This window comes from Euleptes europaea, chromosome 11 (assembly GCF_029931775.1).
Source record: "Euleptes europaea isolate rEulEur1 chromosome 11, rEulEur1.hap1, whole genome shotgun sequence".
NCBI lineage: Eukaryota > Metazoa > Chordata > Lepidosauria > Squamata > Sphaerodactylidae > Euleptes > Euleptes europaea.
The window spans coordinates 34371785-34515963 of NC_079322.1; the positions used below are offsets into that span (position 1 = coordinate 34371785).

Below are 144179 nucleotides of genomic sequence, written 5' to 3' on the forward strand. Positions count from 1 at the left end.
ACCACCCCTTTCCCTCAATGTTTACTATTACTTAATCATTTCTTTATTTCTTGGGCATTCCTGGATACTTAAATTGAATAACATTCATTAAAAAAATTAACCCAAAGCCCGGGTGGGATTGCTATGAGTGGAATGGCAGTCTAAAGTCAATGGCAGTTGTGTTTCAAAACATTTTCTAACTCTAGAACCATTGGTTTATATGCTACCACTTCACTCAGCTCAGTGCAAAGCCTTTCTCCAGAGCAGAGTGAATCTTCTGCTACAGATTCTGTACTTAGCAGAGTGCAAGAATCCAATTACATGTTACTCCAGAATCTATGTTGTGTCTTCATGCTCTTGGAGGGAGGGGGGATGACATCATTCCATCATCCTACAGTAGGGTTGCCATTACAACTGATCTCCAGCCGATAGAGATCAGTTCACCTGGAGAAAATGGCCGCTTTGGCAATTGGACTCTATGGCACTGAAGTCTGTCCCCTTCCCAAATCCCGCTCTCCTCAGGCTCTGCCTAAAAAACCTCCCACCAGTGGCGAAGAGGGACCTGGCAACCCTATCCTACAGGAATAGTTGGATCCAGTGGTTCTTTTTAGTGAGAAAACTGAGCCCCTAGTGAAAAAGCCACTGAAATTAAACCCTAGCTTTTGATTTTAGCCAGCTTTATTTGGGCTATATAATGTAATGTCTTGTGGATAATACATTGTGTACCTTGTGCAATTCTGTACTCCCATGGAAACAGTATAAATTAGATATTTACAAGAGTAGCATGTTTAGGGGCTAGGCTCTGGGAGGCCAGGGTTCAAACCCCTACTTAGCCATGAAACTGACTGGGTGACAATAGTCCAGGCACAACCAGAGCTGTGAGGATAATGCTCTCATGCATTGTGAAGAAGGGTGGGATTAAAAGTGTCAGATTTGGGCTGTGTGTGTGTAAGACGTACGGAAGGGCAGCAGTACGCAGCGATCACAAAATAAGCAGGGGCACACTATCTGTTCCTTCACGGACTCCTGGGACCAACGGCGGGCGTATGTCTTGGGCTACGTAGGATGTGGTGCATCGCTAGGGGTGGGGCACACTCGCAAACGCTGAACGCCAGGTGTAAGAACCGGCCCCAAGTCCAAACGCCCCATCTTTTCAATTCTTTCACATTACACCGAGAGGGCCTCCCGTATAAGCCTGGGGGTTCGTGCGAGCCATCTGGAAAACTCTTAATTAGTTTGTCTTCCGTACCAGATTCTTCTGTTGCCTTGTTCTCCACCTTCCTCGGTTTTGTACCTCTGCGCAGACGGCGAGGGAGAAGCGGGGGGCGTTTAAATGGCCGAGACCTTATCTGCTCCGAGGCCAGGTGCTGCGCGTTCCTCGGAGAGCTCTTTTCAATTCTTTGTTCCTTTATGACGTACGATCCTTTCGAGAGCACGAAATGAGAAACGGTGCAGGCCTTTGAAAAACGATATTAAATTGATCCGTTAGTTTCGTGAGGCCGACGAGAAGCGACGCGACGCCTCCCCGGCCCCAACCGCCTTCCCAAGCTGCCGGCGTCAGGTGGCCTCGCCCCTTCCGCCCTTCACAGAGGAAGAGTCGCATCAGCCAATCAGGAAGTGGTTTCGCTGGTGACGTCATAGCTTCTGCTCCCGCCCGCCTCCCGTTTAGCGCGAGAGTCCGCCACACGGCATCCGGGCAGGAGCGGCTTTTCCGTTCCCATGGTGACAGCAGTGGTGTTATCCGTCTCCCTGGAGCGACGTCGCCTGCCGCTGGGGAGCCTAGTGATTGGCCAATGAAACCGACCTCTTGGGCAAAGCGCCTTTTCATTGGGTAGCTGGGCGGTGATGGTGGAGGAAAGGGGACGAGCGCTTTGACTTTGGGGGGGGGGGAGAACCTTAAACCGGACAGGTACGTTGCTACCGGAATTCGAGATGCAACTGGCGGATACCGGAGAGCAGCGGCCCCGCCCCTTCCGTCTGCGCGAAGTAAGTAGAGTGGGGAGGGAGCCGTTAGAAGGGGCGTGTCTGGAGATTCCCGTACCCGTTCCTGTCGTCGTTTCGCTCGAGGAAAGCTCACGGTCCCCTCGTGAGCAGAGCCCCAGGCCCGTTTTCAGTGACAGGGCGCAACCTTGGAAGACAAAACAATACCGCCTCTGATCATGCGCAGAATGTTTCTTTAATGTCTTACATTCACCAGTGTGTAACTACAGCCAGTGCACAAGACTCTGGTACTAAACCTATGCACATTTATTCGGAAGTAAACCCTGCTTCATTCAGTGAGAGGTACCCCCCTGAGTAAACATGCATAGCTTTGGGCTACATGGCCTCCAGGTCAGAAGCTAACTTCTGGGTTAGGTAAAGTATGAACTAGTCCACCTCTGTGTTGTACGTTAGTACACATGTAACTTTTTTCTGAAGGTGGCCATGCAATTTTATCATTTATTTTTTTTACAAACCCTATTCAGGGTAACCTCACTAGCAAAACCTGTTCTCTGTTTGCTTCCTTTTGCTGAAGCTGCAAATTCTGTCTCGGGCATCTGCATTTCCCAGTCCTCATCTAGGGCACTACTTCTGTTTTAACTGTTTGAAGAATGTTTAAAATAAACAGGTACAATTGGATCAATGCAGCTTTATTTTGGAGGCTATACCTCTGCATGGCATCTGAAACATTAGAAAGACCTTTCCATAAAAACATATGATCAGAGCAGTGGTCCACATTATCCAGCATCCTTTTTCACAGTTGCTCTGGAGGGCCAACAGAAGCTAAGCCCTTCCACAATGTTGCCTCCTAGTACTGGTATTCAGAGGCTGCCTTTTCTCACCATGGCTAGTGGCCACTCAAGTATCTTTCCTCCATGAATCTGTCTAGTCCTTTTAAAAAGCTGTTTATGCTCATGGCTGTCATTACACCCACTGGCCATGAAGTCCACAGTTTAATTTTTAAATGAGTAAAGAAATATTTTCTTAGTCCATCCTAAATCTATTACCCAGCAACTTCATTGGGTGCCCATAATTTCTAGTATTATGCCCCCCACCCTGATGCTCAATTAGCTGTCCTTTAGGAGCCAGGCCAAACATTTCTTTTTAGCCATACTTTTAAGTAGGGGCTTTATATTTAGCTGTTTACAGTCTGCTTCATAAGGTAAATCTGGTGGTACCTTAAAGACTAACAATTATTTCAGTATGAACTTTCGTGGGTCACAGGCACCCTACTTCATCAATGAGATATGTGATAGAAAACAGTCCTGGGGAATTTGTATGGGTTATGTGGAGGGGGAGTCAAGGTAGGGTTGCCAGCTCCAAGTTGGGAAATACCTGGAGATTTCTGGGGCGGAGCCTGAGGAGGGCAGAGTTTGGGGAGGGGAGGGACTTCAATGCCACAGAGTCCAATTGCCAAAGCGGCCATTTTCTCCAGGTGAACTGATCTCTGTCGGCTGGAGATCAGTTGGAATAGCAGGAGATCTCCAGCTAGTACTTGGAGGTTGGCAACCTAAATCAAGGGATGGTGTGAATTACACTATTAGCCTTTCAAGTGTAGATCTCAGTGTAAGCGGAAAATGGAAGAGTTGATGCAGAAAGGATAGGTGTAAGTCTCTCCATAAATCAACAGAGTTAGAAGTTAAATATACTGGATGGTGAGAGAGGTCAGAGGTTCAAACAGATAAGCAAGTAGTTCAAGTGATAATTAACACATTGTTAAAGGTTATAGTCTGATACAATAATAATGGCCAGTTGAAACCCCATCAGCATATATTAAATTCAGGACTTTTGCAGATGCATATATTTAATGTTAGGTGTAGCTCAGTACTTTTAAATTTTTTATTGAGGGATATAAAAAGTCCTTTTTGAAAGAACATTTGGCCTGTTTATCATTAATAAGTGGATTAACAGGTCACTCAGCTTCCTCCTTTTCCATGTTTAAGTACTATAAAGAACTGGATTTTGCTGTTATGTGCTGTGGCATTGATTCAACCAGTTCCATGTGCACAAGAGTATCTTATGTTTCCTGAACAGTTTTGCATGCTGTGTGAGGGCTTTTGAAATGCAGTTTATTGTACGGTATGGCTGTGGGTTGTTCAAAGAAACCTGTCTGAAAAATTCCATGGATTAGTGCAAACTGTTAGGCTACTGTAGAAGCTCTTTAGATTTCAGGGTATACATTACAATGGCTGCTCTTTTTCACCTCTGGAGCCTTTTCCCCCTCTATTTCCTCAGATATATTTTTCTCAAGATTTATTTTGTTTTTAGAATCAGTGTATAAAGTGTGCAACCGTGAAGATTCTGATAACTAAATAGTAATTTTTTCCAGGACTTTCTCCGCATTTTCTGTCTGGAATCTTTTAACTGAAGATAGAATATATATACGGTAATTGCTTACATTTTTAAAAATTATATTTCAGCTGATGGGGCAGGTTCATCAAGGAGCACCCTTAAGATAGGTTGGTCTGAGACATTTAAGGCCTTTAAGGGAAAATCCTGGAAATAACTGTACTGAGAGTTGCTGAGCCCCTTCAACATCCCCCTGAGCCATACAACAGCTGGGGTTCTATTGAATGATGTCCAACTCCAAGGGCATGCCCTCCTGGGGGGGGGGGGCTTCCCCAGCTGTACAGCTGATAAATGACTGGCTTAGGTGAATGCCCTGTGTTTGTCTTCAGTTGCTGAAGATTTCTACTGGTACAGTCCCTTCGCTTGTTGACAAAACAATAACTTAAGATTTTCTCTTTCAAGGTATGAAGTGTTAAGACTGATGCCTTGATGTTATACAATGCCGGATCAACCCAAGAAGGGGAAACCTACAGAAAAGCCAGCAGATACCAAAGCTCAGGGGATCACTTCTAGGTACTATGCTTTATGTTGAATGTCAGTTGTGACTTACTCGAGTTTACACCAGCTGCCAAACTGAATAGTTGATTCTGAAATGCTATGTGTACGTGGCCATGGTTACTGTGGTCACCAAGTTTATTCAGACCTTTTAATTTTGACTGAAACAATGGGTTGTTCAAATACAGGGGCAAAAGAGAGTCAACTGCTGAGGCAATACCAGAAAGGTTCATTTCCAGCAAAACAGTGTAATTTAATTTCCATTACCTGTTGATGATAGACCATTAATAGACATACAATTATGCTTTCTCCTAGGGATTACTCTGATCTTAAAAGGCTTCTGGAACTTCTCAATGTCCAGTCAAGCAAGCACCAGGTATTCTAACAGTCATTATTTTGTGTTCATAAAAATCAGTTGTAATTCTCAAATTGCATGTTGTTGTAAATATTTAGAATTAATTTTTGAATGGTGAGCTTCATTGTGTCCTGTTCTGTCTGGCCATAACATCATTTTTAGAAATGGAAGATCCAATGTTCTGTGCTTCTGTTCAAGTTTTTGTGGTGTTTACAAAATAATTCTGCTTAGTCAGTGTAGTCAGTGTCTTCTGCCGAGTGGTGTCAGGGTAATTTAGATGCTTAATAACTTTATCCCTTTCCATATCTGTTTCCTGTTTTCAGTAGATCAGGTTTTGTTATGATATTTTGTAGTGAAGTGTAAAAGATCCATATTCATAAATATATCAGGCTAGGATTAGGGAACTGCCAAGGTAAGAATAGAATACTTTGTGTTCAGGGACTCTGTGTGTGTGTGTGTGTGTGTGTGTGTGTGTGTGTGTATAGACAAAGTGCAATAGACAGACAAACCACCTATAAAGCAGCTGAAGAGTTTTATGTGGAACGCTTTTCACAGTGAGTTGGATCCAGACTAAATTTTCTAATGGCAGAATGGAGCTTTGCTGCCTTCCCCCTCCCACTGCAGCCCATTGATCTCCAGAAAATGCTGCTCTTGGAGGACAGAGGACCCAGAGGAATTACATGAGGGGGTCTGCTGCTAGAAAGGGGGAATCTGAAAATTGCCAATTTAGTCTGGCGTCAACCCAGTCATCGTATCAGAAGCCTAATGATTTCTCCTGAATTGTTAGAGTGGGTCTTGTCCCTGGTCAAATGCTCTGTGCCCTCTAAATGCACCCATATTGCAGTCTCTGCTCTATATTATCTGTAAACATTCCTGGAGCAGCTGTTGACTGAAATAATTGACAAATACAAGTGTCAAACAAGGTGAGCAAGAAAAACTATATAGTTCAGAGTGCCCCCAGATTTGTTGGTACTTTGTGCATTTTTCTGATTTTGTGAAAGGGTGATAGTCACCACCACAAAATGACTACCATAAGAGGCAGGACCGATCATAAAATGGCCACCAAGGGGGCAATTGTAAAATGTCGGGATGGGTTCAGGCAAGTGTGGCAGTCATTCTTAAATCCCCGCATCTCTTCCAGGGCTCTGAACCAATCCTTGTGACTTGGGCTTCATGCATATCCAAGTGATGCCAGCCATTCAGAGCCTGTGGAACTCCACTGGATGGGAGGGGGTGAGCCAGCTTCGGATTAAATAAGGGAAGAAAAACTTTTTCCCCTTTGGATAGGGATTTCAATGCTCTGAAAGGAGAGTCCGCTTAGCCAGGCTTTTATTTGGCTTTTAATTAGGGTTTGAGAGTCGGCTTAGGGAAGAAAGCTTATTTTATTGTGACAAGCATCTTGTTGAGGGCCCATCATTCCTAAGTGGTGTGGGTAGGTTCTGTGGAAAGGTGCTCTGTGTGGGGAAAAAAGCAGCCTTGAACCTGCTGAGGTATCCTATCCACAAAAAGAGGAATCAGATCTCCCTTCAGGGTTTATTTACTTTGCTTGAGAGCCAGCTTTAATATATGTACTGAAGTCATGCATAGATAATATTTACTGTGTTAATTACTTTATTTTCTGTTAAATAAATCTTTGTTGTTCATCTCCATCTGTGTCTTGTTTGTCAAGTCTAATGTTCAAGGAAAAATGATCTTTGTTTACCTCACATATAAATACAGCCTTGGTCTAGCCGGTTTCCAAATAAGAGACCTTTAGGGAGCACATAGCTTACAAGTTACCACTCCGAGAGCTTGTGTCCCCCCTTTTTTATTTGATTGTGGGCTGTTGGGATTTAAGGAACCCAGAGGAGAGGCTGGGGTGGGGGTGGGGATGGATATTCTTCAGGCCAGAAGGCTGTAGCCTGAGAGTCTCCCCCTTCTCTCTTACCCCACAGCCAGCACACCAAGCATCATCCTATAAGGAAGCAGTTGCATCCAATTGGATACATCCAAAGGCAGCGCCTTTTGGGGTCAGCAATGGCCCTTTGCTTTAAGGAAGATACAAGAGGGTACTTGGAAACACCTCTTTGGGCACTTTATACCAATATGGATTTTTAAAAGTGCTTGTATGCGGAAGGCCTCTTCTAACTGCAGGAACCACTTCAATTTCAAGAGCCAGCGTGGCGGAAGTGGTTAAGAACGGTGGTTTGGAGTGGTGGACTCTGATCTGGAGAACCGGGTTTGATTCCCCACTCCTCCACATGAACGGCGGATTCTAATCTGGTGAACTGGATTTGTTTCCCCACTCCTCCACATGAAGACAGCTGGATGACCTTGGGCTAGTCACAGCTCTCTTCGAGCTCTCTCAGCCCCACCTACCTGACAGAGTGTCTGTTGTGGGAAGGGGAAGGGAAAGTGATTGTAAGCCGGTTTGATATTTTCTGAAATGTTAGAGAAAGTCGGCATATAAAAACCAACTCTTCTTCTTCTGTGGGTTTTTTGCTCAGTCAGGAGGTGGAAGATATGTTCCAAATAATTGGCCAGGCTTTAGCCCACTTTGTTACCTGCCTTCTGTAAAAGTGTCAGACCTTTACTGAGCAGATGCCTTATTTCTAGGTCACAACAGCTACTTAATTGAGGATCATATTTCTTAGATTCTGGTCTGATTTTCATGGTGTTTTCAGCTACACCCTGCAAATAGGTTTTCCTGCTCAGCAATGCAAAACAGCCCTTTCTGCTCAGGATGCTCTCTGTGTGTTCAGCCCCCATTTTGAGAATGCTGAGTCCACTTTTATGCCCTCTTTTCCTGAACATGTAGAACAAATCTGAGCACAGCCATGGAGAAGAGGCATTAGGCAGGTGTTTTGACTCTGAAGAAGGGAGCTTTGAGTCTCAAAAGCTGATGCCTTGAAAATCATGTTGGCCTAAAGTGGTGCTTGACTTGAATCTAGGCAGGTGCAGAAGCTCCCAGAGTGGTTACAATGCTGCTATATACATTGATATTTTTTACTTTGTTACCTGGCCTTAGATTATCCGAGACACCCGTAACAATCCCTTATGTTACTCTGGCCTGGTTAATTACACCATTTGCCTTATGTTAAACCTTTCTTGCCTTTGCAGCTGCCAGCCCTTAACTTTGAAAGTGCTAAAAATAGCGTGACGAAGTCCGAGCAATATCCCAGCAATGCTTGTGGAGAGAGATGTAGAGGTCAATGGCAAGAATCTACTGAAGCTGTTGAGCTTGAAAACTTTAGGTACAGTGCAAAAGCTGTATGGTGTGCGTGTGTGGACTAGATTCAAATCTTGTCCCATCCTTGCCCCCCCCCACTCTGCTATCAAGCATGTTATATAATTTAGCAGAATAATAAAGACCTTTGAACTCTAACGGTAAATGTTTATTTTATTTTATTACTTTCTTTGTAGTCTGCTTTTCCCCTGAGAGTGAAGATGAATTACATGTTCATGTTTTTTATACTTTTGTCCTATATATGCAAGGACACACAGCGTTTCTGTGTCTTGGTCATTCTGAACTTCCAATGCACAGACATAAGTTGACCAGAAAATGGAATTTCCAAAGTGAATCTTTGGGATGACCTTTTGTGATAGGGAGAGATTACCTTGGAAGCCAGTGTTTTCAGGCATAACATTCAACTTGGTGTCCAAGAAGGACAGAATCTGTCTATCTGTCTTCCTTGCTTGCCAGTACATGTTATGCACTTACAATTGCTGACAGGCAGGTTTCTGGTCTGCCCTACTGGATGAAGAAGTAACAGGGTTAGCATTGCTTTACTCACTGGGCTGGATAGTGAGCAAATGTGCGTTTGGGTTCACCTGTGCTTGGCAAAGACCATCCTGGCTTACACAGTTTGCTGCAGCTGTTTTTGGAGGAGGGTTGAGTAGTTTATGAGCCATATTCTGGGGCACATTTCCAGTTTGTTCATGCTGTTTTCTTGGCTGAACTAAAGGCAGCAGTGGATATTGAGGTGTTCAGGGAAGAGATATCTGCCTCTTCAAACCTCTTTCCTGCCACTATGCCTTCTGATCCTAATTTCTGATGTTTTTACTTCTAGTAGTTTGTTACTAATTGCTCCTGCAGCATTTTGAAACTATTTGTTTAAGCATTGTTAGCTTGCTTTGCTCAGAGGTAGAACATGTGCTTGGCATGCAGAAGGCCCCAGGATCAATCCCCAGCCTCTCTAGTTAAAACAGTCAGGTAGGAAGTGATGTAAAATACCTCTCCTTGAGACTCTGGAGAGCCACTGCCAGTCAGACAATACTGACCTTGATGGACCAAGGGTCTGATTCACAAGGCAGTTTCATGGTTTCATAGAAAGCTCCCTAGGCTGTTCATGGTTGAGCAGGGGCTCATACCTAATTTTCTCTGGGGTAAATCTAACTCTTGGTGCGCTTAATCGTGCTGTTGGCAGCCTCATAATCTCCATGTTCATGAGACATGGATTGGCCCCAGGTTATTTAAGTCGAAATTTGAAGTGTGTTTTCTGCATTGCATTTCTCTGCTGCATTCTGCAATGTTACGATTAGGAGTATTTGTGCCTTTTCCCAACTCTGTCTTTGCCTTTCTTCCCTTAGTATGAATTACAAGAATGAGAGAAATTTTAGCAAACATCCTCAGCACAAGTTGTTTCAGGATATCTTCGTAGCCTTGGTTAAAAAACGGCTTAATTGCAGGTATGAAACATGGACAACCTTTAGAAATGGTAGAAAAGCTTCCAGCGGAATTGGAGATGCTTATGTTGAACAACTGAGTTGTAATCATGGACATACAGGGTGCTGCTGTTACACAATGCCAGGTGTTAAATCTAAATACTGACAGTACTCTTTAGCTTCATAGACCTTTGTGATAGTAACTTGCATCTGGGCTGCCCTGGCCAAAAATTAATATCTTGCAATTCTTGTACACGAGTCTTAGTCTAAAATTGGGAGGAGAAAGCTGGGCCTGTCTAGATCTGGAAAGGTTGCAGTTTTGCTGACATCTTCCGAACTGAAGCTTTCCAAGATATTTTTTATGCATTGTCATTTAAAATACAGTTGCTGTTTTGTGGATGGCATGCTTTCTGCTTTGAAGGACACCTCTTTACCCTGCTGCCTCCAGAGCTGTAATATTAACTTGTTAGCAGTTACTATTCATAGGTACTTGATGACAGAACCTAACTTCTGCACTACTGCAAAGTGTCAATTCTTGCCATCCCAGTACCTTACATTCTTTGGCTTTGAATGTGGGTGGCATCAAAATGGTCATATCACAGATATTTATTGTGCACATAATTTGGCCAAGAGATGGAATTTTCAAAGTGCATCTTTGGGGTGATTTCTTTTAATGAGGAGAAGTTCTTTAGGAACCTAGAACACTTTTTGCCAACCTGGGCTGGTCTTTATATGGGGAAGAGCCCCATACCTAGACATGGGACTCCACTTTCCCAGGATTGGGATTGATCCAAGAAATGAAGTTTGAATTTGACTGGGCAGCTTGAAGGTAACTGATGCCCATATCTGGCGTGAAGATTAGGAGGTGACACCTGACATTCCAAGGTAGGACAAGCCACCAGCAATGTTGTCTAAGTGTAGATGCGCTCACAAGATTGCAAATATTCTCCAGCCACACCTGTAGCAAGTTTTAAAAAGTTTTAAAATGAGATCTAAATTTAATGTAAACATATTAAAGCCTATATTAACAATGTCTTAAAATGGAATTCAATGGTCCTCTTATCATGTGACAGGATCTATGGCACTGTGACAGTTGTTTTATTCAAGCGTGGTGTAGTGGTTAAGAGCAGTGGTTTGGAGCGGTGGGCTCTGATCTGAAGAACCGGGTTTGATTCCCCACTCCTCCACATGAGTGACGGACTCTAATCTGGTGAACTGGATTTGTTTCCCCACTCTTACACATGAAGCCAGATGGGTGTCCTTGGGCTAGTCACACTCTCTCAGCCCCACCTACCTCACAGGCTGTCTGTTGTGAGGAGTGGAAGGGAAGGTGATTGTAAACTGGTTCAATTCTTCCTTAAGTGGTAGCGAAAGTCAGCGCATAAAAACCAACTCTTCTCTTTCTCCAGTGCCACATTGGCACAAAGCTCAGATTTTTACTGTGCCACCCCAAGTTCCCTACATGAACAGAAGGCTGTAGTCCTGTATGGGCACATTTACATGGGAGAAAATCCTGTTGTTTAGGATTGCATTACATGTTGTGTTTTAGATCCTGACCCTTGAATAAATGGTTACTCTTCTGGGTTAAGAAAGAACCGTGGGACAAATATTTGCCTTTGAGGTTATAAATAAATATAGCACACTAGGCTGCACACTGTATTTATTATTATGGGCTTGATCCAAGTGATAAGTGCTCATTGGTACTAGGATCCTCCTTTCTCCAAAAGGTACCATCCTATATCTGATTTGGAACTATAAACTACACAGCACTGTTTTAAAAATTATCAATTTCCAAAAAGATTAGATAAGTTACTTGAAATCTAAAAACAACATCAAATCCATATGTTGATAATATTTTCTTTAAAAATGGCTAATAAATTAAGCATGAGTTTCCAATTTAAAAAACCTTTCCCCCCTTTGATAATGCTATATTGGGCAGTTTGCCTCAATCTATGAGGGTATGTTGTAGATATTACATCATGGTTTAGTGTGAAGTGCATGGTATTTGTGTTGTAATTAAATTACAGTGCCACCCTAAGCAGGTCTACTTAAAATCCTACTCAGACTTGGTCTCAGGAAAGTATTCTTAGGGTTGCATTGTAAGTCCCCTTGACTAGGAATTTGAGATCAATCCATGCAGGAACCATGTCCTGCCATTGGGAAATAGACAACTGCGGTGGGAAGAGCCATTGGGCCCTGATTGGCTTTTGGTCCCAAGAGATGGTTCCAAATAACTCGGTTCATGGGAGCCTACTTGTATCTGTTACAGAACAGCCTTTATTTTTACCATGTTATTTTTAGCCATTGGCTCAATTCCCAGGATAGGACCAAACTGTCACACTAATCAACCATATCTATTTCTAGGGGGAATGAGATAGGTGAAAATATAAACAGTGTGTGTGTGTACGTGCTCCCATGATATCAATATAAAATATCATTTGGATTTAAGTAGTTAATTGTGCATTTAATTAACCAAAAGTAGCTTTCTAGCATCTTTATTATGCACTGAAACTTAAAAAAAAAATTCAAACTAATGTTTGACAGATAAAGTTACTCAATTGAAATTAACCTGCAGGGAGCTGATAACTGATTGCTTCTATCTGTTTGTTACAGGGAATGGGCTAACCGAGCTTCGTCTATCCATTTTCTGAGAGTTTTAATATGTATAAGATTATTAATGAGAGATCCATACTTTCAGGTTGGTTTGCGTATAGATTTCCCCTCTTGTACCATAAGATCTGGGCATAGCGTACCAGTATTTCCAATAGGGAATCTGTAACTTGCTGTTTGAAAACTAAGGCTTAAGAATGGCTGAAGTTGATGCTAAACTAGCAATTTGGTATGTGTCATTTGCAAAATCCAGTGTAGCTGTGTAGTTTGGGGAGTGGCATTCCAAACATTTTAGCATGGAACAGCTGTGAAAGCATAGAAATTTACTCTGGTCTCCTACTGACTCATAGCGCCTTTCCAGATGTTTACTTATAGTACCATAAATGGCCATTTGTTTCGCTTTTAGTGGAAGAAGTCCACGCAGCAGGTCTGAGATGTTTCCAAGTAATGCTTAAAAAAAACCTCTGTCACATCTCCATGTGAAACATTACGTGCAGCACTACAGTTTATCTGTAAACAGGATCCTGGGCTCATTTTCCAACAAATTCCACAGTGACTAATTCTCACAGAATATTTCTGAGTTGAGGTGTATACCAGATCACTTGAAAACATCTGTCTGGGAGCAAAGAACATTACTTTCAATGTGGTCCTTTGTGACACAGAAAAAATGAGCCCTTCCCCAAGCCTGCTCATCCACAACTCATTGATGTTGTTGGGTCTCCCGTTCATTCCCTCCAGCCCCCCCCCCCATTGTTAAAGTCCCCTGAGGGAAGGACAAAATGAATCTAGACCATGTTATTTTTTTTTACTCTTTCACCTGCCTTGTTTTCCTCTCATACATTTCCCTCTGCTCAAAGGTGCTGTTGGCCCCACAGAAGAAAACATACCCATGTGGGACTTTCATTTTTTCTGTATGAAGCACACAGTGGTTTGGAGGAATGGAATTTGCAGTGGAATCCTAAGCAGAGTTACACCCTTCTATGTTGGTTGATGTGTGTGGCTCTGTTTAGGATGGCACCACTGGATTAGGAAAGTGGCATGGGGAAAATGATAAAAACTATTTACCCCAGTTCCAGTCCACTGTCTCCCATTAAATAGCACCAGCAAGGGAAATGAGTCTCCTCAGAGACCTGAAATAAAGTTGAAGTGAGGCAGTATAAATTACTTTCTTACCCATTGCACCCATCTGGCAATGACTGAATATTATTTGCAATACTGAATCAACATGTCCTGTGGGATGATTACACAGTGAGTAACTGTGGGTAGAAAACCATAGGTACACAATGAGTAGTAAAGTATTTGTTACTGGATTGCTGGGTATGGCTGGGATGAGATTGCTACTGGAAGACATGCACGCTTTCTACCCACAGAGTCACGCTGAACTCATAAGGCTTTAAAGTAAATATAGTTATGATCGGGTTCGTTACGTTTGCTAACTTAAAATAGCTAGGCCTTTTAAAGACTAGTGAATCTAGACTGGAGGGCAACCTAAGGTGAGAGGGTAATTTCAGTCTTTTTGAAGTATGGCATACTTAATTTTTTTGTTTTTGTTTTTCTTTGTCTAGGAAACACTCCACAACCTAGGCGGAATTGAACATTTAGCACAGGTAAAGTTCTCTGTCTTGCCACAGATCTTTTGTTCTGCGTTAAGTTAGATTTGTAAAGACAGGAACTGGAGTTACGATCAGACATATTAGTGTTGTGGTTGTTGTTGTTTTTTAAAGAGAAGGCTATATGATCCTCTGTCAACATGTGATGTTTCCAGGGGGGATATAAAACAATGACAGTTGTAGGTGAACTGGGTTGCAACAGTGACTGTCCTTGCAATTTGGTTAAACTCCAAGTGGCTTACTTCAGAGACCAGGGCACCTGCTTTGGTGATGGATGGGAGGAGAATGCAGATTTGCAGGGCAGGGTCATCTGGCATGTACTTGCTGTTTGACTTCTGCAGGGCAGAACAAGAATATGCAGATGCTTAAATGACACTCAACCCAAGTACAGTCCATTAGTTCGTTTCAGTGGTACTTGAGTGTGTCATATAGTTTTGCATGTTTGACATGCACCCACTTTACATACTTTGATGTACTTATAATACATGCCCACTGCTGAAACCAGTGCTAGGAAGCAACATTGGGGAGGGCCTTGGCCTCTTTGGCTGTTACCGCACTAGGTATTCCCAGCGATGTATTAAGAGTTTGAAAATGTTATGAAAAATACTGTTCGCACTTTCTGTGTATTCCCACCAATGTATTAAGAGTTTGAAAAAACTGTTATAAAAATACTGTTCGCACTTTGTTTGGCCCCTTTAGCTGTGAAGACGTCTTCCAACCTTTTTTTAGCCGTGTCATCCAAAAACCCTTTTAAAGCGATTTTTTTTTATAACATTTCCAAACTCTTGATACATCGCTGGGAATACCTAGTGCGGTAACAGTGTTTGTTGGCCTTCTAGGGCAACTCTTAGGCCACTGTGCGAAACAGAATGCTGAACCAAATGGACCGCTGGTCTGATCCAGAAGTGCTCTTCTTGCGTTCTTATAATATGACTAGGATTGATATGGTAAGAGGCAACTAATGATCCAATCTGAAGTGCTGTTATTCAGTAGTCGGTGAAGGGTGAATGAATTCTTACTATTATGTAGAACTGTGTTGGAAGAGAGATGGTGCATCAAGTGGGTTTTTCTTCTGTCTTGCCTCTTCCTGAAGAGCAATGTCCAACTTTTTGGGATAAAAGTTACTCCAGTGAGCTAATGTACCCCCCTTGTATTTTCCTAATGGGACAGCATAAAACTGAATTGTTTGAGAACCTCTAACTTGAGCCTATTAACACATCCTTTTGTGGTAACTACTGTAATTTTTGTTTCATAAGTCTGCAGCAGGATGTGAAACTAGTGTGCCCTCTGCTGGTCACACACACGCATGCTATTTTGAATTTGGATCTGCTTTATCATTCCCATGTTTTCCCACTCTACAGTATATGGAGACAGTAGCAAACGACTATCTCAGATATGGAGAGGAACAGCACAATGTAGACAAACTGGTCAACTTGACATGTGAGTTCTGATTAATACATACACTTTCTGCATCTGTGACTAACAGGTGAAATGTACATAAAGATTCTTGACGTAGTTGTCAAAATGCTCCTGAGTTGTGATGCTGTTGTTGCTGTACAGTTGCTGTACAGTTGCTGTACAGTTGTACAGGACGCAACAGAGCATTGGCAGATTAAAAAGTAAAGCATTGCTCTGCTGGTTTTGCTACATTTGTGAGTCCTCCTATCTTCACATATTTTGTGGTATGAATTTTTCATTTCATCATGGAATCTACTAAGCAGAGCATGTGGCTGTTTTGGATTTATACTGTTATTTAAAAAAAACTTTTATGAGAGCTGAGTGGTTTATTCAGTTTTTTTTGCCTCCACAGATATTTTTCAAAAACTATCTGTTGTTAAAGAACAAAGAGAATGGGTTATAGCCAGTGGAGCACATAAAGTAAGTCCAGGGATAAATTTATAGCCAGCAGTGGCAGCTTTCCTCCTGTTTCTCACATTTTCTTGCCTGGAGGCAATTCATACTTAGCCACTTGCTGTTCTTGTCTATGCTGCTTCAAGCTACCTTAGAATGAAACCAGCACCTGTGGTTCTTGAACCTCCGGGGTGTAGAGAGAGAGAGAGCGCAGGTCCACAGCTTTGCCTTTCATGTCTGGGCACCTTCTTCTGTGTGGTTTAGAAGTCCCCATGTCTTTGATCCAGCCTAAATTAGATACTTCTGTGCTCCATAGATTCAGTAGGAAAGAACTAAATATGAGGTCATTGACAGTAAGAGGACATCAAGTGCCATTACTTGACTGGGTTATGCCCTAGGCTTGAGAGCTAGTGTACTGATTATTTTGTTTTATTTTTACTTGGCCTGCAGTCCACATTTCTTGCTCAGACTCTAGGGGGAATACAGGGTATAACACAGTGCAGACAAACAGCATAAGCCAACCAGCCTGGGTTCAAATCCTCATAATGCCATGAAGCTAGCTAGATAACCTGGGGCCAGCTCACAGGGCTGTTGTGAGGATAAATTAGGGAAGGGAGAAGAACCATGTCTGCCACTCTGAACTCCTTGGGAGAAGGGCAGAATGATAAATGTACTTGATAGGTAGAAGTTAATAAAAATTTGCCCATATTGCAACTGTAATATTATCTCAGTCAAAGAGATAATTTTGTTTACCTTTAATCTTTCTGGGATTTTTTTCCAGACTTTAGTAAATTTACTTGGAACCAGAGACAATAATGTATTGCTGGGTGCACTGCTGGCTCTTACTAGCTTGGCAGAAAGGTATGTTCAGTCTGGTACGCTTTGCTTTGTTGCTAATGCTTTATGTGGCTGTAGGGAAACTTGTATAAGGAGACAAATACTGGTAATCAAGTTTTACTTCCCAAATTGTTTAAACCCTAAGGAGTATGCTTAGATTTTTACCTTCCCTCTTCTCCCTCCCCAGCAATTCATTTCTGTAATGCCTGTTGTGTAACATGTGGGTAAATGTCACATGTGCCTAAAAGGAATTTAATGATATGATTGCAGGTGAGTGAATCTCTCACATGTGCCTTTGACTTTGTGAAGCTTTTGTTTTAGTGTGCATGTCTCTTTAAGTCTTTGGAGGCTGTGCACTCCCTAATTATACAACTCCTATGTAGGAGCACACATCAGGCAAACTTTTTTTTAATGTGGTGAACTGCAACAACACCTTTTCCCACAAGAGTGCTTGTATGATTTTTTTTTAAAACTTCCTGTTTCAGTTTATATTACTTTAGGCTTCTGTTTTTAATTCTTTGAAATCAGAGTGTTCCGTTTCTCCTTGGGCAAGCACATTAATCCAGACATTTTTAGTGGGGAAAGCAGCCCTGCTGTCAGTGCAAACTTGTCCCTGTCTCTCACAAGCAAGTACGGTTATGTTCAATGGGGTGTACACGAAGGTAACTAAAAGGATTTCAGCTTATGTCTCCTTCTGTTAAACTCTTCCTTCCTTTATCTATTGCAAATGGATAAATTCAGACTGGCAGCGGCTCGCCAGAGTCTCAGGCAGAGATCTTTCGCATCACCTACTTGCCTAGTCCCTTTAACTGAAGATGCCGGGGATTGAACCCAGGACTTTCTGCATGCCAAGCAGATGCTCTACCACTGAGCTACAGCCCCTCCCCTAAAAGATGCAAGAGCGTTGTATGATGGTTCAGACGTGACTGTAGCACTTTCACTGACCAGGTGAAAAAGCCCAAAGCAACCCTGCTTGTGCTCAAACCAGTGGGACAACTTCGGTTGAACACAGTAATGCTCATTAGTTAAAGGCTGCATCATGAAGTGAAAACTGATTTGTGTGAAGCAGCCACCGTGTCAACCACTACAAACAGAGCTGTCATATTACCACAAATGGCCTGCTTTCCAATGGAAGCCCATTCACACATTCAGATGTAAATCAAATGATGTGTGTACATGTATGGATCATCAGAGCCCCAGGGTCATGCACAGCCACTGACTTCTTGCTCACAAAATCTTCAGCAACAGTCCCTTGATTTGCTTCAGAGAAAGACTAGTAGATGTAACAGTGTAAGGGTGAAGTTGGACTCAGGGAAAGGTGACACTGGCCTGAAGGCCCAGTCTGTTCCATTGTTACTGCTTATGCCTTAATAGATTAAACATTATCGTTAGCCTCAGATCTGTATAATTGTTTGAGAATGGACATAGACAGTGACCTGAGGCAGGGTATGTGTTACAGGCCTTTTCTACCAACTGAGGAGACCCACACAGCCTCTTATAATTTTGGGGAACCAGATTTGTTTTAAACTGTAAAACCTTTCCCTCAGTTACAAGATTTTACTAGGGTAGCAAGCGTGACCGCTTTGGGTTTGCTGCCATGAGGTAAGCTTTCTGGCGAGCAAGTAGAACATGAAAATCACTGAGGCGGGAGTTGTATGTAAATAATAAAGAAGATTTATTTATTTACAGGTTGGTTTTAAAGAACAGATACAGGCCTTCATGTTGTCAAAGGAGAAACCTGACTGAGGCACATAAGTTTGAGATAGTTATGGCTTCAGAGTGTAGTTTGAATTCCCTTCAATGCTTTCAGACACAGACATTTGCTGACTAGCCACTAGGCTGGATCCTCTCTCACACCCAGGATTCCACACACACCAGCCTGCCCTTTCCCAAGAGTCAGGCTAAATGGTACAAGGTCTGCTCATCACCAGAGACAGGCCTAACAACCGGGTACTCTGTTCTCTCCCAGAGGTAGAGCAAAACCACTCTGCAGCACTACCAGGCTGAGCTACCCTTCAAACTGTCTCCTGTTTTGCTGAGGGAGGCCGAAAACTATCGCTGCAGATCTCAATTATGACTGCCCTCTCCCCGAGGCAGACCTGAACTAACTCCTGCTGGGCTTCCCTCCAACATTTTATCCCCCCTCTGAAAGGTGATTGGATTCTGGAGCAGCACTCCCATAGGCTCAGCTGAATGGCTGCTTTTCCCTTCAATGGCAGGACAGCCTCCAGTCTGTCACAGTATGTATGTCTATAGTTCCCTGGAATTTGCTGCCTGTGCAATTCCATCAGTTCTCCTGAATTTGTGCTGGGTTCCTGTAGCCTTCCAAGTGCAGTTCACAATGCTAGTTGAACCTGAAAAGCCTGGGCCTTAGGAAGGATTGAGTGTTTGCCCTTAACAATATCATAGCTACAGAGTATGAATGACAAGGACATGTAAAGATCAGGTGCTCTGGAATTATGCAACTCATTTCACCCAGAGGGTTGACAAAGGCCAGGCCTGCCACCTCAGTATAAGATTGTGGCTTGGCATTAGCCTGATTTTGCATTGGTATTACTTATTTAAATTTTTTTTGGCATTTGAGACTTGCACTTTAAACAAAAGGGTATAAATACTTTAAAGGTTTTTACATACACTTCCACCAAAACTGCCCTAGAATTAAAACAAGAATAGCAGAAAAGCAAATTAATGAGTTAAGAGTCAATTAACTGTTAAAATACTAGTTTAAAATTTCAAGGAAACTCTATTAATGAAGAAAACCCCACCCTCCTATAAAATCAACAACCATAATATAGAAGGACTACACAAGACTTAAACGAATTGGGAGAATAGAACATACCTGCCACTTGTGCTTGAAGGATAATGCAGGCAGTGCCAGGCAAACATGCCAAGGCAGTGCCAAGCAAATGCCGGCAGTGCCAGGCAAATATACCAAGGGAAAGTGTTCCATACTTTTCTGTGGTTGTACTGCATATCTATTAGATCTTGATCTTTGAAATGGCCTGTGTTGCTGATCTCAACTAGTAGGAGGGTTCATATGGGAGAACCTTGCCCTTCAGATTCTTTGGTCCCAGACCAATTAGGGCTTTGGTCAAAATCAGTAACTGGAATTATGCCCAGAAGCAAAATGGAAGCAAACATAAATGACAACAGTTAAACTGTGATCTGGTTTCAACAAACGTTTCTGCCTAAAAAGTGGAAGGGGGCCTCCCTATGCTGAGGATCTTAGGGCCTGCACGGACAAAAGCCATGTGGGACATGGGCTGTAATAAGGAGGAGATTTAGGTGTGCTTGAGTGTAAAATAGGGCTGTATCTAACTATATTCATCTATACATAGCATTAGATCCAAAGCATCCCTAGTGGAATTGTGCTCATGCAGCTGGGCTTTCTTGCCTCCCTGTTCCTGTTGCAAGCCCTTTGCCTCTGATAAGCTGCTCCCGAGAATGACGGGATCATTTGGGACAGTGGTATGTGGTGTGAGAGGGCTACAGTTGGTGTGGTAAATCTGGGAATTGGGGACCCCTCCCTTGCACAAGTGAAATTGCCTTCTGTTTCCACAAGAAGCTCTTACAATCCAAGGCGTGGAGTGATAATATTAACTCTGATACAGCAGAGAACAGCTACTTAGAAAAGTTCTTTGTATTTGGGGAGATTTATTTATAGTACAGTATAGTATAGTATTTGTTTATAGTACACTTTCAAAATTAATATGTAACAATTCTTCATTTTAGTCCTGAATGCCGAGAAAGGATAAGTGAGCTCAATGTGGTTGAGAACTTGTTGGTGATACTGCATGAATATGACTTACTATCTAAGAGGTAGGACATTAAATTAGCTGGAGGTCATCCTCAACTTACATTTGTGTTGGGGACAGGAGGCTGCAAAGAACTTTCAAGGGGAAATACAAGTCCTTTTTTCAGTTGTGTGTTAAGTCTGGGTCCATTGTTTGAACCAACTAGAGTTGACACCCTATAAATGGTAGCTTTTGATGTGGTACAATCCACCCTGAAGCAACCCTGATGAGTATATGCCTGAAAGTGCCCAAAGTCTAAATGTGCAAGCAAGAAATATTTACAATATTTTAGGATGGTGTAACTTGCAAGGAACCAGCTCAATAAAGGAATTGGTTTCTATGGCACTTGGCCCTGCTGTTGCTTATGTTAGTATGGTGAGAACAAAATATCCTGTCCTAAATATGGGCCTCTTTGTTTATTTATTTATTCAATCTTATATCCTGCCCTTCTCGGCAAAGCCAAGCTCAGGGCAGCTAACAGCGTGATCATGTAAATACATAGTAGTTGTTACTAGTTGAAAGAAAGTCACTGAGCATTAATATTTATTTTGGTTGACTTCTGTAAATAAGTGGAAAGGAACACTTTGCAGATTTGTTAATATATTTACTAATGTAAGTATTTACAAATAAACGTAGTCTTGATTTTAGCATTAACATTATTTCCTTTTTTTGTACAAGAAAAGGTTTAGTATTTATGGTAACCGTTAGAGTGAATGAAAAAGAAAATGAAGAGGAAATACTTCATGTTTGTTACTAAATCCATAAAGGTCTACTGTATCATTTTGAGTGTTGCAGTGTGTAAATGCCGTGATCATTGAACAGGTGTTTTAATTGCATACACAATAATCATTTGTTGGCTTTCTCCTTCCAGGCTGACAGCAGAGTTGCTCCGCCTCCTATGTGTGGAACCTCAAGTCAAAGAGCAAGTCAAAATGTATGAAGGTGTTCCCATCCTGCTCACGTTGCTCCATTCAGATCACCTAAAGCTCCTGTGGAGTGTTGTTTGGATTCTGGTCCAGGTTTGTGAGGACCCGGACACCAGTGTGGAAATCCGTATTTGGGGTGGTATCAAACAGCTCCTGCATATTCTACAGGGGTAGGTTTCTGTGCTAGGTCTTGGTAAACAGGCCACCCACATGCTGTTTCTGATTTTATAAATAATGATCTTCAGTGGGTCACGGTCATGTGCTTAAAAAAATAACATGGATTTTCACAGCAATCTGCTCAACTTTATGTGAAGATAGTTTCCCATTGGATACAAAGCCTTGACTTTTAACTGTATGGTTTTATCGGAAGATTTTTAAGAGTTTCAAGTATACCAGGGAATTAAGAGCAAAATGTGTTAGTATACCCATTTTATAGGAGAAACAGAGCACTGCCAAAGCTGCTTTTTCAACATTTATCAGTTAAAGAACTGCACAAAAAAGTCCTAACTGCATATGCAGTTGCCAGTGACAATGGCTCATTTAGATTGCAGCCTATATTATTTAGGATCCTTATTTGTAGACAAGAAACTATAGTTGGTTGATGTGTGTAACAATGAGTTGCAGTTTGTTCCACACCAGGAAGATGTGGCAGGGAAGCAGGGAGTGGGCAGTCCTATGTATGTCTGAAGCTCATTTTCTGAAAGTAGAAGATTCAAAATGTGCTCTGGGTTGCTGTTCTGCTGCTACTTTCCTTGCCCTCTGACCGTTCATCTTGCTAAAATGTTAACCAAGCCCATGGAATATGTGAAAATTAGGAGATGGCTTCCTTGTTTTGCTTATTGGAGGAGAGCATTTTTCATGCATAATGAGGAATTTTTCACTTGTATTCAAACAATCCATTCTGCAAACAGAAGGGCACATGAACACATGAAGCTGCCTTATACTGAACCAGACCATCGCTCCATCAAAGTCAGTATTATCTACTCATACTGGCAGCAGCTCTCCAGGGTCCAGGCATTCACATCACCTATCACTTGATGCTTTTAACTGGACATGCTGGGGATTGAACCTGGGACCTATAGCATGCCTACCAGATGCTCTACCATGGAACCACAGCCCCTCTAAGAGGCACTTCCATCTCTAGAGTCGTCTTGTTTGTTCAGTCATCTTGTTTGTAGGCTTTTTAGAGGCACCTGACTGGCCACTGTGTGAACAGATTGCTGGGCTTGATGAGCCTTAGTCTGATCCAGCATGGCTTGTCTTATGTTCCTAGAGGAAAAGGCAGTGATTTTCACCAGTTCTTCTTCCCACTGTGGACTCCCACTTTGCTTGCATTGTTGTTCCAGGGGGTCATAAGAACATAAGAAAAGCCCATCAAGTCCAGCAGTCTGTTCACACAGTGGCCCAACCAGGTGCCTCTAGGAAGCCCCCAAACAAGACGACTGCAGCAGCACCATCCTGCCTGTGTTCCACAACACTTAAGATAATAGTCATGCTCCTCTGATCCTGGAGAGACTAGGAGTCCCAGGAACAACACTCAGGGAGGCTCTGTTGTCTCTAGTGGGACGGAAAATGGAAAAAAGACCCATTTAATAAGGTCTGCCTTTGTGAATGCATAGTGTATTTCCCTTTATAGCACATACCTAGAAGTACAGAGATCATGCCTGAAATGTTCAGAGGTTCCAGTGGATTAGACGTATTTATGGTATTTGCATAGTTCAAGTATTTATTTCATATTGATGTACAGAATGAACTTAATATAACTGTAGAATCCACAGTTGACACTTTTCAGCTGCAGACATTTGAACTTTCAGCTTAAGTGGCTGTTGCTGTAAATGTATTTATCTGTTAAAATAAATTACCGGTGCTTTATAATGATAACTCCATAGGACAGTATTTTCTGAACGCATTTTAATGATACATATATTTGTCTAGCCTATCACATTTTTTCTTAAAATAAAGTATGTTGGGAGCTGCATTTTATTTCTTTGTTATCAGCTCCATTGGGTTCATTGCTTCTTACATTGAATCAAAGCATTTTTTCCTTGTAAGGTTAGTATTAATGATTCACACATTTGTAGCAACACTGTTTGAAGGTCTAAAAGAGGCCGAGCTAAATTGTTAATGGCATGCATCATACTGTGCTTTGTTGAAAATAGCAAATTCACGCAGATTGTCAGGGTAGTACTTAAGGATAAATAGAGTACTGATGTTCTCCTAATGTAGAAGAAAATAGCCTCTAATTACTAGAATGGTTAATAGATATATCCTAAGTATTCTATACACTGTAATTGCACTTTTCCAGGGAGCGAAATCTATTTTCAGATCGTTCTTCCATTGGGAGTTTATCTAGCGCAAATGCAGCAGGAAGAATCCAACAGCTTCGCTTGTCAGAAGATTTAAGTCCCCATGAGATACAAGAAAATACATTCTCCCTTCAAGCAGGTACACTGTAATGCCATTCCCTCTGATGTTTTCAATAATCTATATAGAAAAGATTTGCAAAGGACTTTAGCTCGCAGAAGTGAACCATTAATCCAGTAGATTATGCTTGAGGCTGCATAATAGCTAAGACGATGTCATGAAAAATACAGCTCGATTGGAACTCTAAACGATAGTAAGTGTGGAACCTTCAAAGCTGGCAAAACTGTCACATCCACACTTTATATTTCCCGGCATTCACTTCACTTAAAACCTTTTAGGTGTGTGTGTGTGTGTGTGTGTGTGTGTGTGTGTGTGTGTGTGTGTATAAAGTGCCTTCAAGTTGCAGCCGACTTATGGCGACCCCTTTTGGGGGTTTTCATGGCAAGAGACTAACAGAGGTGGTTTGCCAGTGCCTTCCTCTGCACAGCAACCATGATATTCCTTGGTCTCCCATCCAAATACTAACCAGGGCCGACCCTGCTTAGCTTCTGAGATCTGACGAGATCAGGCTAGCCTGGGCCATCCATGTTTGGGTACCACCTGAAAATGTAATGCGTTAAATAGTTTTAGGTATATTTAATTCAGAAGACTGGCTTGATGATTTTGCCAAACAATGGTTGTATGCAAATAGATATTTCATATTTGTATTGTTTTATTCTAGCTTGTTGTGCTGCCATTACTGAATTGGTTCTTAATGATACGAATGCTCACCAGGTCATTCAGGTAAGCGGTCTTCGTCTCAATACCTTTCGTTGGGAGAGCCAGCGTGGTGTAGTGATTGGAGCATTGGACTAGGATTTGGAAGACCCAGGTTTGAATCCCCATTCTGCCATGGCAACTTCACTTGGGCCACTTCATGTAGACCAGTCACTCACAATCAGCCTAACCTATCTCCCCAGGTTATTATGAGGATAGAATGGAGAAAAGAAGTGATGTTGTAAGCTGCTTTGGGTAACCATTGTGGGGAGAAGAAGGGATAAATATCTTAATTTTTTTTTAAAGTGTGGTATACTTTTCATTCCAATTCATTTAATGTTCTTCAGGTCCTATTACTTGGTTTGGGATGCAAACGTATAGGCAAGCGTCTTGACAGATGTTGTGCAACTAATTTTTCTAATCTGTGTGAATATTTATTTATCCATTACTTTTGTTTATCCTCCAAAGAGCTCAGGGCGGCACACATGTTCTTCATCCCTCACAGCCATCCTGTGGGGGAGGTTAGACTGAGAGTGATTGATCCAAGTGTTCACCCCGTGCGCTTTGTGGCTGAGTGGGGATTTGGCGCTCTGCACCCCACTAGCTGTCTAGGTATTTGTGAATATGTAATGCTGACTGCAACATTGAGCAGATAAGGAGTGTTTGAAATATGAAAAGAGTTAGGAATACGTTTTTATTTAATTTTCAATAAAATGGGATGGCACTATGCTTGTAGAAAATTTGAGGATACAGCAGGCATTCTGTAAACTTCAGGTGGAAGAAAGAAGACATGAAGGATAACCATAAGAAGAGCCCTGTTGGTTCAGATCGGTGTTCCATCCAGTCCAGCATCCTGTCTCACACAGTGGCCAACCAGTTACTCAGGAGGTCCAATAACAGCATAGAGGCCGAGGCCTTCCCCAGATGTTGACTCCTGGCCCTGGTATTCAGAGGTTTACTTTCTTTGAATATGGAGGTTCCCTTTAGTTACCATGGCTAGTACTACTGATAGACCTATCCTTCATTAATCTATCTAATTCCATTTTAAAGCTGTCTATGCCTGTGGCCATCACTACATCCTCTAGCAGCGAATTCCACGTTTTAATCATTCTCTGTGTAAAGAAATATTTCCTTTTATCCGTCCTGAATCTATTGCCCATCAGCTTCATTGGATGACCTTAAGTTCTAGTATTTTGGAAGAGGGAGAAAAAGTTCTGTTTGTCAACTCTCTCCACCCTGTGCATAATTATATAAACCTCTGTCATGGTCCTACCTTGGTCACCTCTTTTCTAAACTAAAAAGTCCCAGACTCTCCAGCCTTTCCTTATAAGGAAGGTTGCTCCAGCCCCTACTCATCTTGGTTGCCCTCTGCTGTACTTCTTCCAGCCAGTAAAGTGCTGGCCTGAATAGAGCCAAGCTGACAGTATGAGAAAACCAAGACCATGATAAAATGGCAGTGTGGACAGGATGAAGGTTGATAGGCTGAGATTAAAAGGGTAAAACAGCATGAAGGGAGAGGAGAACAGAAAAAAAACACCTCTAAAAATCAGTGTGGGTAACAGTCATGTGTAGGACACGATAAGAATATTTGGAAGACCATTAAGAAGCAGGTGGGTAGGACCTTTCCTTCTTTTTGGCCGTGTTTCAAAGGCCTTGTTGCAAAATGCATCGCATCCATCTGTCCTCATTGATTTGCACAACTGGTTTCAAGTGAATTGACTGATAGACTCTTGCACAAGCTTGACAATTAACTTTATAGTGAACAAGTTACTGTTTATCTTTTGATTGTGCTCTGAAACTGTCTTGTTTAATGTGTACTTTCTCAGGAAAATGGAGTTTATACAATAGCCAAGCTAATTTTACCAAATAAACAAAGGAGTGTTCCAAAAGCAAATTTATTGCAGGTAATCTTTTTTTTTCTTTATTAACATCTTGCCACAGCATTTAAAAGTGATACATAGCAGTGTATTATCTGTTGCTTTATTATAAGATGCCATGCATTTTTCCTTTTAAAGTTTTATTTCTGATGAACTTGGATTTAATGGTTGTTTCACTGGAAATATTTCTAGGTTGGAGAGGCTGTGGGCTTAAAATTAAAATATTTTGCTATAGGTTGTTCAGACTTCTTTGTCATGGTTTCTGATTTGTGGTTTTTGAATATAGCATGTAATTTTGTAGATTTTCCAGTGTCCTGTATATGACATTCAGGGCACCTGCATTCTATAATTTATATTGTTAGACTTCCCGAGATGATGGCTTGTTTGAGAAGATCGATCTTGCAAGTAGTGCTTAGACTAGGTAGCCATTTTCCTAAAATATGAGCAAGTAATAAAGTGATTGATTCATAAGTATGTGATCTAGGATTGCGGCGAGGTTGTTTTTTGTTACATCTCTCACCAGTAATTTGTGGACATTTGGAAGTTAGTTGAAGGCAACAAAATGAAGCTCGCTGCTGACAAAGTTCTGAAGCCCTTAGGCCTCTCTGATGTAGAAGTATTTTCTACTGCAGCAATCAGGGACATTAGAAACAAAAGACAATAATCTAGATTTATGGGATGTGAGGGCTAATCTTTAGACATTTTGGGGCGGTTTGCTTACATGTGACTAAAATGTGCAAAAGGGAAATACATACGCACACAACACAGCTACTGCCTTTTGCAGTCAATTTGACTTCCATCAAACATTATGACAAGCTGTTAAAAATGTGGTAATGTACAAATGCAGCTTCCCTCATTCCTGCTACCCCCCTCCTCTTCCTTTCTCGCATGCACAGAACATGACTGAAAACTTTGCAAATTGGAGTTTAAAATCCTGAGGGCCAGGATTTTAAACTGGGATTTAAGATTAGAATCCCAGTTTTCAGGATGTGTGGGAAAGGGACAACAAACCAAAGTGCCTGCATCCAGCCATTGTGGCAAATGGGACCTTGATCCAACTGGGAAGGTTTTATTCAACCTCTGTGTGCAAGAGGAACTGCCAGAAGAGAGGGAAATGCACGGGAATGACAACAAGTTGTGTTAGTGCCTTGTTATGAGGCAGCGTATCTTGATTTTTTCCCCTTTGAACTACAATCGATATTTTTCTTCTAGCATTAAAATGCTTTCATGGCGCCACATTAAAAAGAGATGAAGCTTTCTGGCCTCCTGGGTTACAAGCAGTTGCGCATTCAGTATGCTGCTAGCACAGATTGTTCAGGCCGAAGGCATGGAAATCATTTAGTAATCCTTCTGCATGGAATTATCTTTAATGTATGCATTTTCTCCATTCCAGTGTTATGCTTTCAGAGCCTTGAGATTTCTTTTCAGCATGGAAAGGAACAGACATCTTTTCAAAAGGTATGCAAATGAAATATTAAGAGCGATTATACGCTCAAAAGGTGCACTTGCTTTACAACAAGAAACTCACAAGTTAATCGGTTCTTGTAGGTTATCCGGGCTGTGTGACCATGGTCTTGGTATTTTATTTCCTGACATTTCGCCAGCAGCTGTGGCAGGCATCTTCAGAGGAGTAACACTGCAGGACAGTGTCTCTCAGTGTCAAGTGTGTAGGAAGAGTAATATATAGACAGAAGGGGGTTGGGTTTGAGCTGAGTCATTGTCAGCTCAAACCCAACCCCCTTCTGTCTATATATTACTCTTCCTACACACTTGACACTGAGAGACACTGTCCTTCAGTGTTACTCCTCTGAAGATGCCTGCCACAGCTGCTGGCGAAACGTCAGGAAAGAAAATACAAAGACCACGGTCACACAGCCCGGATAACCTACTAGAACCAATGAACTCTGACCATGAAAGCCTTCGACAATATCACAAGTTAATACTTATCATTAGGCTTAAGTCTTAATTATAGACACTGTTTTCAGGCTGGAAGAACTGAAAATGAAATTGTGTGGTAAAGTATGGCACTAGTCCATTATGGAGAAAATGTAACAACACTTTAGGAACAGTTCAGATGTTACACTGCTATCCAGACTCTTCTGTATAGCTGTGGTGGCATTTCCATATTGATACTGTAACTTTTTAATGTATTTATTTTAAAATATTTTCATCCAATCTTTTGCCAAAGTCACCAGATCTACTTGTGATGGGGCGGATCTGGAGCCTTTCTTCCTATAAGCGAGGGTTCTTCCTTTAACAAAGAAAAACTTTAGTTAGTGCAAAGGTGTAATTGATCCAACTCAATTAGAAATACAATAAAGCAGTAATTCCCAAATTAGTGGGCTATGACAGGAGCTGATTAAGGCGTCATGCTGCATTTACCTCCAATTGTGTGCCCCTCAGAATGGGGGATCCTGTGCGGCACTGATTGCCCATCTCTGCCATTATAGGATCAGTGACGTTTGGGAATTCACCAACTGTGCTACTGTTGGGAGGCCTAGAAGAATCCTTGAAGCAGCACTGTTGCTCAGGAAACGCAGTTCAAGGGCTGGTTTAAAGCCCAGGTGACTCAGGTGGGTGCTTTGGGCACCTATACAGCAGAGAAGCAGCATGTGGGAGGATGTGACAGGAATTGCTGGTACCTGGCATTACCTCTCAGGCCTATGCTGCTGCTGGCTGACTCTAAGATGGGTTGCAGACATGCGTTGGTGGGGCAACATGCGGGGGGGGGGGGAGGCACACCCCCTCTTCTGCTGCTGCTGCCGCCCTTTAATGCATGGTGGGTCCTGAGTTGAACTCCCATCTCATAGAAGTGCTTCCATCAGCCTCCTGCATAAGTATCATACTATGAGAATCAGCCCATGCAGGCAAATTTCTATTTCCAGTTCCATTTGGATTCATAGAACTCTTAAGGTGGGAGCATCAATGAAATTGGAGGTATTTTATTGCCATCATGTCCAAAGGAGATAGTTTCAGAGGATAGCCATGTTGGTCTGCAGTAGGATGGCTAGATTCGTGTCCTTAGAGAGCAACACGGTTTTTGGGGTATGAGCTTTTGAGAGCTTTGACTCCTGAAAGCTCATACCTCCAAAATCTTTTTGGTCTCTAAGGTGCTACTGGACTCGAATCTAGATATCCAAAGGAACAACAGTAGTCAACTGCAACAGGTTGGGTCATCTGTCTCAGAGCATACAGATCATCAAAATGACGTCTGAGAATGTAAGAAGTTGCTCCTCCTTTATTTCATTGGATTTTTACTCTGAACATCAAAGCCTGAATAAGAACCATGAAGGCTTCAAACACTGGCAACTTTGAAACAGCTTACTGAACAACTTTGATCTGTTCTGGATTTCTCATGTTTTTTGACTGATACAACTACAGTTCTTTAATGTGTGATGTTTATGCTGGAAGAATAGTATCAAAATGAAGTATAACCAGGCCATTTAATAGCTCTTTCAACTCGCCGCACACAGTGTGCAGTTTTTATATGCAGTTTTTATATGTTGGCCAGCTTCTCTTTTAGTTTGAGGAGACAACTAAAATGTGTATTGGCTCTGCATTCAACTAGTTTGCTCTAAGGTATCTGGTCAGATGTAAACTGCTATTTTGCAAGGTGTTTATTTTCAGTATGGGCAATGTAATTGGGTACAAAATTTATTTAGCTGTCTAATTTGCATTTTTGTAGACTCTTCCCCACTGACTTGTTTGAGAACTTCATTGATATTGGGCATTATGTTCGAGAGATCAGTGCTTACGAAGAGCTGGTATCGAAGCTAAATTCATTATTGGTAAGTAGGAAGTAGTAAATGTTTGTTGCTTGCTCAGACTAAAAAAATCTGTTAAAACCCTTCAGCTTAATCAGGTTTCAAAACATGAGTCTTGGGGAAAGGCTTGAGCTTAGGCAGGTCTCTAGGGAACAGAGTCACTAGGCTATAACACACAAACAATATTGCTTTTTTCCACACATGCTCTTCCTGTCTGAACTTAGCATGTGCTTGAAATGATGTGCTTTGTAATGTGTTCTAGGTTAGATTCAGATCTTACATAAGGGAGGAAGTGGTCTCTCAAGTGGGTAGGCCGATGCTGTTTGGTACTTTGTAAATCAGAACTATAAGTAAAGACAGAACCATTATCCGATGAAGGGAGAATTAAAAGTCTCCTCTGGGAAGGGAATGCCCAGATGGCAAAACAGGTAGCCAAATTTTGTGCAATTGCATATAAAGTTTGACGCCTAATGTTGGGCAATTGCAATTAGATTTAATCATAATTTGGTCAATTTTAGTCTATCATAAATTATTTGGAAATTTTAATTAGGAATGTTTTTGGTTGAACTGCTATAAATGATACATGTGTTTTACTGGCTTATGCTGTATCAATAAATCTGAACCTGGTCTGAACCATTATCCTATCAGCAAATGTCGCACCAGTCAAACTAAGATTCTTAATTTATTTCATGACTAGGAGGATGAAGTTAATCAAATTGCTGGAAATATTGAAAACATTAATCAGAACAAAGCACCTACGAAATACATAGGCAATTATGCAATATTAGATCACCTTGGCAGTGGAGCTTTTGGAAGTGTTTACAAGGTAACATTGGCTTTTGATACATGTTAAATATGTTCTTCTGTCCACCTTCATATATTGTTGTTGCAGATTTCATTTTACCCATTTTGGCTGTATAAAGATAGTCCATACATTGTTTTGGACCTATAATCTGTTTTTCTGTTTCAGGTGGGAAGCCATGTTGGTCTGCAGTAGAAGAGCAAGATTTGAGTCCAGTGGCACCTTAAAGAACAACAAGATACCCTTGATATAAGCTTTCAATAGTCACAGTTCCATTTGTCAGATGAAGGGAGCTTGACTCTTTGAAGCTTATACCCTGGAAATCTTGCTGGTCTTTAAGGTGCTGTGTGTGTTGTGTGTTAAGTGCCGTCAAGTCGCTTCCGACTCATGGCGACCCTATGAATGAAAGTCCTCCAAAATGTCCTATCTTTGACAGCCTTGCTCAGATCTTGCAAACTGAAGGCTGTGGCTTCCTTCATTGAGTCAATCCATCTCTTGTTGGGTCTTCCTCCTTTCCTGCTGCCCTCAACTTTTAAGGTGCTGCTGGAATCAAATCTTGTTTAGTCTTCACTCCTAATCTTACCTCAGTTAAGAAGTCACTACATACCATTAGGCGAATCAGTATCCCTCAGTCCCCCACCCCTTTCCCAAGTGTGCAGTAGGGGTATAAGTGTGCAGGGTTCTCATAAGGTAGGCCCAGTAGTGAGGTAATGTATGTGAAGCACTTGAACAATGTGCAATGTAAATGCTGTAAGTGGTATTCATTTAGCCACCAGCAGTGCACTCCTAGAGCCACAACAGTCTTAAGCCCATAGATTTCAGTCGATTTACACTGGAGTAACTGCATGGGAATGAACTGCAAATGTGGAGCTGCATAAACTCTAAAGTTCCCAATTTCTATGCAGATCTGAATTTACATTCTTTCAATTTTCCATGCATCTCATATAGCGGTATTTTTCCTTCCACAAAAGGCCTTCAGTGCCTATCAGGAAGATCATTAAACATTAAAAATATGTTTCTTAAGAGTAGACAAAATGCAGTTAGCTTCAGTTAACAAATAGTATTTACTTTGATTTCTACAGTTTTTCCTCCTTGTCATAGGTTAGAAAATACAGTGGCCAGAACCTTCTAGCAATGAAAGAGATCAATTTACATAATCCAGCATTTGGAAAGGATAAAAAAGACAGAGACAGTAGCGTGAAGAACATTGTCTCTGAATTAACCATAATTAAGGAACAGGTGAGTTTACACTTGCTGTTATTTATTAAGAATATTAATGATGACAGGAAATAAGTTTTAAGGGAATCAGTGGCTCTTCTTTTCAAATAAATATGTACAGGATTTTGAATGCCAGCAAAAAAGCAGTTTTACTTACACTGACATTTGCTAGACAATGCCAGCCTATTGACTGCATACAATGGCAAGAGGAAGGAACCAGGTACCCTTGTTGGTGTGCTTTATGTAGATGTAGTTCCTTTATGTTCAGTAGTCATTGTAACTCTTACAACAATAAAACCTTTAACCTTCTTTAAGCCTTTAAACACCCTCATCACCATAAGGGTATGGATTTTAAGAATAAAGATCACCATAAAGATGTTCCAACCTGGATTGTGTCCTCTTTGCAGTCTTCATGCTAAACACAATGTTTTTAAAGAAGTCTCTGACAGCTGTCTTCACTGGGGCTAGCGACAACTAGCTGTGTTGAACATCAGTTGCTTAGTAACCGTGGACCAACCCAGAGACAGGTGGAATCAATGAAGCTTTAAAAGGTGAAGGTAAAGGTCCCCTGTGCAAGCACCGGGTCATTCCTGACCCATGGGGTGATGTCACATCCTGACGTTTCACTAGGCAGACTTTGTTTATGGGGTGGTTTGCCATTGCCTTCCCCAGTCATCTACACTTTACCCCAGCAAGCTGGGTATTCATTTTACTGACCTTGGAAGGATGGAAAGCTGAGTCAACCTTGAGCCGGCTAGCTGAAGGATCGAACTCAGGTCGTGAGCAGAGCTTTTGACTGCAGTACTGCAACTTACCACTTTGCGCCACCGGGCTCCTTTAATAAAGCTTACATATTTATTTATATACTAGCTGTACCCGGCCACGCGTTGCTGTGGCCCAGTCTGGTTAAATGGAAAAGAAAGAAAAGAGAAAGCGCACGTTTCTAATATGTTTAATTTCACAATGCTTGTGGGTATACAACATTTTTTGTGGTTCCATTGTCTGTGCAGATATAGAGATTGTCTGGTTTGCCGACTGTAGAACACGCAACATATAATTGTCCATGTGAAAAGCAATCCGTGTCTAGATCTAAACCACACAATTCTAAAGATTGGCTCCAAGTCTTGTTGATGGTGATTGCAAACGCCAATCGATTTGGGAATTGCAATCTCTTAACTTGAAATGGCATATCCGTTGGAATCATAGGAATGCGAGGAATGAGGACATCTTCACCTTTGAAAGGTCCTGTCAAGATTTCCTAGTTGCAGTTTGCCACTTCTCTGGTCTCATGCAAGTAAACCGAGGAACAAAATCTAGCTAGCTAGCTAGGACTTGACGTCAAGCATAATGTTTGTGGATTTTTGGTCAATCATAGGAATGCGAGGAATGAGGACATCTTCACCTTTGAAAGGTCCTGTCAAGATTTCCTCTTTGCAGTTTGCCACTTCTCTGGTCTCATGCAAGTAAACCGAGGAACAAAATCTAGCTAGCTAGCTAGGACTTGACGTCAAGCATAATGTTTGCGGATTTTTGGTCCAGTCTGAGAGCATCCCAACCACATTTGCCCCCGCAAGAAGATGGCAAGATCTTTGTATACAACCTCTTTTGAACCACTCCTTTTGCTTGCCTCAGATTTCTCTGTCTTCTACATAGATTGAAGAAAAATAATAGCACTAAGAACTGATACGAAAAGTCAAGAAGCTGATTTCTATTTGTTGCCATCTTGTGGACTTGGAGTAGGGGTCACTGGGGATGTAGGGGGGAGGTAGTTGTGAATTTCCTTCATTGTGCAGGGGGTTGGACGATGACCCTGGTGGTACCTTCCAACTCTGTGATTCTGCAAACTGTTTTTCGGAAGTCCATGAAAGCTCATGGTGAGATGGAGTGTATTAGAATGAAATAATTAAATACAGGTTCCTGGCAGCTAATTTTATATGCAGGTCCAACAAATAGAGATGCTGCTGATCATATGACATTGTAGCTTGAAACTCAGCTCTGCCACACTCGAGTATTACAAGGACAGCTAACACTTACTTAAGAGGTCTTCTGAATCTGATAGCCTCCCTTTCCTTTGCTTGCCCTTTAATGCATGAATATTAGAGAGATCCTGCTGGAATATGGGCAAGGGAGGAATATGGAGGAAAAGATAATCAAGGCTTGACTTTGATAGGAAACCCAAATGTTTCCCTTTCCTTGATCTGCCTTAGCTTCTCCTAAATATGAAAGTAAGTGAAAGTGAAAAACCAGTGAATGTACTTGAGAGAGTGAGCACTATTGAACTGGGAGGAAAGGTCATTCATAATGTGGCTCTTAGATTCATGATCTGCATGAGGCTGACTTGAATCCAAGGAGAGACAGGGAGCTTGCCCATCTGCAGCCTTGATCCTGTGTATGATGGATGAAACAACATTGAATTCTTCCAATATATTTCTGCTACTTAATTATATTATGGAGATGCAGGCCTGTAGCCAGGAATGTTATGGTAAAGGAAGATGAGTACACCAAAAGGGTGTATTTAGTATAGCATGTGTTGCTTTAACGGCCAACAGATGGCGCTGTTTTTGAAAAAAGCATGTTTTTACCTGTCACAGGTGTGACATCGATATAATATAGGTATATAAAAACACGCGCGTATTCGAATGCAACGTTGTGTCAAAATTTCAAAGCAATCAGTGAAGAACTTTCGGAGATTTAAGATTTTGAACAAACGAACATTTACATTTTTATTTATATAGATTTATGTACTTCATTGATACCCTGCCTGTCTCCCCATGGGGAAACAAAGCACATTTCGGCATTCTCCTCTTTTCCATTTTATCCTCGCAACAGCCCTGTGATGTAGATTTGCCTAAGAGTGTGTGTCTGAGCCAAGGTCATCCAGAGAGCTTCCATGGAAGAGTGGGGCTTTGAAGATGGGTCTCCCAGACACTCTAATTACTATACCATGTTGTCTTTCAGTATGCACAGTTATACATTTAAGTATTGGTTTATCTAACAATTTAAAACATGCTCAAGTTTACAACCTGGCGGATGTGCTCTCTGGCCTTCAGTGAGTTCAACCTTCATTTCTGTGGAGGGAGTGACCCTGTACATGGACACTCTCTTTCCATCGAAGAATAAGGAAAACCATCCACAAGTGCTAAAAGCATGTATCAGAGTGGGCCACAGAACTTGTGTTAGGGTGAATGAATATAAAGACACAATATGAGTAGTTTGTGATGACAGTTCAGGCACCCAATGTGAAGATGCACAAAACTGAGAATTTTTTCACTTCAGTGGCCAGCAAAGTAATTTTAATTCGAGGCTGTGATTTGAGAAGCCCAGAGGTAAACAAAATGCAGAAAATGCACTCAACACAATTACGTTTTGCAATAGTTTGATATTTGGAATGCTGAAGTAGGTGATCTGATCTGCAAATAACGTGCTATTTCGCCCGTAACGTTCTATAAAAATAGAGTTGTTTCAGTTTATTTTCCAATTAACGTTGGTTGGTTACTCATTTGTTTTACAGTTTTCGTGTAAAGAATTGTAACTAAGGGGACCATAAAAAAACACTTCCAGCTCCATCATTTGTAGCCACAGCTTTAAGATAAACAATACTGTAACTTGTGGAAACTAAGTCGCATGTGCACCAGAACAGCAGTTACCACCTTTGTTCTTCAAGTGTCTATTTGCCCTAAAAGAAGGAACATAGCTGTTTAAACCATGTTGTTCCTTTTGCACACATTCCCTCCGTTTGCCCCATCTAGAATTGATCACTCATTAATTTTTAGTTCTTTCTATGGATCCTGAAGTGCCACAGAATTTCCTGACCTTGGTAACTGGCACGGTAAACTTTAATTCTAGACTATAACTTGATGAGTTGAAAAGTAAAACTTGATTCTAAGATCACAAAAATGACACAACCATTTTATAGGGTTTCTAATGTCATATTTATAAATAAATACAGTGAAATTCAAGGAAATTCCAAGTAACTATTTATTTATGGATAAGACATTATAAAATGGTTGTCATTTTTTTGATGCAACGACACAACCATTTTATAGGGTTTATTTATGGATACATTATAAACCCTATAAAATGGTTGTGTTGTTGCGTCAAAAATGACATAATCAAATTATTTTTATATTTTATATTTTTATAATCGCTTTTTTAGACATACTATATCGCATTTGAGCAGTATTTAGGCTTGTTATATGTCACTGTACTCGACTAAGTATATTTCTCAACTGAAATTGTCATATTGTTTTTGTATACCAAACGGTTTACCCTTCCCTTTTTTCCTTTCTGTATCCCTTTAATTATAAAAAATAAACCTTAAAAAAAATGACAATCATTTTATAGGGTTTTTAATGTATCCATGGATTTCAAGTATGGATATTTCTGCGCAGAGATTCATATATGTGTATATATCTATATCTAGAGAGAACGTGTCTCTGTGTGTATCTATATATATTTATCCATGTCTACATATATAAAAAAATTAGAGAGAAATATCTCACCACATTCCTACCCCTAGGGGTAACTAATCCTAAATTAATGATGAAATAAAGGACATGGGAAAGCTTATGAAGGGAGTCCTGAGCTATTGGTGGTGGGGACACTGTAAAGTGTTAATGAACAGTATAAAGAAAGGGCAATAAGATGGTCTTATCTTACTAGGTTCCTGTCACAACACTTTGAATGCACTAGCAGGATCAAAGCACTTGCCGTTGTGCTTGTCCTTCTCTCCTCATCTTGTCATGACTGAATCTTTTTATAGATTATATAAACATGAATGTTCTATCTAACCCTAACTGTATACATTATTTTATTGTAGCTTTACCATCCTAATGTTGTCCGATATTACAGAACCTTCATAGAAAGTAAGTATATATTTACAAAGCTACTTTGTTAAACTAACTTGTTACCATTAAAAGGTTTTTAATACAAAATTTAAAAAACAGGATCTATGCCTTCTTGACATCATCAAGAAACTTTTGTTCCACCTGTAGATATTGAAGGACACAGGATAATTTAACTGAATTTTAATATATATCTAGGATTCAGAGTCTTTTAATTGGCACCATTATGAGGGATTTGAATGATTTCCTGTGCATTCTCAAATCCATATCAGTTCTTGTAAAATGACAGACTTGATCTCCCAGATGCCCACAAGGAGTGATTAGAGATTGCTGAGAATCTTTTGCTTTTTAGATGGATAACTGGCAGATTAAAAGCTGCAGGGATGGAGACATCTAGCTGTGTGTTCTTTGTGTTGGAGATGTCAGATCTGTTTCAGATTCTTTGATGTACCAGTTATCCTACAAGAGAGGGGGGCCTCTCGAGGTCAGAACTCCTTGCCTTGGGTAATTTCAGTACAAATGGTGAATCCAGCAACAGGTTCTTTGCCCCCCTGTTACCACCTGAGGTCTGTTTCATGTGACGACTAGCTCAATACACTGTGCAGTGGACACAATCAATGTAACCTTTCACACAGCCCTGTAAAGAGGTGTTTTCTTTATTGTTGTTACAGCCAATGGCCAGCATAAAAGAGGTGTTTTAATTTGAGAAGTTTGAGAAGGCACATTTTGAGACCATTCAGCCTTACACCATTGTGTTCCTGGCATGATAGTGGTGGACCAGTTCTGATCCTAGGAATCTTTTAGTTTGGATTCCACAGTTTTAATAGCATGGTGTTCCCTAGTCTGCCACTGAATGCAGAAATAGAATATTGTTTTGCTACTGCAATTTTATTTTGTCTTGTGTAGATGACAGGCTGTACATAGTCATGGAGCTCATAGAAGGGGCACCACTGGGAGAACATTTTCATTCTTTGAAGGAAAAGCAACAGCAGTTTACCGAAGATAGACTATGGAATATATTCATTCAAGTAAGGATCTGAATTTATGTTAATTATTTTTTCTTTGTATAGAACAGTGGTTCATTTATGTGTATTGTTCCCAAAATAGGGTAGAACTGTGTCACTGATCCTGAAATGTTTCACTGTAGGCCATTCAGGTTTGCTGTTCTGTTGCACAACAGTCTTCCTACCATCCAAGCCATAACATTTAATTCCGAGGAAGCCGCATTTCGTCTTGCAGCTAGTGCAATCACCGCAGAAGTGATAACTCCGTAGAATGTAGCCGTGTAGCTGTCACAGGCATCATTTGGATTAGGAGGGGCGCACAACGGTCGAAGCCTTACAGAAGCTGCTTGAGACATGTTGAGATCCTTCTTTTTAAATATTTCCTAACAATTTGAAGGATATGCATTTGACACAATTTGCCATGATGGGCTCTTGTGCACTTGAGGCATGGCTGATGGTGTCAGGGAAGCCTTCCCAAGCCATGATACTCAAATAAGTTTGAGTTGTTTTGTTTTCAGACTGCAAATCCTAGTGTAGACTTAATGTGGCTTTCACCATTGCTCTCCCCTTCTCCTTTTCATCCTCAGTACAAAACACAGTGAGGTAGGTTAGGCTGAAAGAGAGTGTTTGGCCTAAGGTCACTTAGGGAGCCATGGCAGGCTGGGGTGAAACCAGGCCTGACACTCTAACCACTGCTCCATACTGTCTCTCCCACCCCCTTTACCTGCAGTGAGTTTAATTAAAATATCAGGAGAGTCTTAGAATACCACTTCATCTTCGTGACCTCTTTGCAGTCCCACATGGGAACTGCGCATGTGCAAGGCTGGCCTGCACATGCACAGTTCCCATGTGTGTCTGCAAAGAGGACCACTTGATGAACAACAGTTTCAGGTAAGCAACATTGTTTTCATCTTTGTGGCCTCTTTGCAGGCATACATGGGAACTGCGCATATGCAGGCCAGTCCTGTGCATGTGCAGTTCCCATGTGTGCCTGCAAAGGGGACCACTCGATGAACAACAGTTACAGGTAAGCAACACTGTTTTACTTGGCAAAACGGAAAAGAGTTCTTTAGACTTTGCACTAAGACTTTGGTTGGCCTTTCTGCAAAATTGAGGATAAAGCTTTTCGTCTGTTTCATTTCCTGCCTTTGAAAGCAGGAGCAAAATTGATAAAGCTTCCTGGTAAGCGTTACTCTCTTCGGAGCGTTAGAGTACACATCTAGGTCTTCTTTTTGGAGGGGGTATACAGGAACACGGTGGACTGTTAGAAGCAAACCAGCTTTGCCCCCTGTACATCCTAGATAAAAGTGCACTGTAGGACTGATAGAGTGCATGGAATGAATAATATAACGGGGACATTTTGGATATGCTTATTGGGTAAACAAACTACGGCCTTCAGTTGGTTTTATACCATCCTAGAAATTATCTCATCCATTACAGTTTTGATGCCACAGTGTGTCCAGAGGTTCCATGTAACTACCCACAAAACTTGTTTCTCCAGTGCTAGGTTCTGAACTTACCATTTGATAGTCACCAATATCTATGGTTTTGCATTTATATTAAGGTTTTTCTTTGTTGTAAAGCTGTGTTTAGCTCTTCGGTATTTGCACAAAGAGAAGAGAATTATCCATAGAGACCTCACTCCAAACAATGTCATGCTGGGAGATAAGGATAAAGTAACAATCAGTAAGTTCTAATTTTGTAATGCTAGCAGGTTTCAGCAGAAATTGATTTCTTTTCAGTCTGGGCTAGTAAATTTGGAATAAATGAAAACCTTGAACCATTTTTAATATATATCCACATATTAAACCTTTTCTGTTTAGATAGGTCTATGTACTGCTTGCATATGTATTTACTGTGTACCCTTCTGTGTAGGTGAGAAGTAGTAAATTTGTCAGAGTTATAGATGTGGTTTTCTTCTTTGAAGGAAAACACTTTGCTCATGAACAGAGATTTGCTCCAGTATATCTTGTATGTCCCATTTGTGTACTCCCCGTCCTCCAGGAAGTTCAGGATCACTTACATCAAATCAAATCACACCTTTATTTGGCATTAAGGATCACTTGCATAAGATTGTCTCCATTTAGTGAGAGAGTTAATGTATTTTTATAAAAGGTTCTCCGTGCCACCCTTCCTTCCTGCAAGGATGTATCCTGTGGACTTAATAAAGGCCTGAGGAGTATGTTAGGCTGAAAATCCAGTCCCCAAGGCCATTAGGTGAGCTTTAGAGGGTAGCCAGGTTGGTCTGCGGTAGAAGAGCTAGATTGGAGTCCAGTAGCACTTAGAGACCACAAGATATTGGGGGTATAAGCTTTCGCGGATCAAAGCTTATATTTATTTATTTTATTTATTTTTTCAGACTTATAACCCGCCCTCCCCAGCAAGCCGGCTCAGGGCGGGTAACATCATATATCATTCAGTGCATCTAGTCATTAATAAAATAAAACAATAAAACTCTAAAACTCCCAACATGATATCACACTAGTTCCCGAATATGCTGTGAATGCCGTACAGGTGGTGCTCCTTCAGTCGGTATTATTCCCATTCAAAGGGAGGAAGAGGGGAGGCCTGGTGGACAAGCTCTGTCTTACAGGCCCAGCGGAACTCCTTCAGATCCCGCGGGGCCCTGATGTTATCAGGCAGAGCATTCCACCAGGCCAGAGCCAGGGCTGAAAAAGCCCTGGCTCTCGTCAAGGTCAGCCACATGCTCTTAGGGCCAGGGATCACCAGGAAGTTCTCATCTGCTGATACCTGACAAAAGGAACTTTGACTCTCAAAAGCGTATACCCTGAAAATCTTTTTGGTCTCTGAGGTGCTATTGAAGTCGAATCTAGGTGAGCTTTATGGCTGAATAGCAGTTTGAACCTGGGATTCACAATCCAAAGACCATCTAGCCACTACGTCTCCTCTGAATTGGTTCATAAATCCAATTCTTCCCAGTTTCTAGAAGACAGTGGGAAGCCCTTGCCTTTATATGTCTCTGATCATGATTTACATGGACCATGACTTCCAAGGAGAACAGTCACTTTATAGTGTCAGGATGAGATCAACAATCAATTCCTGAAGGCTGGTGAGGGCTGTGGTATAGGAGAGAACTGTTATCATAATGACTCTGTTACAAAGAAATTGATTCTAACAATTCTACAGGGGATGCACATTCCCCGTATTGCAACCCATATCCTTCCAAGGAGACAGATAGGTTGAACTATCTCAGCCTTCTTCTATATTCTGAACAAGTTCAGCATACCACCCATTATTTGCTGCATTTTTATTCAGGTGTTTGAAATGTTCAGAGATGTGGAATGGGTACTGTCCATGTGAAAGTACCAGCGGGGTGAGTTCTGCACTAAGCAGAAATAGAATGGGCGAACTTTTCTATTGTTGCTACTTCTGGAAGTTAATTCTTCATTCAATTAATTTGTTGATTTGAGTCAGCCATGTATCTGTGAAAGATGCTTCTGTGAGTCAATTTAGTGTGTTATAGTAATGTCTTATGAAGAACAAATAAACACTTTGGGGGGAAATTAACTTTGCTTCTATTGGGACAGAAGATTTTTCTGAATGTCCCTGTTTCTCATTTGGGCTCCATGAATAATTAAAATAATGTGATTATGAGCTTTAGACCATGTGTTTTAAGTAATTATCACTTACTACAATACACTTTGAAAGACGATCTTAAGGCTTTCTCCCATTAGTAGCTAAATGCCATAAACTGGAATTGAACTGTTTGTGGGAATAGTTTGTCTTGCCTTATATATTTCCAAAAGATGTAGTGGGGCTTAAAACCCGATAAGCTGTGTTAGAATGTTTTTAGGAACAGTAAACTACATAGCTACTATACCTATTGCCTTTGACATGCCAATGAACATTTGTTCTTTTTTTGTGACTTAGTCAAGAGTACCTCAGATATTATACTTTTTGTTTGAATGTGTTTAGCTCAATCTCTTATTCATTCATTCATTAAATAATATCTTCCCCTTTCTTGAAGAAGCTCAGGGCAGCGTATATAGTTCTGCCATCCATTTTTTCCTTACAAATCTGTGATGTAGATTAAGGTGAGAGATAGTGACTAGCCCAGAGTCCTCCAGTAAGCTTCATGGCTGAATAGGGTTTTGAACCTAGGTATCACCAGCCCAACACAACTACTATACCATGCTGGCTCTCAAGTAGGTGGCAGACCTTTACATGCACTTACTTTACCTTACAATAAGGTATAATTTAGAATTTTATGAGAAGTCGTTACATGGCCTATTTCTATCGGTGATAATGTATAGCATTTCAGCAGGTTGGTATATGCGGGACCCTGCCTGTATTGTGGCTGGGATTAGACCATCTGACCAAGCTTATTTATTTATTTCATTTTATTCCTCTATGATCCAAAGAGCTCAGGACTGCATACATATTCTTCCTCCCATATCTTGCCCTATCCCTTTTTATCCTCACAATAACCCTGGAAGGTACTTTAGGCTGAGAGACTAGCCAGTGAGCTTCGTAGCTGAGTGATTTCAACCCTGGTCTGCAATTCTAGTTATTGTATCACACTGGCTCACATTTACGCAGCTGTATTTCAAGACTGTATTATTTGATAAATATTTTAATATATTTATGGCTTTTTAATGTTTTATTTAAATGTGCTTTCAGAGTCTTTAGACCAATAAGCATGGCAAAGTTCTAAATGTAAATACATAGGCTGGGAAAGAAGGCGACCCAAGGATGTCAGATGCGGGAATTGATTATGTCTCAGTTACTGCATCACATGAGCAACTTCCTTCCATCCTTGTGATTCTAGGGAAAGGGGCTGGTGACACCAGGGAGAAAACAACAACAGTAAAATAAGGCATAAGAACTGAAAGCTGAAGGAATGGAATCTATATGTGTATCAGAAGCAGCACTCACATGTATTGGTTTAGGCCTATCTAGAAGCATCATTCAGATGTAAAGAATGGTACCCTGTTACCTTTAATTTCTGTTGCTTAACTAAGCTAGTGACATCAAAGCATGAAACATATGGAAAAAGAAACAGCTACAATATGGCATTGCTGATAGTATACATGTGAGTGATTGTGTGCGTTTGTGCATGCCTGTAATCATATATGATTGATTAATGGAAGAAAACATTCTAACTTTAAGAGCTTATTCAGATACCAGGAAGCACATTCTATAACCCTCCATTTTATCGTGTGTGTGTTAAGTGTTCTCAAGTCACTTCCGACTTATGGTGACCCTATGATTTAATGACCTCCAAACGTAGTTAACAACCTTGCTCAGGTCTTACAAACTGAGGGCCATGGCTTCCTTAATTGAATCAATCCATCTCATGTTGGGACTTCCTCTTTTCCTGCTGCCTTCAACTTTCCCTGCCACTAGTGTCTTTTCCAATAACTCTTGTCTTCTCATCATGTGACCAAAGTACGATAGCCTCAATTTAGCCATTTTAGCTTCTAGGGAGAGTTTGGGCTTCATTTGCTGTAGAACGCACTTATTTGTCTTTTTGGTGGTCCATGGTACCCGCGAAACTCTCCTCCAGCACCACATTTCAAATAAATCAACTTTCTTCCTGTCAGCTTTCTTCATTATCCAACTTTCACACCCATACATCATAATAGGGAATACTATGGTATGAATTATCTTGATCTTGGTCGCCAGTGACATATCCTTACACTTAAGAATCTTTTCTAGTTCCACCATGGCTGCCCTTCCCAGTCTCACTCTCCTTCTGATTTCTTGCTTGCCATCTCCCTTTCAGTTGATGATGGAGCCAAGGAATAGAAAATCTTTAACAATTTCAATTTCTTCATCATCAACCTTAAAGTTGTGTAATTCCCCAGTAGTCATTACTTTAGTCCTCTTGATGGATGGAACAGAGTTTGTTTTCTGTTGTCCCAGAAGTTCAGACAAGAACCAATGGGTTGAAATTAAATCAAAAGAGCTTTTGGCTAAATGTTAGGAAGAACTTCCTGACAGGTAGAGCAGTTCCCTCAGTGGAATAGGCTTCCTCAGGGGGTGGTGGGCTCTCCTTTGGCATTTTTTAAGCAATGGCTAGATGGCCATCTGACAGCAATGCTGACTCTGTGACTCACTATAAATTTAGGCATATTGTGAGAGGGAAGGCAGGAAGGAATGAGCCAGTGCTCAGCTGTCATCATGCTTTCTTATATTCCCAATGTAATGCCAGTCACCATTTTGGGGTCAGGAAGGAATTTTCCTCCAGGCCAGATTGGCCCAGGGATCCTGAAGGCTTTTTGCCTTCTTCTGGGCATAGAGCAGGGGTCACTGGGGGAGGGGGGGGAGGTAGCTGTGAGTTTCCTGCATTGTGCAGGGGGTTGGGCTAGATGACCCTTGAGGTACCTTCTAGCCCTATCATTCTTTGATGTTCAGCTGTTTTGGCACTTTCTGCTTTAATCTTCATCTGTAGTCGTTTCATCTTCATCTGTAGTCGTTTCAATTCTTTGCTGTTTTCTGCAAGTAATGCCATCTGCATATCTGAAATTGTTAATGTTCCTTCCACCAATTTTCACTCCACCTTCATCTAAATCTAATTCATTTTTCATCATCTCATCCTGTACTTGCAGATTAGAAAAATTCTTCCTGCTAACAAAACAGAGTAGCCACACCTGTCTCATATAAGAAGATATTCAGATGATTCTGTTGCTACACTTTAAAAAACATTCATTCACTGTGTTTCTAGAAAAAACAGGAGCCAGGTTGTACTAAAGCATACAACCACTGAATGGTGCTCTTGCATTCCCTTTAGTTACTGTACTTATTCAGCCTCTCCCAGTAGAGGACTGGAGCAGCTTTTGCAACATGCCCAAAATTAGCACTTGAGAAACATAAGCGTTAAACAAAAGAGAGAGATGGGAAGACAGTGGAGTTTATCCAGCTTTGTCCGTTGTAACTGTGGCATTATTGGGAATCCTATTATTTTATCTGTATATCTTACCAAATGGTCTACGATACCATTAAAGCCATGCGTCAGAAGCGACTTGACGGCACTTAACACACACAAGGTTTGTTTTCTTTAGATTACTCATAAAAAGATTATGGTGGATGTTTTCTGAAAGGCAATAAAATAATGCTTATTTGATTCAATATTTGTCAGGCAAGCACCATTCTTATATGTTTTAAGATATGCCTGAAGAATTGCTCAGTTTGCTTTGGTAGATTTGCTATATTTTGCAGCATAGTTGATTATTACAACAGATAAAAATGATCAAGTACCAGTGCCCCCGAGCCATCTAAAACATCGTACTGCTACAGGCATGATACACTTGCATGTATTGTGTAGGCCCAAAAGTAAACCAAATGGTTGGCTTCAGATCCCACTACAAAATAATCTGTCATGAGTCAGCCTGCAGAGACCTCCTCTGACGAAGAGGGACATCCTCAGGCAGAAGTCCCACAGGAACAACCACAGGGCCTACAGCCTGCCGGAGGGGAGGATCAGCGAAGGTCAGGGGATGACTCACCATGTCTGCAGCCAGCCAGCTCAAGGACTCCAGTTGGACCTGACACCTTGCAACATGCAGTGTCTCCAGAGGCCTCGCCAGGGCCACTGGAGCAGAGGAGAAAACAGGTCCGTCTGGCAATGCAGCAGAGACGGCAAAGTGCTAGGCTGAAGGCTTTACAGAGGAACCTCCCCAGTAGCAGTGATGAGGAAGAGCAGGGCTGAAGCACCACCTGTGAACTCAGCCTCATCAGCATCAGCTGGCTGCTAAGCAGCAGGGGAAGGGATTTAAGCCATCAGTTAGGCTTGGCTGTTGTGCAAGCAACTTGTCACCAACCTCCTTGAGTACCTGCCTTGTTTACCTGCCTTGTTTCCCTGCTATCCATTGGATTCCTGGTATCCTGACTTCTTGGACTGGCTCTGACTAACGCTTTGGACTTCCCTTGTCTGTATTGATATCTCGGACTCTGCCTTCACTGTGAATGACCTTGGACTGTTCCCCAGACTACGCTTACAGCCCTCGCTCCTCGCCTGTGCCACGACATAATCTGGCTTTGATACTACCAATATTAGGTCTCAGAACAAACCAGCAAGTCTGCTCCTGTGCTGCTTTTCAGTTCTTCAGCATCTGAGAGTGAGGGCAGCTCCATAACAATGTCACAACAGGTTCATTATGTAAAAGCAGTATCACAACTTGACTTGCATGTCTATGGGTCTTGAAGTCAAACATCGATAAGCTCTTGGCCTTGCTTCTTACACTTCAGCCAGGTTGTCCTGTTCGTTTTCTTTAAAAAATGCATATATGTATTTTACATTTTACCCCCCCAAAAATGAAGACTTTAAAAAAATAGTTCAAAATTGCTTCTAGGACTGCAGGAGAAGCATAACAATGGCATGGGTAGTGTTGGATAGACCTCCATCACACCTGATAGTTTTCTGATAGAGAGGAAACTTGAAGTACTATACCCCCCCACACCGCTGGAGAAAGCCAGTGTAGTGGTTAAGAGTGTCACACTAGTATCTGGAAGACCCAGTTTCAAATCCCCACTAGTGCCATGGAAGGTTGCTGGGTGACCTTGGGCCAGTCACACACTCTCAGCATAACCTACTTCACAGGGTTGTTGTGAGGATAAAATGGAGGAGAGGTTAATGATGTAAGCTGCTTTCTCTCCCATTGGGGAGAGAGATGGGGTATAAATTAAATAAGTAAATAAATACAGTGGGTCAAGATATCTGTTCAAACTACACTTGAAACGTTCCATCTGTCCTCACCTTTAGCAACAGAGAAGCGTAAAAGCCTTTCCATCCCAAGTGGCTGTAACATATGTAATGTGAGAAACAATTAACAAATGTTGTTAACTTGTTATTTCCAACTGCAAAGCTTCGAAGTCACAAATTGTGCAAAAGGTCACTGAATGAACATCACATCTTCAGTCTTAATTTGAATTCCACTTGAGGGTGTTACTTGTTGCCTCAGTTCTGCCTTTCTGTGATGTGATAGATTCATATCTGTCTGTATATATTTTTTTAATAGAAGTTTTTCAAAATCCACATGGCCTTCTGTTATGGCCTTTCCACAGAGCTAACATTTCAGATTGTAGTAAAAATCCACATTGAACTCATCCTATGTCAAAATTTTATGATTTATTAAAATATTCACCCAGTCAAATTGACGGTTATGGCAGCTTGTGAGCTAACATTCAGGCAATTTAAAAAATCACTGCATAAGAAGAGCCTGTGCATTCCTAGAATGTTTTTCATGCATGTTCTGGTTTAAGATTTCCTACATTGAGTTGGTGGGCAGGGGGGAGGGGTTGGATTACATGGTCTAGAAGGCCCCTTTCAGTTCTTGAACTCTGTCACTCTCTCACAGAGTATAAGGCATGGACTAGGGGATACTTTCTAGCAGTTCCAAGGGAAGACTTTACCACATGTCCCCTGAATGTTTGAGTTGGCCCTGTGTAAGTAAATTTAAACTGGGATAAGGTGTTATGTCAGAAGGACAACTTAATAAGTAAAATATTTTTTTCCTGTGAAAAAGGCAAATAGAAGCACTTGAACAGCCCTATTGTATTTCTTGCAAGGGCATCAAGGAAAAGTGACACACAGCTTTGGATTCAGTTTTTCTGTGGCCATACCTATACCATACATTTCCCCCAGTTATGTCCCCAGAGTGAGTTGACAGCTGTGGTCTGGGAGTTCCATGCTTTGCAGGCATGCGTGGGACTGGTTTCGGTTGGGACAGTGCTGGGTCAGGAGAAGGGACTTCACACATTGCCTACCAGTATATGCTAAGCTTCCACGACAGGGCTCCTCAGAGCTGTTTCAGATCAGGAAAATGGCCCAGAGGGAGGGTCGAAGCCTGTTCTTCCTCCATACCATGGTACTGATCTAAATAGAGCCTACCTGCAACTGGGAAGCATGGCCCTCCCAGACCATGGCTGTCAACCTGACCTGGCAATGTATCTGGAAAAATTATATTGTGTAGTCAAACCCTGACCCAAAGGCTCTAACAGGGTCAGTTGGCTTGACAGGAACGTAGGGAAGAAATTATTCAGAGTGCAGCAACTAGTGAAATAACAGAAATACATTGCAATCGTTGAGAATGATACTCTTTGAAGAATCTGCTAGTATTCGTCAGAGTGGTCTCCTTTAAATGTCCTACTTCATCTCAAACCTGGTTTTAAAAAATTTGCTTAACACTGAGTACCTGAAATGCTGCTAACAGAAGTTCCATTACATACTGGTTTCATGGGGCGGGGTGTGGGGGGAGAATGGGACAAGGGATACATTACAGTATTATTAGGACGCAAACCCAGCTGTGATTAAAGCATTTCCAAGGCCATCTTCACCATGATGTAATGTGAAGCTGTCACTTCTGACAGCAAATTCCAGGAGTGGCACCGTTTCCCAGTCTTAAGTTTCCATTCCTCTGTGTCATTATGAGCTCCAGTCCAAAACTAAGGGGCATAATTTTGACCTTTGAAAACTAAATGTGTATATTGCTGCTCATGGTTTAATATAAAATGATCTTTTGAAAAGTTGGGTATTTGCATTAATAGGTCACAACTGGTTGGGTTGAACTACATGGAAGGAGTGTTCATTGGTCTGAGCAGTATTTGGAGACCAAGAAAGCGCTCTTTTAATCCCCAATTCTGCCCCAACTTTTGCCTTAGTTTGTGACGTCTAAAATACAGATCCTAACTCTTCCATCCCATACAGCCTAAACCTATGCCCGTGTACTTGGAAATATATCCAACTGTTTCCATTTTGACTTTCTCACAGCAAGACTGTATAGGTTTTGCCTTGTAAGAGTAAATGTAATATATTGTAATGTGCACAGACACTTTGATGACGGTAGACATAGGTAAGTGTTTGGCTTTTAATATAGAGCCTGAGCATGGATTATAGAGGTAGCACTAAACGATAATTTAACCTTAGATAAATGTGAACTGTTGTAGCTAATGTGCAACATACACGTGCACAGTTTTCTGTTGCATTTCTGTGCCTGCAAGTGATGCCTCACTCGTCTGCAGTGCTGATACTGGCACTGGAGAAGGAAGCAGACGGGCAGCAACAGCCCACATCCTTGCCCTGCAAGCCTCAGACAAGGAGGGACAGCCCGGAAGTGGATAAGGGAAATCCCTACAGGCAAGGGAGAAGCAACTTCCTTGCTAACCCTGTCACTTTCTTTCTCATGACAGAGCTTAATTTAATATTTTGCACGGTGATAAGAGCTGAAACAAAATATTCTGCTGACAATTCAAAGATTTTATGTGACCTTTGCAAAGATCAAATTGCTCTATTACCCTGGGATTTGGCTTCAGGGAGTTACTGCTTTTCAGCGGTTGCCAAGCACAATAGCTGATTTAGCTTAGATTGGAGTCAAAGTTGCCTAAGTAAGTGTTTCTGTAGTTAATATGTTGTTAGTTTTGGCATCTGCTCAGCTCTAATCTTCATAAATTGCTTTTAAAATATCCATTTCTATTCCATACTGTTGGCACAGACCTAGTGCACAGTGAAGAGCTAATTGTAAACTTATTATATTGGTACTGACAGACTACTGCCTAAAAATTGATAGATCAAATTGAGGTAGATGGGAGAAACAGGGCCAAGGATAGGTTCACTTCAGGGTCACAAAACGGAAGTGATGATTTCATGACAGAGCGATGCTTCAGGATTCACTCAAAAGTCTATGGGAGGATTGTAGAGCATCACCCAGCATGATGACATCACTTCTGGCTTTGTGCCATATGTGATGCTGGCAAGCCATCCCCATCGGCCTGCCATGAAGCAGCAGTGGGGTATGGGGGAGCAGTGCTGGGAAGCTTCCTCTCAAGCAGGAGACCTGCCCCCCCCCATATTGAAATATGCTTCGTTAAACACAAAGGCTAACCTGGGTAACCCAGGCTAGTCCCATGTTGTCAAATCTCAGATGCTAAGCAGGATCGGCCCTGGTTAGTATTTGGATGGGAAACCACCAAGCAAGTCCAGGGTTGTTACACAGAGGCAGGCAATGGCAAACCACCCCCAAATGTCTTTTGCCTTGAAAACCCTATGGGGTCGCCATAAGTCAGCTGTGACTTGACAGCAAAAACAAAACAAAAAACAAGGGCAGGTGCGGGAGGTGGGCAAATAATGTGTTGCCTGGTTTAAATTGTGAAAACCAGCATTTTCAATTATAGTAAACTTTTGCTGATTGGCAACTAATTGGCAACTTGGAGTAACTAAAATTTGAAGTGTTTGTGGAAAAACTGACTCATTTTTCCCCCTTATTGCAGCTGACTTTGGTCTTGCAAAGCAAAAACAAGAAAATAGCAAGCTGACATCAATTGTTGGAACTATTCTCTACTCCTGGTAAGACAATGTTAGTTCTAGAGTTTGGAAAGGCCAGTTTGTCTTAAAATTAAAATGGCCTTTTGTGAATTTATTGGAAGTTGCCGTTTAAATAGATTTTAGCTGCTTAAAATATATTTTAGCCATTGTATAGTCAGGCACTGCTCTGTCCATGCTATTAATTTCCGAGTATAAATTTGGAGTCTTTACTTTAGTGATGTCATAATTAATTCAGGAAAACAAAGAATATGAAAAAGTATCTAAACAGGTAAAACAATTGCAATAAAGAAAATGAATACAAAGTATATATTTATTCATTTATAGTCCATCTTCCTCACTGAGATGCAAGGCAAATAACACAATTTAACAATGATATGAACAATCATTAAAACTGGATTACAAAATTACAGACTACAGAAATGATACTGGAATACATACAGCAAACAGTGCAATAGAACAAGATTACCAAATTGAAGACGAGTGAAATAAAACAGTAGAATACAATAAAGCTGGATTACAGAATTAGAAAACAATGTAAAAAAGTATAATGCATACAATAAACATCGTAATGGAAATTGCCTTAAATTTTTCAAATGTTAAAACTATAACTGTATTCAATTTATAAAAGGACCAACCCATACAAATTAAAATTCTATTCTTTATTTGTAAAATAAATTATAATAAATAACACTTTTGTGCATATCCATAGCTGTTAGCACTGCCCATAGAACAGGTAGACAAGGAAGAATGTGTGCTACAATAGCTAGCTGATCGGAGGCAACCCCATGCCCTAGCTGGGAATTGATGAGTTTTGCTAGGGAGTCTGGGAGAAGTCGTCCTTTCTGTAGTGGATGATCCAACAGTTTCATTCATGTTCTGTATGTTCTGTTTGCGGGGGTGGGGGGAATGGAGGACAGCCAGAAGCAATTCCAAAGGCATCTAAATCAGGAGTCCTTAACCTTTTTGATCTGCAGTTACTTTTGGAATTTTGACAGGTGAAGGTTGAATGCTACCCCAGAGTGGCTGCCGCAGCAGGTGGAACTAAGTGCAACACCTTCCTTCTCACTTTGAAAAAGAATTGCTCAGGACCACACTAAATACATGACGCTGCCTTTTTCAGAGTCTGACCCTTGGTCTGTTAAGATCTGTACTTTGGTTGGGAGCGTGGCCCAGCCATTAAGAGAAGGGAAGCCTGGAGAAGGAGAGTATGATCTTATACTCATGAACACACCTCCCCTCATGCAACAAACAACTCAGCTCCCTAGACTCTAAGCCCAAAACAAAGCTTTGCAAAAGAAACTCATGGCAACAGTCAGATCAAAAAGTCAGTGCCATCACTCTAACTAACCTCCTCTGTCTCGTTTTATTCCACAAAGCAGCCCTATACTGAATAAGACCATTGGCCTGTCAATGTCTGAACTGTCTCTGCTCTGACTGCCAAACATTCTTGCTGACACTATTTAGTGACATTCATGTCATATAAATCAAAATGCTCCCTGGCTTCCCATATTAATAAGACTTTTAGTTTTATGTGGTGCCTGTTTTTTTTTTTAAAAAAAAACACGTTTTCTTGTAAAAAAATTATAGGAAGAGGGTAAGGAGAATAAGAAGAAATAGAAAGCTCAAGTGCGAAGAGAGAAGGAGATTGGAGAATAAAAAGCCTGAAGAGGGAATTGATCCACACACTGACTAAGGAAAACTCAGGTTCTTACCAGTTCTCCTGATCCTGCAGGGGCTGCTGCATCTGTGGAAAACACTTTCATTTGAATGAGGGCAACCAGTAACAAGCCCAGACTTACTAAGGACACGGCCGCTTTCTGAAAAGCTTAGCAAGTGCCCAGGGAAGTACTTGTGGGTGCCACGTTGGGAACCCTGCTCTAAAGAAATGAAAGTTAGCAAGTAACCACACCTACTGTGTAGGTCATAAAGAGAAGTGGGCAAGCACAACTATTGTGCTGCTAAGAACCTGTTTGGCAGATGCTTGAGTCGTTATGGTGCCAAGCCAAAGAGACCCAAAACCGGCTCGTGTGTGGCAGTTAAAGATGGCATGTTTGACTGGCTGGTAAATGCTATTGGAGCAAATTCTTAGCATCTGTACTTCTAGGCCCTTTTAAAATCCTTTGGATCCAGCATAATTCAGAGAGTTTCCTTTTATACACATTTCTGTGTTCTTTTGAGATTTGTAGCAAATGGTTGCTCTTGGGTTCCATCCATGTGTGATATAAATTTAGGTACTGCAAAGTACAGGGTCTCTCTGTAGTAGCACCCTTTGGGGAAGAGTTCCCTTACTAACCTTATTTCATTAGTATATGCCATTTAGCGTTCATTGAAAATGTTCTCCTTCCTCTGATACTTATCTTCTGTAGTTTCTGGCTTTCTTTGCATATATGTGTGTTTTTCTATTTTTGGCTTTTTGTTAACTGGTTATTTTTGGTTTTGTGTGTGTTTGCAGCTTCACACGTTGGTTTGAGCAACTTGAAAAGGCAACTGAAAGTTTCCAAAAATCTATAGTTTGCAACAGTTTATATTAAGAATAATTGCTGGTATCAAAATGTATTTTTGAGGATTTTTTTAGTCTCTGTTTTCTGGGGTTTGATGGGGAACTGAATGTTAAACTTATCTGGTTATTTTAACATTTCTTTCTGCAAGACTGAGAATATCATCTCACAAGCCACAAAAGTACAAAATTTATCATGTCATCTCACAAGCCACAAAATTTATCATGTGTATAACAGCAGGACATCTGGTTCCTGGGTTATAAAAGAGGAAGAAGAATTCACCATTTTAATTCCCCCAGTCCAAAGGAGCGTTTGTGTTGTCTCAGCATATGATAATGATTTTCAAAGGAGGTAACCTTGGGATATGCTGAGATCATGAAAAACTGGGGAACTCCAGTAAAGTACTAATAAAGCTTGCATGTGGATTGGTAGTATGGTTTAAGCAAATACTCATTATTCATTTTGGAACTGGAAAAACAATAGGTACCAGACAAGAAGAGTTGAAAATACTAGGTGACACCGAGAGATTAAAATATGCAATCATAAAGGAATAATAACAGGAAAAATAAATTTCAGTAGAGGATGGAAGCATATGGGGAATTGGTTGGAAGACAGAGAAAGAGGAAAATCATCCAAAGATAAATGAAGATAAAAGAGGAAAATTTGCAAGTGAAGTAATTAGAAGTAGAAAGAGGGAGAGGGAGAGAGAGAGAACAGACACAAGAATAATAGAAACTTTATCCACAAAGAATTGTCCAAGAGCCTGAGGGAAAGAGATCAAATGCAAGAAGATGGGTTGAGAAGCAAATCAAAATGTGACCACGGGTAGAAGACCATTAATAAACTCAAAGAAATAGCATTGTTCAGCAGAAGGTAAATCATGGAAAATAAATCCAAAATTAATGGGAGTTAGAGCTAGGGCCGCCAGGTCCCTCTTCGCCACCGGCAGGAGGTTTTCGGGGCGAAGCCTGAGGAGGGCAGGATTTGGGGAGGGGAGGGACTTCAGTGCCAATTGCCAAAGCAGCCATTTTCTCCAGGTGAACTGATCTCTATTGGCCAGAGATCAGTTGTAATAGCAGGTGTTCGTTTTCGTGGCTTCTGTGCAGTCCCACATGGGACTGCGCATGCGCAGGCCAGCCACGGAGATTAAAAAGCTTATGGAAGAGTTAGCTCCCTAGGAGCGCCCCCCCTTTCCCCCCGTCAACGACCAAGTGTCAACGGCCGTTCCCTGTCCAACTGCCATTTGACGGGGGGGGGGCACTCTTCCCTCAGTTCTCTTTCTGCCGCCGCGGAGAGAACAGAGCTTACTAGTTATTCCCTATAATATCTGAGGTAAAATAGAATCACTACATTACCTTATTCAACTGAGGGAATAATTTTAATAAAGAAGAGTATTGAGCAAATAAAATGGCGCTGTTTAAAAAATGCAGCTCGTGCGGCACAAAAATGGCCTCAAATGACGAACACCAGGACTGCCTTCTATGTCTTGGAGAAGGTCATATAGTGGCATCTTGTAGACCATGCTCCTTGCTTACTGATAAGTGCCGCCGAGACCGCGCGAAGAAATTAAAAGCAGCATTATATGAAAAAGCCTTCCAGCCCGATACCGGGAAACCTATTGGCAACCCGCCGAATAAAAGAGTTAAAGAAATTGCAAAAAACCCTGAAAGAGCCTCATCCGAACCTCCGGCGAAGAAACATAAAGAAAAAACTAAACATTTATCAAAGAACTCAAATGCGGTAAGAGGGGGCTCTATTCGTTCGGCACCGGTAGGGCCGGTTAAAAACACTATAATGGATGAAGGTTTAAGAGACGACTCAAGATCACCTTCCCCATTGGCACGCTCACCGAGGCATCGGGAGCCATCCAGAAAAACCTCTAAGTCCCCAAGGGACAGATCCAACTCCCCCCAGAACATCTCCCCTAGACAACTGGGGCGTAGCCCACATAAGAGCCTGCAGACTGCGGCAGCTACTGCATTAAGGCTCCCTCCTACCCCATCACCTTCAGGGGCAGAGATGCTCGATTCATCCTCGACTGAGGAGGAGTTAGAAGCACCCGATATATTAACAGCCGACTCAGAAGACCTACCTGAAGTGGAAGCTCGGGGATGGGATCCTCGACCCCAATTCCAAGGCTGGAATCCGTGGGGGTTCTGCCCCCCACCGTGGTACGCACCATTTCCATACGGAGGCTATCCGTACATCGGTGATTACGGGCACCATAACAACGACGACCTCCGACGTCATGACGGGAGCGATGCCTATCGACGTCGTAACGCAGGCGAGGGCTACCGACGTCAGAGTGTCGACGCTGTTTTTCTGCGGCCGGGAGATACGCCACAACAATCGGGCTCGAGAGCGAGAGGCCCACCGAAGCAGCGACGCCGAGACTCGCAGCCTATGCCCGAATTGGGACGGGAAGTCCCTACACCATCGACGTCAACAGCAGCCGACGTCGAGGAAATGCATGCGCCAACCACACGGCCCAGGCAAGCCATCGAGGAAACAGATTCCTATGATGACAATGATTATGCATCAGAACTGGGGTCAGAGGACATGTACCTTACTGCTTCTAGAGATACGGGGGCAGACCCAACCCCAATATCCCCTACAGAGGATATAAAATTATTTTCAGAGCTCCTCCCCCGTATGACAAAAGCGTTGGGATTACTGACCATGCAGACAGACCCCAAACCATCTGACCCCATTATGGGGGTATTGTTCAAATCTGAATCAGGCCCAACCAGATTGCCACTGGTTCAGGGAATAAAGCAGACAGCTATGGCCACTTGGGTTAAACCAGCATCAGTAATAGCATCTATTAAAAAAATAGAGAATTTATATGGAGTGGATGAGGAAGAAGGTCAATTTTTATATAAACATCCTCCACCAAATTCAATTATTACGGATGTTTTAGCAGCTAGGTACAAATCTGGATTACACTCAACTCCCCTAGATAAAGAAGGACGCAAACTAAATTTTATTCCTCAGCCACCTTGGGCATTAGAATAGCTAACTTTACTGCACTGTCTGGCCGATACCAAATGTCCTTATGGGATAAATTATCAAGACATATGGCAGATTGTTCAGGTAGAGCAATTGCCTCGAGTGTAGTACTTAGACACCACTCTTGGTTAAGGGCATCATCTTTAACAACTGATGTAAGAGCCAGAGTTGAAGACATGCCGTTTGATACAAAAGCCCTATTCTGTGAAAGCACTGATGAAGTGCTGCATAACCTCAGGAAACAAAAGGCTACTGCCAAATCGTTGGGGGTTACCCAACACTCTGGCCCATCATATAGACCTCGACCTTACAATAGACAATCTCAATCCTACTATAATGGCAGGTTTAATAGAAACCAGCCCTGGGGATACCAAAGGCAACAACAAACCCAACCACAATACCAACCCAACCCTCAACAAGGTAAAAGATATAACCCTAGAGGGAAGGGCAGAAAAGGGGGATACCCCCTCCAGGAGCAAACTAATAAGAAAGGTTCAGCATGACTAACTGACAATTCTTCAGTTTATGATTGTTCTACAGTTCCAATGTTTGGTAACCGTCTTTCAAAATTTTACAGTAAATAGTCACAGATTTCAAAAGACTCATGGGTGTTAAATATAATACAGCAAGGGTACTTTATTGAATTTTCCTCTTTTCCTGTAAATATGTCTCAACCTATTGTAACAGGAAAACCACAACAAGAGTTGTTAGAGGAGGTCAACTCCCTCTTGCAAAAGGGAGCGATTCGAAGCCTCACACCCACAGAGAATCAAATAGGATTCTATTCACGATATTTCTTGATCGACAAGAAAGGAGGAGGGAAGAGACCCATCTTAGATTTGAGGGCCCTGAATAAATTTGTGAAGATACGCAGGTTTAGAATGTTGTCCTTACAACAGATCTTACCCCTACTGTCTCCAGATATGTGGTTTGCGGTTTTGGACTTAAAAGACGCATACTTCCACATTGCCATCCATGCAGATTGTAGGAAATACTTGAGATTCTCATGTGGGGGAAATAATTACGAATATGCAGTATTACCCTTTGGATTATCTCCAGCTCCTAGAGTGTTTACTAAAGTCATGGCGGAGGTGATAGGTTACCTAACACTACAGGGTTGCTGCATATTTCCATACCTGGATGACTGGTTAATGGTGGCTAGTTCACAAGAGGAACTATCTCGGTCAGTCAGGATCACAACTATTACTCTTACTGAATTGGGTTTGATCATCAATTTCAAGAAATCACGCCTCAACCCAACACGAGTCACAGATTTCATAGGTGCAGTGCTGCATGCAGATCTACACGCTACCTCCCTCCCTATACCCAGGGTTAGATCAATACAGAAGTTGGTGAAATATTTCACACAACAGAGGTTTCAGAAGGCAGTAACAATCCAGAAACTCTTGGGTCTGATGTCTTCGACCACGGCTGTGGTCCCCCATGCGAGACTCCACATGAGACCTCTTCAGAACTGGTTTATAAGAGCCTTTACAATGAATGTAGATCCTCAAGGGAAGAAATTATCTATCCCCAGAGTAGTTGTTAAATCACTCAGCTGGTGGTCGGAGGAGCGTAACCTCCTTAAAGGTGTGGAATTTGGGGTCAGTTCCCACGATATCCAAATTTTTACTGACGCCTCGCTAGGAGGTTGGGGTGCCCATATTGAACCCCTTACAGCTAAAGGACGATGGAGCCCAAGGGAGGCTAATATGCATATTAACATATTAGAGATGAGAGCGATTAGATACGGCCTTTCTTCTTTTTCAGAGTTCCTCACAAACAAGGCCGTTCTCATCGCAACCGACAACACAACGTCAAAATTTTATGTGAACAAACAAGGAGGCACAAACTCATTAGCTCTCTGCAGAGAAGCCACCCTCATATGGGAATGGGCAATCAAACACAATGTATCCCTGTCAGCAATTCATATTGCGGGCCATTCCAATGGCATAGCAGATGCCCTGAGCAGGGACAAGTCCGAGGAACACGAATGGTCCATTCTAATGCAATTTTTGCACCCTATATTCCACCAATGGGGTTGGCCAGAAATAGACCTCTTTGCATCAAGCGAAAACACAAGATGCAAACTGTTCTGCTCGAGGGCAGCGACAGAGAGGGGGTCCCTAGGGGACGCTTTCCAAATGCCTTGGTCAGGGAAACTATTGTACGCTTTCCCTCCCATCCCCTTGATACACAAGGTATTAGGAAAAGCCCTTCAGGACAAATCACATATGATACTTATAACACCCTTTTGGCCCAAGAGGCCCTGGTTCGCCATCCTCTGGAATGTGACAGAACACAATTATATCAGACTGCCGAGCTCCCCACACCTAACCAGAGGAGGAGTACTCCATCACAATCCATCCTCTCTACAACTAGTGGCCTGGAAAATCAAAGGATAGATGGTTGGTCGGATAGGGTAGCTCAGGTGTTAATCTCAGCACGTAAGCCATCTACCAGAAAGGCATACGCTCACAAATGGTCGAGATTCTCTAACTGGGCGATAGAACGAGGACTGGAACTGAAAAGTTGCACTTTGCAGGCAATATTTGAATATCTTTTGTCCCTAAAGGACTCCGGCCTCTCGAATTCTTCGATCAAATGTCATTTAGCGGCAGTGTCATCATGCCATGAAGGTGTAAATGGGGCCTCTTTATTTTCCAATAAATTATGTAAAACGTTTTTAAAAGGATTGGAAAACTTATTTCCACAGGTGCAAATTCCTATTCATCAATGGAGTTTATCCTTGGTGTTATCGCATCTGACAACAAAACCTTTTGAACCCATGGTTTCTAGTGACATACCCATAGTGTCTTACAAGACAGCTTTTTTAGTAGCCATCACATCGGCCAGAAGGGTTAGCGACCTCAGAGCCTTGAGAGTAGACCCACCTTTTACAAAGTTTTTTCCCAACAGAGTGGTCCTAAGACCCAGTTTGACTTACCTGCCTAAAGTGGTGTCCAAATTCCATCTTTCCCAAGATATTATCTTACCTGTATTTTTTCCTAACCCGGTTTCACCATCGGAGGGGCAGCTTCATTCACTAGATGTACGTAGGGCATTGCTTTTTTACTTAGAGAGGACCAGGACATTCAGAAAGAATAACAACCTTTTTATTTGTTTTAGTGGCCCAAACAAGGGTAAGGTGGTGTCTACACAAACACTATCACGATGGGTAGTTTCGGCCATTAAAGTGGCATACCAGACAGCAGGGGTAGATTTCCCACTACAACTGCATGCACATTCAACAAGGGCTCAAGCGGCATCAGCAGCTTTCGCGTCTTCAAGGGACGTTGTGGAGATCTGCAAGGCCATGACGTGGTCCACACCGATGACCTTCATCCAACATTATGCGGTAGATGTGGATTCCAGAGCTGACGCAGCTGTGGGAAAAGCAGTGTTGAATACGTTATTTCGTTGAACATCACACACCCACCTCCAAAGTAAGTGAGCTTGCTATTCTCCCATGTGGGACTGCACAGAAGCCACGAAAACGAAAAACAGTGTTGCACTTGCCTGTAACTGTTGTTCGTTGAGTGGTCTTCTGTGCAGGCACACATCCCTCCCTCCTTCCCCGCTGTGGGATGCCACTGAAAAGAGGTATTCCCGCGGCGGCGATTGGAGAACTCAGGGAAGAGTGCCCCCCCCCCCCGTCAAATGGCAGTTGGACAGGGAACGGCCGTTGACACTTGGTCGTTGACGGGGGAAAAGGGGGGGCGCTCCTAGGGAGCTAACTCTTCCATAAGCTTTTTAATCTCCGTGGCTGGCCTGCGCATGCGCAGTCCCATGTGTGCCTGCACAGAAGACCACTCAACGAACAACAGTTACAGGCAAGTGCAACACTGTTTATCTCCAGCTTATACCTGGAGGTTGGCAACCCTAGTTAGAGCAGAGAACTTATACCAGAGACACTTAGAAGTATAATAAAGGGTGGAGGAGTGAAGGAAAAGAAGAGCACGCACAGAGCAAGTGGAGCGAAAAGACTAAGTGTAGAAATTGGAATCACTGCAGAGTTAGAAGTAGAGCAAGGCATAATAGGGTCTAGGAAAAGAAATTCATATTGATTGGTTGACCAAATACAAGGCATCATAGGAAAAAAAAGGAGATGAAAGCAAAATGTTGAGATGGTGGATCAATTACCAGATCTGAATGAAAGCTAAAATCACCCAACTTGGTTGGATCCTGTGGAACTGGTCCTCCTGGGAAGTGCTTCCTTCTAATGAAAGGAGCTCCTAACATGAGACATCTTGCTTGGAGAGAGGGCTCCCTTCCATCAAGTAGCAGAATGGATCCATGGGGTCCCAGCCCACTAACTGAAAGAAAAGGTGAAATAAAAAGAGAAAGCCAGGTCTTAAAGTCAGAAAAGTGTGAGAGACATAGGGGTGTGATAAACACAGCAAGTAGGGCTGAACTTTGCTTTCCATTTTTTCATAACAGCATTTCTAAACCTGATGAGTCACCAGGTCTTTGAAAGGTGTGGGCCCAAGAATAAGGAAGGCTGTATGTTCTTGGCACTTGAATCCCAAAGGATGCAGATTGATTAGAGTCCCTGTTTTGGCAGGCTGAATTAATGCAGCCAGGCTGTTTGATCTGAGCTTAGTTTCTTTCAGCCTTTGTCATTCTCTGTCTTACTAAATCCTCTAGTTTTACCAATATATCACTCAAGCAAGTCTCTTTTATGATGACCTTTGCACAGAGAAACTAATATTTACCAAACCTAATCCCAGTGTGTTGGTTATTTCTTGTAAGACCATCAGAGAACAAGCAGAATACGATCCATCACCTGCTTTTAGGGGGGAAAGTTTATCTCCACATCCTTGTTAAAATTAAACACATGTAAATATTGTAATGCAATAGAATAATATTGGACATTAACAGCTCAATCCTGGGGGGGGGGCAGTTGTGTCGAGGATGGCACAATCATGGTGCTGCCGAGCCGTCTCCTAAGTGGCTTGCTGTGCCGTGGCCAGCAACCTGAAAAGGAACGCTCCTCCAACCCCTGTGGGTTCAACAAGCTGTGCCATTATTTTTACCAGCATAAGTTTGCACTGGAAAAAGTGGGCATTCCCTGGGCAAAAGGGCTTAGGTAGGTGACTAATGTCAGTCCCAGCCCTGGAAAAACCTCCTTTGGCACCAGCGGGAACCTCTGTGCCAGAGGTGTGCTGCTGCTATGGCTATGCTGGTGCCCATGCATGACACTGCTGCGCCGCTTCCCAGTGCCAGCATAAATGCCCCTTATGCTGATGCAAGTGGCATTTGTGCCGGGGTCACGCCACCTCCTAAGCGCTTTTGCCCCCCCCCCTTAGGATTGCATCGTAAGGCTAAAATATGAAGAATCATCAAGGTTTTGGTGAAAAGAATCTGCAAAAAGATGTGTTCTATAAACAGCGTTATGACAGAACTTTGTGGGGGGGGGACATCTGCTTCTTTTTTCCCCCCTTCCTCAGTCTAATTTTATGTTTCATATATTCAAGTATATTTCCAAGCCGTTTCAGGATGCAAATATCCTGACAAATTGCACGGGAAATTAAAATTTTATGCTGATGTAAATTCGTTCAACAGCCAAATGTCTTTTAAGATTGAGTTTAGCATGCAAAAAGATTTGTTATTAAATAAAAATATGATTTCTGTATAGGAAGAGCAGATGCTCAATCCATTTGGATAAAACATAGAGCACGGCTCAATCTGTTAAAAAAAGAATGAAACTGCAAAATGTTCAGCTAATGTGGCTTTGTGCTAGCTGTAACTATTTGCATGGTAGGGTTTCAATGCAATCTCAGAGTTATTCCCCTCTGAATCAATTGAAGTTAATGGGCTTATAAGGGTGTAACTTTCTTTAGAATTGCACTGTCTGTATATACTAATCTGTCATAATCAGAAAACTGGTGAAGAAATCCCTCTTTGCCTTTTATAAGGCTCCATTCCATTGAAATTAACTAGAGATTATTCAAATTTATATAGACAAAAAGAAATGGATGTCTATTTAAATTAATTTGACTGGGATGGAATATCACAAGAATATAAGGAATTATTGGATTCTAGAATAACTATGGAGGAATTAAAAACTGTTATAGGTAAAAGTAAATTAAATAAATCTCCAGGCAAAGATGGATTTACAGCATTTTATTATAAAACCTTTATGGAGCAACTATCTCCATATTTGTTAGGGGTGATGAATCATTGCTTGCAGAACATATCCATCCCACAAACCTGGAAACAAGCAAATATAGTTTAAATACCAAAACTAAACTCGGATTTATTGGATGTCAAAAATTATAGACCAATCTCATTATTGAACAACGATTATAATTTTTTTGTAACTATTTTAGCAAATAGATTTAAAACAGTATTAAATCAGGTTATACATGAGGACCAAGCTGGATTTCTCCCAGGTAGACTGATTAGTCAAAATGTTAGAATAGTAATAGATCTTTTAGAATATGCAGAGTCAGTTACTACTCCTATAGCAATGATATTTTTAGATGCAGAAAAAGCGTTTGATAATGTAAATTGGAAATTTATGGAAAAATATTAGAATATATGGGCTTGGGAAAAAAATTTAAGTCAGCTATAGGAAATATTTATACTTATCAATCAGCTAGACTGCTGATTAATGATAATTTAACATCACAATTTGAAATTCAAAAAGGTACTAGACAGGGTTGCTCTCTTTCACCTTTATTGTTTATTTTAGTGTTAGAAGTATTATTGAGAAAGATTAGAAATATCCCAGATATAACAGGATGTCAATTGGGGAGAAATCATTTTAAGGTTAAAGCTTATGCTGATGATTTAGTTTGCTTTTTGACTAATCCTATTAGTCAAATTGATATTTGGAACAAAACGGTTGAGGTTTATGGAAAACTTGCAGGTTTTAAAATAAATGAAATTAACTAGGGCAGCTTCCACACAGCAAGAATTCTCCACATTGTTTTCTTGGTGGCTATGAGTGTTAAGGCAGGTGCGGTGATGATAAAGCTCCATATGTGGAAATTTTCTGCACTTTCTTCCTTATTTTTGTTAACTTTTCCCTTTCACTCATGCTCTGCAGTGACTCTGCATTGGCTCTTGGAGGCCGTTGGCTTCTTGGCATGGCCATCATGGCTGCTATAGTGACACCTCTGTCTTTTTTGTTCTTCACACATGCACTGAAGGGCTATACAGGTTTTGTTAAAAGTTGAAATAGATCAAGTGTTGCAATTTATGTATTTCAAATTTTAATAGATCCGTTCTCCTTTAATCTGTCTAATCTCCTTTTAAAGTCATCTATGCCTGTGCCCATCCCTGCATCCTCTGGCAGCAAATTCCACATTTTAATCACTTGTTGAGTAAAGAAGCATTTGGGGGGTATGAGCATGGTACGGACTGATGGGAACAAAAATGAACAAAACTTGAGGAGAAGTGAGGGTATGACACATATAGTGAAAATGGGGTTGAATCTAATTTATTTAAAATTTAGTGCTCTATGAAGAAATCCTGTATAAATGTTCAGTATGTGACGTCACCCCATGGGTCAGGAACGACCCGGTGCTTGCACAGGGGACCTTTACCTTTTATTCCATCTGTTTGAACAGATATATGAACACCTAATATGCATGTATTCTGTATAGCCATATTTTTATTCTGTATAGCCATACACATTTTGATGTGCAAGTAATTGCATCACAAAGTCTGAATTATGTTGTGTATTCTTCAAGAAGATGCCCTTGTGATATCGTTGGCAGCCTCTTTTCAAAATGTTCATGTTAAGGAAAAAATTTTGTGCCATTTTCTTCTCCTTTATTATTGAATTTTGCTTGTGTTTACTTAGCCCTGAAGTTGTCAAGAGTGAGCCATATGGAGAGAAGGCTGATGTCTGGGCTGCAGGATGTGTCCTTTATCAGATGGCAACTCTTAGTCCTCCTTTTTACAGCACCAACATGCTCTCCTTAGCAACTAAAGTATGTAGGTTTGCTAGATGAAACTACACCACAACCTTTGCATCTCTGGCTGAAGGGAACAAGGATTTCTCCTGCACTTGCTCTGGAAGTGAAGTACCAGATCCTATACTCTGCTTGGCTGTTTGCACCTAAGTGTCTGCATGCGTTTTAAAATAACAAATGAAAGTTTCTAACCTAGTGTAGTGCATAGTCTGACTATTTGTTATAAAACCTCTGTGTGAATTGGTGTTTATGTCGTTTTTAATTTGTATTAAGGTATCGATGAATTTTGTTCGCTACCTTGGAGACTTTTTTAGCAATTATAAGCTAGGGTACCAATATTTTAATAGCAGGTAAATAAATATGTTCATGCTTGCATTTTCTGTAGCTGTTCTGGCCCAGTTCATACCAGGCAATTACATCTGTATCTGTTACAGTGCTATTATTATTTTTTTACAAGGTATTGGCTAGTCATCCTGAAAATGTCACAGTACTCAAAAGTCTGGATTTATAACAGCAAATTTCATGAAGGATAAAAAAACCAAGAAAAGTTAGGTTAATTATTTCTTAAGAGGCAGACGAATCTTTGAGAAGCAATTTCTCTGACATTTCTTAGTGCAGAAAATGTGTACATGCATTTGTACAGAAAACAGTATTCCTCCTCGACAAAGATTCTGCCTTAGTAATGTTTGTGCATGTGTTTCAGCATTCTGAATACTATTTTGAGTATATAATGAATGGTATACTCACAGGCATGTAATGGGTGTGAGGTTAGTCAGATGAGAATAGGATCATCACAGGAATATTCTGATGAATTTTAGATTAATTTCCAGCATGGTTGTCACTTTGGGGGGTGAAGGGTCTACATGTGCCATTTGGTGTGACAAGTACACACGTTTCTATTTTGTTGCATGTAAAGGCCACGGGATCCTACTGATTCTTTATTGACTTTATGTTGTTGATGTCTGTTATGATGCCCCAAAGGAAAATAATGATCTAATACGCAAAACACTGTTTTTTTTCTACTTTTGACAAAATGCACTTTTTTGCAGATAGTAGAGGCTACCTATGAGCCTGTCCCAGAAGATGCCTATTCTGCAAAGGTGTCAGCCGTCATTAAAAGGTAAGTAATTTGTGCAGTAATTTGAGTGGCTATGAGGCCACTCGCTTGACTTGAACGATTTTAACACTTGGATAATGCAGAAAATCTCTGCTAATGAAAGGGATTTCTGTCCATGGAGTGAGACTTCCTTGCCTCCCTCCTCCTGCTGGATCACACAGTGTACCCTGAAATGCTGCTGCATGGGGACAGGGACACACACACCCCGGAACACCATGAGAAGAGAATCAAAGGCCTACAGTAGGAGGGTGGCATTCCTGCCTGAAAATTGCTCCCCCCCCTTCCATTAGCAGAAATTTTATGCTGGAATCCATTCCCAGATATTTTCTACTGAGGAGTCCAGTCCTTTTAGTTCTATCTAAAGGAGGGAGACACAGTAACAGAGAAAACAGCAAAGTTCAGTCATGGGAGGCACAATGACCCATTTGGAAGACGTGCTGGGGCCTATTGAACCATATGTGAAGTTCTGGGTTATAAGATTTCTTGCTTGATATGCGAAGATGTTTAAAAAATGCAATATTTTATTTACAAATAAGATAAAAGTTCATACCACAATAAATATGTTACTCTCTGCAGTGGCACGGGGTTTTTGTGGGCATTCTTGATGCAGCTTGTCTTCTGGATTTCAGATATATTCTCTGTGCTCCTTAGCATAGTATGAACCGCCTCTCCCTGTATAACCCCCCGAGAGCCTTACAATTGGCCAATAATGATCTATTAGAGATCCCTGGCCCCAAGAGGGCCCAGCTGTCCTCAACCAGGGCCAGGGCTTCCTCAGCCTTGGCCTCAGCCTGGTGGAACTCTCTGTCTAATGAGACCTGGGCCCTGCAGAACCTAGCTGAGTTCCTCAGGGCCTGTAAGACGGAGATGTTTTGCCAGGCTTATGGTTAAAGGCAGCGACAGTATTAACTAGATGCTAGCCTCCTCTCCCCCACCCTTGTTTCCTTTTCCCCTTCCCTTGTTTCCCCTTCCTGTTCCTCGTCGATCCCTTATGTCCTTTCCCGTTTCTCCTACATGTCTTCCAACTTAAACTGTTAGATTATTAGATTCTCCCCCTGAGGTATGGTATTAAATTAGAAAGCAGTCACCTAAAATATCAGTGTTGTCAATATTAACTGTGAACAATTTCAGAGCCGTAAATATTTTTCCAGGAGAAGACAAAGCACCATAGACAACATAAATTTAAAGACTTGTGTAAATACCCTCTGGAAAAGATCTGTTTCGTACAGTTTGCCAAACGTTACCACATATGGTGGTCTGTAGTCTCCTTGGACAGCCCAATTAAAAAGAAAACCACAGATAAAAAAGATCCATGCTGAATAGGCCTGCTCCTGACAAAAAGAAGGCATAAGTAAGAGCAATTAATTGAGTACCTAAACTGGTACACAGGTTTATACAGTCAGAGACAATCCATCAAGTATGTTGGTACCAGGTCATGGAGGGCTTTAAAAGTAAGAGCTGGTACCATGAATTGAGCCCAGAAACTCATTGACCGGGGCAACTGTCTTGCATCTGACATCCTGTGCACACCCATCTCACACCTATCCCAAGACTTGAAGAACTGCTTTGGCCATCCTGCTTCCCTGAACTTCGGTCACCTGGCATGGCCAGGCAATGGGTGGGAGCTCAGGGAGATGGGGCATGGGTGGACACCATCAGCGACAGTATCATTGCTCCTATGCCTGTATTTTCAGACTGGTTTCCAGTAGTACTCTGTTGTGCTTGAGACCTTCCCTAGAAGCTTCCATGCCTATGTAATGTTTTATAGGATTGAACCCTTTCTGAGATCTTCCTTGCTAATTAGCATGCATTTAAAAAGTAGCTGTGATCCAACAGATGCATTGCAGAGCTGGAGTACATTGATAAAATGGCTTAAGCAGAAGAATAGTTATGCTGCAATCCTACATCAACACACATGCACACTCACAGGTGGCTGCTAACCCAAGCAGCTTGCTACATGAAGCTCTGCTCAGACTCATTGACCTAGTATGTTGGTTTCTGTTCAATAGCTGTTCATATCCTGTTCAAATCTGGTATGGAATGGTACAGGCAAGGGAACATTAGATCAAGATTCCAGAAAAGAAATGGATTTATGAAGTTCTTGTTGGAACTGTTGGTCCAGTTGCCCTCAAGCAGCACTTCATGAGCCTACTTCCACAGCTGTAAATCGCACAGATGGTAGGGTGTCATTGTTGTGGACTAGAAAAGAGGAAGAGTCCAGTAGCACCTTAAAGACTAACAAAATTTCTGGCAGTGTATGAGTCACGGCTCACTTCTTCAGATTCAACTCGAATGAGATTGTTGTGGACTGTTTGCTTAATGGAGGTTTTTCCATAGATGCTTGACCCCTGATGCAGAGACTCGTCCCGACATTGTAGAAGTCAGTTCAATGATCTCAGATGTTATGATGAAATATTTAGATGGGTTGTCAACCTGCCAGCTTGTCTTGGAGAGAAAACTGGAACGCGAGAGGAGGCGCACACAGAGGTATTTCATGGAGGCTAACAGGAACGCAGTGACATGTCATCACCAGCTTGCTGTGTTATCTCAGGTAAGTCAATGCATTCAGCCACTTCATCTCATACGACAGAAATCCATGTTACACGAATCAGATCACGGAGACCGTCAGACCCACTCGTGCGATTGGAAATGCACAAGCGCTGTATGCGTGGTGGAGCACCGGTCTGTTTGTCTTTCTCTAGCATGCATATGATACAAAGATGATATCTACTTACAAGCACACACCTGTACACACAATATGGATTGTTGATGAGAGCAACAACAACATTATGTGCGCATCTGCTGTAGTGCAGCTTTTTGCCTAACACGGGAGATAGAACTGTGATGGCTGCATAAGCAGTTCTGGCTCTCTTGGTGACCCAGTGACAAAATGTTGCATCAGATGGTGTAAGGCCATTATTTTGAAAGTCCTGCAGAGAGCCGGCAAATCAAGAACAAATTGCCATCTCGTAACAGACATGGAACCTTAGAGAGAAGACATCCAAAACTCATCTAACCCAAATCCTCCTCTGTTGGGTACTTTCATGTGCAAAACATAGTTAAATGCTATATGAAACCCTTCGCAGGTCAGCATCCATCTAGAGCGTAAAGTATACTACAAAGGGCTTGAACTGCCACATTTTGAAAAAGCCTTGAAACTTGCTGAGAATTTTTTTTCTTGTTTGGATTTCCTTTTTTTATAGGAACACTATGAGAAGTCAAGCCTCAGCAGCAATAGCAGCGGAGCAGCCAGTTTAAAAAGCGAGCTTTCTGAAAACGCTGACCTGCTGACTGAAAGCTTTCACCCATCCTGTGGAAAAGATGAAGACAAGGCCTGCAACGAAACCCTTTCAGATGATAACTGCACTTTAGAAACTTCTGAAAAAAGCGGTAGTGAATCAGGACAAAATGGCATGTTTACGTGTTATTCGTTGATCTTTTTAATCAATTACTGTAAAATGTTTTTGTGTTTTTCTCTCTGTCTCCCTACCTACATACCTGGAATGCAGCCACTAGGCCTATGATGAAGGGAGACTAATGTGGAGGAGAAGGGCTACTAAACTCTTTCTCCTGTTTTCCCAGTTGAAAATGGGCCCTTCCCAAGCTTCTTTTGGCCCTGGTGAAGAAAGCTAGACACACTGTTGTTGTTGTTTTTTAAATCATCATTAAGAAGATAATGGAACTACATACAGGCAGAATTTCAGTATTTCTAGTGTCCTGCTTAGAGTTGGATGGAAAGGTTCATTTCTGCTTTCATTTTTATGCGCAGATGTCTTCACAGAATTAGATGACGAACTGGACATGTCATATAATTCCAGCTGCTGTAGCTCAAGCCCTCTTAAAGAATCAGCGTTTGGTAAGCAATAGCACTTAAAATGAAGCAACCACTCAAATCTTCATTGTTATTAATCAGGAGTTCTTCAGTTTTATTAATGTATTTTATTTTCTAAATAGCTAGGAATAACAATCAATAAATAGTTAAATGAAAATAAAATATAAATACCTTACTTTTGACCCTGGTGGGGACCCAAAGCTGCTTACAGTATCGTTTGTTCTCCTCCATTTTATCCTCTCATCTTCCTCCCTGGGAATTTTGTCAGGTTGATGGAGAATAACTGGCCCAAGGTCACCCAGTAAACCTCCATTGCAGAGTGACAATTTGAATCTGGGTCTCTCTAGTCCCACACTCTAACCATGATGCCACCCTGATGTTTGATCAAATTGTGTTATACCAAGTGCTTGATCAATACTGGAACGATTTGCATAGGTTATTGCTGCTATTGTAGGAGCTACTCCAGAATTTTTCAGAAAGGATTTAGAAGGGTCCAGTCAGTGCAGCCTTAAACAGAGGGAGTAGTGCTTCAAAACTCAGATGTCAGGTAGCCAGATTCGGTAGAAAATTCTTTCCCAAGACACTCCAAGATTGCGCTGCTGTTACCATGACATTGGGTGCTTGTTACCCAGGCTTGGCTGGCCTGTTTCCCTGCTGGCATTCGACTGGGAGCACCCCACCCACCCCCCGCAACTATCCCACACCTAGAAGCTTCTGCTCATGCTGGGCCCCATCTTGGCAGCAGCATCTTCCTATTTCTTCAGATAGTGCTTGGCACAGTTGAGACTGTGCCTGAAACCCTGTGCCCACTTACCTTGGAGTAAACCCCAATGAGCATAATAGGACTTACTCTTGAGTAAACTTTCAGTAGGGTTGCACTAAATGGGTCCTGTAGATTCAATCTGTGCACAGTGATATCTTCTTTGAGGAATGAGTCCTGGTTTGCAGTGGCATTGTTCTAGCAACGTAAAATCAATATGTTGCATTGCCATTTATTATAAATGGTAAGCCAGCATGTTACCTTTAAAAAAAAAAAAACTGGTAATATAAGTAAAACAGAAAAGATGCTTTTATATCTGCGGTGGGGAACCTTTTTCCTGCCAAGGGCCATTTGCATATTTATAACATCATTCAGGTGCCATACCATGCGTAGATCTCCCGGGGGGGGGAGATGATAGGGTTACCAGGTCTCCAGCCACCACCTGGAGGTTGGCAACCCTAGGAGAGGCTATGCAGGGAAGGAAGGGGAGGGAGGGAAAGAAGGAAGGGAAGGTGGGAAGGGGAGAGAGGGAGGGAGAGAAAGAGAGAGAGAGAGAAGCCTTCCCAGCTTCCCCCCCATATACACATACATGCACCCAGCCACACACACAGGAGCCCACCAAGCCGGCGGTGCGGCCAGCGTGCAGGCCGGCAAGGCCCCGGCGGCATGAGTCTCGGGTGCTCCCTCAGCGTTAGGCTGCGGTGCAGGGGTGCGGCCAGGGGGGTTGAGCAGGAGGAGGGCTGTACAGGGGCCCACCAAGCCGGCGGTGCGGCCAGCGCGCAGGCCAGCGAGGGCCCAGCAGCACAAGTCTCGGCCGCCCCAGCAGCGTTGGTGCACGGAGCGTGGGTGTGGCCGGCCAGGGGATCGCCCCGCCACACAGACACAGGCAAGCTGGGAGGGGGAGGAAGGTTCAGGGCCGGCATGCGCTCCTGCCTCCCAGCAAAGCCCGAAGTGCCGAGATGAGGCCCTGGCTAGCAACAGCTAGCTCCGTGGAGCTCCTGGCCTCGGCAGGCAGGCCAGGGGCTGGATAAAATGAGCTTGTGGGCCGGAGGTTCCCCACCCCTGTTGTATATGTAGGGATTATAAAAATGATCTGAGGGTAGCTGTTAATAGACCATTTAGGTGGAAAGGTGTCTGCGTAAGTTTCAGGTACATGTAATTAATGTCAAGCAGTGCTCGCCAGCATTTGGTTACTAACTTAATGAAACCATCCCTTGAGGGACCACAAACATGTCTCAGAGCAGTTTGGAGGAGAGCCTGTAATCACTTGGCAGTAATAAAATGGAGAGAGTCTTAATGAATGTATATAACAAAAAGTCATGACATTAGCCCTGCTGAGGAATGAACCATTGGTCGGTACCACTGTCCTGCAGTATTATTAGAGTTGCGAGGGTAGATAAATAATGTAGCACCTCTGTTTTAAAAAAAAATATGAGCCACTCAAGCCACAGAACCACATCGGTCAGACTAAATAGATTAGGAGAAATATGAGTCCCGTCCTTGTTTGTCCTGTTGTCTGGTGTGAGAATGGGTTGGCATTGGGGAGCTTTTCATTTAGAAAGTCTTCGGGGACCCTGGAGAGCCACTGCCAGTCTGAGTAGACAATACTTACTTTGATGGACCAAGCGTCTGATTCAGTGTAAGGCAGCTTCATGTGTTCATGTGTGTGTGACCAACTAAATGAGATGTAAGGGATCCACGATCAGAATTTCCTGTGAGTTTTATTTTCCTTTGCCAAAACTCAAAACCTATTAAGCTCATTAACGTCAGACAGCAGTTCTTGTAGCATAACTCTGCAGAACTGAGAAAATGCTTATAGAAAGTCACACATTTTATATCACCCATGTGTGTGTGTAAAGTGCCGTCAAGTCGCAGCCGACTTATGGCGACCCCTTTTTGGGGTTTTCATGGCAAGAGACTAACAGAGGTGGTTTGCCGGTGCCTTCCTTTGCACAGCAACCCTGGTATTCCTTGGTGGTCTCCCATCCAAATACTAACCAGGGCTGACCCTGCTTAGCTTCCGAGATCTGACGAGATCAGGCTAGCCTGGGCCATCCAGGTCAGGGCATATCACCCATAGTTTTAGGTTAATATTGTAGTATTCATGGATCCTGTTGTGCTCTGTTCACTATTGTCAAGGGTTTGTTATGGTGGGGAAAGGAGGTCTCCGGTGAGGAGGGCAGCCTTCTCGCTTCACTATAGCCCCAGTTTCTTTTCCTGTTCTGTTGCTACCAATAAACCTTCCTTCACATCATCCTTAATAGCCCTTTGTCTTTTCAGCTCTGCTCAGTCTACCGGGCAGCCAGCAGTGTCATCTCTGTTTTAATCGCACCATCTGTCTTACTAGGGGCATACACATACACAGTCCTTGCAAAGCAGACTTGATCTCTGGGGCAGGGAAAGGATATTATTTCTAGACTCTTGCACATGTACACTCTGGGGTAAGGGTGTGCAGGCATCCCCAGGCCTTGGTCCTAATCAATGGCAGATTGGCCATTTAACTTACAGGGGGAATTTCCTGGCGGGCCACTGCCCTAAAGGACCACTAGTGGCCAGGAGCAAGCAGATCCAAGCCCCAGAAACTCTGCCAATGCCTAAGGGAGCCTCTTGAGTCAAATCCTTCATCAGCAATGGTGATTGGTCACCAAATGCCTCCTCTCACACTACCACCAGTTTGCAGGAAGAAGCAAGAAGTGACTTAATGCTCACTGTTCAGCGCCACAAAGGCTCTTCAGCTTGGCTTGCTCCAGGGCCATTTTCACTTCCCAGTCTTGTCCTTAGTTGTAATTAATCCGGAAAGTTGAATTGTTAACCAGGTGCCTGCGAATGAATCCATTATTCCCAAGTGAATTATGAATTGGCCTGGCCCTTTGGACTTCCCATATTCCCAGGGACAAGACAGAGAGGCTGCAAAGGACAGACAGGTAGGACCCAGTACATGATGGAAGGGGCACAGGAACCGGCATCACATAACCCAGGGGTCCCCGGCCTTTTTGAGCCTGTGGGTGCCTTTGGAATTTTGAGACAAGGTGGTAGGTGTAACCGCAGAATGGCCTCCACAGGAGTCAGAGCCCCCCACATACACACACAGAGGAAGCTCAGGTAATTTTAAAAATACACTGGAAAAGAGGGAGCAAAGGAGAGAATAAAACCAAAATTGTGGTGGCAGCTGCCACTGAAACAGTAGTATATAAATCTGTACAGCCAATCAGATCTCCATTGGCCAGTAAGAAGTCCTACTGGGCAAGGGTCCCAGCCACTTTCGAAAATCACTTGCAGGCATCAGGAAGAGTGTCAATGGGGCACCATGGTACCCACAGGCATCACTTGGGGACCCCTGACAAGCCATTGGGCCTGAGGATCACAAGCTATTTTAGCCCTTTTCAAGCCCATGTTGGAACATCTGGGCTCCAAAGAAAATGACACTCAAGCATAAGAATAAATAATTCATAGTTCAGTACCAAAGTATTCACAGTGTCAATGAAAATACTGGGATCATTCTTACTTGATGGTACCTTCCTGGAAAGTGCAAATAGAACAGGAAAATGCTTTTTTTGTCCCTTTATGTGTTGAGTGGAGAAATGGCAAACCTAAGTGTATTGGTTTCTGGAAATGAAGCCTTTGACATCAGTAGTTAGGCATCATTTAAATAAAAGGTGTTCGTTTGTTTGGCATTTACTCTGCAACTGATTTCCCCTTCTCTATGAATTTGTGTTTTTATTCAGTGTGCCTTAGAATACTTTGGCAAGCCGCCAGCAGGACACAAATGAGACCAAGTTCCTTGCCCTTCATTCATTACTTAAAATCTGTGAACATGGAGGTTATCTCCATTTCCTTGATTCCCAGAAGGTGTTATTCATCACACTATCTCCGTGATAGCCGTATTCTGTCTGCCCAGTCTATCGCATCAAGATTTGGAAATTCCCGCTGAAATTATTTTTTCCAAGACAGCTACAGCTGTGTTACAAGAACAAATAGGAAATGTTTTAAAGCATAAAATAATGGATGCTAATGAATGTTTGTTTCCCCACACAGGACTTTCCTGTTTGGAAACAACATGTATGAATGGTACTGTATTATAGTCCAGGCTCCCCCCCCCCCCAAAAAAAAATGTGTAGAAATGATTTAAGACACAGTGCGGTATAGTGGTTAGATTTGTCAGGTTAGGATCTAATCCTGGGTACAAATTCCCAGTGTGCCATAAAGTTCACCGGGTGACTTTGGGCCAATCTGTCTTAGACTCACCTACCTCACTCAGTTGTTGTGAGAATAAAGTAGGGAAGGAAGAATCCCATATGCCACCCTGAGCTGCCCAGAGGAAGGGCTGGGAGCACCAGATAAAGAAGATAAAAACATGATTTAGTGTATTCCCTAAATGCTCATAGGCATTTTCACTATTTTACAAATGATTGAGGACCAGCCGTTCACAATTTTTTTTCTGTTTCACTATACAGATCAGCAACTTGATAGCACTTCGCCCATTAATAGATCTCAATATCTGTTTTTTTTAAGATTTATATACATTGATAAAGCTTTATGTAGCTGTTACTGCTCTCTAGTAAGGTAGGCTGCATTTCTTTGAACTGCAAATGTTAAAGCAGGAAAAGATTTTCCCGTGGCAGCTTGAGTCCAAGTCTCTGAGGTCTACTATAATCCTGTAGCAAATGGGCCACATTAATTCTCAAAATATTTGGACCCGAGGGGGTTTTACAAGCGGAGGAAACACCGAATTTTGGATCTGACACTTTGTTTGATGGGGCACTGTTGGGAATAGAATTTAGTGTCAGATATTAATCATCATTCCTCCTAGTAGTAAAGTAGCTGGCGATAAAAGCAGCAAAACCAGACCACCTGCATACAAACCAGTGGTTTGGACATATGTGGAGGACTACTCAGGTAGAACCAACAATATGACTTAACCCAACAGGAAAAATGCTGCATGGAAAGGACTGAACACGCTGCGAAGGTGCATGGAATGTCAGGGGTGGTCCTAGCAGTGGGGCAACCGATCTGGCTCCACCCTGGGTGGGGGCCGAGCTGGGGGACTCCAGCCTCCCAGTAGCCATGGTGGCATCAGTGCTGGCCTCGCGGCTGTTGATGGCGAGATCACAGACAGCACCAGCCCAGTAAGGCTTGACAATCTCTCATCAGATCTCTCCCCACAAAAAGCTGAAGGGGGATGTGGTTTCCTGTCTCACCCTCCTGCCTCTTGCTGGAGATACAGGAGCACATGCATCAGCTGGTGGAAGTGCCCCCCTTACTGCCTTTGGCTGAGCTGCAGTCATTTCCAGGTCATATGGAAGCGCGCTTGACAGCCCCAACCATCACCAATGCCTCTGAGAAGAGAAGGGTAGCCCACGGTGGCAGCTGGGAGGCCACTGGGCCACTGAGACTCCATCTCCAATATGAGTCCTGCAGAGTCCAGATGGTTCATCAGATTAGCATCTGCCGCTCATGTGGAGGAGTGGGGAATCAAACCCAGTTTTCCACATTAGAGTCCACTGTTCCAAACCTCCACTCTTAACCACTACACCATGCTGGGACTAGAAAGGGACAGTCCCACAGATACAAAAGAGACAGTCCCACAGATACAATGGTCCCAGACCGTTAAGGGCTTTAAAGGTTAAAACCAGCACTTTGATCACGATCTGGTACTCCACCCGGAGCCAGTGATAACCAAATTAATAACCAAATGAATAAAACACTTTTCAGATCCTTCACATACGTTGACGTTTCTGATTCGCCATTCCCTGCACCATAAAATATGAATTGATGTAAGGATCTAATAACTGGCCAAATTTTATATTATCTTCGTGTAAGTAGCACAGGGTTAGATCTGTTTGTTTCCTTTGTTAAGTTAGAATCTCACTTAGCAGAAGTGAGATATAATGAAGACCAGCCCATTTTTTTCCAAAACTGAGCAACTAAGATTTTAGTAGTTATTAACCATTGAAATTCAAGCTCAGCCACTTGCTTCTGCCAAACTCTTGCTAATACAAGCATACTTCAGAGATACTGCAATAAACAAGTCACACAATTTTTTTTGTTTCCCAGTGCATAAAAAAGTTATGTTTACACTATACTGTAGTCTATTAAGTGTGCAACAGCATTATGTCTTAAAAACAGTGTACTGTAATAATATTGAAAAATTTGAAATATTGAGAGAATTAGCAAAATGAGAGACAGAGACGCAAAGCGAGCACATCTGTTGGGAAAATGGTGCTGGTAGACTTGCTCAAAAACACAATATCTGCAAAGCGCAATAAAATGAAGTGCAATAAAATGAGGTGTGCCTGTATAGACGGTGAAAAATCCACCGGTGAATCAATTCCTGTTGTTCCTGTTGTTGTTTTCCAGTAGTTAACTTTGGTCCAAGGGCAATCTCATCAAACATGCACCAAATAGGTTCTCAGTACCAACAATTAGATAAGCATTTATATGAATTGTTTGAGGCTTCAAGGGAATCCAGATACCATTATTCAATGAAATACCATTATCCAATGATCTTATTATCTTTCTCCATACCTATGTTTCTTTGTGTGTTCTTGTGTTTCTTTTCTTTCTTTTCTGTACTTGATAATAGCTGTTACTTTTAGATGCTTGTAATTTAATTAAAATCTGATTGAGCAAAGTTAGGAATTACTTTCATTAACAGGATGTTATCCTATTGGTAGAAGACAATAGGAAGTTATCTGATGAAACATAGTGGAAAGGAAATGTAACCAAAGACCATAATTGGTTTTTTGCCCTCAGCTAAGACAACCGTACATGATAAATTAAATGGCATCTAGTTATGGAAAGGAGTCAAAAATAATTGGGGATACAGCAAAGTGAGGTTGTCAAAATGGATCTGTTATACAAATGCGTTAAATGTTCAGTCTAGAAATGAAATTGTAGGGAACAAAAGAAAGTGTTCTCTAGGCAGTAGTTCTTTTGTAAGAAAGGGAAATTTAGTGTCTGTAAATGGACATGCGTATGTTCCATTTTAGATCTGCACCAAAGTTAGAAAAAAATCAAGATATCGATTTCACTAATCCTTTGAGGCACATAGGAACTGGAGTAGATTCTTTTGGTTTGTAGAGTGGCTAAGCAAATCGTCAGTACAGCTTGTTTTAAATAGTACTTTATATTATTCTTTTTAAAATTCTGCCGTGAAGGGCTGAAGTGCGGGGGTAGAAATGCAGTTACTAATAAGAGTAATTAATCTGGTAGGTTTACACAGAGATGCTACAGCATGCTAGTAGAATGCTCATACAATAGGCGTCAGATTAAAATATGATGTTTAGCATCAGTGAATCATTTGGCACTGCTCACTTCTCCATACGTTTTATATTTAGAGCTGTCTTTTATTACCAGTTTCATTTAAAAGTTGCTATGACAGGGCAAGAATGCTGGGAGACAGAATTTTTAAATGTTTTCAACACAAAGCATTACAGCTATTGCGCTTTTGTTTCAGGTATCATTAAACGAAGCTTAAGTGCTTCTGAAAGGCAACCTCAAGCAAGGCAAGTATGAGATGTGAAATTTAAGATGTTGTACATTTGGCCACCTTTACTCTTGAGCTCTGCTCCACTTCCACTGTGCAGTACAACATCACTGCTTTAAAAACGTGCAAAATTATGGAATACACATCAAGATTTCTGAATTGCAAATGGCACTCAAACGTCACATGAGGCTGCCTAGGCAGTTCTCAAAGCACGAAGAGCACGTACACATTATAGCAAAATCCTTCTCCTCCTCCTTTTTTTTTTTTTTAAATATGCTTCCCAGCCAAATTTGCCTTCTGGGTTGTGTTGTCTTTTTCTTTTTTAAATAGTATAGTCTAAACTGTCGTTTTTAGACACTGGGGGTTACCGCATTATGTATTCCCAGCGATGTATTAAGAGTTTGAAAATGTTATAAAAAATACTGTTTGCACTTTCTATGTATTCCCACCGATGTATTAAGAGTTTGAAAACGTTATAAAAAATACTGTTCACACTTTGTTTGGCCCCTTTAGCTGTGAAGACGTCTTCCAACCATTTATAAGCCGTGGTATCCAAAAACCCTTTTAAAACGATGTTTTTTATAACATTTTCAAACTCTTAATATATCGCTGGGAATACATAATGCGGTAACCCCCATATGATACATACATAATATATATGTTTTTGATTGACTATGGCTGTTACCGCACTAGTTATTCCCAGCGATGTATCAAGAGTTTAGAAATGTTATAAAAAACATCGCTTTAAAAGCGTTTTTGGATGCCACGGCTAAAAAATGGTTGGAAGACGTCTTCACAGCTAAAGGGGCCAAACAGAGTGCGAACAGTATTTTTTATAAGAGTTTCAAACTCTTAATACATCGGTGGGAATACATAGAAAGCGTGAACAGTATTTTTTATAACATTTTCAAACTCTTAATACATCTCCTGGGAATACCTAGTGTGGTAACAGCCTATGATTCTCAATAGGAAGTAGTAGCAGAACACTATAGGGGAGCTATAATTTCATTTAAATGTGTTACGAACACATTTAATGGACTGGAACTTACACCATGGGGACACTTGGAACATTGTGTTCGGAAAATGCTTATTTTTCCCCATATGCATATGCTGTAGGGAGTCATGTATTTCCAGTTGGGAGTCTTCTGCATTGTGTATCAAAATAGCACACGTCATCTCAGACAATCAAGGTAGAATCCTTTTATCAGTTGACTGTGCCAGCGTGAAATTGCGAGGCAGTTTTGTGATACATGAATGAGGTATTTCAGTCTTGCTGACTTGTATGATACTAGGTTTCATGATCAATACATCATTGCTCTAAGCCCTGTTGGAATCAGGTGTGCAGTCTCAGTAGGTTAAGTTCATCTAACTAAAAAAAGACAGCTGTGCTTTCTGGTATATATCATTCCTTTTCCTTTTTTGTGCAAATCAGAATTTCATGTAGTACCTAACAGTGGCTGGAAGAAGGACTCTTCCTTTGCCCCTGATAATTTTTGTTATGCCTGTAGCAGAGGCTGTGGCTGTTTGTGTCAGATTTTCCTGTGTTCAAATTTGCAGCAAGTACAACACAATAACAACTGGTGGGCTGAGTTACATGCACAACAGTTATCCATCTCATTTACAATTAGCTTTCTTATGGTGTAGTGGTTAAGTGCACCATACTACTTATGGTGTAGTAGAGCCAGCGTAGGGGTTAAGAGCGGTGGTTTGGAGCGGTGGACTCTGATCTGGAGAACCGGGTTGGTTTCCCCACTCCCACACATGAAGCCAGCTGGGTGACCTTGGGCGGGTCACATGCTCTCAGCCCCACCCACCTCACAGGATGTCTGTTGTAGGGAGGGGAAGGGAAAGTGATTGTAAGCTGGTTTGATTCTCCCTTAAGTGGTAGAGAAAGTCGGCATATAAAAACCAACTCTTCTTCTTATTAATATTCTTTCTGTTTTACAGAGATTATATCGGAATTTCAGGAACCAAGCCAAGACCAGGTAATTTCACATCTGCAACTATATGTGACTGGGAATTTGTCTTGCTATTTAACCTTGTTTTAAAGCTTAAAAAAATATAGTTTCACATTCAGTTTCTCCTTTTATTTCTTCAGCTTTGCTGCCTTTTGATCTGCTCCTGAAAGCACCTTCACTCATGTTCAGGGGCCACGTTAAGAAAATAGAGGACTCGTTAGTGACAGGGTGGAAATCCCATAGCCTTCCAGCTGTGATTCTTCGCAATCTGAAAGATCATGGTAGTACTTAATAGTATTGTGTTGCAGTCAAGCCAGTTACTAGAGAACCAAGAATTATAGCTGACTTAGAAATAGTAAAGTTTTTTTTAAAGAAAAAGAAAACGTGCATAAATAAAATTTCTTTAGGTCTCTATTAGAATTTTGCTCAAATCAAGAGCCCTGAGATATTATTACAATATAATATAGTAAAAACTGTGTTATTCATCACTTTGTAATCTACACAACTATGTAAACTGGCATCTGTCATAGATGGCAATGCAAATCTTCCTTCAGTTAACCAGAAGAATTTTGATAGCCATTCAGCACCCATTTCTGGCACTAGCAGAGGTCAACTTTTTAATCTCACTGGGAGACAGCATGGTGTAGTGGTTAAGAGCGGTGGTTTGGAGCGGAGGACTCTCATCTGGAGAACCGGGTTTGATTCCCCATTCCTCCACAAGAGCGGCGGACGCTAATCTGGTGAACTGGATTTGTTTCCCCACTCCTACATGAAGCCAGCTGGGTGACCTTGGGCTAGTCACAGCTCTCTTTGAGCTCTCTCAGCCCCACCTACCTCACAGGGTGTCTGTTGTGAGGAGGGGTAGGGAGGGTGATTGTAAGCCGGTTTGATTCTTCCTTAAGTGGTAGAGAAAGTCAGCATATAAAAACCAACTCTTCTTCTTCTTCAGTATATCCAGGGACACTAGGCCCATGCCACACTTACCAGGCATTGGGGGTGGGAAGGAAAGCCTGCCACGCAGCTCACTACTACCAATCTACTCCCATATTTGGTGCTAAAACTCCTGCCGAAGGGGAGCAATGAGTGAGGACCTTTTCTGGTGCCACAGTTTGCTGCAAATATGACAGCCTTTAGGATGCCACAGCATGTGGCAGGACCAGTCCAGGACGATCTACAAGTACCGCTTGCTGGTCAAACTAGCCCCGAGCAGGAAGGGTGTGATATTGGGGAGTAAAGTAAGATAAAGCTAGTCTGTTACAATATCATATTTTCTTTTTTATAAATGGCATATAATAATCAGCAGAGGGGCTGATTGGGAGAAGATAAGGCAGAGGAAGTGTTATATATGGGAGGGAGGAATGTGACAGTGGGTGGAACTTAACATCTTTTAGTTGGTTTCTGATACCTGCAGTGGAGAATACAGGATAAATAAGATAATATACAAAACTGGCTGTGGTATCCTATTAGACATAGTTTCTAGTTTTGTATTAGTCTGTTACAGTAAAAAGACAAAGGAGTCGACCCGGGTGTGCAAACGCACCAGCGACTACCCGCGGCTGCAGTGGGACTAGACTTTAAAGCCAGGTTAAAGCAGGACTTGAAAATCCTGTGGAAGTGTCGGAAGGAGGTGGGGTGATCCCACGGGAGGGAGGGAAGCATGTGTGTTGACTTTGGCGATTTACAGCATTCGCGGGACAATCACCGGACAAAATGGCCATGCGTTAACGGCCTATGATGTATTTTCTCCCAAGCCATTCCTGGGGAAATCACGGCAACAAATACCCATCTTATAATTGCTGTTCTACTAAAATTAACAGACGAGACCCCTGGAGATGCCCTAAAACATACGTTGTAAATATTAGAACCTATCTTGTAATTAGGTGCTTCTGCCCTTTTTTGTAAACTGGTATATTGTTTTTATGAATGAATGCTAATACCTATTTTTGTTCAGCTCTTCCTTAATGGTTCTCAGGTTGAATTGGACATTGTTTCTATTTTTTTCTGTTGGTTCTGAGAGCTTCAATTAATATTTTTTTCGTTGGAGCAAAGATGAGCTATGATGACTTTTTTAATTCAAGTGGGTGCATATGAACAGTTAACTTTTCAGTGCTTCACTATGTGCAATATGTATTAGTGTATTTCGCTGAAAGACTATTACTACTCTGGTTGGTTAAGCAAATTAAATGTTATAAAAGTTGAGTCTACCTGGAACTTTATCAGAAATCTTATTGAAAAAAATCATGAAGGAGATTATTGAAAAAATCATGAAGGAGATTAGGCTAGCAACAGAAGAATTTTGTTTTGGAACGACTAAAAGGAATTTTCAGTTTTTTGTTTTTTAATGTACCAGTATTAGCAATCATATCTTTCCATATTATCAGGGCCAAAAAGGGAAAAATATCTTTGGATCAGCCAAGTATAGTAGCTGTTCTAACCCCCCGGGGTTGTTTTAGCTTTGATCCTTAATAACACTGCGGGTGTCATTAGTATAATGTCTGTACTTGAACAGAGACAACATTCTTACCTCCTCTTTGATAGCTGTGTTTTTCTCAGGACACCCCGCAGGCCTCTTCATTATGTATTGCCGCTCTATATTTTATAGGCCTGTACAACATTCCGGCTGTCTCTTGGCGGCTTTTGTGTGTTCCTAAGTGCTGCTGGGGGAAAGCCGCTGGTCAGCTGAGAGAGCGAGCTGGTTCTTTCCAAGATCCACCCTTTTTTTTTAGTGAATTCCCAGAGTACACGCACCACAGCGTGGTAGCCAGAGCATCTAGTCAGGTTGCTCGAGTGGTGTGTATGCACTCGAGAAATAGGGAATTCAGTTTTTCTTTCTAAGAATGACTCAAGTGTTCATACATCTGCATTCTCCTTTTTTCTTAATGCAAATGTGTTATGATAAAAACATATTTAATAAAATAATGCTTAGAATACAATTAAAACCAATACAACTAAAATTAGTAGCTAATGCCAATATATTTATTAATACAACTATGCTAGCTATTAATGTAATGAAATTGATATAACTGAAAATTAAACTACAAAAATTAAAAGTTTTTCAAAGGAATATTCTCAGCTTCACTTCAAAAGAGGATTGTTTTTCACTAAAGGCATTATGCTGCTGTCACCTTTGACCCTATTGATATCATTATCACGCTAGCCTTACTTTGTGGCCACGGCGATCCAGGCTGTAATTATATCCAGGCTAGATTACAGTAATGTTTTACATGGGCCTTCTTTGCAAATGGTCTGGAAACCTGAGTTGGTTCAAAATGCAGCAGCCAGGCTGCTGTCAGGGGCAGAATATAGGGCTGGTATCACCCCAGTGCTGAAAGATCTGTGCTGGCTCCCCATTTGTTTCTAGGAGCAATCCAAATTGCCTGCTCTTATATTTAAGGCCCCAGATGGCTTGGGACCAGCATGCTTGAAGGAACACCCCCTCCCCTACTGCCTAGCCTGCCAGTTAAGATCTTTTTCGCAAGCCCTGCACTCTCTATATTTGCCTCCAGAGTTGAGGCAGGTGGCAACCAGAGGCAGGTCTTTTCCCTCAGTGGCATCTTGCCTGTGGAATGCCTTTCCCCTTGAGGCTTGCCTGGTGCCTACACCACTATCTTTTATGTGCCAAGCCAAAATGTTTCTGTCCACCCAAGCTTCTAATTAAGGGGTTGATCTTTTAATACCATTTCTATAGTGTGCTTTTAGCTTGAATTCATTTTAAGTTGCTCAATGATTATGTTTTTATGCTCTTGCTGGGTTTTTAATGCTGAGTTTTAGTTAACAACTTTTTAATGTTTTATGTTTTTATTATATTTTAGTTTTTAAGCTACCTAGGGTAAATTCCCTGGAGAGGCAGCATAATTTTTTTGTTAAATAAATAAAGCAGATCAAACCATTTCTACATCCATGAATGGAAGTGGCAATCTCCTGACAGGGTGTAAATTTAAAATATCAGTGTGATTGTCATCAAAAATAAAAATAAGAGGGTAAAGAATAAATAAACAGCTTAAAACCAACCGAGGTAATTTGTAGGCACTGGGCAACATCAACTGGAAGGGTGCCGGTGTTCGCTGCAGTTCATATTCGCTGGCTGGATGAATGTATTGTTATGGTATTTAAATTGAAGTGTTTTAACTTGATGGCTAAGTTTTGGTCAGTTGCGGTTTGTGAATCCTTGCGGGTGCCTGTATTTATGCTCCCTTGTTGCTATTTTACTATGCCAATAAAGGTACCTGAATCTGAAAATATTAGTGGCTCAGAGGGGACTAATGTTAACTTGATACATGTATGAACGTAGTAGAGTTCACCCCTTTTGATTTTCTGTACTTATTTCTTAAGCGAAGGGAATTTGCATGCAGGAACTTTTAATGAGGTATAATAGATTCATTGTACTAAAAATGACAAAATATCTTCATCTGTATTTAATATTTATTTTCTTCTAATATACCCCACCTTTTTCTACTATGGAAAGCTGACCCAATGCAGCCTATATCATTCTCCTCTCCTCCATTTTATACTCTCAACAACCCTGTGAGGTTAGGCTGAGACTGTGTAATAGGCCCACAGTCACCCAGTGAGATCCCCTGGCACACTGGGAATTCGAACCAGGGTTTCAAACATCTAGGACTGCCAACCTCCAGGTGGTAGCTGGAGATCTCCTGCTATTACAACTGATCTCCAGGTGACAGAGATCAGTTCGCCTGGAGAAAATAGCTGCTATGGAAGATGGATTGTATGGCGTTATACCCCATTGAAGTCCCTCCCCTCCCCAAGCCCTGCCCTCCTCAGGCTCCACCCCCAAAATCCTCAGGTATTTCCCAAGCTGGAGCTGACATCTCTACTCAGATCCTAGTCTGAAACTCTATAATCACTCACTTTCATGTGGTGGCTACTGTTAAACAGTAGCAAGCAGCCAGGCCCAGATGAGTCCTGCAAGTTGCATGGTATCAAGTCGCCTGGTGATTGCTGATGGGCCTGTCCCTAATGAGTCTTCCCTTAAAAGCCAAAACAACCCTGGAAAGTGTCCTGCCCCCTTCCGCTGCCTTTCACTGAGAGAAACCAAGGCTGGTAAAACTGCACATTTGCCTAGCAACAGCCACTGAGGGCATTCATTTCTTAAAGCTACAGGCGTTGTTTCTATTATTTGTGGGGGCTAACTCTCCCCCAGCATGTTTTTAGATTTCAGATTTTTCTGCAAATGTGGGTCATTTTTATAGAAAGATGGGCCTTGTCTGTCCGTGGCTCCAGTCTTTGGATTTAAGTATCCACATTTTTGGCCACACTGAGAATTATATTGATATTAACATTGGGATAAAATATGGGAAGATATTTTTAGAATTCTTGATTTAGTCTTTTAAATGTTTGTTTATGTAAGAAAAGGAGGAAGCACAAAATCCATTGACAATTGCAACATCCAGATGCTGTCCTCACCTTCTCTTTCCCCTTACCTCTGTTGCCATTTGTGAACTGTACTGAAAACAAAACTGGGTTTCCCAGCTGATTGTGACATTATCAACTTCAGCATCTGCAGGCATCGCTGTGTCACAACGAAAGGTGCGTCAGATCAGTGATCCTATTCAACAGATTTTAATTCAGCTGCACAAGATCATCTACATCACCCAGGTATGGTTTTTCCAATGCTATTTTCCTTCTTTGTGAGTTGCCTTTGTTTTGGCTACACAACAGAACCTTTTCCCTGCTCCTAACAGTCAGGGCCTCAGTGCTTCATAAAATACAGTATCAAAATAGATACTTGCCTGAAAATATCGATTTGTTTGTCTTTTTAAAAGAATTTTGCCCCTGTAGAACTGCATATTACATTTACTGCTATAGGTCTTTCATCCCATAACTATAATGACTCAAGCATCAGCATTTATTTCCTTGTAACATATTTCCAGTGCTCAAAAAAGGGGTGACTATGGACTACCCTGGTGCAAAACAAGGAACTTTTAAAAGGCAGTTTTGTTTGGGAAAACCCAGTAATTTCAGGTTTATCAAAAAAAACACAAATACAAAATTCTAGTTAAATATGTCTAAATAGGAATCCTAATTCCCATTTAGTATCTTCAGAGTTTCAAAATAATGATTCATATGTTCAGAGCAGATCTAGAATGTCTTCCCGCTTTGCAGAAGTTGAATGTAGAGTAATTTGAGAAATGAATACTGGTGGTTTTCCATCAGTTGGGCCTTTTTCCTTAATGGAAGACTAGAAGAAATGGGTTCTTTTGAAGCCTTTGCTGATTTTCTTCTAGGAAGGGGAACTGACATTTTGTTAAAATAATGAGGGCCAGCTTGAATACCAGCTCAAGAGAATACATGGAATTTCATGTGTTTAAAATACATTCAGGAGCAAAAAATAACATAGCGTGGTATACAAGTAGAATGGAGCCACGATTTGAGATATTCATGGAGACCATCAAGATTTTCAGATATCCAAAGCTAAATCTGTTCACCTCTCAGAAGTATTGCAGGCTCACACATCATGGCAAGATGTGTACCCACAAAAGAAGCTAAAGTTAACAGTGTCTTGAGAAAGGTTTGACTTGGCCTAAGGAATTCGTCTTCAAATCATCCAATTTCAAAGGTGCTTAAGAAAAACAGACAACAGGGTGTATTTATGATCTTGATTGCTCTGTCTGGCCTAGGTTAGTACCATAATGCTAGACAAGAACACTGACAGGAAATGTTCAGTCATACCTGACATCCGTGCTCAAGGGCCAAGGTTTTCCAGCTGCCCAGATTCCTGATAACAGCTGCACACTTTCTGATAAACCAGGTAAACTTTCCACAAGCATTTGCCAAGCAAATAAAGTCAACATGCACCAGACTTAGATCCCCCAAGTGTAAGGGATTATGCATCTCCCTTTCAGACACTACATGTTTAGCACAGCTGACTGTGAGAGATCCCCCTCTCTGAGTTTGCTTCTCCAAATCAGTTGCTCAGACGTTGATACAGAAACAATCGATTTATTGAAGCCTTCAGGAGATGAGACAGGCACAGGTAGAAAGTTGCAAGTGAGGGGCTATACGGGTTTACAGAATATATTGACTCCAGGGCACTGGGGCACTGGGGTTCACACTTATTGTTATGGGAAGTTACAAGCTTGGCATAATACAAAACATCAGACAGATCCCAGGAAGTCTGGGCGGCTATCACACTTCCAAGGCCGCATCGGCCTGAGGGAGTACTGGCAGGAAGAACAGCGGGGGGGGGGGGGAAGATACATGGGCCATCAGGCCTGGCGCCTGAGACCAGAAGGTGTGAACTGCTTTTACGAGTTCACTGATAACACAGCAGGTGATGGAAAGCAGAGACACAAAGACAGAGACCCTCACATTCTGCCCCCCTTAAGGCCCCCCCCCGGGGTCCCCGAGAGGACGAGGCTTATCGGGATAAGCAAGGTGGAATTCCCGGACTAAGCGAGGAGCCGCCATGTGGGGTGCGGCCACCCATTCGTCATGAGCGGAGCCAAGGTTTTTCCAGCGAACAAAGTAAAACAGTTTCCCTTTCTTCCATTTGGAGTCTAAAACCTTGGATATTTCCAAATGGGTGTCCCCTCCTACTACGGTAGGAATCTCGTGTGCGGGAGGGGGGTGGAACTGGGGGGCTGCCACATAGGGTTTGAGGAGGCTTATATGAAAGACTGGATGGACTCCTTTCAGAGTTTTTGGGAGGTCCAGTTCCACAGTAACCTCGTTGATTACTCTGGTAATGGGGAAAGGTCCCACATAACGGTCGCTCAGTTTTTTGCAGGGGCGAAGAGAGCGGAGGTTTTTGGTGGACAGATAGACTTGCTCCCCCACCTTGAGTTCCCATCCCGGAGACCGGTGTTTATCTGCTTGTTCCTTGTACTTGCTTTTTGCCCTTTCCAGATTTTTGAGCAACCATGGCCAGGTGGATTTAACCACCTGAATCCACTCCTGAAGGTCAGGGGTAGACTGGAGCTCTGGCGAGACGGGGGCAGAACCGAAAGGGCCGAAATCCGTCCCGTATATAACTTGGAAGGGACTAAAGCCGGTAGAGGAATGAGGCGCATTGTTATACGCATATTCGGCAAATGGCAGCAGGTCGACCCAGTCGTCCTGGTGGAAATTTACATAGCAACGCAAATAACATTCTACCACCGCATTTACTCGTTCTGTTTGACCATCCGTTTGGGGGTGATAGGCGGAAGAAAGGCCCTGCTCTTCCACTCCCATTAACTTTAGGAAGGCCCGCCAGAATTTGGCAACAAACTGGACCCCCCGGTCGGAGAGGACCTTCCTCGGGATCGAGTGTAGCCTGAGGACGTGTGTGATGAACAGTTTAGCTAAGCCCTGGGCTGAAGGAAGGCCTGCACATGGAACGAAGTGAACCTGTTTGGAAAAGAGGTCTGTGATAACCCAAAGAACCGTTTTTCCCCGACTCGGAGGTAGGTCGGTGATAAAATCCATGGCGATGACTTCCCAGGGATGGGAGGGGCTCTCAAGCGGTTTGAGAAGCCCTGGGGGTTTTCCCATCCGTTTCTTGGCTGTGGCGCAGGTGGGGCAGCTGCGCACATACAACTCTACATCAGATCTCATACCGGGCCACCAGAATTGTCTTCGAACCAGGTGAAGCGTTTTTATGAAACCAAAATGACCCGCTAGCCTGGCACCATGTACAAGTCCCAATACTTCCTTGCGAAGAGAGGAGGGGACGTACAGTTTCCCCCCTTGCACCCACCAAGTGTTGGTACGTTCCAGACCAGTGGGGAGGAGATGATGCTCCTCCTCCTGCAAGGAGGCGTCCCGGAGTCGCTGTTGGAAGGCTTCCGGGATGCCTTTGAGTGTAGGGGGGGTCTCCGGTGGTCGGGCTTGGGACCGGGTGGTGACGGCTAAGCTAGGAACTTCCCCTCGCTGCTCGGGAGTGAACAGGGAGTCGACTGGGCGATCGAAATCGTTGCGATACTGGGGAAGTCGTGACAAAGCGTCGGCTAGGGCATTTTCTTTGCCAGGGACATGTCTGAGAGTGAACCGGAACTTAGCGAAAAATTGGGCCCACCGAACCTGTTTGGCATTGAGTTTTCTAGCCCCCTTGAGGGCCTCAAGATTCTTGTGATCGGTACACACTTCGAATGGCAGTTCGGCCCCTTCCAAGAAGTGTCGCCATATGGTAAGGGCATGTTTGACCGCTGCTGCCTCCTTCTCCCAAATGGCCCAGTTGATTTCAGACTGGGAAAACTTCTTGGAGAAGTAGGCGCATGGTCTCAACCGTCCCCCCTCATCCCTCTGCAATAGGGCCCCGCCCATGGCTACATCCGAGGCATCCACTTGCACCACAAAAGGCTTGGTGCAATCTGGGTGAGCCAAAACGGGTTCGGATGAAAAAAGTAGCTTCAAACGTTCAAAAGCTAGCTGGCACTGGGGGGACCATTGCAAACGGGCTGAGGGAAGCGCGGCGCTAGCCCCCTTGTCCTTGGTACGCAACAGGGCAGTGAGGGGAAGCGCAACTTGGGCAAAGTTAGGAATGAAGTTCCGGTAAAAATTGGCAAACCCCAAAAACTGCTGAAGTTGGCGGCGGGTAGTGGGGGGTTCCCAGTCCCGCACTGCCTGGACCTTGGCGGGGTCCATTTCCAACCCTTGGTGGGAGATCACATACCCCAGAAATGTAATGGAGGGTTGGTGGAATTCACATTTGGACACCTTAGCATACAGTTTGTGCTCCCGCAGCCGCTGGAGCACCTCTCGCACTAGGCGCACATGGTCTTCCATGGTGTCAGAGTAAATAAGGATGTCATCGAGAAATACCACCACCCCCCGAAACAGCAAATCATGCAAAACCTCATTAATTAATTGCATAAAGACACTCGGAGCCCCCGAAAGTCCGAACGGCATGACTAGGTACTCAAACATCCCAAAACAACTGGAAAAGGCCGTTTTGGGTTCGTCTCCTTCTTTGATGCGAATGCGGTGGTAGGCTTCTACCAAGTCCAGTTTGGTGAAGATTCGGCCCTCCTTTAATTGTGCTAGAAGGTCAGGAATAAGAGGGAGGGGGTAAGCATTAGACTGGGTGACTGCGTTCAGTCTGCGAAAGTCAATACACAGTCTTAAATCTCCCGTCTTTTTCTTTACAAAGAAAGCTGGGGCTGAATAAGGAGCCTTGGAGGGGCGTATGAAACCCCTCGCCAGATTGACATCCAGATAGTCTCGCAACACTGTCTTTTCACTAGGGCTCATGGGGTAAACCTTTCCCTTAGACAGTTTGCCTTCCCCTACAATCTCGATGGCACAGTCCGTTTCTCTGTGGGGAGGCAGTTCGTCGCACTCTCTAACATCAAAAACATCAGTAAATTGCGAGTACTCAGAGGGTAATTGAGGAGAGACTGGGGCGGGGGACCCTACCAGTGCGGCGGCTGGAGTCCTGAGTACCCGTTCCTTGTCATGCAACCCACAGGGGTTTTCGGGGAAGGAAAGCACCCGTTTAACCCAATCAATGGAGGGATTGTGCCCCCTTAACCAGTTCATCCCTAACACCACAGGGGTTACAATAGGGGCGATAGTGAAATACAACCGTTCCCAATGTTCCCCCACGGACATAATCACGGCTGCAGTTCTGTGGGTCACCGGGCCCCGTTTAAAGTCACTCCCGTCCATTTGGGAAAAACGGAGGGGTCCCGGAAGCCGCTTGCGCCGGACACCCAACTTCTTGGCAGTTTCCTCATTTATCATGGTGCGGGCACACCCCGAGTCGACCAACGCGGGGACCTCTAACGGGGGGCCCCCTTTGGGTAGGGACAGATGGACACGCACAAATACATTGTCCTCTTGGGCGCTTACCATCGGTGGAGCTCCTTGCACAACGATAGGGACGGTCTGCTGCGGAGCCCCCTCTACAGCAGACCGACGGCGTTTTTTGCCGGCTGTTCCCACTCTTCCTCCTCGCTGGAAGAGGGGGACGGGGTAGTGGCCTCCGGGGAGCCGTCCGAATCAAAGACGGTATTTGTAATCCGGGACCCCGATGGGACCGTAGAGTCGGATGCCCCATCCTGGGGACGTGCGTGGAGAGCGGAGGGTGCGCCGGAGCGCCGGCTCAGTGGTCCACTTCTGCGGCGAGGCTGGCTGTCGGCGGCCGGTTTCGTCGGCTCGGCCTGGGTTTGGCGGGGAGGGGTCGGACGGCCTGAGCGAGAGGGGCATTGCGATGCAAAGTGACCCTTTCCCCCGCAGATCAGGCAGACGCCGGCCTCGAACCGCTTGCGGCGTTCCGCGGCCGAGAGGACCCCGCCACCCCCTTGCCGGAGTTCCCGGCCACGGTCACCCCGGGGCCTGGGGTCTCGCCCAATCCGTTGCTTGGACAAGTTCAGGAGTTGTTTGCGATTCTCGATGTCAGCAGCATGGCGAACCCAACCTTCCACATCCGGGGGGTTCCCTTGCATGAAGGCCCAATGTTGGAGGTCTGGGTTGAGACCCTCCCTGAAACATTGTACCAAGGTAGCCTCACTCCAGTCCAGAATTCGGCTAGCCAGTGACTGGAACTCACTTGCATACTGCGCCACCGACTTAGTCCCTTGGCGCAGTTGCATCAGGGAGGCTTTAGCCCGCTCACCTAGAGTCGGGTCCTCAAAACGGTTTCGGAGTGCTACCATGAACTCGTCCAGGGTTCGCAGCACCGGCGAGCGGAGTTCATACTGCAACACCATCCAGGCAGCCGCCTCCCCTTGCAGTAAGGAAGCCACGTACTGCACCCGGGACTCCTCAGAAACGAAGGTTCGGCCTTGTTCCCGCATAAAAATGTCTACTTGGACCATAAAAAAGGTCAACTGGTCTCCCGACCCGTCATACGTGACTTTCAGGTCCCGACGGGCCGGGGGGGCAGGGGTTGCGGGCGGAACTACTGGCGCCCCGTCTGGGGGAGCACCGGCTGGAGGTTGCAATTTCAGCGCATCTAGGGTCGTGGCCATCTCACCCATTACGCGTTGCATGATCTCCATCTGCTCCTGCATAGCCCGGCGGTCTTCCTGCCACTGTTTTCGTTCTTCCTCCATGAGGGCCTCCTTGCGGGCCGGGTCCCCTTCGAGTCCCGTGCTGGGGAAGGCCAACCGGCGATCCTTCGCCGCAGTCCGCGAGAGCGACCAGCCCTTGGGAGAGTCCAGCCAATAAGTGAGCCCCCGGGGACGTCCGTCCCGATCTTGGTCGGGGGCGCGACCCTTCGGTTTCTTTGGCTTGGCTCCCTCCTCTTTAGGGTCCGGCTTCTCCGGCTCGTCCGGTTCCTTGGGGGCATCGGGGTTAGGGGTGGTGTCCTCGTCGGCTGACATTCTGTCCAAAGCGGTACAGCTGCAGTCCGAGAGGCAAGGACTTGCAACTTAATGTGAGAGATCCCCCTCTCTGAGTTTGCTTCTCCAAATCAGTTGCTCAGACGTTGATACAGAAACAATCGATTTATTGAAGCCTTCAGGAGATGAGACAGGCACAGGTAGAAAGTTGCAAGTGAGGGGCTATACGGGTTTACAGAATATATTGACTCCAGGGCACTGGGGCACTGGGGTTCACACTTATTGTTATGGGAAGTTACAAGCTTGGCATAATACAAAACATCAGACAGATCCCAGGAAGTCTGGGCGGCTATCACACTTCCAAGGCCGCATCGGCCTGAGGGAGTACTGGCAGGAAGAACAGCGGGGGGGGGGGGAAGATACATGGGCCATCAGGCCTGGCGCCTGAGACCAGAAGGTGTGAACTGCTTTTACGAGTTCACTGATAACACAGCAGGTGATGGAAAGCAGAGACACAAAGACAGAGACCCTCACACTGACATTAATGTATTGAACACTGAATGAAGTCATGCTTGAATGATAAAGTAATCAGAAACTTTGTGTCAGCTACAGAAATAATCAGAACAAATTCTATAGCTATCTATTCTAACTGATTATAGAGGCAGGATATATGTTTATGCTTAAGCATGTTGGGCAGTGATGAATAAGTGTTAGCTAGAAGGAGAAGGAGATGGGAAGGGAAGGAAACAGCCACCAAACTGCAGTGGCGGACCTACATTTTTGGGAATCTGAAGCTTGAAGTATTATGGAAGGAGCCCCCTTGCAACCAGCAACATTTTGAGGCCATATGAAATGGGTATTAGACCATATTCTAAGGTCTGTATTAAGTACTTCAGCCCATTGGCTTATGACTCTATCACTAAAATAGCCTTATTTTAATAACAAACACTTTAAAAACACTCAATTTTGTTGAAAAATTCACTCATTAAAAAAGTATCTTCAGGGCCCCTCCGGGATTAGGGGCCCTAAAGCTTAAGCTTCGTTAGTCTCATAGTAGATCCCCACTGCTGAACTGCCATCTTCTGAATCACTGTTGCCAATTTTCCTAATTACCTAGTTCATAATTACCCAGTATCTCAAGCTACCCCCATCCTAGCTTTTGAGTGTGGATTATAATGCAAGCCCAAAAAGAACCGCATGCCTTTCCCGCCTATTATGTGCTTACCTGCGTGCAGAGCTGTGGTGGCTGCTGAAACAGTGGGGAAGAAAGTCTCTCTTTCTTTGCATTTACCTGGCTACAGCATTGACCCAGGTCAATTGACCCTGTTTGAAAAAGGAAATATAATAGTTACAGCTGCATTCCAAGTACTAAAGAGAGGGGGGAAAGGGTGAGCAACAGAAGAGGGAAGGAGTGAGAATTTGCTGTCAAAGCAGCCACCTACAAGGCCACTGTTGTAGGTAGGAAAGGGTTTGGGGGCTTGTGGGAGGCCAGAGAAATGGGGGAGGCATCAGGGTAAGGATTCAAACCTTCTCTGGATTTGATACTGTGATCTAGACCTGAATGGGCCTCAGAATTAATCAAATTGTTTTAAAACCTAGTCACCAGAGTGAAATTTCAAATCAAATTGGAAGAGGGGTGGTTATTTCACACATCACTAGTCAATGTATTTCCCCAAAACTGTGTCTTTTAGTTGCTATCTCCTGCTAATCTTCTGTTATAGTTTTTGTTAATTCTGACTACTCTGACGAAACATTCAGGTGAATTGGTACACTCTAAACCTTCATTTGCTGGTACTTCAACCCAATTCCTAACCGCAGCTCTTACCTTCACACCATTTCTCAACATTCACTTGTTATCTCTGACCATTTCTCTACGCCCTTCTGGTCATCCTGTTAGTCATTATTCATAATGTTTCTTTTGTTCTTGACCTCTTTGTTGCTAGAGTAACGTTATCACATACTGTGTTGCAAGATTTCTGACTTCCCTTTTTTGTATCTAAACTATTTATCCTTTTCATCACGTTTTGCCAGCGTCCCTCTTCTGATTGGGTGAAATACTTTCTCTGCAGACCAGCGATTGTGCTGGCAAACTCACTTAATATATAGTGACCTTTCCTACAAGTTGCTTAATCCTGTAATCAACAATCCTGATTATTAATATCACTGATTCCATTCCAACTATAAAGGAGCCCAAGCCCATACCATAAACATATCTGGTTCTTGTGTAAAGAGTGGAGCAACTCCAACTCACTGTTTAATTGCCTGGACCACAAGTGGAGCCATTTGCCAATGTTAAGTTATTCTGATGAAGCTCATGATGTCCTCAAGGGATCCTGCCTAGCTAGGTTTGTGTGAACTGGGGGGAGTGGCTTCTTTTTAAGGTTCAAGCTGGAAATGCTTTAGAATGTTTCCAAAGAGGCTTGGAAATGGGACTTGACACAGAGATGTTGAAGGGGCAAGATCCGTATTTCCATATGAATTTTCTCCTACAGGGATAAGAAATCAGTTTCCTCTTGTGCCCAGCTCAAGTGCAGATTTTTGAGCCACATTTCCAAGTCAGCTGTTCTCCAGAATGACGTTTCTTCCAATATACAATTTAGCTCTATATGAAATTAATGTAAATATCTGTCATTCTGTGAAATAATTTGGACTGGTAGATGTTGCTTCTTACCAGTGAGGCTTCCATTTTCATGATTGTTGAAAATTACTCATTATGAATTAGTATTTTATGAAACACTCCATTAATATTCAAATTCCAAGTTAGCGTCTGGCAAGAGGTACTTCTTGTCAAGGGAGAATTCCGTTTGTCTAGACAACGTGTTCAAATTAAAAAATGAAAATTCAGAACTGATTGTAGGCTTTTCTGACATAAGATTAGATTTATTTACCTCTTCCATTTTAAATGGCTAATATTGCTGGTGAAACTAACTTATCTTTAGCACATCATATGGGCCAAAGATAAAAAATATTATAGTATTGATAGAAAAGAGAGACAGCAGTCCCTGCTGTAAAGTAAGGGTTATAGTTGCCAAGACAGTTGAACCCGCTGATGCTATTGGTAGATCACCAGCTCCCTTACTCACTTGAAATTTATCAGTGATCGTATGTGACTTGGGTACAGATGGCTGGCATGGGGGTAGCTTGAGAAAGCAAATAAGCTAGGGAATTCAGATTTCCCTTGTGCCCAATTAGCATTGAAGTTGCTAATGCCTTGGCCAGAGGCCCTGGGCAGGGGAGAAAGAAACTAAATTGTTTTATTGGGAAGAGGGCTAAATGTGTGTGTGTGTGTGTGTGACAGATCAGTGTGATTTTGTGACAGGGAAAGAGAAAAATTGTATTTTCTTTTTTAAAAAAGAGCAAAAGCATCTGCAAACATTCACTTATCTTCGCTTGTAATATCAAACTGCACGTTTACCACATGTGCTGTAGGGGTTGAAAGAAACTTGATCCACAATGAGAAACCATGTGAAATGCGCTTGGATTTCCTGATCTTCCTGCTCATGTGATCTGATATTTTTGTTGGCAGTAAAAATTTGGGCAGGTAACTCCTGTGTATTATTTTCCAGCTATTTACCAAGCCTTTTCTGGTCCTACCTCTATCCCATAGTATTAAGGATTACACCTACCGATACTTAATTTCTTAAATATCCCAGTGGATCGGGAAGTCTTTCATACTTTCATTCTGGCCAGACTTTAAAATACTAACGGAGAAGCACTGAAGCTCACTGACCAGTCGCTCGAGGTATTACATGCTTCCCTGCCTTTCCATAGTCTCTACTGACATGATGGGACACTTTCAGACATGTAGGATGTTTATTTAAAGCTATCAGTTGCAGATCGTCTCTAACAAGCAGAAGCTGAAGTTCATAAGGGGAGAGTTCTCATTGTTAGATCTTGGCTACCAGCAGCCTTTCCCCATTCAGTTGCCATGGCAACAGGTTTCATTCGGATCTGAAGGGGGGGGGACGTAAGCCTTTTAAAAACGATTATGTAAACCCCTTACCTTGTTTCCACTCATCTGACATCTGAGTCCCTGAAAAGCGAAGCAAGAATGAAAAGCGAATAACAGAGGGAGCTTTGTTCAATTTCTCTTCCAGGAGACTAGCCCTCAGACAACCCTTGTTTGCCACCAGCAACCCCCTTAGTATGTTCAGGCAACTTATTTCCCCCATCCATATTACATCTTCAGATGTTCAGTATCTGCTTGACAAATATCCAGAGTGATTGGCAAATGTAGGTTATTATCCGTGCCCAAGCAAAAACCGGCAATGACAGCTCCTTGTCAAATGCTGCAATGGGTAGTTGAAACGTGGTCAGCGCTTACTTTTTTGGAAAAGAGATGTTGGGGCTGATGTAGCTGCCAGCTCTTTCCAGCAGCCCATGCGGTATAGTGGTTAGTGTCAGACTAGGACTGGGGAGATCCCCGCAGTTCAGAGTGACTTTGGGCCAATCACTCTCTAACATTTCTATTGTGAAGATAAAAATGCGGGAAGGGAGGAGAATCATGAGCAAGACTGTAGCAAGGATCTAGTAAATAAATAAAATAATTTCTGGTGTGTGGAACTCCCTGCAGCTATCCCAGTGGAAACTTTATAAACTTTTTGTGCAGTTGCTAAAGACCTTGTTCAGTTATTCAGATTTTTCAAGGTTATATTTTAGCATAAACAAGGCTTTGGTTTTGATCCTGAAGACCAGATCTTGACAGAAAGTTGCCTAGTGCAGATTAAGAGTGCCAGTTGAAATCACAGATACATTTGTCTAAGTCCATTGACTTCAAAGGACTAAGAAGGGTGTAGCTGTGCCTTGGGTTGCACCGTTAAGGTTGTTTCACATGTTGGGTTGGTCATTGTATCCTAAAATACTTTATATGTACTTGTAAAAGCGTGTGTTTACATTATGCATGTAACTGTCGTGTTTCTAGCCGTCTGTGTGACAGGGATATATGTTGCCAGGGAATTGGGATTGCTTCTATCTCCATATCCACCCAATCGTGGTGGAAAATGTGTTTGCTGCTGTGTAACACATGAATGAGCTCAAAAAGCACTTATCTTAAAATGGTACCCAAACTGATATAAATCCATGTGTATCAATCACCATAATGTCCTGCCTAGAAAGACTTAATAGCTGAGGCTGTTGACCTAATGAATTCTTGTTAAAAACCAGATGAGTCTCTTAAAAATAGCTAAAAGCGAAAACAGCTTCATGTTGAAGAGTGTGGTTTTTATTCTGGCTCCCTATTCCTTTGCTGAAGCAGGAGTATTTTGGGAAGACATAAAGAGTCTGTTCTGCTAGGGTTCTGTCTTTCCCAATTAAGCTTTTAAAAATCTGCAGTAGTTTTTCATCATTTATGAAAGAAGCCTGCAGCTTCTTAAAGTCTTGATAGCACCTTCACTGTACGTGATGTTTTATATGGTACCATAAGAGTGCATACAAAAAAGATAATGCCTCATCCCACAGATCAGTGGCAGAGGGTTAGCTGCTGGGGTTCCAGGGGCAATGCTGAGCCAGGTTTTCAGGAGAGATCTGAAAGAAAAGACCAAGGTGGCACCATGCATGTAGTAGGGCAGATTCTAGGCATAAGGGGCAGCAAGCAGAAATGACTGGTCTTTTAATAGAGAAGGAATGCATAGAAAACATAATCTTTGTGTGTGGGGGTGTGCCATGAAGTCATAGTTGACTTATGACAACCCCGTAGGGTTTTCAAGGCATAGCACTTAAGAAGACCATGAGTAAACAAGAGGCTAAGTGAGACATATAGACACCATATTTACTCGAAAGGAAGACTGCCCTGAATATTGGACTACCCCCCTCTAAAATGCTATACACAAGAAGGGTTTTATTATTGGACATAACTGTAACTGATATGTGAATTTAAGATGACCCCCCTGGTCTTTTTTTTAAATGTCGTACCTGTGGGGGGGAAACCTAGTCTTGCATTTGAGTAAATACTGTAATTTGAAGGTAAGAAAGGCGTTGTGATACAAGTTAAACATAGAGAAAGTAAATCCCAACATCTCTGGTATACCCACACTTGATTTACAAGACCGCTTCACGTGCATTAACATCAAAGCAATCATTGCATACCATCTGTCAGAGACCCAGTGTGTAGTAGTATATTGAGTGTTGGACTGGGAAAAGGCTCTCTTGAGTGATCTTGGTCCAGGCATTCTGTCAACCTAGCCTACCTCAAGGTTGTTGCAAGGATAAATTGGCAGAGGGGAGATCCATGTGTGTTTCTCTGAGCTCCTTGGAGGAAGGATAGGGTAAAAATACAATAAAATAGAAGTTTGATTTTTTAAAAAAATATATATTTATACCCCTTTTTTTCTCCCCAAAGGAGAGCTGTGATGAACAATTTCAAGTTCCCCCTTCCAGAAGCCTCGGCTAATCACTTTCAAAGCGTGGATTGGAATACCAAAAAGAAAAAGAAGTTATGCAGTTTCACTGCTGGCAAACTGATAAGGGTTGGGGGTTGGATTTTGGTGGGCAGAAGGATTAGAAGGTCTGTTTATCAGGCAGGGAGTCCAGTTCAGGTATGTCTGAATCAGTCAAACAAGAAACCTGCTTTGGAACTGCTGCACTTTCTCAGACTCCAGCTCTCCAGTAACTTTGTTACTGTAATACTGAGAAGGCTGTAGAAAAGGAAACAAAAGAAATAACCAAGCTATGCATACCACTAAAATCTGTTTCTGAGGTAATTTCATCAAGCCTCCTGTGTGGTCCTTCAAACCTATAATCTCCTCATGATAGGTCAAGTGAATGCTAGGTGACACCCTAAGATCATGCATTGGCTTCACTGAGGACTAGAAGACTAAGCAGTCCCCACCCACCCCAAGCCTCAGTTATAAAAATAAAAGTATAGAAAAGAAGCTTGTAGGTTGTGAATTCGGTCTGGAGGTGGGGTGTTGCCACAGGAGCCAAAGCAGTTTATTTTGTTCTCCTTTTATCCATTTTATCATTACAACAACCCAGTGAGGTAGGTTAGACTTGAATGTGTGACTGGCCCAAGGTCACCCAGAGAGCGTCTGAGGCAGAGTGGGGATCTGAACATGGGTCTCTCAGATCCATGAGCCCCGTGGCGCAGAGTGTTAAGCTGCAGTACTGCAGTCAAAAGCTCTGCTCACGACCTGAGTTCGATCCCAACGGAAGTTGGTTTCAGGTAGCCGGCTCGAGGTTGACTCAGCCTTCCATCCTTCCGAGGTCGGTGAAATGAGTACCCAGCTTGCTGGGGGTAAAGGGAAGATGACTGGGGAAGGCCCTGGCAAACCACCCCGCAAACAAAGTCTGCCTTGGAAACGTCGGGATGTGACGTCACCCCATGGGTCAGGAATGACCCTGTGCTTGCACAGGGGACCTTTACCTCTCAGATCCTAGTCAGACACTCATTGCTACATCACACTGACTCTCCAGTGTTTGTTTTAGAATTTTGCCTTTGCTGTGTGACCTCATTAGATAATGTATGTCCTCCTTTGCCCTCCAACTTCACTTTGGAGGTATTACGCCCCCTTCTAAGTTTGTTACAGGACAAAAAGTGTAAGTGCTATAACAGGGTAAACTGATATACAAGTTCTTAGTGTAGGAGTACACATGAACACATGAAGCTGCCTTGTACTGAATCAGACAGTTGGTCCATCAAAGTCAGTATTGTCTACTCAGACTGGCAATAGTTCTCCAGGGTCTCAGGTAGAGATCTTACACAGCACCTACTTGCCTGGTCCTTCTTAACTGGAGGTGTTGGGTATTGAACCTGAAACCTTATGCATGCTAAGCAAATAGTCTACCAATGAGTCACAGCCCCTACCCGAGGAGGAGGAGTAACTGCCTAGTAATAATAGAGATGATCATGTAGAAATGATTTAAGCAAAATGAAGAATGGGCTTTCCCTAAAAGTGAATCATTTCATGCTATTTGTTTTCTGCTTTGCTAGCTAACAGCAGTTAAGGCATTCGTATTTCTCTGCAACACCTTTTTCCCTTCTAAAGAGTACAGACTGAGCTGTGATAACTGTTTCTGCACCCTCAAATAGCTTCCGCCAACTTTGCACTGCAACTTGAAAAGAAGAGTCGTTGAGAGATTCAAGAAATCCCTCTTCAGCCAACAGAGCAATCCATGTAACTTGAAGTCTGAAATTAAAAAGGTGCGGTATTCCAATGGTTGTTTTCAGGGAGGTCATGATTTTGTCTGTTACTTGACATAAGGGCCACAAGTGGGGCAGTATTTTTAGAGATCAAGTAAGATCTTCCATATTTACATATACTACTGTTTTATTCATGTAGAATGGTGGTTTGTGGATTGCAACTTTCCCAAAGCCTGGAAGAGAGTAGTTTTGAAAATGATTTTTTCCTGAACTTGAATATGTGCTTTTATTTATGGGGGTTGGGGGTTGGGGTGGAGGTGGGGATTGTTTCTGCCCTTCAGTTATGAGATATGCATAAAACAGTAAAACAGTAAGCCAGATGCTACTAATTGAAACACAAAGTCATCCTTGTCCTTCAAGGGTGTTGTCAGGAGAGTAAGAATTCTAAAACAATCACCGCTAAATTTTCAGAGTTTTACAGACTGAAATGGCTCCAGTGAACTGAATGGAAAGATTTAATGCTACCAAACTCTCCCTCCTTCCTTCTGCAGATTTTGAGAGCCAGCATGGTATAGTGGTTAAGAGTGGCGGAAGGGAAGACGATTGTAAGCCGCTTTGAGACTCCTTACGGTAGAGAAAAAGCGGGGTATAAAAACCAGCTCTTCTTCTCTTGTTTCCCCATAACTGAAGAATCTGCTCTTGGGGGTCAGGGGAATCTTGGGAAGAGACTGGGATGCAGAAGGAAGGGCAGAAGGGACATTGGCAGAAATTGTCCTACTCTGCTCTTATGCAGGATAATAATGACAAATTTTGTTTGTGGCTAGAATGCCAGATAAAACAGCTCTTATGCAAGTTCTAGCTCCCCTTAACTCGACCAAGAGGAGAGGGAAGTGATTTCTGCCAAGCTGCAGCCTTCCCCTCAACATTACATCCCATTCTATTCTGTTTTCTCTGGATTATGCCATAAATCAGCTGTGACTTGATAGTACACACACACACATCTTAGAGCTGCAGGGGAACCCTCAGGAGGCTGAGAAGGGAGAGATCCTCCCTGTGAACATTTCCCTCTCACAGTTCATTGGATCCAACCCATCAAGCCTAAACCATCTTTTCCATTGCAGTGCTTTGTGTTGTACATCATTTTAGAAGAAAAGTAATGCTTATCTGATTGTTCTTGAAATAATAATGGTCCCCTCATCTTAGCATTCACAGAAGCAGATCTCTTTCTGTTGTGAGTAACAATAGATGTCCTTGTAGAGGAACAAGGAAGAGTGTTAAGGGCGATGAAAAAGGAAATCTAGTCAGGATTTGAAAGGTGGAGAGCTTTGACTTCTAAATATGAACTCCTTTCTCCAAGTGTCAAGAATGCAAGTGCATTTTAATGCCAGATAATCTTTCCATAGCCCCGTAGAACCTTTTTCATAGCAATGCTTTCCAGCTTCTTGAAATATCCCATCTACTTAAAAGAGGGTACTTTGGATACAGTCAATCAACTGTCCCAGAACAGTGTATTCCTAGCAATCATTTTAAATTAACTTATTTGGAAAATTCACTAGAATTTACTGGGGGGGGGGGAATTAAATGTAGTATCTGATAGAAGGAAATAAAAGGCTATTTGAAGTGTGATAATTTCTCATATAAAATGTGTACTGTGTTTCAGCGAAGGGTATTGGTGGCACAAAAGTAATCAAGAAAGTTACTTGTTTTGCCCTTAATCTAGGGAGGAAATGGCTTAGCTATTTGTTGGTGTACAGTGAAACACTGGGTTGGATCCTGTCTGAAGCTTCTGCATGTGGAAGGACTTCTGTGCACAGAAGCATGATATCCTCACCTCCCTCCTCCCGTTACATCCGGGAATGCCCCTGGAAATACTGCTTCCAGGGCATAGGGGGGACCAACAAGCAGTATGAAGGGGGAGTTGGAGGGGTGTCATGGGAGGGAAGAATCAGCACAAATTACCACCTCTTTTAATCAGGATCCATCCCACTGAGCACTAGTATGCCAACCATTGTTTTAATCATTAATTCTATTCTCGTTTTGAGGTATCTGGTTTAAACAATAATGGAAACAAATAACCTAGAAATTGAACTATGCAGGCCTAATCGAAAGGAATAGAAGTTTCTCAGAGGGAAGTGATCCATAACACAGAACAAGTACACCTCCATCATTTCCCTTCCCTGCCTGGGTTAAATATGCCACCCTCCCCCCACCCCCAAATAACACTGAAGGCAGCTCAAAGCATCTCAGTTGTGAACTTTTAGTTCCGTAAGTGAAATTGACAATACTGGCTTAAGCTCTAACCTGTAAATGGAAGTTGATAGTGTATAATATGAAAATCTTCTACCAATTTAAATTTGCTGAGATCTGCTCACCTGGCAGAGGCCAGCCAGTGTTTGGGTGAGTCACTTTGAGGATAAGAAATGTCTCCCTTACTTCATCTGCTCTGACAGTTGTCACTTCTCTAAGCAGCTTCAAAAGGATTGAGCACCACGGAGGGATCAAAATGGCTGCAATCGCACAAATGTCAGTGAATCCTGCTAAGCACTCCGCTATGATGAAAATGAGGCCAGTGCCTTCATATGGGCTCTGGAACTTACCATTAGGAGTTCCCTTTGCTGCATTTGAGATAAATTTTTGAGAGAACAGGGAAGAAAATGTATTTCAAATTCTTGCAAAACATGCAAATTATTGTAGTAAGGAGAGTGCAGAATTAGTTGGGGGCTTCTGGAGCAGTTTTGAACCATGGTTCTTCATCCTGAGCAAGTTATCAGTCTTTGATTTGACTGGATTCTGAAGAGTTTTGAGAGTTATTTAGATCACAGGCTGTCTACAGTCATATTGATGGGGGAAGGGAATGAAGTTTTATTAATGTTTGACTTTTCCAGCTACTTCAAGGTTCTCCAGAGCTGATTGGGCCTAACTTTTTCACAGCAGATTGTCACTTACTGCTTCACTCCTCAGGTGGAAACATGTTTGTCCCAGATGACAGATCAGGTAAGTTCAGCAAAAACCATAGCTTTCAGCTTTTTTCCTTTGGTTTATGCTGTTGACATTTGCAAGCCCAGTAAAGACAAATTACTATTATAAACAGTCATTACAATGTGATAAATAGGTAAATATTCAGTGACAGCTGTGTATAGAGCCCTGAGGCAGCAGCATTCAAGTCCATTAACGCATATGGGATGAAAACAGTCATAGTTTTGCCCCTTAAACCTGTCCCATGTGGTGACTCTACCTGGTGAGATGGAATTTGTATATTCTGACCATGGTTGAGCCAAGTGTTACCTGCTCCCCTAATGGTAGTTACAAATAGGTTTTTTTAAAACCTTGTGCTAGATTGGTGGGACAAAAATGTGGGGAACATTCAGGAATGTATGCACTATGTTCTAACATGTCTTAAGAGTATAGTGTTAGGCTATTCAAACAGAATATTGTTATGGTAAAACCGGGGTTCGTGGGGGGAAAGAGACCTGAGACCGTTATCAAGAAAACAGTTATTTATTCTGTAGCTACAACCCAGATGCTCTAGCGAGCAAAATCTCTGAGTCCCGATTGTACTGAGGGAGAGATATTTATCCAAATTCAAGTTATGACAGCCCATCAACATTTAGTGCATATCTGATTGTAATACAGACAGAGAGGCGGCAGTACAGTAGTTGCTTCACCCAGTTCTTTGTTATGGTTCACTGTAACCCTGTCCTAATACATTTCAATACATTTACAGAAAGGAAATGAGATTATTACAAATTGTTAAACCAGTGGATCTTCCATAGTCAGGGGAAGTCTACCTTGCTGTCTCAATATCAACATTAAACTAATGGTAATACTCTGAGATCGGAAAAGCAATAATAGGCTGAAACAGGGTGCAGTGAGGATGATTTAACATGAAGAAGGTTGCTTGGCAGAGAAAGGAAGGCTACCAAGATTTAGCAGTGGAGCAAAAAGGAACAGGTGAGAAAAGCCAAGGGACTGAGAGTAGCATCACTTGTGAGGGGAATAAGAGATGAGATATAGGCAGGAGCATTTATACGAAAATATAGAGTAAGCTCTTAGCAGTATGAAGCGTTAACAAGGATGACATAATCACCTCGAAAAGGCAACATGTTATTTTGACAACAGCATTCAGAATTATCAGAGGAAGAGAAATAATAGCGAGCAGGAGGTTAATTCTTTTTTATGAGCCCATTTAAGGTGGTATATAAATCATCTTAACAGAATTGGTTTTGAAGGGACCGTATATTTTGTGGACTTTGATACTATGTCATTCAAAATACTGTCTTAGCAGAGAAGGTTTTCTTATTTACTTACTGCATTCATATCACCTCGATCAATGTACTTCATTTGTATACCAATGCGCTCAGGGTGGTTTACAAAGTAAAAATCAATCAGTAAAATTCTCCTAGGCTTTTGGTCTTTTCCAGGAGCTGGCATGTGACCCCTGGCCTGGACTTCTCTTCCACCTTCTGCTCAGGGCACACAGAGGTCTCCTTTTCTACACAGGGCACACAAGATGGCTCTGGCAAGATGTGATGTCGATTTGTCCAGCCATCATACGATATAGCAGTGGTTTGCAATCGTAGCTGCTGTTTTTCAAAGTTGTGTTAATGGGAGTTAGATACAAGTTACAAGAATAATTTTCATATTGTATTTAAAAGCCACCCTTCACTTTCCACTGGAACCAGTTAGGAGGCAAGCCAGAAAGCTCCTTGTCCTAACTGAGGAGTCACTTATTTTAGTTATATTTATTTACTTCATTTGTACCCCACCTTTCTCTCAGTGGGGACCCAAAGTTCTCCTCTCCATCTTCGCTATAACCCTGTGAGGTATAGGAGGCTGAGAGTATTTGACCAGCCCAAGATCACCCAGCATGTTTTTCACACACAATTATGCTATGCATTAATTGCATTGGTACTCATTATTGCTTAATGCATATGGGATGCATCTTCATGCAGAGGGCAAGGTAATTGTGAAGGAAATGCGTGTATATGTTGGTAATCCTGGAATTGTCTATGTGATATCTTCGTACTTCTGGGGAAACCATGTAAAACTTAAGCCATCTAATTCCTAATGGACCAGTGAAAGTCTTTTGCATTTGCAGATGAAATCAAGAGTGTACATATGGTTGACCAACTGCAATGGAACACACTTGTCTTTTCCAGTGTTTCCAGAGTTTCCTTGTTAGAAGCCCTTCTCTTTCTGCAAGCCATGTGTTCACAGAATTTTGAAAGGTGACTTAGGGACACTAGGTTGGATCCTGTTTAAAGGCCGACACTCACGATCTGCTGATTCTCCTGTCTTGTGGTAGACCTCCACCTTGCCCTGCCCCCCCCCCAGCATTTCAAGGAGTATCTTGGGCTGTGGAGGGAGGTGGGGAAAACCATGCTTCATCTGCGTAGCTTCTATGCAGTCCCAAATTGGGGGACTGCGCAGGCGCAGGCCAGCCACGGATAAGATTTGTCAGGTTCTAGCAAAAACGAAAGTGAGAGTGCTCCCCCTCCCCTCAGGGCATGTAGCCTTCCCGCCCAACGGTTACATGACCCAGGGGGAGGGAGCACTCTCCCCTCCAGTTCTCTTTCTGCCGCCACAGAGAGAGAACGTGTCTTTAGCTTCTCTTCATTATGGAGTCTATGAAGGCTCCTCTCTTCAAAAAATAATTAAGTCCGATTGTCACAAAAAATCTGCCTTCCTCATGTAAGAGCTGTGCTAGATCACTCAGAGGGCATTGAAAACTCGGACTGATCACTTTTACATGGAGTCCTCGGCGAGGTTACCTCCACCTTGAGGAAAATTCCCCATTCGGAAACTCGGCAAGACATCTGAGGTACGTCTGGGCGAGACAAATCCTCCCTTCGGTCCTCTAATCTGTGAAAACCCTCATTAAACTGGACAAGTTTTCTTTCCCCGGTCACTCGGAACGCGGAGTCGCCTCGGTGCCGACCCGCGCCGGCACCACCTCGGTACCGATCGGCATCTAACTCACCTCGGCATCTCCCATCGTCATCGATGTCTCTTGGCACCGAGCGACGACGTCTACGGAGGTTGAGGATACGTCTCATGATTCCCTGGTTAACCCCTCTGCCTGTTCAGAGCGGGTCCCAGGATGCGCTCGTCCCAGGATGCCCTGGTTATCCCCTCTGCTCCTGTTCAGAGCGGGTCCCAGGATGAGCAACAGCTTCGCACTCAATTCCTTTTGCATCCGCATAAGGGTGTTGCTATTCCGACTCCGGACAAGCGGCGCCTACAGCCTCTCGGATCCTATGGCCTCTCGACGCCCACGGCCTCTTGGCGACCCTCTCGATGCCCACGGCCTCTCGGCGCCCACAGCCTCTCAGAGCCTACGGCCTCTCAGCGCCCACGGCCTCTCTGCGACCTTCTCGGTGCCCATGGCCTCTCGGCGCCCACGGCCTCTCGAAGCCTACGGCCTCTTGCCGCCCATGGTCTCTCGACGTCCAAGGTCTCTCGGTGACCCTCTCAGCGCCCACGGCCTCTCGGCGCCCACGGTCTCTCGGCGACCCTCTCGGCACTCACGGTCTCTCGGAGCCGACGGCCTATCGGCGCCTTGGCACCCACGGCCTCTCGGCGCCCACGGCCTCTCGGCGCCTACGTTGCTGAGGCAAAGACTCCCCCTGGAGACTCTTTCCAACCAAGGTCTCCTTCTACATTAAAGGATATGGTCCATTCCGAGTCCGATGCAACGGCTACTCAGGTTTCTGACTCGGAATTCCGCACCTCGCAACCCTCACCTGTGGACGTTGCAGGAGATACTAAATCACATCCCTCCAGGGGATGTGAGATTATATGTAGAATTGATCCGTCTGGCTAAGGTTCTAATATATATTCCCCCCCTGATGTCTCGGATGACGACCATCATGGGTATATTACTTTCCTCTGAAGCAGGTCCTGTGGTCCTTCCAAGGTTACAAACATTTGGAGGTGGTGAATTCTAACTGGACCAAGCCATTTTTGGTTCCCTCTTCAACAGAGGAATTGAGAACCTTTACAAGATCCGCCGTGAGGACGGTGATTTTCCGTACCAGTAGCCTGTCCCAAATTTTATGGTGGTCGAAGCCCTGTCGGGCAAATATAAATCGTGTTCGCATTCCTTGCCCCTAACCGGGAGGGATGCAGACTGGAGACTTTACCCAGAAAAGTTTATACTTCCAGTGCCATTGGCCTTCACATTTCTATTTCATGGCAATCATGGCCAGATACTAATATGCCCTCTGGGATAGAATTTCATCTCAAATCAGTATCCTACCGGAGGATCAACGCCCATCACACTACACTGCTTGGAGCATAAACATGATTTTTGACAGACAGCAGTTTATTGTGGCGCATCACGTTGCGGACCCTTCCAGCAAGATCATGGCCTCATCCATAGTCCTTCGGAGGCATGCTGACTTAACCAGTCCACCCTTCCGTATGACACTCGGTCGTGTATCTAGCACCTTGCCCTTGAGGGCACCTCCGTTGCGTATTGGGAAACCACCCCTTGAGGGCACTTCGCTCTTCAGCAGTTAAACGATGCCTTTCTTGATCGTCTCAAGAAAGATAACCGCTAAGTCCTTGGGCATTGCCCCACTGTGCCAGCTTATAGCCAAGATACTTTGGCAGCCAGTCTCAACCATCCCGCCTATACAGGTACCAAGGTACCTTTCACCTCCATTCTCACTTCTGCCCAGCAGGATAGAGAGTTTTTGGGCACACCTAGACCCAGGAAGGGTCCTAGCCCATCTCTCAACCGCCCTACAAACTTGAGCTAGATGCTCAAGTGCTTTTCACAGACCGGTTACCTGGTTGTTACAGTATATGATGTCCATCACTGATGGTAATTGGATTCTCAAAATGATAAAGCATGGATGCTTTATTAAGCTCGAGACATTGCTTCCCTACCTCTTTCCGGCTTGCACTACTTCGCCGACGCCCGCCCAACTCCTACAGGAGGTTCAGGGACTTCTAGAGAAAGGGACCACCCAGGAGGTCCCCTCTGAGGATTGGGGCTACAGGTACTATTCTCGTTTCTACCTAGTTGACAAAAAGAGGGGGAGCGCCTCTCTAGACCTGGGGAATTGACGACGCTGTCAAGATGCACAAATTCATATGTTCCTCAAATGTTAAATACCCAAGGTCCTACCACTCCCAGATGAGCAGATGTGGTTTGCCGTTGGACTTGAGTGATGCATATTGCACATTCCAATCCACAAAGACTGCGGTCTCTGTTGCGTTTTCTCTGCAGGAGCAAGCACTATGGATATGTGGTTCGCACTTGGTCGTGCTATGGCACCTCACACCTTCATGAGTGCTTATCTGTGGGAGTTACACACCTGGCCCTGCAGGGATGTGTCATTTTCCATACTTAGACGACTCGCCGATAGTCGGTTACTCAGAGCTTGCCTGTGCTAGTCAGGCAGAAGTTTTTATTTTCCGTCCTAACCAACCTGGGTCTCCTGGTCAACTATAAAAGTCTCCATTGACCTCTTCTAAGGCCATAAATTCATGGTACCCACCTGCAATTGGCCACAACTAGTGCTTACCTTCTAATGCAGGGAATACGCTCCATTTGAAAGATAGTTAACCTGTTCTAGGAAAGGTTCCAAACGACCCCTACAATTCTCTACTTGAGACTCATGGCTTCTCTGCTGCAGTTGTTGCCTTTGCTCGTCTGCGGATGCTCCCCTTGCGCACTCGGTTTTCTGACAGCATTCCAGCTTAACATTGACCCTCAATACAAAAAAACTGTCCATCCCTACATCGGTAATTGCCTCTTGGGCTGGTGGTCCTCTTGACCAGTGTTCCCTTTTCAAACACCTGCTCTGCAGACTCATATGTTCCTGACCCCTCTTTATCAGGGTCGGGACCTCGTTGTACGGCTCTTAAGGCCCATGGTGTATGGCCTGCTCAAGAGTCGACCCTGCACATTAACTTTCTTTGAGCTTCATTCTCTGCTCCTTTGCAGGGGTCCTCGAGGATCGACATGTTCAGGTCACAACGGACAGCACCGCCCAGCACAAACAGGGTGGCACAAGGCCCATGTGCTCTGCACACAAGCCATTGCAGTCTGGGACTGGCCATAACATATGGCTCCACTGTCACTGCCATTCACATTGCAGGCACGAGTACATTCTCGTAGACTTCGTAAGTCCCTGACAATTGTCACAAACTCACTGTAGACTCATGTTGTCTCTGTTAGCTCTTCCTAATCTGGGGCACCCCACAAATGTATCTCTTGTGACTCGGCACAATTCAGTGTGTCCTCAATTGTGCTCTAGAACAGGGGACAGCCCAAGCTCCATGAGGGATGCATTCCAAACGGCTAGGTTGATCCCCCCCCTTCCCCTTGCTGGGCAAGGTTCTGGCCAAGATCTGGACGAACAGGACAAGTGGCACCCTGGTGGCACCATCCGGCCCAGGGGATCTCAGTTCACGATTCTAATGCCCCTGACTCAAGGGAGTACTGTTCCTCCTCAAGATATTTCTCACATTCCTTCCAGAATCAAGCTGGCAGCATGGAGAATTCTATGTAATCTATGGTCAGATAGGGTGGCTCAGGTGCTGCTGCACCCCATTAAGTTGTCCACAAGATGTTTTTCTTGATGCCAAGCGGAAACATTTTTCCCTGTGGGCTGCTGACAATGGGTTGTATGGAGCTGCCTCTCTCCTGTTGTCAATTTTTGACTACCTTGTATGTTTATGATGATGGACTGTTCAATCCCTCGAATACTGTTCGGCCCTTCACGCTGAGTTGGTCTCTCCTTTCTGTGTTTTCTTTTTCACACCCAGATTCACAGAAGTTTTTTTACGGGGACATATCGATCTCTATCCCCGGGTATCTCCACCTGTTCCTCAGTGGAGTTTTCCCTTCATGTTGTCCCAACTCATGAAACACCGTTTGAGCCTTTGGCCACCGGGGGCCTCTCCTTGCTATCCTATGACACTGCCTGCCTGGCCACAATCACCTCGGCCAGTCGTGTCAGAGAATTAGCGGCTCTTGGTCGTTCCTCACCGGTTACTAATTTCACGCTGATTAAGTGGTGTTTAAGCCCGAGCTTTCTTCTACACAAGGTATTGTTTTATCCTTGTTATGGCCAACCCCTTCTTCCAATGCGGAGAGGGCTCTATGTATGGAGGGCCCTCTCTTCTTATTACAAAGAAACTTGTTTGCAGGGAAAACATTAATATGTTATTGCTGTAGCGACCACCGTAAAGGTCACCGGGCCTCCCAGCAGACCCTGTCCAGGTGGATTACCTCAGCCATTAAACTGTCGTAGGAGAGAGCGCACGTGGATTGCCTAGACATGGTCAAGGCACACTACACAAGAGTTTACGCTGCCTCCGTTACGCTGCCTGCCTTTTCGTTTAAAATTGACCTCCGAGACATCTGTCAAGCGGCGACGTCGTCAACCCCCTCTACTTTCATGAAGCACTATGCTGTTGACGTGAATTCATCTAGAGAGGTGGCAGTGGGATGTGCCGTCTTGTAGTCATTGTTTCGGTGACTGTCCCATGCACATCATCCGGGCAACTGAGCTTGCTACTCTCCCAATGTGGGACTGCATAGAAGCCACGCAGATGAAAACAGAGTTTCACTTACCTGTAACTGTTGTTCATCTGGTGGTCTTCTATGCAGGCACACATCCCTCCCTCCTTCCCCGCTGTGGGACCTCTCCGCAATACACATGGGTGGTTCCGTGGCGGCAGGTTGGAGAACTGGAGGGGAGAGTGCTCCCTCCCCCTGGGTCATGTGACCGTTGGGCGGGAAGGCTACATGCCCCGAGGGGAGGGGGAGCACTCTCACTTTCATTTTTGCTAGAAGCTGACAAATCTTATCCATGGCTGGCCTGCGCAGTCCCCCAATGTGTGCCTGCATAGAAGACCACCAGATGAACAACAGTTACAGGTAAGTGAAACTCTGTTTTCTGTGCACAGATGTTCCTCTTTGCACAGAAGTGTTTGATGGAGTCCAACCCACTGATTTCGGCTGATCATCTTCTTTAGAAAGCTTTTGCATCAAGTCCCCAAATAGTTTTTTAGAACGGATAGTCTAAATAGCAGGATGTTAGTTTTGGAGGGCTTGGAATATGTGTGTTGACTCTCTGGATCATGGTCATGGTTAGTAAAACAGACTGAATGATACGATGAGCCAGTAATTCTAAGCATGTATACTTGGAAATATGAGCTCAGTAGCGCTTATTTACAAGTAAATATTTTAAGGATCAGTATGTAATTCCAGTATGAAAAGGGAGATAGAAACTAAGCTGTTTGTTTGTTCTCATCTTTGGAAAGAGGGTAGAACATTCACCATGTGTTGCAGAATGGCAAATGGCACATACCAGAGATGGCATTTCTGTTTGATATTACACAGGATATGGAATGTATCAATAACTAAGAACCCTACTTATCTAAATAAATCTTGGGATAAGGTCATTTTTGTGATGCAGTATATATTCTATTGTGGAACTCCCTGCCCCAGGATGTGGTGATGGCTGCCAGCTTGGAGGGCTTTAAGAGGGGAGTGGACATATTCATGGAGGAGAGGGGTATTCATTGCTATTAGTTAGAATGGATACTAGTCATGCTGCATACCTATTCTCTCTAGTATCAGAGGAGCATGCCTATTATTTTGGGTGTGGTGGAACACAGACAGGATGGTGCTGCTGCGGTGGTCTTGTTTGTGGCTTCCTCGAGGCACCTGGTTGGCCACTGTGTGAGCAGACTGCTGGACTTGATGGGCCTTGGTCTGATCAAGCAGGGCCTTTCTTATGTTCTTATTCTATTCATGATTGAATATGAAAATGGAAGACATTTTGACCTCTGTGCCTTCAGAGATTCCCATTAATTGAAATGGAGGGAGCCAATCCACATGCTTAAAAATGTGTGTGCAATTCGGCTTCCTGTGTTGGAATGAACTGGAAAGCTGGGCCAACCACAGAGACTGGTAGACACTCCTTGGACCTCCCAAGTCCAGAACAAATTGCTGGATTGGAGCTGTGGTGTAACAGAAAGGCATAGATCTTCATGTCTGTTAGACCATGCTGAGTGCTTTTCCTGCCCTTTCAGCCTGGCTTCTTCCTCTTTCCTAAAAAAACCCACAAAAAACCCTTGGAAAAATCCAAAATGGCTGCTAATGGATGTTAAAAGCTTTCAACTATGTCTGTTCATTCTTAATTAGTTTTTAAAAGAGAGAGTTGAAGAACCCAATATTATTAAGGAAACAAGTTCTAATAACTTGACTTCGGCCTCTGGGTTGTGAGTATTTGGAAACGGTGAATCAATAAGCATAGTTTTATATTTTTTGAAGAAGATACTTATTATAAAAGGAAATCAGAAATGTACATTGCAATTAAAAAGGTAGAGTTCAGACAATAGTGCCTTCGACAATATGTAGAGTTCAGAGTTTAGTTAAAAGTATATTTTGTCCTAAGAGTCCATTTTCAAGATGGCTTCTTACAAAGAAACAGAACCTCCATATCTCCTGCTCCATCCTGCTTCTGAGTCTCATCCTCTTGCTTGTTATTATATTAATTTGTGCATATCAGGTAGACTGAAATCTCACACTTTGTATCGGTTAGTGCTGTTTAGCCGATGAGGAAGGAGTTAAGACAGCCAATCTTCTGGGCACAAGTTGTTAACCATTTGTATCTATCAAGGATAAGAAGATACCTCAACAGTGTTAACCTTTTACTAGAAAGTGTTAAGTGTGTCAGACTTTGGAAATCACATATTTCATGTATCAAGTTGTTGCTCGAAGGGGGAAAATAAATTTGGATCAGGTTGGCCAAGCTGATGAAGGCTATGGATCCTCCTACTAATTGTCTTTAATTGTTGCTCCCTTTATTTCACTGTCTGCTTTTGTGAGTTGCGTGTGTTATTTCCCTCCCCACAGTCTAAGAATCAGTTGTTAACTTATAAGATTAACGTTATATGCATTACAGCTCATCTTTGTCCTACCTCAGTCAGAACCCAAGGCAGTAACAACACAAATATCAACTATACTATAAATAAATACTTTTAAAAACAATAAAGCTACATTTGATATCCTTGTTGGAGAGCCATAAGAGTAGATGCAGGCCTTCTCTGTGACAATGTTCCACAAGAGTGGGGCATCAGCTGAAAAACCCTGAGGCCAGACAGTAGCTGATTATATCGTAGCTAAGGGCAGGACCACTAAAATATCTTTAAATCACTTTTTTTCATTTAAGACAAGTGGTTTACAGTGATTCTGTTTATGAAAAAGGAATGTCCAGTTATCCAGCAGTATCTTTGTATAATTTACTTGTAGGTCTTCCTAGCACTTTTGATGTGGATGAAGGAATAACGTATGAACAAATGCAGGTCAGATGTTAACATTATTTTCATCAGTTTCGTTAATGCTTTTGAGTTCCTTTTTTGTAACATCTACTGAAACTTGTCATTCTTTTCACTTTCCAGACTGTGATTGAAGAGGTTCTGGAGGAAAGTGGGTATTACAATTTCACCTCAAACAGGTAAAGCTGGGCTTCATTTCAAAAGGCTAAATTCTGATGTCCTAGATAAACACAATTTTGTATTCTGCTTTGTAACTATGGCTTTCTATTTCTGTTCTAATTTAATGCATGGTTTTATGGTATATAAGCATGTGCTGGATAAAAGTGATTTCGTGCATTTTTGCCAATACTTTGGTGGTCACAGCTTCTGTGTTCTAACAGAAGAACATTCCTTTGTAGCAATATCCGCTCATTATATCCCCTCTTCCAGCAGAAGCATTTTTGAAATGAAAGGCACCTCCATCCTATTCATGTTGACAGACATGGATTTGTTATAGAACCCCTTGTGAAAAACAAATGCTGATGGGGGGGGGGGGGATATGCCAGGACTGAGACCTAGTCTAGCTGATATTTGGTTTTGAATGTAACACAAAAGGCAGAACTGTGAAGAAGTCTAGCATAAGAGTGTGTGTGTGTGTGTGTGTGTAAAATTTAGAAATAGTTTAAAGGAAGCATTCAATCTTAGCAAAAAACAACAACAAACAAACCCAACAACCAAGTTTTCATTCAGAGGCTGTCCTGATATCTGCTGCTGTTCTCACTCTGAGGAAGGAGGGCATCTTCACAATGGGTGTTTTCCTTCACTTGCTTCAGGAGGCAGGAATTAAACTTCCACTTACTGTCTCCTGAGGGAAAACACCCCTTCTTCCTCAGTTCCAGTTCATTTCCTGCCTTGCTACAGGAGAGCAGCCATTTCTTGCAGCTCTCTGTTCTGGGATATTAGGAAACTTATTCTTACCTTCTGCTACACATTTACAGGAGAGGTTGGGAGTCCCCTATTTGATTGGTTTAAATGAGATTCTACCCAGGTGATGAAAAGAAAATATGAAGAACAGATCCTCAGGCATCCAAATTGCCATTTCATAATACAATCAAATGTTTGCCCCAATCAGATTTACACAAACCAAAGAGCTAACAGCTCACTATTCTGTAAGAGACAAAGTATCTTGGAAGTACCACCCTCCTTGAGTTTTCCATGGAGTTTCATAATGCTTATTATTTTTGACTAGAAATCATCACGGCCAACAACCAAGAGAACATCAGATTCCTTTATACAAAAGCAGGTTGTCTTCTAGAGGTACTAGTCACCAACCTTTCTTAGTAATAGTAGAAAATAGGAAGAGTCCAGTAGCACCTTAAAGACTAACAACATTTCTGGCAGGTTATCAGCTTATCTGAAGAAGTGAGCTGTGACTCATGAAAGCTCATACCTTGCCAGAAATGTTGTTAGTCTTTAAGGTGCTACTGGACTCTTGCTCTTTAATACTACTACAGACAGACTAACACAGCTACCCATCATGATCTTTCTTAGTAATGTTAGTGGTAGTTATACTAAGAAGCCCAGATTGTATTGGTGTTCAGTTTTAAGAACTCAGGTTGGTGTTTCACTTATCACTTCTGAATGTGGAAAGAGCCCCAAAGCCTATAGAATTAGGGTTTTTATTCTTGTTATACTTTTCATCAGTCCTTTTCCCCCCCCGGCTCTGCTAATATCTAAATTGAACATTGATTTGATAACACAAAGATTCAGTTTTACCCAGGTACCTGTAAATGCTACAGAATTTCTCATTCCGTAAAACGCTTACCACTCTTAAATCTTTTTAGGTATCAATGTTATCCATGGGGGACAAGGAATTATCCAGCCAGAAGATGAGCATCTGAAATTCTGACTAGAGTGGCGTATTTTCTAATGAGGTCTTAACTGACTTGACTTCAGGTTTTTATTATCTCATTGCCAAAGGGATGTACTTTATTTAAAGCATAAGGAGGGGGGAAGCATTCAGAAATGTGGGGTAGGCTTCAAAGAGTCCTCCAAGCAATGCAACTGCGGTATGCAACTTCAGCAGGAGTTCTTTGGAGTATATTATTTTTCTGGCAGGATACTGTGTGTGCAAAATTCTTCCTGATTCATGCAGTAAGCCTACGACCCAGTACCCCCAAAGGGACTCAGGCTGTTTTATATAATGTGGAATGGATTGTTAAATACTCAGGATTGCTGGAAATATATTTTATGGCTTACAGATTTGCTTATATCAGAGGTTATATCTTTTATAATAAGAGTGTTTATCTTTTATAAAGAAGAAAATCGGAAGGTCCCAAAGCAGTGCCTTTGCTATATCAGAATTGAAAATAGGAACTCATTTAGTTACCTTAGATATATTGTGCCCTTTGGGATATTTTGGGTTTTTACTGCAGGGATGGGGTATTAGACAGTATTTGCAACTTGCACAGCATCTAAGAATAATTGTTAAATGTCAGAGTTGAAATTTAGAGCATGTGTAGATTCTATAAATAGATAAATGGTGTGTGTCTGTAAGTATATATGAAACTTCTGATGTGTACATATGTATGAAAAGTTATATGAATAGCTAAATGTAACTGTTTGTAGCACTTAATGCACTTTGGAAAAATATAAATATGTGTCTGGATAATACAAAACCAAGAATGTATAGTCTCTTGATTTATGGCTACTAAGATTTTTTTTCCTCTTTAGCTATGTGTTTAGAGATATCAGCTGGAATAAATATTGAATGCGTGTATGGTTCTCTGGCATATCCCTTATAGAGCATCATAACCAATTTGAGAGAATATTTCCAAATTAAAGTGATTGTTGTTTTTAATGTGCTCATCTTACCACTTGCTTATGAGTTTTTGGATATGTAAAGGAGATGGTGTGGAAAGTATAGACACAAACATTGTTTCTGCAGTACAAATACCACCTAAAATACCAGATAACACATTAATAATGCACAGTTTAATTTCATAATAAAATGTGCAGATTACTTCAGGCAGAAACAAAAGATTGCTGGGCAGAAAGGAAACATATAACACATTGCTGTCTGCCTCATCCACATGATTACATTTGGCAGTAAAAGAACTATTTGTGATCTAGTCAGTAGCATCTTTGTTGGTGAGCTACTTTAGAGCTTCTTGTCATTTTGTGGATGGGCCTAAGTTATGCTGGTGTTCCAGCAGCGTTAGCTGCCTTTAAGCTCAGAAAGTCTGAATGGAAGAAGCACATCCTCAAATGCTGGGAAGGCAGCTGCCAGGAACGGCAATCGGCCAAGTTGGTATTTAATGTGTGCCCATCATCCCTTCATACTTGTAGACCATGGCCCACACCTGTGAATATGAGTACCTGCCTAAAGTATGAAACAGTTTATAGATAACAAACAGTTCAGTCTGAGAACTATGAACTTCCTATGGGAATAAAAATAGTTCTATTGGATGCTCTCACATACAGGGCTTCCTGCGTATCATAGTAACAGTGTTGTTGCGTACCTGCCTCTGTGTGAATACACATTTCTCTATAACAGTCCCTCCAACTCTAGTTTAAAAGACACAGCAATGTCTCTGTTTCTTCCTGTCTTATATTATCACAGCATGGTTTGTTCTCTCATCTCTGTGTAAACTATATGACATACCATAAATTCAACAAAGCTCCGCTTCATCTGGCCTGCTTATACATCAGTGACTTTAGGAACCTTTTTACGTGTGTACAATTTCACTTCCCATTTACTTTGCCACTGAAAACCATAAACCAAAGGCTTGTGTGATGATTCTGGCTTTAAAAGTACCATCTGTAGTGTCTTGTGAAATAGGAGCGATTTCCAAGTGTGATTACACATTTTTAAAATTGCAAATAATAAAGTACACTGATTGCTTAAAAACAACAACAACAATGGGAGCGTGTAATTATGCTGACAACCTTCACAACTCAGCTTTCATCATCTTGGGAATTTCAAAGCAATCATAGCGCTTTACTATTTATAGAACAGCAGGCACCACAATCACAGGAGAAAAGGCAAATTTACATTTGTACTGGCTTTGATTTCAAGTGTTATCTGGTGAAGGGAGGAGAGACTGACAAGGCGGTTGCCAGGGCCATAAACCACTGCTGATAGTTCTGCCCACAGACACTGTTGCTTCATATTTACAGTCTGGCATGTCCTAATTACTTCTGCATGCAGTTGCCTTAATAGTTCTTACAGCTGGGAAGACACAGACAAAATGTCCTCCATACTCATTGTCCCTCTGGAAATAATGATTTCCTTTTTCCATCTTTTTAAAAAATGTTATTCATTTTTGTTTCGTTCATTATTGCATTCATTTGTTTTTGTTTTCCCTCCCCTTTGGTTTAATGGCCACAACCTTAAAATATAATGCTTTCTATCCGATTGGGATGCAATTTTCAGGGACTGTACCTTTCAGCTAAGGGGTAGTCCTTGGCAAATTTCAGGCAGGTAGGAATTTTTTTAAAATGTCTGGTTCTCCATTCTGGCTCAGTCACACCAGCTCACAGTTTCTCTCCAGGAAATCCAATCCCATTTATCTGAGTGGTAAGAAGTTCTAGGGTAGAGCTTATCTGGATTGGTTCCCTTTTGAGGAGAGAAAGGACTGAGGACTTATGGCAGAGAGGCACTCCTACAGATCTGCTACCCTTGTATCCTTCAAGGTGTTTCAGCCAGCTCAAAGCAGTGACTCTCTGCTCCTCCCAGCATCAGAGCTGTATTTTCCTCTTATGCAAAAACCTTTCTGCAAGCTCACCTCTTTCAGCTCCTGATGGGCACTTAAAACCATTTCCTGAAACTCAAGCCTCATAGAGAAGATTATCTACAGTCGCATATACATTGCCCTTTCTTTTTGAGAACCAGCATGGTGTAGTAGTTAGAGTGCCTGACTAGGATCTGAGAGACTCAAGTTCAAATCCCAGCTGCCATGGCGACTGGATGATCAGGGGCCAGTTGCAGTCCCTCAGCCTAACTTACCTCACAGGTTGTTGTGAAGATAAAATGAAGGCAGGAATATTGATGCTGGAAGCTCCTTTGGGTCCCCATTGGAGAGAAAAGCAAGCTATAACCAACTAATTAATTAAAGTAATTAATAATAAAATAATTATATTTATGTAGGATAGACTGATCCACACTAATCAGAGGCAAAGACCACAACAATGCTTACGTTCATAGATCCTGCAGGGAGAACACAATCTACAACAAACAGACATTCTTGGAATTACAGTACCCACCTGATATATTAAGAAAACAGATGAACAAAGCCAGAACGATACCAAGGGATAACTTGCTACAACATAGGCCTAAACGAAACAACAACAGAACACCACTGGTGGTCACATATAGCCCTCAGCTCAAACCAGTTCAATGCATCATTAATGACCTACAAGCTATGCTGGACAATTATATTCCTCTCTCAAAGGAATTGGGAGGCAAACTTTTTCCTGCCCACAGTCATCCTCCTAACCTTAAGCATCTCACCCACAACAATACCCTTCCAACAAACCAAGTGTGACACCCCCTTCTACTCACACAGAGTGCCTGTGTGTAAAGTGCTGCCAAGTCGCAGCCGACTTACGGCAACCCCTTATGGGGATTTCAAGGCAAGAGACTAACAGAGGTGGCTTCCTCTGCACAGCAACCGTGGTATTCCTTGGTGGTCTCCCATCCAAATACTAACCAGGGCTGACCCTGCTTAACTTCTGAGATCTGACGAGATCAGGCTAGCCTGGGCCATCCAGGTCAGAGTGCCTACCCCCCTCTAAAACCTCTCTTTTTCAGGTTCAGGATACACATAAGTCATAATGTCGCAAGCTATCCTTGACTCTTTTAAACTGTAGAACTATGTGAATGAAACTGGCTGAACTAAGTGAATGAAATGGGCTAGAAAGTCCCGCAAATGATACCCCCTTCCTCCTTTCACCTTCAAGCATTATTGAATAATTTACCATTTTGCTTCTGATTGGAAAGAGATTAAGCTGAGACTCGGAGTTTGCCAGTTTCTTATTGGAAGTCATCATCATGGGAACGTTTCAAGGACTGAATTAAAAATTAGTTTGATTAGCATTGAGGACTAACCAGAATTAATAGGCAAGTAATACGATCCTAATTGGCAAAATCAGGTTTTACAAGCAGTAGCTTGTAAATTTTGGTCAACATATTGAGGACAAAATTTCATTAACTTAACACAATTTGAGCATTTTATAAATGGGTTCTGGCAAACAATATGTCTGCCAAAACAGGATAAAGGGATGCTAAAGTCATTTGCAACACTATGCAACCAAAAGAAGGCTTTTGCTATAGGACTAGAGCTTCACTTATTAAGATTGTTATTAAAGTACTGCCAATTTATTACATCAATGTTATTCAATCATTTTTATTAATGTTTTAGTCAGACCTTAACAATATTCAGATTAAACCCTTACAAAATATATAACCCACAACACCCAGAATTACTTAAAAAAATTTTTTTAAATGTTACAGTCACGTTTATACATATTATTAACCCAGCATATCCCAATGTATTAGATACAGTTGAAGGCTGAGTTAGATTTTTAATGACAGACGTTAATTCTAGGATCACGCTTAGCGTGGCTTTTTTGTCATGTTAGCATCTAAGTTAAGGAAGAAATTTATTGAAATTAGGCACTGAAGTTGCCATAGTAAGAATATTTTGTGGGTGTAAAGTGCCCTCAAGTTGCAGCCGACTTATGGCGACCCCTTTTGATGCACACATTTCACTGTGGGTTCTCCAGTTCTGTTTAGGACCAAAGGGAGGTAGTTTTCACTTCTAGGCTTATTTGTGAACTTCCAGAAGCATCTGTATGGTTGCAGTTAGAAAAAAAAATTCTCCCCAAATTCTGAGCCCTCTAAATTATATTTCAATTAACTCCCCCCCCCCAACAATTTCCAACTAGATTCTTCCCTATTCAGTTATTAAAATTAATCAGCAGGGGTATTTATCTCAGTCATTTGTTCAGTGAACTTCAACCATTTTATGAATGACCATTGGCAGAGAGTGAACCCTGAAAACTATTTTTGTGTACTTTATTCTACTTGAGTCTCCAAAAAAAGGCATGTAGTATACATTCCACCAAAATGCATACAGCAAAATACAAGGCTGACTTATTAATTTGTTTAGAATGCATGTATGTTGACTTTTAATTATTCCGCCTTTTGCCAAATGGTAGTGTACTAGTGCATCGAGGGCCGCTATGGTTCTATCATCAGTTGGCCTCACTGTACCACTTCTATACCATCCATTATTGGCTAACACTCGCTTCCAACCTGAAGTTTCCGACACTACTGATATGGAAGACATTTGGAGTTCATCTTGCTTTAAATTGCTGAGATTTTTATTGTTAAATTGAGTATATTGGATTTTAAATATTTATTGTATTGTATATTAGTAAATTAAACATGGGGGTCTTGTTGTTGGATGTGAGCCACCCTGAGACCTGCTCTGGCAGGGAAAGGGCAGGATAAAATTTATTCATTTAATTAATTAAATAAATAGTACATGCACTATAAGTTGTACACAGCTGTTGGCATGCTGCACACAATGTTGAAATAAATGAGGCAGTTGTTTTTGTAGGCAGTCGGGTTCCACATGTGCATCTGAGGCCCGGTTCCTAATGAAACTCCTGGACTGAAACATATTTCTACAAAGAATTTGGATATTAGAGTGCTCAGGTTCTCCCAGTTTTGTTGCCTACATTGTCTGTGACCTGGTTGCATATTACAAATCCTGCCTGCTTCTTGGAAGCTGGCAGGGTTTTACCGCATAAATCTGGAGGAAAAAAAGGAAGCCAGTTCTTTCTCAGGTGGCTTATTGTGAGTCTAGCCACTATTACAGATTAATTTGCAAGGGTGCTTCAGAAACGGTACTTTGCTTTCTTGATTACATGTTTTCCTGTGGTAATTGATGCAGACTGTAAATAATCTACATCTCCAAATGGAATTGCTCAGGTGGCAAGGGGGCACAGTCCTTTATGCTGGAGTTCTGTTCACTTGAGAAAGTATGCGTTGGGGGTGTTTACTGTGTTGCTTTGGAATCAGTTTTTTTTTAACTCAAATTATTCTCTCTGATTTGCATTGGCAAAAGGCCGCAGCCAGCCAATGACTCACGGGACTTCAGAACTTGCAATCGGCTCACAGCTGCTAACTTGAAAGCAGACCTTCTGAACCTACATGGATTTGGGGTCAGAAGGCACTCTGGGCTCAGCCAGCCAAAAATCTCTGCCATACACAGCATGTGGCATTCCAGTGTGTATGTGTCTTCTTGGTAAGTTTTCCTTAGATGTGTCATCATTGCTGTGAACATTGCAGGACATTTAGCGATCAGCCAGATCTATACTGTGCAAAACAGGCTGAGGTTTTCACACTTCTAAATGCATCTGCAGTTGAATACTTGAGCCAGTTTCAGTGCCTTGCAGCATGAATAAGAAGGGAGATGTTCTCATCCTGCAGACAGGAGGAGGTCATTTGCCAGATGTTTCCACCAAATATTGTTCACCACAGTAAACTTGCACAGCATTTGCAAGCAAAGGCTCAGGTTTTTCAAATGGTGTGTTAAGACCCCTTGTAGAATGCCATTTGCCAGCAGCTGCAAATGCAATTTCAAGGAATGCTGCAGCGAGTGCCTTCTCTATTTTCTCCCAGTCCTGCTGTGAGATGCTCGTTTCTAAAGCTGGTAAAGCTGAATGCTGGTGTTTCTAGGCGATAAGAGACACACTGGGCCTGTCAACCCAGCAATAGTCGGTGCACTTAAACTAACTTTGACAACTTCACAGGCTGACTCTTGTTAATGGTCTACAATTATGGCTTCTTGCTCTAGGCACAGACAAGCAACAGGACTGGAAAAAAACTGCAGTACACAAAGGACGTATTTATACTTGCGGGTGTAACTAAAACCCAAGAGGGGTGAAGCCTGGCTAAATTAGAATCCTGTCATGAAAATATTCTTCCAATGTGTGATCATATGAACACATGAGTGACATAATCCTGTGGTATGTGGGCATGTAGCAGCACACTTAGTACATGAACCAGTTTTTCTCATTGCTGTCACAGGGTGAGAAGTATTTAATAGAGCTAATTTGGGAAGCGGATTTTGTTGGATGAGATGGATGGCCCAAAGTTGCGTAGAATCTTTATGCATTCCAGATTTAATTGCCCTTTTTAATGGTTTTGCTGGGCCGTATGCTGAAGATCCCTTTTTCAGCGTGGCTGTGTCCCTGCCCTCTTCAGTCAGTGGTCTCCTTGGTACATATCCTTTTGCATTGTCCTTATGTATACCAACTTAGGTTAAAATGGATTATACCATGTTTTAACAAATGGTCCACAACTTCTCAGGCAACTTTGGAGCAAAAGGTTGAGTTCCTCTTAGAGGACTCTGACCCTCAGCGTACTTGCTCATTTTTTGGAGGCTGCAGAGAAGAGACAAAGGGAGGTGTTTTTAGAGAGGAGTCTTATTTAAGTTTTATGGTATTATTGTTCAAGACCTCAGTCTAAGAACGGGGGGGGGGGGGAGAAAGGAAGAGATGGATGAAGGTTCCATTGGTTCTTTCTCTCACCCGCCCTCTGGTCTCGATCCATATCATGCTACTCTCTGCTGTGACTACTAGAGTGTTCTACAAGCCACTCGGAAAAACCGCCTGTATTTCCAATCAGGCACACACAGCTAATTGGAAATCCAAAATGTCCCATATGAATTCATTATACTGGGTAGTCAGCTGGAAAAATTGCTAGGATTTCTGGGTTTCTGATGACCCGACTGCCACCTTTGCTCACTTGGCTAGGCAAATTATTTTCAACCTTCCATCTATTGCGTTTTCTCTTGATTTATTCATTGCTCCCGAGCTACAGACGTTAATTTAGAAACTTGGATACTAGATGAAGAGCCAAGAAACAAGTTTTTTCAAGAAAATCGCCTGTTTTTACCATGAGTGGCAACTCTGAAAAAGGTACAGTCACCTGAAGACTTCAGAAGAAGAGCTTCATGGGGAAAGACCAAGGGTCCATCTAGCTGGACTTCCTGTTTTCAGCATTGGCCAGCAGATACTTTGCAGAGCTCACAAGCAGGTATGACAAACACAAAATAACAAGGATAGGCCACTACACACATTGGAAAAAAAAATCTATGGCATATATGTAAAAATATAATATGTACCGATTGAATTGGAATGGATGTCTGAGGCAAGCATGTGTTCAGAAAGAAATGCAACATACCATACACACATCAGAGAAATAGCACTGATTACCACTGCATAGCAAGAGTATACAGATGTCCTGGTAACAGCTCGCCTTGGTCTGAGGGAGAGCATGGTCTTTTCCCAGCCCCACTAACCCAGTTCATTTTAAATGGCAACATCATATTGCATTTTCCTCAGGGATGTCCCTGGGTCAGATTAGGAGATTTGTCCTGGAGCTCACCATTTCCCGGGCACATCTGGATCTGATTCAGATTATGGCTGTAAGAAGAGGAGACTTAGACCATCCATTTCACACAGTTTTCCTGACTTGAAAGTGTCCTGGGGAGCCACTCTGCCCATTGGGGGCTCCTTGTGTACTGATGGGCTTCACATTATTTTTCTGAAATGGGACAAACAGGATCCCAGATCACTTCAGACTGGGAGAACAGGGTAAGGGAAGGTCTCAGCCCCTTCTGCCTCTGCACCTCAGTTCTGAATCAGGCTCAAGTGTGCCTGGGAAGTGGGGAACTTGAGAACATAGATTTCAACCTGACCTGGGGATGTTCCCCAGGAAAAATGTAATGTGTAGATTGGCCCTGTCCATCAGGAATGTGGTGAGATTGTCAGCCAAAACTGAAAGTCTAATATTCTTTTAGTGTGTCTAAAGCTATTGTGGTTTTGGTAATATGCAAATATAAATAAGCACAATGATGAACCACTTAACTGGGTAAATGACAGATGGTCTTCAGATCTGGTGGCAAACCTAAGAAAAGGCAACATAATGAGGTATATTAAGACAATTAAAGGAAGCAGTTCTAAGAATTCCATCTGAATTGTGTTACTTTCCCCTTATTTCCTCATGGTCATTTGATATAGCAGGTAAACTTGTCACATGAAAGCAGTCATATTGATTTGCCTTCAGTTTTTCACTGTTTATTGCTTCACATCATTGAACTAATCTCGTTTGCATTTATTGCACTAATAATGAGCAGGCCCATAAATAAATAAAGATTTCCAACTAGACCAGCATTCATTGTGAAGTAACATTTTTATTCCCCATAAAGAATCTTTAATTCTCATACCTAGTGATGGGAAAACTCCCTGCCTCACCAGAGCCATTGTGGTGTGGTGGTTAGAAGCGGTGGACTTTAATCTGAAGAACTGGGTTGGTTTCTCCACTCCTACACATGAAGCCAGCTGGGCGACCTTGGGCTAATCACAGTTCTCATAGAGCTCGCTCAGCCTCACCTACCTAACAAAGTATCTGTTGTGGGGCGAGGTAGGGAAGGAGGTTGTAAACTGATTTGATTGTCCTTCAAAGGTAGAGAAAGTCGGTATATAAAAACCAACGCCTCCTCCTCCTCCTCCTCCTCCTCCTTCTTTAGGGTTGCCAACCTCCAGGTACTGAAGGGAAGGTACCTCCAGGTACTAGCTGGAGATCTCCTGCTAATACAACTGATCTCCAGCCAATAGAGATCAATTCACCTGGACAAAATGGCCGCTTTGGCAATTGGACTCTATGGCACTGAAGTCCCTTCCCTCCCCAAACCCCTCCCCCTTCAGGCTTCACCCCAAAAAAAAAACCCCTCCCCCTTCAGGCTTCACCCCTCCCCCTTCAGGCTTCACTCCCACCAATGGCAAAGAGGGACCTAGCAACCTTCCTCCTCCTCCTCCTCCTCCTCCTCCTTAAGATAGCCAAAAGGAGCAGCATATATGTGTGTGTTGTAATTCCTAAGGGGAAAAGATGCTGCGCCGTCAACAACTGATCCGGCTCCTCGGGAAGTTCATTTTCAAAACTGCTTCCTTCTAGGAAGGTGTGATGTGTTTCTCTGTCTCAGTTCTGTAATGGCAACGATGAGGAGAACATTAAGCAAGCACACACAGAATGATTCACTGGTTTGTTTTTCAGGCACGCCTTGAGCGGACAGTCGTACATTGAACTTTGGGTCTGTTTATACTAAATCATTTCGTTTCCTCCAGGAGAAATGTCTAAATTAACCTTGGCGCAAACATTCATTTGACTAAAATGGGTAGCTGTAAGGAAATGCCACTTGGCCAAAGAGGGACAGATCCGCATTTTTCTCAGTCTTGCTGGGGGAAGCGCTAATTGAATAAAATGCCACTCTCTGGAATAAACAATTAGTACAAGGTACAATTAGTACAATGTTTGTTCTCAATGAGTGTGGGTGTTAACAGGATTACTACAGCACATTTTCCATCCCTTTTAGTCTTAATACCTGGAGTAATTTCAAGTGCTGATTCAGGTACTTACCAAAACTGGGCAGACAGGGCTATAGTACTCATTCTGAGCCCTCAAGAACATTACTTCCAATCTGCCAGCCCTGCTGTCTGTGCTCTCAAGTAGGAGTGAGGCAGGTAGCAACCAAAGACAGGGCTTTTTAGTGGTGGCACCTTGACTGTTGAATCCTCTTCCCCTCAAAGTTTGCCTGGTCCTACTGACCCTACTCTCTTATAGTTGCCAGGCCAAAACAGGCCAACCTTTCAACATCTTTTAAAACTGTTTTATGGTATGCTTCTGGCCTCAGGACTGTTTTACCAGGATCATTTTAGGCTGCTCGGTGTTTTATGCTATTTTTTATGCTGCAGGGTTTTTTTTAATGGCTAGTGTTGTAACAGATGTTACTCCTACTTGTTGTGTGATAAAAAAGGTAAAGGTAAAGGTCTTCTGTGCAAGCACCAGGTCATTCTTGACCCATGGGGTGACATCACATCCCGACAATTCCTAGGCAGGCTTTGTTTACAGGGTGGTTTGCCAGTGCCTTCCCCAGTCATCTTCCCTTACCCCCAGCAAGCTGGGTATTCATTTTACCGACCTCGGAAGGATGGAAGGTTGAGTCAACCTTGAGCCGGCTACCTGAAACCAACTTCAGTTGGGATCGAACTCAGGTCGTGAGCAGAGCTTGGTTTGCAGTACTGCAATTTAGCACTCTGCGCCACGGGGCTCTTGTTGTATGATAATGGATCCAAAAAGCCAGATGAAGTGTGTGCTTCAACAATGCTCACTGGGTTGGCATCTTGTGCTGGACTGGACTTCAAGACTTGGTGGGCAGGATACTGCTTTGAAGTAAAGGACTTCCCAAGCTGTATGGCATGTTCAGAGAGCCCTAATCACTAGACTCCTTAGAAGATGACCAATAGTTAGGGAATGTAAGAGCTTGGGTTCAGAGCACAGAGTGAATGAGACTGATTTATTTTTAGAGAATGTTTCTGAATGAGAAGGAAGCATGATGGGAAACCATACATGAATTACTCTGTAAAAAGGCAAGCGTACCTATGAATTGGCATAGCATGTGAACCATAGGCTGGATCCAGCCAGTTTTTTTCACTTAATCTCATATTATCTTGATTTACTAGTTTGAGTTTGTGGTTTAAGTGCTATTTCCTTACTCATAGGGTATTGTTGCTTTAGTGTTAACCCTGTCACAGTCTGGGATGGATTAAAAATAACAATGATTTCACAGTGTGTTCAATTTAAGTATTCCTGCTTCTGGATTAACAGAGGGGAGACCTTTCAAGATTCACATATTCTGAAGGCCAGGAATCCATTTTGACAGCAGAGCCAGTCTTTGGCTGATTTCATTATATATGAACAGATAGTATAGGAGAGGTAAAGCTGCCCTGATGGTTATGATTACATTAGCTATTGCAGAGCAGTCCTTATGAGATCATGTCATAAGTTATGGAAATGCATTCAGCAGTCTGAATATACTCAGGGCTTGTAAACCTAAAACTTGTTGATGTGTGTCCAACAGTAAGCACCATTCCTCCAAATAATTATCATGAAAGAAGTAGGAAGGGCATCAGAACTGAAAGCCATTTAGTAGACTAAGATGTCCAGTGGTGGAGATTACATCTCACCAAAGTGCAACCATGGTAGAAATTTAGCCCAAGCACTGGTGGGAGTTAATGAAGGTGTGCCCACAGTTCTTTCTGCTAAATATTAGCAAGGATGTTTTCTTCTTTTACTGCAGATGTAGACCTTAACACATTTTTATATTTATTTCTGGTAAAGTCTGGTGGCACTTTGATTTAGAGGCCACATGGCAGCATAATACTCACAAAAACATCCTTTTGTCCAGAGTTGGCATACTGCAGTCATTTGAGGACTCCCAGGTGATTCAGTGTTTGTGTAAAGTATTACTCCTGACAGCATGACAATATAGCTCTCCTACTCTCCTAAGTGCATAAATGAGTTTTGCGGACTGAACTATCAATATTTCTCATTAAAGCAGAGATTTATCAAGCAATGTCACATTTGGATCTGTAGGTCTTCCTGTTAACCACCTCTCTGTGCTGACAAAGTTGCTATCTGTTTACTATCAGTCATTATTAAAGCAATGCCACTAGTTGCACCCCCAAGAAGCTCACTGTTCTACTGGGAATTTTTCAGACACCATTTCATCAGTTCAAAGCCTTCTCTTCAACTGAGTGTTCCAGCAAGCTTACCAGAGTAACAGTGCATTCCTAAGGAGAGTTACTCCAGTTTAAGCCCATTGAAATGAATGGGCTTAGACTGGAGTAACTCTCTTTAGGAATGCACTGTAAGAACCATTCCATGAATCTGTAAATCAAAATAACAAAAGGAAGGAAGAGTGGATGCATTCATGGTTAGGGATGCCAGTTCCCCCCACCCCCGGCTACTGACAGGGGTTGGGGTAGGGTTGCCTGCTCCAGAACTGGAAACTCTTGGAGATTTGGGGATGGAACCTGGGGAGGACAGGGAACTCAGTGGGGTACAATGCCAGAGAGTCCACCTTCCAAAGCAACCATTTTCTCCAAGGAAACTGATCTCTGTAGTCTGGAGATGAGCTGTAATTCTGGGGGATCCCCAGGTCCCACCTGGAGGCTGGCATCCCTACTTTTGATATTTGTCATCAGGTTTCTGAGCCTATGGCACACACTGCTGTCCCACTCTTCTGTTTTCATACTGTTGCTTTCCTTTAGCGAAATCTTACTCCTTCTAGACAGACTCCAGTAACTTCTTCCCAGTAAGTGAGAAGCCTTCCTCTAGCACAGGGATGGGGAACATCTGGCCCGGGGGCCATATGCGACTCCCAAGGACATTTTCAGTGGCCCTCGGGAGCTTCAGGGCCCAGCCGCAGAGGCGCAGCACAGCGCGGCCCTCCCCGAGGGTGTTCCTGGGGCCGCGGAGCCCTTTGGACCTCCTCTTGTCAACTGTTGGTCGGCAAGAAGAGGGGGAGGGACGCTTCCCCCAAGGCTGCCCCCTACAGTTGCGGCATGCAGGAACACCGCGGCACACTGTAAGCCCCTCTCGCCGCCTGTCAAGCGGTGGGGGGGGAGAGGCCAGTGGCTCCCGGTGGCGGAACATGACCGAGGGAGCCGATCGGGCTTGGAGGGCTTTTTGTGGACTCGGCATGGGAAAGCATGGAGGCTGGTGCCCGGTCGCGCGGGGCTGCATGTGCTGCCATGTGTGTTGGGGGAGGCGGGGAGCCTGGGGCCCGTTTGCTTGGGGCGGCGTGTGCGGGTGTGTGTGTAGGGAAGGCTTTTCTCTCTTCCTCTTTTTCTGTCACTCTTTCTCCTTTCTCCCCCTCTCTTCCTCATCTCTTTCTTTGTCTCCTTCCGTCCTTTTCTCCCCCTCCATTTCTCTGTTTTCCTTCCTTCCTCCCTTCCTTGAGGATCAGCTGCCGGCTGCGCCCCCCTGGCGCCTTGTTTGCTCGGGGCCCACTGCTGGCTGCTCTCCCACCTGGGAGGGGGGAAGGAGGGGGAGCGGGGTGCCCTCCAGGCCTTCTCTGTGTGGCCTACCCTGTGGTTGCCAACCTCCAGGTAGTGGCTGGAGACCTGGCAACCCTAGCCTCTCCCCCCCACGCCGGGAGAACTACACCTGGTTATGGCCCCCAAATGATGTTATAAATGAGCAAATGGCCCTTGGCAGGAAAAAGGTTCCCCACCCCTGCTCTAGCAGAAGGAGCCAGCCTTTGGAGGAAGAAGCATTGCTTTTTTGGAGGAAGTGATCACACTTAGAGGAAGGGGGAAGTTGGATTCAACCCGCTGGTATTTGTGAGATCTATCCCAGTGAATATATGTATCTGTTGCTGCCTACCGCATGGGGTCCTTTCCAGTCACCATGTTGAGTGCTGGCTGATCTACATGAACCGATAGGATCAGCATCTTTTGGCATACATATGATAGTGCCAAACCATTATACTAGAAAGTACTTCCTAGTGGGTTGTTCCTGTCCAATGTCATACATTGTTAGAAAAGCTGTTGGCAAAGCCATAACAAAACAAAAATGACAAAGCACACACTGTAACAGCAAATATCTAACAATTCACTGTGTGTTATATAACAAAGTAAAAAACTACATACTGAAATAAAGAAAATCTTGCATGTAGAAGAAACAAAACAGAATGCACTGTCCAGCAGGCAGATAATCATATATTGTTATATATTTGCTGTTAGGGTGTGTGCTTTGGCATTTTCTGTTTTGTGTGGTGGCAGGGTTGTGACATGGCTGGCTTTATGCAAATCCAGATCAGATTCAGATTTATTGATACAGCATAAGCCAGTAAAACACATGTATTGTTTATACAAATCCAGATCTGGAGTGTGTGTTCACCAAGCAAAGATACTGAAGTGCTGTTTCATTGCTCTGTGAAAGCCGAAGACCAGGCTCCTAATATTTATGCCAAGTTCTGCCAGTCCAGATCTCTGTTTACTATGATGCCTGACTCCATAATCCGTCAGGGATATATGCAGCCACTCCTGTTTAATGCCACACAGTGTGATTCAGACAGAAATGTTATGGAACATAGAAAAAGTGTGCCTGGCATTTCAGTTGTTCATGTTAATACACTCCCTGTGATGGAGTCTTTGAGGAGAACCTCAGGCAGATCCATATGTGCTGTTCTCATGTCACAGCCTGCTGATTCTTTCACAAGGAGCAACAAGGTGTGTCTATCTTTCCCCCTGCAGATCTTTCCATCCCCTACCATATTTCTCAGCCATGTCTTAAAAACAGTGGGATTAAAAATGACAAAATATGAAAACAAATGAATCACATTTTAGGAGTGACAGCCTCAGAAATAACAAAATGTACTGTGGGTGGGATGTAGCCTCAAATGAAATGTGAAACAGAACAGGATTTGGAAGGGAGAAAGGGATGAATAAAAAACCACAATGCCAAATTGTGGTGCTGGGTTGTTGTTTTTTTTAGCAAAGATAGACTCACTCTTGTAATCAAGTCATCTCATCAAAATAGCATCAGCAAACAGTTCCAATACTAGTTTTTTTTATCCTTTACTGGTGACATTTACACATGAATGGCTGCCGAAGACTTTGATTTATATTGACATATTATCAAGGCAGGTGCATTGTTCTGCCTAGATAATGAGAATAAGCATTAGTATTCCTGTTTAATGTCCAGTAGTAGTGCATTTTCTAATTACTCGCCCATGGAGGAACAAGTGACCCCTTGTCTATTTCACAGTAAGAAGAGCTGAGATTTTTTTTTTTAACGTGCACTCCTCCAAACGCAATAAAAACTAAACATGTCATACAGGTATGCTTCTCAGAGAGCTGAGATGGGCTTCCTGTTGTGTGAACATTTGATGACAAGCTTGGGTTTGCTGCTGTCTGCGGAGCTTCACAAGCTTCCTTGCAAACTGAGGGCAGATCCTGGGCAAATAAGCAAATTTGAATCAATAAATAGTGATATGCTTACTGTGCATTGGAGAGGAGCCCATCAGTGACTTGCCCTCCTGTCTTCCCAATGGGCCCTCGCCTCAGGCTCACAGCCTTCTGTGGAAGCAAGTAAGTTTGATCAAGGTAACTTTGTCAATTATATTTATGTCAAAGTTCTCAGCATACCTTCTTCTTATTACTATATGCCTATTTTTGTTCTTTCATTCTTGTGTCTATGAAGATACAGTTTGGGCTACTGGGCAAAACTCCTACATCCCATCCTTGAGTGCCATTGATATGGTATGTTACTTTGATATTCAAACTGTCTCCCTGATTAGCTATTTCCACACTAAAACTTGGTCTCATTCAATTTTATCATTTACATGGAGAACATATCATCTCCTATGGAGAACATAAGAAAGGCCCTGCTGGATCAGACCAAGGCCCATCAAGTCCAGCAGTCTGTTCACACAGTGGCCAACCAGGTGCCTCTAGGAAGCCACTAACAAGACGAGTGCAGCAGCACCATCCTGCCTGTGTTCCACTGCACCCAAAATAATAGGCATGCTCCTCTGATACTAGAGAGAATAGGTATGCAGCATGACTAGTATCCATTCTAACTAACAGCCATGAATACCCCTCTCCTCCATGAATATGTCCACTCCCCTCTTAAAGCCCTCCAAGCTGGCAGCCATCACCACATCCTGGGGCAGGGAGTTGCACAATTTAACTATACGTTGTGTGAAAAAATACTTCCTTTTATCTGTTTTGAATCTCTCACCCTCCAGCTTTAGCAGATGACCCCGTGTTCTAGTATTATGGGAGAGGGAGAAAAACTTCTCCCTGTCCACTCTCTCCAAACCATGCATAATTTTATATACCTCTATCATGTCTCCCCTCAGCCCCCTTCTTTCCAAGCCGCCTTCTTTTCCAAGGATGGGGACAACCCCTTCGGGGGCCCATAAAATTGGACCCCCTGTCCCAAACATTACCAAATGTCGGGGTTTGTCTAAGAAGAATTCCTTGTAGCTACCCTGCAAATTTGGTAACTCTACCTTGAAAAACGTCCCTCCCCTTGAAAAAAATTCCCATACAGTATAATAAACCTGTTTTTTGGGGGGGAAACCAGGAAAAAAGCTGAAATACCAATTTACCAGTATGGGTATTCAGCATATTTCGTGTTTCTTCTAAAAAAACCTGGACCAATAAACCCAAATCCGAAATTTACCATGCAGAAGTACAATTGCCACTGTGCTGTATAGGCTGGTAAAGTCACACAAGCCTGTTGCCATGCGGAAACAACCTAATTTTGTGATTTTATTTTATTGCATTCTTTTCATGTGATCCACCTTTTCCTCTGAGCAAAAAAGGCAGACTATAAAGGAAGTAAAACAAGCCATTTACTTTAGAAAGCCTGCCCACAATGTGCTGTTCAATGGAAGCAAAGTAGCTTATTCCATTCATTCGCTGTATTTCAGTCTCGTCTTTCCTCTAGAGAACCGAAAAGTAGGCTAAGAGACAATAGCTTGTTGCAGGCTACTCAGCGAAGTACCCAGTTACCAGGCTGTTCATGGCAAAGGGCAGGAACTTTGGAGGTGGGAAAATGGGAGGGGGCACTGGCATTGCGTGCACTGTGATGTAACTTCTGGATTTTCCCAAAAGTGATGTTACAGTGCACATGATGCTGTGTTTTTTTTTAATTGTACCTTGTCTCTCGCCACTGGTCAGAGCAGTGGAGGACAGCCAAGGTTGCCATGGTGGAAGCCGCCTGGTAACCCTTAGCAGGAGCAGGTATTTGAATGTTCGAGTGCTTCACACTCTACACTGCCATGCTGTATTTCAGTGATAAACTGGTGTCTTACAAATATACAGATTAGCTAACCCAATGCCCGGCCTTCTCATTTTCTGGCATAGCAATATGAATTTGTGGTATCATCATTTCTAGCCCCAGAAAGCTCTCTTTGGATGGAGCTTCTTGGAGAGAAATTTTCAAAATGGCAATGGGGACTCCTGTGGGGCACATTAAGAAATGTGATTAGAATTCAAATTGTCATTTTAAATTAACTTTGAGATGTGCTTTCTTCTGCAAGCAGGAAATAATAGACTTGCATGTGAAAGGCTGACACTAACTGGTGCTTATTAGATTTATTTATCATATAATACGTACGCTTCTTTAACCCTCCAAGGCACCAGATTGGCTTTATCAGGAAGAGAAGCAAATAAAACCTCCGAGCACAGCTAAGATCACAGAATTGCTCTGCAGCTATTTATCTTTGGGGGCTTTTTCCCTGCATGTAAAAATACTGAAATCTTACTGCAAGCATATGGCTTGGTAGGAGGTGAAGGAAAAGATCTCTTGTCATCTCTGAGAGGGCTCTTCCCTGATGCAAGTGTTTAGTGTAGCTCATGCAGATTTGGAAAAACGAGTTCCCTGCGAGGGGCCAGGACCCTGCTGTGACAGTACTGTCACTCCAACTTAACTGAAAGGTGCTGAGATAACATGGCAGGTTTCCAAACTCTTTCTACAATTCTAGTTGGCATTTTAGAATTTTAAAACGTCCAGCATTAAAACTCCCAGATTTTGTACTTCCTGAGTTTGGGATAGGGTTCCCAGGTCCCTCTTCACCACCGGCAGGAGGTTTTTTGGGAGGAGCCTGAGGAGGGCAGGGTTTGGGGAGGGACTTCAATTCCAGACAGCCAAAGCGGCCATTTTGTCCAAGTGAACTGATCTCTATCGGCTGGAGATCAGTTGTAATAGCAGGAGATCTCCCGCTAGTACCTGGAGGTCGGCAACCCTAGTTTGGGGAGAAATGGATGGTTTCTCTTACACTCTCCCAAAGTATAGCAACCACTGGCCATGGACTTCTAAGTCTACATTTTTGTGGACCATTTCTCAGATTAACATTCAAACATAGAAATGAATTGTCATGCCACCCCTAACCTGAAAACACATGCTGCTGTCAGAATGAATATATTAGGCCTATGGACAGAGATCTGTGTAGGACCGTGTTGGCAAACCTATGGCACGTGTGCCGGGCTTGGCACGCTGAGCCCTCTCTGTGGGCATGCGCAGCCGTCGCGTCTGCCTTCCCTAGACTCCCGCCACCCAGCTGGGCGGCAGGGGCTTTGAACTGCTCCGCGCTGCCTGCAGGCAGCGTGGAGCAGTTCAAAGCGCCCCCCCCTTCCCTGGACTCCCTGGGCTTTGAACTGCTCCGTGCTGCCTGCAGGCAGCATGGAGCAGTTCAAAGCACCCCCCTTCCCTGGACTCCCCGCCACTCCAAAGCGCCCCCCCTTCCCTGGACTTCCCACTGCCCAGCTGGGAGGAAACCTCAGTATTCAGGTTAAACTGCTGTGTTGGCACTTTGCAATAAATACCGTATTTTTCGCTCCATAGGACGCACCTGACCATAAGACGTGCCTAGTTTTTAGAGGAGGAAAACAAGAAAAAAATCTTGTTTTCCTCCTCTAAAAACTTGTCTTATGGAGTGAATGCCGGCTGGGCGCGTGTGCGTCGGGATGGTGCGAGCCGGCGTTCCCCACCCCGACGGCCAGCTGGGAGGCGAGCAGGGCTGCACAGAGCCGGCTGAGCGCGTACGCATCGGGACAGCATAAGCCGGCGCAAGCGCCCAGCCGGCTCTGTGCAGCCCCGCCCACCTCCCAGCTGGCCGTTGGGGCGGGGAACGCCGGCTCGCGCCGTCCCGACGCGCACGTGCCCAGCCAGCTCTGTGCGGCCCCGCCCGCCTCCCAGCTGGCCGTCGGGGCGGAGAATGCCGGCTCGCGCCGTCCCGATGCGCACGCGCCCAGCCGGCATTCACTCCATAAAACGCACAGACATTTCCCTCACTTTTGAGGAGGAAAAAAGTGCGTCTTATGGAGCGAAAAATACAGTAAGTGGGTTTGGGGTTGCAGTTTGGGCACTCGGTCTCTAAAAGGTTTGCCATCACTGGTGTAGGATTTGAATCCATCTGATGGATAAATCAGTTTGACACAGACTGCCTATTTACGATGGAGACTATTTACAAAGGGTCACCTTAAGCAGTGAAACCCTTTGGTGCTCATTGACTTGGATGGATTTTCAAGTGTTTAGGATTATACAGGTACAGATTCCAGTTCTCTTTCAGCCCCAGCCCCTCCCAGAGTTCTGCTTCACACCCGGCTGTTGCCACAGTTGAATTTTTCACCTCCAGTGTAATAAAGGTGATGAGAAGATGGGTGGTAGTAGAAAGTATATGATGCTGCAAGTCTATTACCAGGGATAAGAATCAGTAAGACTTCTAAGGAAGCAGCTGAGATTCACCTGTGAAATTTAACGTGACAGACTTCTGAAGAAGCTACAGTGATACAAGGAGAAATCGCGAAACCTTGTCATTAATGTTATGTGATTAATGTTGTTTGTATATTAATGTTATGTGATTGATGTTGTTTGTATATAATTTTATGATTCATGTTACAATTTCTGTATTAAAGTCCATAAATGGAACGGTACACTATTGATGAATACATATAAAACACCTGCATGTTTGCAAGGCTATTACCAGTGCCCAACCCTGCTTGAATATCTTGTGTGTGCAGCTTTAGACTGAGAATTGGCACAGATTCTAAAAGAGCAGCTAATTCTGCCTGTTGCAATAGAAAGAGAGAAGCTGATCTCCGATGTTCTGTCACAGCTGGGATAGAGGAAGCATGATGCCCCCTCATGCCTCTGGATCCCATGGGAACACATGATATTCATATAAGTCTCTGCAGCAAGGTATGTGCTCTTTAAAATCTGTACCAATGAATGACCCACATCTTGACATGGGGGTTGTGTGCATCTCTCTCTACTGTCTGGAAACTCTGAGTCATGCAGGTTTCTCTATTGATTCTCTTGTCAGCTGTTTGGATCCATCCAAATCTCCCTGTATTCTTAAATGCTCTTTTATTGCATCAAAGATTTTTAAGCACCCTGTGCTCTGTAGGCTCATTCCAGAATAAAATTACTCAAGGCGCCACAAGAATCTGAGCATATATGAACAACAGATGTCAGTTGCTTTCAGTCGCCCCTTCTGGGATGTTCAGTGCTAAGAGTTGGGGGTCTCTGGCTGAGACTTTTCTATACTCTATCAAATTATAATTCCCAGCAATCCTTGGGGTAGCCATGAAAGTTAGAAGCAAGATCTCTTTAGGGCAGGGGTGGGGAACCTTTTTTCCGCCAAGGGCCATTTGGATATTTATAATATCATTCATGGGCCATACAAAATTATCAACTTAAAAATTAGCCGACCAAACCCCAAGCAGGCAGCTGCCCCACATGACCCCCCCCCCGCACGGGCAAGCAGGCAAGCATCCAATTGGTGGTGCACTTGCCCACCTGGTGGCACAGGATGGTCTGTTGCACCAGCCGGGCGTAGCCATTCAGCCGCATGCCAGAGTTGCTCCTGCTCCACATGGTTGGGGCTGGCTTCTACAGCCAGCTCCTGCTACCTCTGCCTGCAGGGATGAAATGAGGACACACTGGCTAAGAACTCGCCTCACCCCCCACGCATTCTGGCCCTGCCCCCATTAACCCCTCCGTTGTCGCCACTTCCAACCCCAGCCCTCTTGTAGTACAGAGGGAATACGTTTCTCCATGGCCCGTGTGGTAAAGGGTTAACACTGTTTCTTGGGCAGCCCTAGCACCTCCATAACTCAGGACTCTTCTGCAAGGGGGGGGGAGGTTCCTTTCTCGGCAAAACAAACTCACATCCGCCTTGAATAGAGGCTATTCCTGTCTGCGGGAGGGGGTGGATCACCAGTCTTAGATCCTTCTGAGCTAGAGATCTGCCAGGACCCACGAAGGGCCAGACCAAATGATTTCGTGGGCCTTAAACGACCCCCGGGCCTGACCTTCCCCACCCCTGCTTTAGGGTGTATATAGACCCACAAGTCTTTATTGCCCTTCCTCAATTCCAAGAATCAACTCTTCCAGGATTGGAAAGGACTTTTGGGAAGAAGGGAACAAAGGAAAGGTGCCCAAACTGTGTGCTGATGGATCACAGGATCCAATCTGTGAATTCTATCTTTTAAAAGCATGCTTCCCTCCCTTGGATATTAGTAGTTTGCACTGTGCATCTTTAATTAACAAAGGAAAATGAACTCTCTAAGTCATAAACAAGCAGACTCTCCAAGCAGTTCGGATACACTTGGGGCTACTTGCCTTATATTGGATGCAGGCATAGGAATTATCAGCATCATGGCCTGAAATGGTAATTGTCTATTCTCTAGGTTGTTAACATTTCAAAGTGTCCCATAAGTAGTCTCTTAATATTTAAGATTAATTTAAAATATTTATACCCCACCTGTTGTCAACATGCACACCCTATAGTTTCTGACAAAAGTTAATAACGCACAGTAAAACCCATAAACAGAAAGACTGGTAATGGTCAGATACTAAAACCAACATTACGATCCATAACAACACAGAAGAAGAAGAAGAATTGGTTTTTATATGCTGACTTTCTCTACCATTTAAGGAAGAATCAAACCAGCTCAGAATCACCTTCCCTTTCCCTCCCCTCAACAGACACCCTGTAAGGCTCTCAAGCAGTAATAATGGAACCAGGATTAAAACTATGGCTCATAGGCCAACACTGGCCTGTGGACGCTTTTCCTCTGGCATGTGAGGAGATAAAAAACAAAATGAGATCAAATGAGGGGCTGCCAAGTGCCTGTGCCAGCTTTGTGTTTTCAATGGCATCCTTGGAAGTAAACATGGGCACACCTGCAGTGTTGTGGAGCCAGCAGACGGAGGGTGCAGAGAGGCCAAGTACCAAATGGGCAGGGGTCTGGGAGGCTGAGGAGATAAGGCATTCGAGAGGAAGGAGCCAGCCAGAAATAAAGCAATGGCCTTTGTAAAATGAGGTAGACCATGCTCTGACCTGTTCCACCAAATGCTTTCTGTATTTAATGTGGCCTTCAGAGCAAAATGTCTGGATGCTCTCATGTACCAGAATGGGAGGGAAAAGAGACTGGACAGACATCTAGTCTAACTCCCCACCAGTACAAAGGCAGGGCAATTCACCGCTAGACCTGTAGCAGACCAATCTACATGGTTCAGGATACTGTAGGCCTCGAACAAGAGCATGTGATCCAGAAGAAAGACAGCTTGTAGACATCACTCAAGGCTGGTCTAGATCCACAACTGGTTGTAGATGTGGGGGAAGAACCTTTTCTTTGGATATATTTCATCTTTGGTTTTTTAAAATGACAAGATAGGTTTCTAATCTATGCCCTTTTATGAATTATTCTGACTGTTGTTTGCCCTGCCAATAGAGGAGGTTAAATGGTTTGGCTCAAGTTGTCTTCTGTTTTGAATCCTCTCTTTGCTCCATGGGGAGCAATAATGGGGAAAATAACCCAAGTCCAAAAATTATTAATCGCAAATTACCATACCATTGCTTGGCTGAAACTGTATCCATGTTTTTCTGGATGAATTGAGGCTTCTACGTGTGTGAAGGTACCAAGCTATTTGGACTCTCTTCAGACCCAGTTCAGCACCTAGTGGTTTTACCTGGGCTTTGAACTCCCCTGAGGTTCATGATCTCACTGACTGCAATCAAGGAGCTGTCCACCATGACCAGGGAACAGGAACTACCAAAAAACAGTGTTGTCAGGGAGGTTGCTGAACCAGGCGAGGAGCTAAGGTTTATAGGAACAAGCTAAGCAGGATCCTGTTGCACCAGTACAGCGTTGGCTGTTGCTGAGGGCTTGCTTACCTGGCTATTGTAGCCCCACCCAGCCACCATGGTGTAGCAGTTAAGAGCAACGGACTCTAATCTGGTGAACCGGGTTGGTTTCCCCACTCCTGCACATGAAGCCTGCTGGGTGTCCTTGGGCCAGTCACAGTTCTCTCTGAACTCTCACAGCCCCACCTATCTTACAAGGTGTCTGTTGTGGGGAGAAGAAGGGAAGGAGATTGTAAGCCAGTTTGAGACTCAAAGGTAGAGAAAATCAGGGTATAAAAACCAACTCCTACTCCTGCCTCCTCCTCTTCCTCTTCTGCTTCAACAGAGCCTAGGAGCATTTGCTTGCAGGGATGCTTTTGAGGAAGGCAAGGCCGCATTCTGCAAGGCAATTACTTTCTTGGTGTCTCTCTACTTGGCGTACTCTGAAAGGTCCTGTGTGAATGATATACAGAGATGGGTGTAATGAAAGCAGAACTGGGCTTCTGATTCCAACCTGTTCTGTGGGTGTCCCGGTATCTCCTTCTATAGCAGATGTTCTGGAATTGCTGCCAAGATGTTAGGTGTGTGGTATCTTGGTGCCCTCCTCTAAGGAGAAGGTTTCTTCTGATTTTGGCCCTAGGAACTGGCAAGTCCTAACACTAGCTTTTCAACATGATTCACCTCCATGATACTCTAAAACAAACATAGCTTCTGGTAGTGTTTTGGTACTGTGGCCTTCTGTATAGTCTATTTCTTACTAGAAGTAAATGCTTCTTTTCAATCCTTAAAAGTTATACTTTTCGGAAGAATTGCTAACTTCGCCATTGCTTGTAACTTACCTGTTCTTTTTGAGCGGTCAGTCAGGAAACTGTTGATGTAGGGTAGCGAGAATATGATACAGCAAGAGCTGAGTTTGTTCTGGAGCTCCTTCCAGTCTTCACAAAAGCCCAGCTCCTGTGTTCTTTTCTATCTGACAGACATATTGCTGTTTTTCCGCTTATGATAAACCAAGTGCATAACAAGCTCTCAACTTTAACAGAAAAGGAAATTCACAGTGAAATAATACCAGTAGCTCAGTTAACTATAAGGGATGGTTGGACACAAAAAAGAGCAGAAAATACTATTATGAGCCCCATTTCCCTGAGCATGGAGAAGTCTGAGACAAAACTATGGGGTATATTTTCTGTGGCTGAGAGAACACTGGAGATTTATGGTACCTTGGAAAGACGCATGTATGCATTTTTAAAACAGCTTGAAGCCTTATAATACGAACAAGTAATATATATATATATATATATATATATATATATATATATATATATATATATATATATATATATATATATATATATATATATACATACATACAATATTTATACATTGAGTTAGAACATTTTTTGTGTTAGCGTGTATGGGAAGGCTTTTTAAACTTAAAAGGGACCTTTTGTCCTCTTACTTTTAATCCTCTGGTCCTGAATTAACACTCTTACCCCAATACCCCAGAGGGCAGGAAGTAGAAACAGGAAAACCAGGGATAAAAGTTTTATTTGAGTTTTTCAACACACATCCCATGGGACCAGTGAGTTTACTCTGGCTGCCCCATGGGGACCCCCCGGCTAAGGCTTTTCTTCATTTGTCAGCGGGAATTGACTGATGGAACCCGGGATTCTTTTCCCTGCCAGTTACCTGCAATCCGACCTTACCATGGTGGGGGGTTACTACCATTACTTAGGGATTTTATGAGGCACATCTTTCACATAGACAGTAAAAATCAACTGCCTTTATCCACACACACACATACATGTTCTGTTTTGTTTTCTTCACCATACTCACAATGGATTGTGATCCCAGCCATTCACTCCTCTCCACGTGGCTTAACCTCCTTGAGCGAGCATTCGGGTTGGGCTTTTTTTGGAGTCCTTTGCCCCCCCCCCCAGGGAAGCAAGCTGGGGTCCCTCCAGCCAAAAGGGCTGGATGCGCACTAGAGACGACAGGCCTCCCCTGGAGCAATTTTCCCCATGCCCACCTACCGAAGGCCAGAGGATTCTAAAAGCGAATCCCCTCCCAATTATGTTGGGGTGTCAAAAAAAAAAAATAGTGAGGAGGCCTTTCAGCTTCGCCCCACGTTGGGCACCAAATGAAATGCCTGGTTGTCTTATAGAGTCCAATGATAGACAACAAGGAGGAGGTTAAGTTAAAGCAACAGTTCTTTATTTAGCTAAACACAGACCTGGGGTGAAATAACCACAGATAAGATGCAAGGTTACTCACCAGAGAACAAAGGAAAATCAGTATCATTTATGCATTTGGATGGGGCAGGCCCATAGCTGCTGACAAGCAGATTGATACACAAAAGCACCAATATACATTAGGTGTCTCCTCCACTCTAATTAGCATAGCCTATAGATATTGCCCAAAGGCGTTCACTGAGCGAATTCTTGATCTCGAGAGTTAGGAAGTAAAAAACACATTCCTAAGGATGAAGGTAATTCAGAGCTTTTTCTCTACTAGTGTGAGGCCGTACCAGGCACAGAGAGCATGATTTGTTGGTTCATGGCTCCCGGATGCCAACTTTCCCAAAGCTTCCATGTGTGTGCATATGAGTACATAGCATTTTATACCAGCCCTTATATCTGGGATTTACACTTATGGCACTGTTTTGTTGGTGCATTGTTGTGCTGGAGGCCAAGCTGCCCCAGGAAAGCATAGGATGCTGCTGCGTAGGGAGCTGTCACTGTCCCTAGCTGTTTCCCTGGTGCAAATGCAATGCAGCTAAAGCAGATGGCTGAGTTCACACAAATGAAAGGTGGACTGTGGGTCATTTGAATGTTTTCCCATGCAAATTAACTGCACACAAAAATCTTGCATATTAGACCCCCTTCTTCCTCATTTTCTGTATGTAGGGAATATTTACACACAGAGGAACACACAATAAGGACCCCACAGACTTAATTTGGTGGTGTAGTGGTTAGACCAGGGTTTTTCCAAAGCAGTGCTTGTGGACACCATGGCCCACCTTTCCTAGCACCTGCCAAGTGTTTTTAGAAAGTAGACAGGGCCAGGTGGGGCATTTGCCCAGCATGGCTTCTGATTGGCTATTGAAGATCTGATTAGTTGTGCAGATTTTTAAAAAATTTCTTCAGCAGCTGCTGCTGGATCTAAAGGTAAGCTATGTGTATGCATGAACAAATCTTTAAATAATAAATTCATTCAAAAAGGCATCCTATTAAACAGAGCCTCTTTCTGAAAATGAATTTGAAGAGTTACGCATGACCTCACTCCCTGATATTTTGTGGTTGGCTCCACCTTGTGCAGCAATCATTTCATGACTGGCTCTACCTCCTGTGGCAGCCATTTTGTAACTGTGGCCTCCATCCTGTATTAGAATTCCAAAACTGCCTGCCGCCTCAAAAAGGTTGGAGACCCCTGGGTTAGAGTGTTGAACTAGGATCTGGGAGAGCAGCTTCAAATCCATGCTTTAATAGAAGAAAAAAGAGGGGAATGAAACCCAACCTAGAAAACAGAAGCTGGGTACCCAAGGTTGGGTGGGATAAATATCCCACCCAAACTTGGGTACCCAGCTTCAAATCCATGCTTTGCCATGAAAACTTGCTGGTTGACCTTGGACTCCTCATGTATTTTCAGCCCATCTTATCTCACAGGGTTGTTGTGAGGATAAAATGGAGGAGAGGAGCATAATGTACACTGCCAGCATGGTGTAGTGGTTAAGAGCAGTGGTTTGGAGCGGTGGACTCTAATCTGGAGAACCGCATTTGATTCCCTACTCCTCCACATGAGTGGCGGAGGCTAATATGGTGAACCGGTTGGTTTCCCCACTCCTACACAGGAAGCCAGCTGGGTGCCTTGGGCTAGTCACAGCTCTCTTCAAGCTCTCTCAGCCTCACCTACCTCACAGGGTGTCTGTTGTGGGGAGGGAAAGGTGTTTGTAAGCCAGTCTGATGCTTCATTAAGTGGAAGAGAAAGTCGGCATATAAAAACAAACACTTCCTCCTCTTCCTCTGCTTCTTCTGCTTTGGGTCCCATGGGGGAGAAAGGCAGGGTATAAATGAGGTAAATAAATAAATATTGTGATTGTGAGATTGCTAGGGTTAAGTTTTAGGCCATTTATGCTGGGTAATTAGCGGTGCGTTCCAGGCTGAATTGCCCCGCATATATATTTTATTTTTTCACATTGAACTGTCATTCAGGAAGTGACTACGAAGCCGGCACATACCTGCTTTTCTTTTCTTAAGAGCCCCTTTAACGCGACCTTTTGTGTTTGCTCCACCCCCACCACGAAGAATCCCCTCAAGGAACCATGCAAAATTAAAGCCGCACATTAGCTGTGCACACGGTGGTTGCTAATGGCTATGCAAGCAGGAACGAAAGAGCAGGCGAGTGGGGGGTGGGATTTCTCCTTCTGCATCGGGACCGTGAATAGGCATTTTAAAAGTCACATTTAAAAAAGCTTTGCGCGAGCATCAAAATTGACCCTGCATAAATGGTCTTAGAGTTCAGAAGGTGCGTGTGAACTAGGCTATAAAGGAACTTGACTGAGATCTGTCAACATAATATTGCAAGGGTATATATCAGTGCCCTTACTGCCATTGCAGTCCGCTCCATCTACAGAGTAAGCAGAACATGATGCTCTGTCTTGCCACTTCTTTCATACCTGCAAGGCAATACATTACACGGTTTTGCACAAATGATGATGCCTGGAGAGAAATTCCAATATTTCCAATAATTGGAAAATAACAGAACAGCTTTATAAAAAGAAAAGATAGATCAACATTTTGCTCGCTTGGGTCAGCTTCAGGTGCTTAGTTGTAAAATAGTAAGCCTTCTGCGGTTCTTTACCACCATAATGGTTTCTTCTATGTCTTCCACCTCCCCTTTGTTTTTCATTATGTCATCACCTAATACTTTTTGTGTAGGGCTCAATGATTAATTCTCTTTACTGGAAAGCCTAGAAACATTGGGATTGCCGATTAATGCACTCCCCGATATTACCATTGACTGCCCGAATACCATCCTATCAGTACATAATGACCTAGAAGTAAGAGTCCAGATGAAAATAATTTGGAGTGATGGAAATGCATTGTCACTGTACACAACATCCAAATGGTCGGGAAAATTTCTGTTTCCCCTTCCATTCTTTGTTAAGCAGTGAAAGATTGGCTGCTGCCATCAAAGTACTCTCATTATAAAGCCTTTTGTTTGGCTATACAAATCATTCCAGCAGGAGAGAAACTTTGCACAGAATGTCCTGGTTCTTTGTGCGTGAACCATGGCCTCTGATCCAGAGACTTTGAATGCAGTGACGCTCACAGAACACCGCCATACAGCAAATAGTTTGCACAAAGGCAAGGGGTTGCCCTTCCTATATGAGGGAAAGCTGGGACTCTTATGGGCATCCGCGGATCTCTGGTTCAAGTAGGGTTGCCAGGTCCTTCTTCGCCACCGGTGGGAGGTTTTTGGGGCAGAGCCTGAGGAGTGCAGGGTTTGGGGAGGGGAGGGACTTCAATGCCATAGAGTCCAATTGCCAAAGCGGCCATTTTTCTCCAGGTGAACTGATCTCTATCGGCTGATCAGTTGAATTAGCAGAGCATCTCCTGCTACTACCTGGCAGTTGGCAACCCTAAGGTGAACTGATCTATATCGGCTGGAGATCAGTTGTAATAGCAGGAGATCTACAGCTGCTACCTGGAGGTTGGCAACCCTAGGTTCAAGGCAGCAAATGTTGATGCAGGATTCCCCCTACCCAAGAATTGCTTAAGTGTATGCAAGTACAGTCTATGCATGCAAACTCTTTCGATCATGTACATAATGCACATTTCCTCTCTGCTGACTTTCTCAAAATGTAAGGTTGCTTCAAATGCTATCATTTTAAGAGGTTGTTTACCCACTGAACTGGCCGTGTCTGAGGAGAACACAGGAAGCAGAGAAGGGTTGCCAGCTCTGGTTTGGGAAATTTGTGGAGATTTGGGGGTGGAGCTTTGGGGGGGGTTGAGGTTTGGAAAGAGGAGGGACCTCAGCTGGGTATAATGCCTGACAGCACACCCTCCAAAGTACCCATTTTCTCCAGAGGAACCAATCCCTCTG

The 144179-nt window shown here is 43.0% G+C and overlaps 1 protein-coding gene across 3 annotated transcripts; it reads left to right on the top strand.

Annotated features, from left to right (window-relative positions):
• Window positions 1–4746: 4746 nt before the first annotated feature.
• On the top strand, window positions 4747–114544 carry NEK10 (NIMA related kinase 10). Of its 3 annotated transcripts, none has more exons than XM_056857366.1 (36): window positions 4747–4821; window positions 5119–5179; window positions 8258–8391; window positions 9728–9826; window positions 12416–12500; window positions 13978–14019; window positions 15384–15462; window positions 15833–15900; window positions 16655–16734; window positions 20443–20529; window positions 21376–21600; window positions 23736–23875; window positions 24516–24577; window positions 26377–26454; window positions 27821–27885; window positions 30113–30215; window positions 30889–31017; window positions 32095–32232; window positions 37031–37076; window positions 37962–38083; window positions 39643–39745; window positions 50288–50363; window positions 63663–63792; window positions 64824–64894; window positions 67229–67442; window positions 68095–68278; window positions 68661–68747; window positions 76940–76988; window positions 78917–78954; window positions 79068–79208; window positions 84443–84543; window positions 99178–99288; window positions 102114–102222; window positions 112508–112560; window positions 112657–112712; window positions 114357–114544. In XM_056857366.1, exons 1-36 carry the CDS (start codon window positions 4748–4750, stop codon window positions 114403–114405), a joined length of 3489 nt encoding a protein of 1162 aa, XP_056713344.1. In that variant the 5' UTR covers window position 4747; the 3' UTR covers window positions 114406–114544. The 3 variants fall into 3 exon arrangements, with proteins under 3 accessions (XP_056713344.1, XP_056713347.1, XP_056713345.1); XM_056857369.1 differs by lacking the exons at window positions 79068–79208; window positions 114357–114544 and adding exons at window positions 79895–79900; window positions 80982–81008 and having other exon boundaries at window positions 112657–112716; XM_056857367.1 differs by lacking the exon at window positions 79068–79208.
• The last annotated feature ends 29635 nt before the right edge of the window (window positions 114545–144179 follow it).

What these genes read in the sequence shown, in the direction of transcription:
- NEK10 (XM_056857366.1), top strand. Translation starts at nt 4,748, where the DNA reads ATGCCGGATCAACCCAAGAAGGGGAAACCTACAGAAAAGCCAGCAGAT. An exon ending in GAATTGAACATTTAGCACAG is followed by an intron (nt 14,020 to 15,383) that starts GTAAAGTTCTCT and finishes CCCACTCTACAG; the next exon opens with TATATGGAGACAGTAGCAAA. An exon ending in TAACGTATGAACAAATGCAG is followed by an intron (nt 112,561 to 112,656) that starts GTCAGATGTTAA and finishes TTCACTTTCCAG; the next exon opens with ACTGTGATTGAAGAGGTTCT.